The sequence below is a fragment of the Myotis nattereri genome (assembly GCF_964212035.1).
Source record: "Myotis nattereri genome assembly, chromosome: 12".
NCBI classification, from domain to species: Eukaryota; Metazoa; Chordata; class Mammalia; order Chiroptera; family Vespertilionidae; genus Myotis; species Myotis nattereri.
In genome coordinates, this window is record NC_138087.1 from 21,015,880 (window position 1) to 21,160,058 (window position 144,179).

General features: G+C 43.9%; 1 protein-coding gene and 2 pseudogenes across 3 annotated transcripts; all 3 read right to left on the reverse strand.

The window, feature by feature from the left end:
* Positions 1-16,459: 16,459 nt before the first annotated feature.
* Positions 16,460-17,744, reverse strand: LOC308528447 (small ribosomal subunit protein uS2-like; annotated as a pseudogene). Its single transcript has 2 exons — positions 17,274-17,744; positions 16,460-16,838 (listed from the first exon to the last, which is right to left on the reverse strand). The product of its transcript is annotated as a small ribosomal subunit protein uS2-like (transcript).
* An 8,845-nt stretch (positions 17,745-26,589) lies between these two features.
* MTAP (methylthioadenosine phosphorylase) lies at positions 26,590-73,170 on the reverse strand. The gene is made up of 8 exons (XM_081103852.1): positions 73,034-73,170; positions 63,567-63,653; positions 62,174-62,232; positions 60,380-60,547; positions 42,437-42,539; positions 37,332-37,571; positions 33,024-33,146; positions 26,590-27,620 (listed from the first exon to the last, which is right to left on the reverse strand). The coding sequence occupies exons 1-8, from the start codon at positions 73,064-73,066 to the stop codon at positions 27,582-27,584; spliced, it is 852 nt and encodes a 283-aa protein (XP_080959978.1). The 5' UTR covers positions 73,067-73,170; the 3' UTR covers positions 26,590-27,581.
* Positions 73,171-141,342: 68,172 nt separating this feature from the next.
* Positions 141,343-141,981, reverse strand: LOC308528448 (peptidyl-prolyl cis-trans isomerase A-like; annotated as a pseudogene). Its single transcript has 2 exons — positions 141,763-141,981; positions 141,343-141,651 (listed from the first exon to the last, which is right to left on the reverse strand). The product of its transcript is annotated as a peptidyl-prolyl cis-trans isomerase A-like (transcript).
* Between the last annotated feature and the right edge of the window lie 2,198 nt (positions 141,982-144,179).

Here is a 144,179-nt window from a genome sequence, read left to right on the forward strand (position 1 = left end):
CTGTGGCCATCATCACACTGTTGTCTGTGTCTGTGGGTCATGCATGTCTGTTCTTTAGCTAATGCCTTCACAGTCTCCCATCAATTCACAACCCCTCCCCTCTGACAACTGTCACTTTGATCCATGTATCCTCTGGTTCTACTTTGTTCATCAGTTTATTTTGTTCATTAGATTCCATATATGAGTGTGATCATGTGGTATTTGTCTTTCTCTGACTGGCTTATTTCACTTAGCAAAATAATATCCAGGTCCCTCCATGCTGTCACAACAGGTAAGATTTCCTTCGTTTTTTAAAAAAATATATATTTTTTTATTGATTTCAGAAAGGGAGGGAGAGGGAATTGTTGATCAACTGCCTCCTGCATGCCCCCCTCTGGGGATTGAGCCCAAAACCCAGGCATGTGCCCTTGACTGGAATTGAACCTGGGACCCTTAAGTCCTCAAGCCAAGGCCCTATCCACTGAGCAAAACCAGCTAGGGCAAGATTTCCTTCTTTTTAATGGCCACTTAGTATTCCATTCTGTAAATGGTCTACAGCTTTTTTATCCACTCATTTACTGATGGGTGTTTGGGCTGTTTTAAGATCTTGCCTATTGTAAATAACACTGCAATGAACATAGGGATGCATATATTCTTTCAAATTGGTGTTTGGGATTCTTAGGATATTTTGCAGAAGTAGGTTTGCTGGGTCAAAATGTAGTTCTATTTTTATTTATTTATTTATTTATTTTTACTAAACTCCATACTGTATTCCACAGGGACTGTACCAGTCTGCATTCCCACTAACAGTGCACTATAGTTCCATTTTCTCCACATCCTCACCAATACGTGTTGTTTTCTTGATTTAATGATGGTAGCTATTCTGGCAGATGTGAGGTAATATTTCATTGTGCTTTTAATTTGCATCTCTCTGATGATTAGTGAAACTGAGCTTTTTTTTTTTTTTAAATATATTTTATTGATTTTTTACAGAGAGGAAGGGAGAGAGATAGAGAGTTAGAAACATCGATGAGAGAGAAACATCGATCAGCTGCCTCCTGCACATCTCCCACTGGGGATGTGCCCGCAACCCAGGTACATGCCCTTGACCGGAATCGAACCCGGGACCCTTGAGTCCGCAGGCCGACGCTCTATCCACTGAGCCAAACCGGTTCGGCTGAGCTTTTTGTTTTTTATATGTCTATTGGCCATCTGTATGTCCTCTTAAGAGAAGTGTCTATTCAGGTGCTTTGCCCATTTTTAAAAATTGAATTCTTTGGGATTATTTTTTTCTGTGTTGAGTGCTGTATAAATTCTTTATATATTTTGGAGAGTAACCCCTTATCAGAATTATCGTTAGCAAATATGTTCTCCCCTCCAGTTGGTTGTCTTTCATTTTGTTGATGGTTTATTTTGCTGTGAGAAGCTTTTCAGTTTGATGTAGTCTCATTTGTTCATTTCCTTTGCGCTAGGAGACATATTGGCAAAAATACTGCTCAGAGAGTTGTCTGAGATTTTACTGCCTATGCTTTCTTCTCGGATTTTTATGGGTTCACAACTTGCATTTAAGTATTTTATCCATTTGGAGTTTATTCTTTGTGTATGGTGTCAATTGGTGGTCTAATTGCATTTTTTTACATGTACCTGTCCAATTTTAGCAATAGCATTCATTGAAGAGACTGTCTTTACCCCATTGTATGCTCTTGCCTCCTTTGTCAAATATTAATTGATCATATAGGTATGGGTTGATTTCTGGACTCTCTGTTCTGTTTCACTGATCTATATGCTTGTTCTTACACCAGTAGCAAGCTGTTTTTATTATAATGGTCTTGTATTATAGTTTGATATCAGGTATTGTGATACTTCCAAGTTTGTTCATTTTTCACAAGATTGCTGAAGCTATTCATTTTGGTTCTATATAATTTTTGGAATTGTTTTTCTGTAATCTGTGAAATGTGCTGTAGGAATTTTAATAAGGATTCATTGCATCTATAGACTGATTTTGGTAGTATGAGAATTTTAGTGATGTTAATTCTTCCATTTCAGTTCATTTATTTGTAACTGCCTCAACTGCATTCTTCAATGTTCTATAGTTTTCTGAGTACACGTCTTTTACCTCCTTGTTTAAATTTATTCCTGGGTACCTTATTTTTTTTTTTTTGTTGCAATAGTAAATGGGATTGTCCTCTTATTTTTCTTTCTGATAGTTTATTATTGATGTATGGAAATGCCACCAATTTCTGAATATTAATTTTGTATCCTGCTACTTTGCTGCACTCATTTATTAGATCTAAGTAGCTTTTTGGTGGAGTCTTTAGGGTTTACTCGGTACAAAATCATGTCATTTGCAAATGACAGTTTTTACATTTTCCTTTCCCTTTTGAATTCCTTTTATTTCTTTTTTTGTATCTTTGCTGTGGCTAGAGTTTCCAGTAATATGTTAAATAAGAGTGGCGAGAGCAGACATCCTTGACTTAAGGGAAACACTTTTAGTTTTTGCCCATTGAGTATGATGTTGGCTGTGGGTTTGTCATATATGATCTTTATGACATTGAGGTAGGTTCCCTCTATTCCCACTTTGCTGAGAGATATCATAAATGTGTGCTGAGTTTTACCAAATGTCTTTTCTGCATCTATTGATATGAATATATGGTGTTTATCCTTCATTTTCTTTATGCAGTATATCACATTTATTGGTTTGTGACTATTGCACCAACCTTGCATCCCAGAAATAAATCCCACTTGATCATGGTGAATGATCTATTTACTGCATTGCTAATATTTTGTTAAGGATTTTAGCATTTATGTTTATCAGTGAGAGTGGCCTGTACTTTCCTTTCTTTTGTAGTGTCTTCATTTGGTTTTGGAATTAGGATAATACTGGACTCATAAAATGAATTTGCAAGTCATCCCTCTTCTTGAATTTCTTGGGATAGTTAGAGAAGGATAGGTGTTAGTTCTTTTTTGAATGTTTGGTAACATTCACATATAAAGTCACATGGCCCAAAACTTTTATTTGTTGGGAGTTTTTTTTTTTAATTGCTGCTTTAATTTCACTAGTTGTAATCTGTCTATTCAGATTCTCTGATCCTTCCTGGTCCAGTTTTGGAAGAGTGTATGTCCTAAGAATTTATCCATTTCATCCAGATTGTCCCAATTTGTTGGCATATAGTTGCTCATGATACTTTCTTATCATCCTTGGTGTCCCAAAATTCACACAAGAAGTAATTTTGATAGAAAACACAGGTTTATAATTAAAAATTGTAAATTTTTTTATTGATTCATAAAGTATACAGTATAGGATTATGTACAGAATAACACATTGGGTAAATGGCCTCCACGGATTTGCTGGCACATACGCAAAGCCGTGGTCTTCATTGGTCTTCATTGTCCCTGCTCCTGGGCCATAATTGGTACTTGGTAATGCTTATCAAATTGAAGGGATTGAAATCAAAGGGCAACAGATATTAGAATCTGATTCAATAAACCAAGTAAAATTAGGCTTTTATTTTTTGTTGTTGTTGTTAAAGCTCACGCAAAATTCAAATCTTGCGTGAATTTTGGGGCACCCTATATTTCTTTGGTGTCAGTTGACTTTTTTTCATTTATGATTTTATTTACTTGGCTCCTCTCTGTTTTTTTTTCTAGATGCGTCTTATTGAAAGTTTGTCAATCATGTTTATCTTTTCAAAGAACCAGCTCTTGGTTTTACTGATCTTTTGTATATTTTTAGACTATATTTTGTTTATTTCTTCTGTGACCTTTATTATTTCCTTCCTTCTACTCACTTTGGGATCTATTTGTTGATTTTTTCAGTTCTATTAAGTATAAAGTTAGATTGTTTATTTGAGTTTTTTATTGCTTTCTGAAGTAGGCCTGTAATGCTATGAATTTCTCTCTTAGAACAGCTTTTGCTATGTCTCATAGATTTTTGGTTGTTGTGTTCTTATTTTCATTTGTTTCAAGATAACTGATTTCTTTCTTGATCTCCTTGATAACCCATTCATTGTTTAGTAACATGTTATTTAGCCTCCATGAATTTGTGTGTTTTCCACATTTTGCCTGTGAGTAATTTCTAGTCCATGCCATTATGGTCAGAGAAAATGCTTCATATGATTTCAATCTTCTTAAATTTATTGAGACTTTTTTTGTGTCCTAACTTGTCTATTCTAGAAAATGTTCTGTGAGTGCCTGAAAAAAAAAATATATATATATATATCCTATCTAATAAAAGACAAAAAGGGTAATTAACCGTACCTCCGCTACGTTTCCCATTGGTAATCAGCGAGATATACAAATTAACTGCCAACAAAGATGGTGGCCGGCTGATGGCTACCAGCACAGCGGTGGTGGCGGGAGCCTCTCCTGCCTCCTCAGCAGCACTAAGGATGTCTGACTGCAGCTTAGGCCTGCTCCCCGCTGGCAAGTGGACATCCTCTGAGGGCTCCAAGGCTGCCAGAGGGATGTCTGACTGCCAGCTTAGGCTTAATCCCCTGGACTGCGAGAGGGCACAGGTCTGGCTCAGGGAACCCCCCCCCCCCCCCACCGAGTGCACAAATTTTTGTGCACTGGGCCTCTAGTATATATATATACTCTGCTGTTTGGTGATGAAGTGCTCTGAAGATATTAATTAAACCAAACTGATCAAGTATTTCATTTAAGGTCACTGTATCCTTGTTGCTGTAAATGGGGTGTTTTAAAAAAAACTTACTGTCAATCTCTCCTTTTATGTGCATTAAAATGTGTTTTACATATGTAGATGCTCCTATGAAGGGTGCATAAATGTTTAGCAGAGTTATATCCTCTTACTGGTTTGCCCCTTTTATCATTATGTAGCATACTTCTTTTTTTAAAAAGTTGTATTTTATTAATTTGTTTTTTACAGAGAGAAAGGGAGAGGGATAGAGAGTTAGAAACATCAATGAGAGAGAATCATCAATCAGCTGCCTCCTGCACCTTCTCCCCCGCACTGGGGATATGCCCCCAACCAAGGTACATGCCCTTGACCAGAATCGAACCTGGGACCCCCTAGTCCACAGGCTGACGCTCTATCCACTGAGCCAAACCGGTTAGGGCTGTAGCATACTTCTTTGTCTCTTACTCCAGCCTTTGTTTTGAAGTCAATTTTGTCCAAAATAAGTATTGTTACTCCAGCTTCCCCCCTCCCCATTTCTATTCACATGAAATATCTTTTTCCACCCCTTTACCTTTAGTCTCTGTGTGTATTTTGTTTTGAGGTGAGTCTCTAGTAGACAGCATATATATGAATCTTCCTTTATTATCCAATCAGTTACCCTATGTCTTTTGATTGGAGCATATAAGACATTTACATTTAAAGTAGTTATTGATAGGCACATATTTATTGCCATTCTTTTTTTAATGCAATATTTTATTTTATTTTTATTTTTTTAATAAATCTTTATTGTTCAGATTATTACAGTTGTTCCTCTTCCCCCCCCATAGCTCCCCTTCATCTAGTTCTCACCCCCACCCCATGCCTTTACTCTCCCCTCATTGTCCTCGTCCATAGGTGTAAGATTTTTGTCCAATCTCTTCCTGTACCCCCCACATCCCCTTCCCTCACAAGAATTGTCAGTCTACTCCCTTTCTATGCCCCTGATTCTATTATATTCATCAGTTTATTCTGTTCTTCAGATTTTTTATTCACTCGATCTTTAGATTCACTTGCTGATAGATATGTATTTGTTGTCACTTTGTTGTTTATAATTTTTATCTTTAACTTTTCTTCCTCTTCTTAAAGAATACCCTTTAGCATCTTACCTAATAATAGACAAATATGTAAATTGACTGTCCCTCAGATATGCTCACCAGCCAATCGGGGGAGTATTCAAATTAACTCAACAAAGATGGCGGTTAATTTGCATACATAGGTGACCAGCAGCCTGGGTCCCAGGAACATCATCAGCACCCAGGTCACTCCAAGGTAGGCTCCGTGTGGGCCCTGAGCAGTGTAGGAAGGGCCTGAGCCAGGGGGCTCCTGGGCAGGGGCAGAGCCAGCCATCGGAGCTGCGGGGGTCCCCTTCCCAAGCCTAAAGCCTCAGCCAGAGGCGTTAGGCCTGGGCGGGGGCAGAGGCAGCGATCCGGGGAAGATGGGAGTCCCCTGCCCAGGCCTGAAGCCTGGGCCAGAGGCGTCAGGCCTGGGCTGGGATGGAGCTGACGATCAGAGGGGTCTGGGGGTCCCCTGCCCAGGCTTGATGCCTAGGCCAGAGGCGTCAGGCCTGTGCGGGGGGCGGAGCTGGCAATCAGAGGGAGATGGGGGTCCCCTGGGCAAGGGACTGATCAGGCAATAGGAGGGTGATGGGGGTCGACACTTCTGGCTGAGGCGTCAGGCCTGGGTGGGAAGCTGAGCTGGCAATTGATTTGAACTACAGAGGAAACACCTTTTCTGACCACTCATTGGCTAAGCTCCCTGTGTGCCACTGGTAATATTCTTAGTAACTTGGGTAATAAGAATCCAAAAAGGTGATCTAGGGTTTTTCACCACACTCCTGGTGAAAAAAACAAAGGTCTGCTGCTGGAGGGGCTAAGAAATGTCATATCCTGCCCTAGCCAGTTTGGCTCAGTGGATAATGCCTCGGCCTGCTGACCGCAGGGTCTGGGTTCATTTCTGACCAAGGGCATGTACCTAGGTTGCAGGCTCATCCCTGGCCGGGGCCCAGGTCAGGGCTCATGCAGGTGACAACCAATCAAAGTGTTCCACTCACTTTGATGTTTCTCTCTGTCTTTCCCTTTCTCTTCCACATTCTCAAAAATCAATGGAAATATATCCTCAGGTGAGGATAAAAAAAATCATAAAGAAATGTCATATCCTATGAAAGACACATCTTGAAAATGCCTAAAGAAGGTTGTCATTTTTTCATGGTGAAGGGACTGGAGTCCGTGCTGATGAAAAAACCTTGGTGGCTGCAGTGACTGGCAGTGGCTGCAGCAGCAGGGTGATGGGGCTGGTGCCTTCCCCTGATCAGCCTGGTCACCTCCCACAAAGGGAGGCCAGACTGTGGCTTAGGCCCCTTCCCCAAGGGGAGCAGGGAGCGGGCCTTAGCCTTCACTAGGACATCCCCTGAGGGCTCCCAGTATGTGAGAGGAGGCAGGCTGGGCTGAGGGACACCCCCCCCCCCAGTGCACAAATTTTGTGCACCAGGCCCCTAATTTCATATAATACTGCTTTGGTGGTGATGAACTCCTTTAGCTTTTTCTTGTCTGTGAAGCTTCTGACCCTCAATTCTGAATGATAGCTTTGCTGGGTAGAGTAATCTTGGTTGTAGTTTCTTGCTATTCATCACTTTGTATATTTCTTGCCACTCCCTTCTGACCTGCATAGTTTCTGTAGAGAAATCACCCGAGAGTCGTATGTGTACCCCCCCGTAGGTAACTATCTGTTTTGCTCTTGCTGCTTTTAAGATTCTCTCTTTGTCTTTTGCCCTTGACATTTTAATTATGATGTGTCTTGGTGTGGTCCTCTTTGGATTCCTCTTGTTTGGGGTTCTCTGCACTTCCTGGACTTGTAAGTCTATTTCTTTCACCAGGTAGGGGAAGTTTTCTGTCAATATTTCTTCAAATATGTTTTCAATATCTTGCTCTCCCTCTTCTTCTGGCACCCCCATAATTCTGATGTTGGTACGCTTGAAGTTGTCCCAGAGGCTCCTTATACTATCTTCATATTTTTGGATTCTTTTTTCTTTTTGCTTTTCCAGTTGGGTGTTTTTTGCTTCTTCGTATTTCAAATCTTTGACTTGATTTTTGGGATCCTCTTGTCTGCTGTTGGATCTCTGTATATTATTCTTTATTTCAGTCAGTGTATGCTTAATTTCTGATTGGTCCTTTTCATATCCTTGAGGGTCTCACTAAATTTCTTGGAGGTTTCTAGAAGATTCTTGAGTAACCTTATAACCGTGGTTTTGAACTCTATATCCAGTATTTTGCTTTCCTCTATTTCTTTCATTTGTAACTTGTTACTTTGTCTCCACATCTTGGCTGCTTCCCTGTGTTTGTTTCTATGTACTGGGTAGCTGCTAAGTCTCCTTGAGTTGATAGAGTGGCCTTGTGTGGTTGGTGTCCTATAGGGCCCAGTGGCTCAGCCTCCCCAGTTACCTGAGATGGACTCTCTTAGTGCACGCCTTTGCAGGATGTTTGCACAGTCTTTTGTAGTTAACCCTTGATTGCTATTGGTATCACTGGGTGGAATTGATCTCCAGGCCAATTGGCTTTGGTGACCAGCTGTATCTACACTGGAAAATCTGTTGCACAGGAGACAACCTATGGAGCAGGACTTGCTTCAGTGGGGCTTTTGTGCTCACTGAGTCTGCCCCATGAGTGTGTCTTTTATGGATGTGAAGAGTTGTAATCCGTTATCATCTCCAAGGAGGTGCAGGGTCAGCCACTATCTGGGGCTACTCAGCAGGAGCTACAGAGACATCTGCAGATTCCTTCTCTTTGTTTGGAGTTTGGAAGTGCCCAGGCGAGGCCCAGCTATGATGAAAGGCCGCTGCTTCTACCAGCTATTGGGCCTTCTTTTGGAATCTCTGGGGCTCTCTGATCCAGCTGCAGTTTGCTTTAGGCGAAAGGACAGGCAAATCATATGCAAAAGCTGATGTGCACAGTTTGGGTGGGGTTATAAATTGGGAGGGGCGTGGTCTCTTGGAATCACCAGGGTGGAGCAAACAGTAATGGCTTCCCTGAACCGGAGAAGTCCCTGGTTCTCTGCCCGCGCACCCATGCAGGAACAATGATTGCTTCGAGCACCTCTAAGAGTAAGCCGCCCTGATGTTCCTGTCCCAATGCCAGACAGTCCAGTTTCTCCCTGTATGTGTCTGGGTCCCCCAGAGTCTCGCCTGTCACTGTAATTCAGGGCAAGTGGGAGCTTGTATCTCCCTCCCGGTTTAAAGAACAGCACATCCAGGTGCCAGCACTTTTTGCGCCTCCACACCTCTTACCTGTCTCAATGCACTTTCTTCACCTCTCTGGTTGTAGAATTTCCACTCAGCCAGCTCTCCTGCAGTTCTGGGTGGTAGTTGTTCTGCCGTTTAGTTGTAATTTTGGTGTGGTTGTGAGAGGCAGCAAGTATAGGTGATTACCTATGCCACCATCTTGCTTAATCGCCATTGTATTCTTTTAAAAACATGTTTTAAAAATTGATTTGAGAGAGAGAGAGGAAGGGAGAGGGAGAGAGTAACATCGATTGATTGCCTCCTACACTCTACCTTTTGGGGATGGAGCCCACAACCTGGGTATGTGCTCTGACTGGGAATTGAACTGGTGAGCTCTCAGTGCATGGAATGATGCTCAACCAACTGAACCACACTGGCCAGGGCTGCCATTGTATTCTTTTAACTCTTTCCCTCTCCTCTTTCTCCTATTCCTCCTCTTCTTCCTCCTCTTCCTCCTCCTCCTCCTCCTCCTAACAGGCCCTTTAATATTTCTTATAATGCTGGTTTGGTCATAAGAAACTCTTACAGCCTTTTCTTGTCTGGAAAGATCTTTATTTCTCCTTCAATTTCAAATGATAGCCTTGCTGGGTAAAATATTCTTGGTTGCAGATCCTCGTTTTTCATCACTTTGAATATTTCTTGCCAGTCCCTTCTGGCCGGAAATGTTTCTATTGAGAAATCAGCTGATAGCCTTATGGGAGCTCCCTTGCAGCTAACTGACTATCTTGCTTTTGCTGCCCTATGATTCTCTCTTTGTCTGTAACCTTTGGCATTTTAATTATTGTGTGTCTTGGTGTGGGCCTCTTTAGGTTCATCTTGTTCAGGACTTTTTGTACTTCCTGGACTTGTGTGTCCTTTTCCTTCAAAAGGTTAAGAAAATTTTAGCCAAAACCGGTTTGGCTCAGTGGATAGAGCGTCGGCCTGCGGACTGAAAGGTCCCAGGTTCGATTCCAGTCAAGGGCATGTACCTGGGTTGCGGGCACATCCCCAGTAGGAGATGTGCAGGAGGCAGCTGGTCGATGTTTCTGTCTCATTGATGTTTCTAACTCTCTATATCCCTCCCTTCCTCTCTGTAAAAAATCAATAAAACATATATTTTTTTTTAAAAAAGAAAGTTTTAGTCATTATTTCTTCAAAAAGGGTCTCGATCCCTTGCTTTCTCTCTTGTCCTTCTAGTACTCTTATGATGTTAATGTTGTTATGCTTCATGTTGTCCCAAAGTCCCCTTAAACTATCCTCCTGCTTTTTAATTCTTTTTTTTTTCTTTTTCCTGTTCTGATTGTGTGTGCGTTTTTTCCCTAACTTGTCTTCCAAATCGCTGATTCGATCCTCTGCTTCATCCAAACTACTTTTTAATTCTTCCAGTGTATTCTCAATGTCAGATATATTGTTAACTTCTGACTGGTTCTTTTTCATGGTTTCTATGTCCTTTTTCATGCTGTTGTAGTTCTCACTGAGTTCCTTGAGCATCCTTATAAACATTACGTTGAACTCTATCCATTTTATGTAGCTCATTTTTTGGAGCTTCTTCTTGTTCTTTCATTTTGTGCCTGTTTATTGGTCTCCCCATTTTGTCTGTCTCTTTGTTTTCTTACTATGTATTAGATAGATCTTGGTCTTCATGGAGTGGCCTTATGTAGTAGGTGTCCTATGGGACCCAGTGGTTATGATCTCCTTGATCATATGAGCTGTTTTCTCTAGGAATGTCCTTTTTGTGGGTTATGTGGGCCCTCCTGTTGTAATTGAGTCTTGACTGCATGGGATTGACCCACAGGCTGGCTGACTGTGAAGCTCAACCCAGACCTTGGCATGCAAGCTGTTGTGCAAAGTGCTGACCAAAAAATTATTTTTAAAAAAGTTAATTAAAAAATGAAAAAGAGAATAAGAAAAGATAAAAGGGAAAAAAATAAGAAAAGAAAAAAAAGATAAGAAAAGGATAAGAAAAGAGAAATAGAAAAGAAAAAATGTTTAAGAAAAAAGAGAAGATAAAAGAAAAATATTAAAAAAGAAAAGAAGTCGCATTCGCCTCAGCAGAGTTTAGTGTCTGTTGTGATCTCCCTCTGGAGAGGCTCTTTGTGAAGTTTGGGGTCCTGCTCTGATGTTGTCTGAAGCTTGCCACTTGGTGTGTTGTTTTGGGGCCTCTTGGGAGGGACTCTGGTGCAGGCCAATATCAGACGTCTGGGCCTGGCCCTTGGCAACTTGTTTGAATATACAAGTGATCCACAGCTTTTAGTTGCTTCTGTGGGGCATGGCTGCACATGGGAAGAACCAAGCTACTTTTCAGGACAGCTTTTATTAGAACTAGGCCCCAGGGCAGGTCAGCCAATGTGCCAAGGCACCCCAGGATCCACCTCTGCCTCTGCCTGCCTCCATTTGCCAGCTGTTTGTTGAGCTCAGTCACTGAAAGAGCCTCTGGCAGAATCCGAAGGATGGAGCTAGTGGATCTCTCATCAGAGGGAGGTGCGGTTCAGACTTAAGGAAACGTGGTGGGTATAACACCCCATTCCAGAGCCACACGTCTGAATCTTTCCTGGATTTTGGCCTGACCTCTTTAGGATAGAGCAGCTAGTGGTCAGATGGGTGGGCCTCCTGAGCCCAGAGATTGGTCTGCCGGAAAGCCGGATAGATGTTTCTCTCAGATCTCCTGAGGGGTAAGCGCCAATCAGGCTCACGGGAAAGTGGTGTGAGCTGCCCTGCTTCAAAGCCAGTCACTGATACCCCCTGAGTCAGCCCCGACTTCTTTGCCTGGGCCTATGCCCTTGATTCCTCAGCAGGGCGTAACATTGCAGAGTGCTGCAAGAGGCATTCCTGATGGTGTGGTAATTCCTCTCCCCCAGGCTGATGCCACTCAGAGGGTATTGCTCCACCCAAGAAAGATGGCCACTGCGGTATCCGAGAATGATTCAGTACAGGGATCCTGGTGGCTGTCCCCCCATACTTCTCCCCAGAGCCACCAACCCCAGATTCTGTTCAGATGACTCCAGCCCACACCACCCTCCCTCTGCCAGAGCCCAGGGTGTGTGTCTATGAATGAAATTTTGCATGTTGGCCCTTTAAAATATTGCCTGTATCTCCGTCAGACTCTGCCTCTCCTTGGTGGACAGAAACCTTGCTGCTTTGCACAGCCAGAAGCTATGTGGGCCTCTCCCCAGCTCTGATGCTCTGGGCTGGGAAGCCTGGCCTGGGGTTGAGGCCCCACATCTCTTCAGAGTAACCTACCATGGCTGAGGTGTCCCTCTGGCAGCTCAGCCACCACCGGTGGGACCTGTGTCAACCTCTTTCAAGTCTCCGCCCTTCCTACTCGTCTTGATGCGGCTTCTGCAAATCCTTGGTTGTAAGACTCCTCTTCAGCTAGTCCTCAGTTGGTTATTCAGGGTGATTGTTCCCCAATTTATAGTATTTCCAATTTGGTCCTGGGAGGAGGTGAGTGCAAGATCCACCTACTCTGCCATGACCTGAACATTCTCTCTCTCTCTTTAAAAGATTTTTTATTTTAGAGAGAGAGAGAGAAAGTGGGAGGCAGAGAAAGAGAGAAACATTGATATGAGAGCGCAGCATCCATTAGCTGCCTCCTGCATGTCCCCCACCTGGAATCGAGCCTGCAACCCAGGCATGTGTTGTGACCAGGAATCAAGCAGGCAACCTTGCAGTGCATGGGACAATGCCCAACCAACTGAGCCACTGGCCAGAGCTCTTCTTTTTAAATTCTTATAATACTAATAGTTAATCACTGTTGCAGTTATTAGTTTTTCTTCTTTTCTAGCATAAGCATCTAAAGGCTATAAATTTCCTTTAAGTGTAGGAGTTAGCGGCATGTCACAGTTTGATACGTAATCCAATTTTCTAATTACTCTTTATTTTTTTACACATGAATTATTTAGAAGTGTATTTTTAAACTTACAAATGATACTATTTGTTTATGATTTTTAATTTTTATTGACCTTCACTTTTGTATTGTGGTCAGAGAGTAAAACCTCTGATAAAGTTACTTTAAAATTTGTTGAGACATAATTTGTGTACTAAAATGTCATTATTTCTTATAAATGTAATGGGTTTTTGAAAAGAATGTAATTTTTCTAATGATCATATATAGCATATATTTATTTAATAACATTTGATAATTATGTTGTTCAAATCTTCTATATCTAAATTTTTGGTCTATGTGATGCATCAGTTACTGAAAGAGAAAAATAAAAATCTCTCACTTTTATTGCGGCTTTGTAAATTTCTTCATGTAATTCTGTGTTGAAGCTCTAGACCAGTGGTTCTCAACCTTCCTAATGCCGTGACCCTTTAATACAGTTCCTCATGTTGTGGTGACCCCCAACCATAAAATTATTTTCGTTGCTACTTCATAACTGTAATTTTGCTACTGTTATGAATCGTAATGTAAATATCTGATATGCAGGATGTATTTAGGCAACCCCTGTGAAAGGGTCATTCGACCCCCAAAGGGGTCTCGACCCACAGGTTGAGAACTGCTGCTCTAGACCAATTTGAGGAGTATTGGCATCTTAATAATATTAAGTCTTCTAATCCATAAGTATAGGATGTTTTTCCATTTATTTAGATTATTAATTACTTTCAAGAATGTTTTGTAGTTTTCAGAGTATAAGTTATTTTTTTAATTGTGATAAAACACATTACATAAAATTTACCATCTTAACTATTTTTAAGTGTACAGTTTAGTAGCGTTTAGTATATATATATTATTGTTCCACAGATCACTACATTTGTTTTCATTTTACAAAGCTAAAACTCAATACCCATGAAACAACAACTCTCCATTTCCCCCTCTCCCCAGTGTCTGGTAACTACCATTCTATTTTATGTTTCCATAAGTTTAACTAATTTTGATACATAATATAATCATACAGTATTTGTATTTTTGTGACTGGCTAATTTTATTTAGCATGATGTTCTCAAGGTTCTTCTATGTTATAGCATGTGACAGTATTTCCTTCCTTTTTAAAACAGTAATATTTCATTGTTTCTATAGCATATTTTGTTTACCCATTCACCTCTTGATGGATATTTGGGTTGCATCCACATCTTGGCTCTTACAAATAAAACTGCTATAAACATGGGTGTTTGAATATCTCTTCAAGATCCTGTTTTCAGGGTTTGTTTGTTTTGCATATATACTCAAAAGTGGGATTGCTGGGTTAATTTGTTTTGTTTTTTTTATTGCAGCCATCCTAATTGTTGTGAGGTGATATATCAGTGTGGTTTTGATTTGCATTTCTATAATGACTAGTTATATTGAGCATCTTTTCATTTCTTGGTCATTTATGTATCATTTTTGGATAAATGTCTATTCGAGTCTTTGTCCAGATTTTAATCAGGTTATTTGTCTATTTGTTGTTGAGTGGTACGAGTTGTTTATATATGCTGAATACTAAACCCTTATCAATCAGATATATAGTTCAAATATATCATCTCCCATTCCATAGGTCACCTTTATACCTTATTGATTGTATCCCTTGATGCACAGAAGTATAAAAGTTTGGTGTTGTCTCTTTTGACTTTTGTCACTTGTGCTTTGGTACCATATACAATAAATCATTGCCAAGTCCAATGTTGTGAAGCTTTTCCTATGTTTTATTCTAGTTTTAGAGTTTTAAGTCTTATGTTTAAGTCTTTAATCCATTTTGAGTAATTTTTGTATGCAGTATGAGGTAATGATCCAACTTCATTCTATTGTATTTATTAAAAAGACTATCCTTTTCCCATTATGTATTTTTGGTACCCTTGTTGAAAACCAGGTGACTGTATATGTGTGGGTTTGCTTTGGGGCCCCTTTTCCTGTTGTATTGGTTTCTATGTCTGTCTTTATGCCAGTATCACACTGTTTTGTTTATTGTAGCTTTGTAATATATTTGGAAATCAGGAAGTGTGATGTGTCTAGTTTTGTTCTTTTTTTTAGTATATTTTATTGATTTTTTACAGAAAGGAAGGGAGAGAGATAGAGAGTTAGAAACATCAATGAGAGAGAAACATCGATCAGCTGCCTCCTGCACAACTCCTACTGGGATGTGCCCACAACCAAGGTACATGCCCTTGACGGGAATCGAACCCGGGACCTTTCAGTCCGCAGGCCGACGCTCTATCCACTGAGCCAAACCGGTTTCAGCTAAATTTCATATTCTTGACACTATAGCAGATATCCCCAATTTCCCCCCCTTTGTCCACCTTCACTCAGCCCCTGACCCCACTTCCACTTGGTCCTCACCACACTATTGTCTGTGTCCATGGCTGTGTTCTTTAATAGTTTCTTTTTAGAAAAAATATTTTTAATTGATTTCAGAGAGGGAGAGATAGAAATATTGATGAGAGAGAAGTATTGATCTGCTGCCTCCTGCGTGGGGATGGATCCCCAAACCCTGGGCATGTCCCCTGACCGGGATGGATGCTCAACCACTGAGTTACACTGGCTAGGCTGCTTTTATTTTTTTAAAGATACATTTGCTGAAACAGAATTCTTAGTTCACACTTTCTTTGAGCACTTTGAATATATTATTCTTCTGGCTTCTGGCCTCTGCTGAAGTCTGGTTTGAATATTATTGGGGTTCCCTTGTAAATGATGAGTCATTTTTTTCTTACTCCTGTCAAGATTTTTTCCTTGTCTTTGGCTTTCAGTATTCCTCATATGATACTTCTGTTTGTAGACCTTTTTACCTTTATCCTTCTTTGAGTTTGTTGTGCTTCCTGGATGTGTAATTACTGGTTTTCAGTACATTAGGGAAGTTGTCAGCCATGATTTTTTCAAATATGCTGCACTTAACAGTGACCCACATTTCTCTGAAGCCCCATTCATTTTTTTTAAATTCTTTTTTCTCTCTGTTCTTCAGGTTGCATAATCACTATTGATCTTTCTTCTAATTATTATCTTCTGCTAATTCAAATATACTGTTGAGCCCCTTTAGTGAGTTTTTCATTTCAGTTATTATACTTTTCAATCCTAGAATTTCCATTTGATTCTTTCCTTATCATTCCTATCTATTGACATTCTTTATTTGCTGTGACATTTTCACCATACCTTTTCTACTCTTTAATCATTGGTTTCCTTTTGTTCTTTGAACATATTTGTAATAGCTACTTTGAAGACTTTGTTAAATTTGACATCTGGTTGCTCTCACAGGCAGTTCCTGGTTTGTTTTTTTCCCCTAGTGGATGGGTCATACTTTCCTGTTTCCTTGCATGACTAATATTTTTTTTGTTGAAAACTGGACATTTTAGATAATATATTGTAGCAACTCTGGGGACTGGTGCCTCCCCTCTGGTGCTTGTTGTTATTTGCTAGTTTTGTTGTTGTTGTTTTGGTTTCTTTAGCAACCAGCTGGAGTCTTTTTCTTTCCTGTACTGGTAAGCTTCTGATATTTATTGCTCCCCAGGGAGCATATTCTTGGGTCATGTCCATTGTCATTGTGGGTTAACAGTATATTTTGTGCATGTTTCAATTTTTAGAAATTTTATTTTCCTTCAACCTTATTTCTATTTTGCTGAAAAGCTTGTGGAATTTTTAAAACTACTCAGTTTATTCCTACCCATTCAGTGGCCTGTGCAGTGGGGGGCTGCAGACCAGTCTTCAGGGGCAGACTGAGCTCTCCAGGCGTCAGTAGGGAACTGCGGAATAGACACAGAGGGCACTGGCATGCCTTCACGCCAGCCTGCAACCTCAGGTTGAGCAGCAGTGAACTTGGGAGCTAGAACATCCACTCACCCTGAAGTTCCCCCTTGGAGCACAGCCGTGGTCTGCTCTTTGTTTTCATTCTCTTCAGGAGCTCTATCGAAGTAGACATCAGGCATGACCTCCCATGGTGTTCACTGGAGATGGTGCCACACTGGTGCAGACCTTCCTGGGCCAGAATCCACTGCATCCGAGTGAGCCCCCTTGTTATTGCAAGGGATGGCAATTGTTGTGGGCCAACATTCGCGAGAATAAGACCACCGACTCCAATTAGGTCGTAAACAGCAAGCGAAGATTTATTGAGCTGGCCAGCGACTACAGTTACAGCACCCTGCCAAAGCAGAGGCTGAACTGCAGCGCTGACTGCAAGAGTTACATTTTATTACTAAATTTTGTGGAGGCCCAGAGAAAAATGTGTCTTTCAAATTCTGGGCCCCCAATATGGAGGAAACTCTCTTTATTTATACTTTTTCCAGTCCCTTGCCTCCCAAATTTGGAATGAGACTTCCGGGCCTTCTGAGAAAGAAGGCCTGCGTGCTGGGAAGGGACCATGAGACCATATCTCAAGGCCTGGCCTGATGTCAGTACCTTCCTATCTATGTGTTCTAGGATAGCGTGCCCCACCTGGCCAAAGCGCCAGATATGCAGCCCAGTACAGCAATGTCCACACAGGGCGGAGGAGAGTCTGTGTTACACAGAGCAGTGGTCTGCAGGTTAACATACATGCCCCCGTGAGAAGCTGGTGGGCAGCCCTGGAATCAGTAACCACAGAAGTCTCAGCTCCCGGATGGCTGCCTGGATCTGGCTAGTGAAGGTTCCAGGAGTGAGGCATCCAGCAATAGCTGTGGCTCCGGTGGCAGCAGCAAACTTCAGCACAGCTGGTGGCCAGCATTCCTGGACCATATGACTGACATCAGCTGGGTTTTCAGTGGCCACAACGGCACGAGCTGCCAGAAGCTTCTCCCAGGTTCTCTTCAGATTTATGATGTAGATGCCATTACTTTTCCTTTTGTGGTTGAATTGTTCCATTTGGAAGTCAAGGTTGGTGCCACCAAATGGGTTCCTGCTGCAAGGAGTTTGAAGACATCCTCCTCTTTCACGTGCAGGACATTTAGGGCTCTGGACATTGTGAAAGTTCCCCTTTAAGTTACATGGGAGCCGAGAACAGGGCTATTTGGGCCCCTCCCTGGGTAGCTGGGGTGGGGGTGGGGTGGAGGACAGTGGTTTTTATAGGGTTCTCTTTGGCTGTTTCATTTCCTGACCATAGCCAGCTGTTAAGGTTTACTAATTGCTATGTGATCGCTTTATTTTAAACTAGAGGCCTGGTGCACGAAATTCGTGCACTGGGGGTGGGTGGGGGATCCCTTAGCCCGGCCTGTGCCCTCTCGCAGTCCGGGACCCCTCCCTCCTTACCGTCCACCTGCTTGCTGCTTCCTACCGCTCGGCTTGCTGCTCCTTAGTGCTGCCACGAAGGCTCCCGCCACTGCCGCTGCACTCGCCAGCTATGAGCGCCGCTTCTGGCCGAGTGGCAGTCCCCCTGTGGAAACACACTGACCACTAGGGGGCAGCTCCTGCATTGAGCATCTGCCACTTGGTGGTCAGTTCATAGCCACCAGTCATTCCATCATTCGGTCAATTTGCATATGAGGGTTTTTATTATATAGGATCGGATATTGAATGTGAACTGCAAATGAAAAATAAAATTTAAAAAAGAGCCAAATAAAATTTTAGATCTGAAAATTTTTTAATATATATATATTTAATTCTCACCTGAGGATGTTTTTAAAGTTGATTTTTAGAGAGAGAAACATCCATGTGACAAATACCAGCACCTGTTGACCCACTGGGATCTAACCTAAACCTAAGTATGTGCCCTAACCTAGAATCCAACAGGAAATCCTTTGGTGTACAGATTGAGACTCCGACCAATTGAGCAACCTGGCCACGGAGATCTGAAAAAATTTTTTAAGTGTACCTCTAGGTCCTGGTCAGTGTGGATCAGTAGTTAGAGTGTCCTCCCACGCACCAAAGGGTAATGGGTTCGATTCCAGGTGAGGGCACATACACAGGTTGTGGGTTCCATCCCTGCAGAATGCTTGGGGAGCTTTCTCTCTCCCTTCCTCTCTCTCTAGAATCAATGAAAAGAACATATCCTTAGGGGAGGACTTAAAAAGAAAAAAAAAAAATGCTGATTTGGTTGGATTCCAGTCAAGGGCACGTACCTGGATTGCAGGCTCAATCCGGGCCCTGGTCGGGGATTCAGCAAGAGGCAACCAATTGATGTCTCTCACATGAGTTTCTTTCTTTCTCCCTTCCTTCCACTCTCCGAAAAAAAAAAAAAAAAAAATCAATGCAAAAATGTCCTCAGGTGAGGATTAACCAAAACAAACCAACAAACACCCATCCCCAGTGTGATTATTGAAGGAGCATATGAAGTATTTGTTGAATGAGCAGGAAGGGATGACACTTCACTTTCTATCTTTTTTAGCAACTCTGAAAGCCAGAGGGTTTATTTTTCATTTTCATTTTTATTTTTATTGATTGATTATTTTAGAGAGAGGAAGGGAGCGAGAGAAACACCAGTGTGCTGTTCACTTATTATGTTCTCTCTGGTTGCTTCTTGCTGTGCCCTGACCAGGGATCCAAACCGCAACCTGGCTGTATCGGGAGGAGGTTCTAACCCACTGCGCTGCACGCTGCCTGTCAGGGCCCCTCAACAAAACCCCTCTGGCTGCCCTGGCCCCTGCTGTGGGCCGGAGCGGCTCTGCTACAGCAAAGGTTTGGGTTCCATTCTGCCAGGGCTTAGGTTTCAGGTTTGATCCCCCGTCCAGGCTGACTGCTGCTCTAGTCATTCGGTGGGGACCTGGGGTTCCATTGCCAGCTTGGCCGACTCTGATCCGCGCTACCCCCGCTCCTACATCAAGGATGACTTCAACTATGGCAGCTGCGTGGCCTCCGCCAGCGTACACATCCGCATGGGTAGGCCACCCTCTCCGTGGCTCGCCAGGCATGGCTGCTGCGCAGTCGCCCCAGAGGCGGATTTCCAGGTTCCCAGGGAGAGCGCCCTTCGCGCCGGACTCCCAGGGAGAGCGGGGTCGGAGGGAAAGCGCTTCGCCAGGAGCGGAGCCCCCGTCCTGTGCAGGGCTCGCAGGGTTTGTGTCTCTGATCTGGCCCCCACAGCCCCAGCACCGCGGTGGCTGGCGTTGGGTCTGCTGGGTGTCGGGCCTGCGTGTTTGTGTCTCTGATACTCCCAGCAGCCCCAGCACCTGGGCCTTGGGGCTGCTGGGTGCCGGGCCTGCTGGTTTGTCTCTGAGGCTGCCGGGTGCTGGGCTCCCCTGCGTGTTTGTGTCTCCAATCTGGCCCCCAGCAGCCCCAGCACCGCCTAAATAACTTAAGGGAAACTTTATATAGTCTTCTTTTAAAAGCAAACTAGTTTAAAAATGAGTTGCAGTTAAGAGAGAATAAAGAACATGGTACCTAAGAGTGAGATAGACAGACAGAGGAGCGGCTGGGCACTGGTCAGGGGCTTACATGCCAACTGTTCTCCACCTGGGAAATGATGTAAAATCGGTTTCTTTAGTTTTCTGCTCAGTGGTCTTCTCCAGCGAGTGGAGTGGCATCTGCTCGCTTCTCCCTGGGGCCTGGCTTGGGGGTCGCCTTGGGGTCTGGCTGCGCTCCAGCGGGCTCTGCACGGGCCTGCCTGCTCCGCCTGGCCCTGGCCACACGTTGCTTCCTCCGAGTCTTCCTTGGGCGCAGCCCCGGTCCATCACCTCCTCCTGTGTCTGCACCGCTTCCACAGGCCGAGAAAGAGGCCCACACGGAGTTCAGGTCTGCAGGGAGCTGCCTCTGCTTTCAGAACCTTCGGGATCTCCGCTTGCAATTGTTCCCTTCCATGACCTTCCTTCCCTACCTCCAGCATATTCCCGAAGCACCTCACACCTGCCCTCCAGCATCAGGTTGTCTTTGTGTGGCTTCCAGGGCAGTGTCCAGGGCCTGGTGGCTCCACTGCGGCCCTTCTGCATTGGGCGCTGGGCCTGAGGCCCGGGGAGGCCTGGAAGGTGGGCAGCTCACCAGCACGTCCCGCTGCACCAGGCATACGTGCGCCCGCCCCCTCCCGCGCCCTCCAGGCCTGCATGGCTCCACACTGTGCTCAGGGCCTGGGCAGCACTCCAGGAGCGGGGTGTGGAGGTGTCAGGACTCCTCCTCAGGGCGACCCTTCACCTGGGAGTCCCCGCTGCTCCATTCACCCCCTCGGCCTGTGGGGAGCACCCTCGGTGAGTAAGCTGCTCTGGGCACTGGGGAGGAGGAGGCCACGGAGGGCGAGGCCCTTAAGCAGGAGGAGGCCGCGGAAGGGAGGCAAGAAGCCCAGGACTCATGGTGTCCCTGCCACCACCCTGCGTCCCACTGGGGCCTGCACCCAGGAGTGCCATTGCTGCGGCAGGGCGACCAGCTGGGCTTGGAGGTGAGTCCTCTGCACAGACCCAGCATCCTGCCTGGTGTGGGTGGGGGTTTCAGGTCACCTTGAGGGAGGCTCTGGCCTTTCTCTGCTCCTCTCCTGGTGGAGCTGCGGCACTGTGGTCAGAGGAGCCGTCTTCCAGTCCCCAGGCTGCTTCTCGGAGTTGGAAGTTGTGCCATCAGCCTCTGCCTAGGACGGGACCTCTGCACCTCCAGGGTGCATAAACACACAGGCTTCCATCAGGCTTCACTGCTCCACAAGCTCCGCTGCTTGGAGCTTCTGTATGCAAATTAACCGCCATCTTTGTTGGGTTAATTTGCATACTCTCCTGATTGGCTGGTTAGCATAGCAAAGGTTCGGTCAATTTACATGTTTGTCTATTATTAGGTAAGACTAGAGGCCCAGTGCACAAAAATTTGTGCACTTGGGAGGGTCCCTCAGCCTGGCCTGTGCCCTCTCGCAGTCTGGGACCCCTTGGGGAATGACCACCTGCTGGCTTAGGCCCGCTCCCCAAGGGATTAGGCCTAAGCTGGCAGTCAGACATCCCTCTAGCAGCCCGGGAGCCCTCAGGGGATGTCCACTTACCAGCAGGGAGCAGGCCTGGCTGCAGTTGGACATCCTTAGCGCTGCTGAGGAGGCTGGAAAGGCTCCCACCACCACCGCTGTACTGGCAGCCATCAGCCTGGCTTGTGGCTGAGGGGAGCACACTGACCACCAGGGGGCAGCTCCTGCATTGAGCGTCTGCCCCCTGGTGGTCAGTGTGTGACATAGTGACCAGTTATTCCCAGTCGCTCTGCTGTTAGGGTCAATTTACATATTACCCTTTCATTATATAGGATAGAGGCCTGGTGCATGGGTGGGGGCCGGCTGGTTTGTCCTGAAGGGTGTCCTGGATCAGGGTGGGGATCCCGCTGAGGTGCCTGGCCAGCTTGGGTGAGTGGCTGATGGCCGTTTGCAGGCTGGCCACAGCCCCTTCAGGGTGGGGGTCCCGCTGAGGTGCCTGGCCAGCCTGGGTGAGTGGCTGATGGCCGTTTGCAGGCTGGCCACAGCCCCTTCAGGGTGGGGGGTCCCCGTTGGGGTGCCTGGCCAGCCTGGGTGAGGGGCTGATTGCTGTTTGTAGGCTGGCCAAGCCCCCCAATAGGGACCCTCACCCCATGAGGGTGTGGCCATCCTAGGTGAGGGGCTGATGGCTGTTTACAGGCTGGCCACAGCCCCCAGCCACCTAAGCTCCCAGTGTGGCTGGCTGGAAGCAGGTATCTGGGATTTATTTAGCTTCTATAATTGAAACTTTGTTGCCTTTTGCGGAGGCCACAGCCGATGGGAAGTTTGGCTTCCTCCATCGCTGGGGTAACCAAGCCTCCTGCTTGCTCCAGCTCTGTGGCTGCCGCCGCCATCTTGGTTGGGTTAATTTGCATATAGTCACTCTGATTGGTGGGTGTGGCAAAGGTATGGTCAATTAGCATCTTTGTCTTTTATTAGTGTAGATAATGCCCGAGGCATAAATTGCTCACCAATAAATCCATGAAATTCAGATTCCTTTTAAGGGATAGTTCTGAAAATCAGTTGAGATTTGTTCTGGGCCCAGACAGTTTCCTCCCAGCTATGTCCTTCTCAGGTTCTCTCATGAAAATGAGCCAGCCTACAATTTAGTTATTATGTCCAATGATTCTACCAATATCGTACTCAATTGCCCCTCCCTACAACTAACTTCCACTCTTTTTGAGAGCACCCTTAGTGTTTCAAATGAAACCAGTTCCTTTAGGAAAAGGAGCTCTCTGGTGTACGGCCTGCTCTCTCTCCAGGCAACACCTCTGGTTATGCCTATGGAGCTGGAGGTGGGGACAATGGCAAGCTTCTCCAGTTTAGTGGCTGAGGGCTCAGGGGTGATGGTGGGGGGCAGCACCTTTAGCTCTGATTTGCTTGACTCTCCCAGGATGGAGTCACTGTCTAACCAGCCAGCAAAGATGTCTGGGGCCCCCATATTGCTAGCAGCACCACTCAGTGCTAGCAGCATCGCTCAGTGTAGAACCTCCTTGGTGGCTAGGCAGAAGAGAAACCCCACCTCTCACCTACACTTGACCATAACTTAGCTTCAGGAACAGGTGGCAGCAGGTTGAGAAACACTGACATCCTGGGAGCTGAAGGAGGTGGGGCCCTGTGTCCTTGGCTGCACCAGTCTGGTTCCCATCTTGTTGATTTGGGAGAAGTGATTTCAGTTCAAATTCCAGACTCTCAATGTTCTTATAAAATGTTAATACATTTTCTTGAATATGTTTTTCTTTAATTGCCATATATTCTTCAACCATATTGAGATTTTACCTGATTGTTTTAAAATAATTTTCAGGAGTTTTGCTGGTGAGTCGAGTTCCTCATGCTGAAGTCAGTCACATCCCTCATTTTCTTTATTTCCTCTTTCTGGAACATGTATTCCCTTTAATAAGATTTGTTAGAACTTGTGCTATATTTTACATTTCCAGCTATCATATTTTCATCTCTATACATCTTGGTTTTTTTCTTGAGTTCCTAATCCACCTCATCAATTTTCCTCTCCAACTGTAATGTTGTGAATAATTCTAGATTTCTAGTTTTATTGATTATATTTTAAATTCAAATTTTCATCAGTATTTATTTTTTCAATTTAACATTAAAAAATTCTGTATTGACTTTTTTTTTTTTTTTTTTGAGGAGAAACATCAATGTGAGAATGGCTGCCCCCCGCACACCCCCCCACCAGGAATCAAGTTGGCAACCTTTTCAACTGGCAACCTTGCAGTGCTCAGGATGACACCCACCCAGCTGAGCCACACTGGCTAGGGCCCATTTAGTTGTTTCAAAAATCCACCTAGTCCTGGCCAGTATCTCAGTGGTTAGAGCATCAGCCCAAACACCTAAGGGTTGCAGGTTCAATTACTGGTCAAGGGCATGTGGGTTTCAGGTTTAATTCTGGGCCCTTGTCAGGGTGCATTCAGGAGGCAACCAATCAATGTGTCTCTCACATTGATGTTTCTTTCTCTCTGCCCCTTCTCTAATAATCAATGGAAAAAATATCCTCACGTGAGGATTAACAACAAAAAATATGCCTAGTATTTTAAGGTAGTCTCATTGTTTATTTTTTCTTCATGTGGCTTTGTTCCTAATCATTTATCAAATATGTTTCACAGTACACTAGCATATCTGATCCATTTTAAAATTCTGCAGGATTTTGATTACTTGCTATTAATGACTTCAAGTGTATGAAATGCTCTTTCTGTGTATATTGTTTTTAATCTTAATTCAAACAGGGAGGCTGTCACCTCACTTTTCAGGGGTTACATGAAGGTAACTTTGAACTGGAATAATTTTTTGCAACTCACTAAATTAATGATAAAGGTATCCAAAGCTGATGGCTGCTAATATCCAAGAGATGAGACATTATGTCCCTCCTATGGAAGAACATACCACCTCCTCTAAAGTAGTCTTGAAAAAAAAGTCTAGATTCAGTTTACCAAGTTAGAGGAAATATAGAGGACAGAGGATTATGTTACACTCTGGGGATTCAGTTACAAGAATCTGGATTATATTTAACTCTCAAGGACAAACTGGATTTCTTTCACCAAATAAACTGTAAGAAGAGGAGAGAGAATGTGAAAAATAAAAGGTAAGGAGGGGGAGGAGAAAGGGAAAGTCAGTAAGAGGGTGAGGGAACAGAGATGAAAACAAAATGCATGTCAACCACTTGCAATGTATGACCTGTAACTGAATCCTGTTTTAAATAAACGATGTGTAAAAAATGGCATTTATGAAACATCTGAACTGTTGCATATCCACTACATATTTGATGACATTAAGGAATTTTTATTCATTTTTTCGTCTTAATGGTTTTGTTTATTTATCTTAAAAATATTGTTTAGAAGTAACATTGAAATATTCATGGATTAAATTATGTGATATGAGAAATGCTTCAAAATAACATAGGAGGAGGCTAGAAGGTGGGAGTTTAGAAGACAATGGCTGAGATAATTCTTGAAGCTGGGTGATTTGTATATATTTGGAAATGGCTTTCTTATTACTGCTTTAGCCTTGTAATCTTGGTTCTTATTGGGGGGAGGGGGCATTTGTAAACTAAAGTGAGGTCAAAAGGGGCAGTTTATGAATGTGTCATCACATTCCAATGTGTGGACTTTTTAAGCCTGAATCATCTATAAAACTGAGGACATAGTTTGAAAACACTGACAATTTCCTTTTAATCTTCCCCAAATGAAATCATCAAATGCTTTTGTGTTTTTTTTATTCTATAAAAATGTGCTCTCCAACAAATACCTATGAAATCAAGCACATTTTTCAGTTGCCTAGTATAAACAACTCCAGGAAGTACTGAGGCTAATTTGCAAAACATTCTTAGGTCTCAAATGTAACCTTGCAATACCAGCCTTCTCCACTCTTTTGGTTAATGCTATGCATAAACTATTCTGATTGTCCATCCTCAAAATCAGGAAAATAATAAGTAGCTCATAATATGTACCAATAAAGATTTGTAAGTTAATGCAGATGTACTAACCTGTAACTGGCCATTCTTCCAACGGCCTAAATCACTAAGCTAGAACTTTTCTATTACGCCCATAATTCACTTCCAAATGCTCAAAACTGATCACGATGTTAATTTTGTTTTAGAGAGAGAGAGAGAGAGAGAGAGAGAGAGAGAGAGAGAGAGAGAGAGAGGCATACCAAGAATAAATGGTCAAAGTTCTGAAGAATAAGGTCTAAGAAAAACTAACTAGACTTTGTATAAGCAATGAATGATGGGTAACAGAAAACAAGTATGGTCCATTTGTGAAGTCTGGAAATGAGGTTGCTAGAAAAGGCAACTGGATTAAGAAAAGTATCTAAAAGTGGGGGAGAACAGTACTTTCTGAAGGCAGCAAGAAAAAAGCCCATGTTTTCACCTTGACATCTTCAGACATCTAAGAATAAAGGGAAGTACGGGGTGGTATATATTACAGGGGAGTGAAAACAATTATTGGTTGGAGCCAGAGAATCCTGGGTTCAGATCCACTGGGTCCTTTGTGGGTCTCTAATGTGCAAGTGGAGTTGAAACCACTGCATTAGCGATTCCAAGACATAAGCACATGTAACCCAAACAGCTCAATATTAATGCTGGAGGGTAACGGGTTTATTTCACTGTTTACAATTAGTAGCTTATAATCTTGAAGGCAGTCTCATAGACACAAACACACTGACTTTATAGACTTTGAACAGACGAAAGCTACATCGTTCAAGGACCCTGTATAATAGACCACAGTGAAAATTAATGATCCTGAGAAAAAAAGATCTGCCTCTGATAGAAAACAAAGCCCATTCCTTTAAAGTTAACAATAAAATGTTAATTTAAAAAATATCTGGCACACAATAATGTGTGTATGTAGTCTTTTCGATAGCTTAAGACTATCTCAGTGTTAACTGCCCAGCTCTTCTCACGAAGTTATTTGCAAAGTATCTCGATGACTATTCAAGTCATTAATGATCTTTTTTTTATATATAAAATAAAGATGGAACTCAAAAAGAACTCCTTTTATTATTACCATCTTAATTTTTGCTTCATTACCAGAAATAATGTATTTAAATGCTGGATCTTGCTCAGTAATTTTTATTTTTAAAACAACTATGCTCTTTGATTATATTTATGTAGAAAAAATGCGTAGACAGGAAAGTATAAAGAAAATTAAAAATGATCCAATATACCCCTAAAATATAACAAAAGATTATGTCTTCCTAGTCTTTTTTGCATTTATGTAGAATTCTAAAACAAAATCAGTACTGTAAAATGCTCACTTTTTTTCATTTTATATTATACAGCAACCAATCCTTTAGGACATTAAATATTACATAAAAACATGATCTTCAGTTGGCCCCTTCATAATCTAATTAGAGCTAAACCATAATTTATCTCTAATTTTTGGATATTCAGATTGTTTTGAAGATTTGCTATTAAAACTGGCACAATATAAAACATCCTTCTTTACACATAATTCTTTGCAGTTATCATTCACTACCATATTTCTAATTTTTTAAAGATGAATTTTTAAAGATGAAAGGAGCAGAGTAACTGGCAATAAGGGTGTTAAGTATTTTTAAGCCTTTTGGTACATTTACCAAACCGCTCTCCAGAAAGACTGTACACATTTACAATGCCACCAATAAATAGTCCGAGTCCCATTTTGTCTTCATATCCTTGGCAACAGAAGAAACTGCACCTCCCACCTGTTATTGTTATGAATTTAATGGGGGAAGGGTGAATGGTATCTTCTTGTCTTTTCTCTAAAGGTTAGGAATTTTTCACATGTTTACTGGTCATTTGCTTCGCTGTTTTTTGGAGCATCCATGTCTTTCGGAAGGCATCTGTCACACGGGCATGGTCTTAGCACATGTTCTTCCTTAGCGGGCAAGGGCACGAAAGCTTTTCAGATTAAGCAAGACTTCCCCAAACGACTAGAATTAGAAAGTCTTATCTTCTGGGAAGTCATGCTATATTTTAATGTCTTGGTAATAAAACAGAGAACTGGGCCATATTCTGAAAGGAAAAAAGTAGGCACAGATTATAATTAACCAAGCACTTACTGGCTTTTATGTATGATTTTACTGGAATGCTGTTAAAAACCGTATTTTGATTTTAGAGTGTAAACTCGTGAGACACACACTTTTAATAAATTCTCCAGGAAATTTGCATGTTCATCAAAGTAGAAATCACTAACCAGATGTGGGATTTCTGCAGCGCTCCTAACCCAGTGGTTCCCAACCTTCCTAAGGCTGCAACCCTTTAATACAGTTCCTCATGTTGTGGTGACCCCCAATTTCATTGTTACAAATTGAACATAACTAAAGCATAGTGATTGATCACAAAAACAATATGTAATTATATATGTGTTTTCCGATGGTCTTAGGCGACCCCTGTGAAAGGGTCGTTCGACCCCCAAAGGGATTGCGACCCACAGGTTGAGAACCACTGGACCTAACCAATTCCTTACTCTCCCTTCCTGTGAGCTGAGGTTCATGATGCTTATCTCAGAGGACTGCTTGGATTCTCACCATCTCCATCCCTTACATATCCACTAGGACACATTTACACATCAGCCCCAGCCTGGATTTTTGTTTATGCAACCTCCATTTTTCACCTTATCCCACTGAAAAAAAATCCTTCAAATTTTAATGTTACTATCTCCAAAGAGAATAGGATCTTCTTCATGATAGCAAGTCTAATTGTATCGTTGCAAACCACGATTTGATGTACAGTGGGCACTCAGTGTTTCTGAAACCAATTAGTGAATGATATACCGTTCAGTGCCGAGAGAGCTGAGAAGAAGGAAAAATTGTAAGGTGATCCTTAGTGCTATAGAACGAAGGCCTTGATTCTTCACTTTCTCTCTTTAGGTTACATATTCCTTTGAGAATCTGATGAAAGCTACATACATCCTCTTTAGAAAGGTATAGATAGAATACTACACACTGCTGTAACTGGTTTGGCTCAGTGGATAGAGCATCAGCCTGTGGACTGAAAGGTCCCAGGTTCGATTCCGGTCAAGGGCATGTACCTTGGTTGCGGGCACATCCCCAGTGGGAGGTGTGCAGGAGGCAGCTGACCGATGTTTCTAACTCTCTATCTCTCTCCCTTCCTCTCTGTAAAAAAATCAATAAATTAAAAAAAAAGAATACTACACACCAATTTTACACACAATTTCAGAAGCTTCAGAGGGGAGGAAAACACTGATTTCTAACATCTGGCATTCTGACTTAGAAATGAAGTGGAAATATTAAATTTATTGTCTGACAAGTCATCTAAGTTCAAGAGATTACAGCCAAATTGGGACAGTTGAGAAAAACCAAAATAGCAGTATGAGTCACAGTTCCAAGAAGTCAAGGTGGGCTTGCTTAACCATGCTTGAGTTGTGATGCTTTACTGCATTATTAGAGGCTAAGTGTGTGAAATTTGTGCACTGGTGGGGGGAGGGGTGGGGGGAGGGCGGTCCCTCAGCCCAGCCTGTGCCCTCTTGCAGTCGGGGACCCCTCAGGGGATGTCAAACTGCCGGCTTGTGGCTGGATGGCCTTCTGCTGCTGCACAGTCTGCTGCTTGAGCTTCAGCAGCTGCTGCACATACACAGGCTGGGCCACCAGTCTGTCCTGTGAACACCACCGAGTGGGTGAGTCAAGCGCAGTGGAAGGCTCACCTGAGTTCCCTGAGTCACTGAGATGTTCAGACTAACTGCCTTCTACAGAGAACATCACCAGGATTAGGTCTAAGATGGCAGTCAGACATTCCTCTCGCGGTCCAGGACCCCCAAGGGATGTAGCAGTGTGCCAAGCAGCAGGCAGCCAGGGAGGAGCCCGAATGAAGGCTGGATGCTGCACCGCTCACACTCATCCTGGCCCGCTGCGCCTGCTGCCGCTGCCTGGTAGTGCTGCTATGGAGTCAGGAGAGGCTCCCACCATGGCAGCTGCACTTGCCATCCATGAGACCGGCTTCTGGCTGCACTGGAGGCAGCTCCTGTGTTGAGCGGCTGCCCCCGGGTGGTCAGTGTGCATCATAGCGGCTGGTCATTCCGCTGTAACAGTCACTTAGGCTTTTATATATATATATAGATGCACATTACACTCAGGCAAATGTAACCGTTTCTAAACTGACATTCTCCAATTCTTATTATTTTCTAGTCCTCTTGTCTTCAATAAGGGCTTTTGTATTTCAACTAGAGGCCTGGTGCACAAAAATTTGTGCACTCAGGTGGGCGGGGGTCCCTCAGCCCGGCCTGTGCCCTCTCGCAGTCTGGGACCCCTCGGAGGATGTCCACCTGCTGGCTCAGGCCCACTCCCTGGGGGATCAGGCCTAACCTGGCAGTCAGACATCCCTCTGGCAGCCCGGCAGCCCTCGGGGGATGTCCACTTACCAGCAGGGAGCAGACCTAAGCTGCAGTCGGACATCCTTAGCGCTGCTGAGGAGGTGGGAGAGGCTCCCACCACCACTGCTGTGCTGGCAGCCATCAGCCTGGCTTGTGGCTGAGCAGAGCTCCCCCCTGTGGGAGCACACTGACGACCAGGGGACAGCTCCTGCATTGAGCGCCTGGCCCCCGGTGGTCAGTATGTCATAGTGACCAGTCATTCCCAGTCTTTCTGCTGTTAGGGTCAATTTGCGTATTACCCTTTTATTATATAGGATAGAGGCCTGGTGCATGGGTGGGGGCCAGCTGGTTTGCCCTGAAGAGTGTCCCGGATCAGGGTGGGGGTCCCGCTGGAGTACGTGGCCAGCCTGGGTGAGGGGCTGATGGCTCTTTGCAGGCTGGTCACACCCCCTTCAGGGTGGGGGTCCCTACTGGGGTGCCTGGCCATTCTGGGTGAGGGGCTGAGGGCCGTTTTCAGGCTGGCCAAGCCCCCTGGAGATGGAAGCTCCCAGCCTCTCCTTTATTTTATTTTATTTATTCTGGGATTTATTTACCTCTATAATTGAAACTTTGAGCCTTGAGTGGAGCTCAGAGCCAGGCAGGGCGGGAAGCTTGGCTTCCTCCATCGCCAGGTGCAACCCATGCCTCCTGCTTGCTCCAGATCTGTGGCCACGGCCAGCTGAAAGCAGGTATCTGGGGTTTAGTTATATTCTATAACTGAAACTTTGTTGCCTTGAGTGGAGCTCAGAGCTGGCCGCGGCAGGAGGGAAGCTTGGCTTCCTCCATCGCTGGGGCAAGCAAGCCTCCTGCTTGCTCCAGCTCTGTGGCTGCTGGCCGCCATCTTGGTTGGGTTAATTTGCATATAGTCGCTCTGATTGGCTGGTGGGCATGGCTTAAGGCATAGCAAAGGTACGGTCAATTTGCATGTTTGTCTTTTATTAGTGTAGACTAGGGGCCTGGTGCACGAAATTAGTGCATGGGGTGGGGGTGTCTCCCTCAGCCGGGCCTGCATCCTCTTGCAACCCAGGACCGCTGGCTCTTAACCACTCGCCTGCCTGCCTGCCTGCGTGATCGCCCCTAACTGCTCGCCTGCCTACCTCAATGCCCCTAACCCAGCCGTGGGCAAACTACGGCCCGCGGGCCGGATCCGGCCCGTTTGAAATGAATAAAACTAAAAAAAAAAAAAAAGACCATACCCTTTTATGTAATGATGTTTACTTTGAATTTATATTAGTTCACACAAACACTCCATCCATGCTTTTGTTCCGGCCTGTTGCATGGGTGGGGGCCAGCTGGTCCAGTTTAAGAACCCATTGTGGTCCTCGAGTCAAAAAGTTTGCCCACCCCTGCCCTAACCACTCTGCCTGCCTGATCACCTCTAACTGCTCGCCTGCCTGTCTGATTGTCCCTAACTGCCTCTGCCTCTGCCCCTGTGGCTATGTCCAGAAGGACATCCGGAAGGTCGTTGGCTGTCCGGTCTACTTAGCAAATGATGCTTTTATTATTATAGATATGATAAAATACTTCATGGAGGAAAGGGATTATCATTTATTCATTAAAGAACATTTATTTCCTAGGTATACAGGTTGAAACAAACTGATGTTTCTTGTTCCTTATGGACCTAAAAGTCTAGTAGGAAAGATAGATTACAAATCCCATATTCTTGACTTTGCCAGTCCTAAAGGCACCTCAGTTATACTAGTGTGCAGGAGCCTGCTCATACTAGCTTATGAGACCCATCTACATGTATCCTGTCCAGCTTATCAGTGGCTTCATGTTGGTAGCTTAAAGTCAGCTATAGAGCATTTACACCACATAAACTGGCAAACAGTATAAATCATGACTTCCCCACACCCAGGGGTTTCAATCATTCACTACCATATTGCATCCTCATCACACTAAAATTATGGCTCTTGTTCCAAGGCTCCTCAATGGTAATTGGGGTAGGGAGGGCTTATATCAACTTTTCAAATCCTTTCTCAACTACAGGCATAAGACCTAAGAGTATAGGTGTGTCCTAGGACACCTCAGAACATACTGGCTACCCTCCCTGGATATTAGGTGAATGTAAAATCTGATCAGTTTGAGGCAACTCCTTATCTAATATGGTTAATCAAGAGTCACAACATGTCCAAATGAAAATCATACATGTCTGAGTGTAGCAGTCAGTTTAAATTACAGAGTGGGACAAAGTAGGCTTACAGTTGTGAGTATGCAAAACACAGAGTTTATTCTTGTACTATTACTAATTATTTCCTTATTTTCCAACTGAGCAACTGTAAGACTATTTTTGCCCCACTCTGTATATTTGGGGAGTTAATACTAGAGTTGAAAAGTTACCACCTGATTGGCATGGATCAGTGGTTGAGCGCCAACCTATAAAACAGGAGGCCACGGTTTGATTGCCAGTCAGGGCACATGCCCAGGTTGTGGGCTCAATCCCCGGAAGGGGGCATGTAGGAGGCAGCTGATCAATGATTCTCTCTCATCATTGATATTTCTATCTCTTTCTCCCTCTCTCTTCCTCTCTGAAACCAATAAAAATAAAAAAAGAAAAAGTTACCAACCTGCAACCCACCCGATGTTTATCATTAATGACTCTTAGTTAGATGCAACATGAAGAGTAAGCAGATATTCCCCGGCACCATTTTGTTACTGCTCTGTCAGTTTTAGCTTAAAAGGCTGCAACCACTCTGCATGGATCTGCCAAAGAAAAAACAACTTCCTTGGCTACGTAGGCCACGTGAAGAGCCAGTGCTATCCATCTTCTGAAGTAGGACTTAAGAGATACGCTGCAGGGCAGAACTGTGTCAAGAATCTGGTGGACTCTCCCCACCTCAACTTCCAATGGTCTTGCATTACCAGCCAGCTCTAACTACCCAATATCACAAATGGTTACTAAGGAAGGAAATGGAAAGAAAACTTGCAGAAAACATCTAGGCTAGTATAAAACACAGGAGGAGATGCACCAAGGGTGAGATGCACATAATAGGAAAGGCAGCTGAGGTTGTGGAAGTGTCTGCTTGCAGATGGCTCAGGATACTTACCTTCAGGTTATGGAGGGTTTCTGACCATTCCATGGAACCTATCTGAGGTATGGTCGTGAGGAGCAAACTTTTGGCTTTGTTGGCATTTTCTTTCAGGGTCTTTAAAACCCGGTCCACCGAAACCTAGGGAAACAGCAGCACAGGATGTTTCCAGCAATTAAAAAATCACACTTTTTGTGGAACATTTCCCTAAGTTCCTTCCCGATCTGTGAAGTCAGTTGACTCTAGTTTCAACCCCAACCCTAGTTTTGCATTTATCAAAATGGCCTTGGTCCCATGGGGGAGGTCTTAGAGAAAACAAACACCTCTGAAAAGTACCGTTTGCAACATGATTTCTAAGAAACTCTCTCCAGAGGTGTCATGTGTTAGCAGCTCTAGAAAGCTGTGGCTATTCTCCCAGGTCCGCAGAATGGATCCCAGCCATAAAACTGTTGCTACACTGGATCACCAACCAGTCCAAAAAGAAACATTTCTCGAGAGAAGTCTTCCAGCTAATAAAGAAAAATGATGAAATCAGGATATCATGATTTTCTTTTAACAGCTCCCAATGAATTAATGGATGGGCTGCTAACATCACACACACAACCCAAACCAAACAAACAACCCACTCTTCCGATGAAAAAACTAAACGCTACGTAGGATACGTGAATCTGCACAAGTCTAGATCCATCTACCAATTTACATAAAATACAGAGGACAGAGACTCTGGTTAAACTACCCTGAGGAGATGATTTCAACAATTCAGACTGTGGGAAAGTACAGGTCAAATCACTTGGTTTCTTTTTAGAAAACTTGGAAGAAGTCATCTGAGATAACTGGAAACTCGAACTCTGCCTGGGAATGATAAGGCATTATGGCTGGAATGTGACAAGGACAAGGTGGCTAGGTTAGATACCTCCTAACATGTTGATGGACAAATCTAGGGATCAAAGTACAGGTGAACTATGAGTGGCTATAAGTTGATGTGATAATGGTTGACGTTGGATTCACAGAAACCCATAGTATTGTCTGCTTTTGTACGTAACTAAAATTGCTTCATAGGAAAGGCTGGAAAAAGCTGTGGACTATACACTGGCCGGTTAGAGGAAGAGTACTTGTCACACTTCACTCTACTTAGAAGTAATCCAAGACTCAGGGCACAGCGGTTATAGCTTTCATTCAGTTTCCTGGAGTATAAAGTCCAGACCCCTTCCACAAACACCAGGATGTGGTTAGACAAAATGATCAGTACCGCAGCAGAGGGCGTCCCATTACTGTGGGAACACAGAGCAGTGACCAGCTGGGTGCCTGTCCGGCCAACATATGGGCACAGTTCAAGTGGAACCTTGAAATGCAGGGTCATAAAGCATGCAAGAGGTTTACCTTACATTCACTCTTGTCCTTATACTTCCTGTGACTGGTATTTCTATGTAGACTGACTTCTGTTCTCTTTGGTCCTGCTACTGGGCTCCACCCAAAATGCCTCCCTATTAACCTCCTCATGATCAAATCTTACCCTCTGTTGGAGGACCAGCTCAATTCTCAAGTTTCCTTCACAATTTTTTTATAGTCTTTCTACCCCCACTGCCATCACTGCTACTACCTGGTGACCAACCTCCTAGGAGCCAGCATTCAACTAGTTGCTCTACACATTCCATTTGGCTCAATTCTCCCAGTAATCCAGCAAGATCAGAAGTGTAACTGAACAACTCACACCCCTCACCCTGAAGCCCTGGCTCCATCCCACAGAAGAGTAACTTGTTACATTACAGGCCTGGTATCACAAGTAATTGGAGGAACAGGAATTTGAAGGTGGCGTGGCAACTCTAAAACCGTTTGATCATGCCAGGCTGCACATCTGGTGTGACGCACAATACACACGCTGGCTGGCTGAGATGACGCTATCTGTCATATATTCGTGTGGCACTCAACATTATTTGCCTTCATGACTTACCACTTACACAAACCTAGCTTCTCTGCTTTTAATTGAAGTAGTTCCAACTGACTGCTTTCCAAACCTCATGGGGTCGACTGAAGGAAAGCACCGTTAGCTCTGCAGAGAGATATGTTCCTAGATGAGGCAGAAAGCCACAGGCAGGCAACAATGCGTCCTCAGGGAGTGGCAGACACTGACGTCTTCTATTCATTGGGAGCAGCTTCCTAACACCGTGAGGCCAAGCAGTTCCCTTTGATGAGAGGGACTGTGCTGCAGCAGGATTTACAAAACTCTTAAATTAAAAAGCATCCTCGTGGTTAATTACACTGAAGCGTCAGGATAAGGCATCATGCAAGACACAGAACCTGTGTTCATCTATGTCCCAAAGTCCATGTAAATGAACAGATAGAGAGCAAGAATATTCCTGTTTTACATGAGACTGAGTGGTGAAACAAGCAGCCCTGAGATGGTGGGAAGGGTCCCCCTGCAGAAGATGTCACCTGTCCTACATGTGCTCAGAGCAGCCACCCCTACACTTTTTTACTGCAAAATTCCTTGACTGGCCTGGTCAGTGTGGCTCACTGGTTTAGCATCAACCCATGAACCAGGAGGTCATGGTTCAATTCCCGGTCAGGGTACATGCTTGATCCCCAGTGGGGGGTGTGCAGGAGGCAGCTGATCAATGATTCTCTCTCATCATTGATGCTTCTATCTCTTCCTCTCCCTTCCTCTCTGAAATCAATAAACACATATGACTGTAGTTCTGTCCCTTTCTCTATTTTAAAATAAATGATCCAGTTTCTTTAAGTGAAATGCAAGGGATGAAGAGAAAAATATTAGGTTAAAAGAGACTCTGAATAGTTGAAAATGATGAGACAAGAGGGAAAAAGTGAACAATCTAAATACTTGAGTATATTAAGAAATTAATATCAATATGTTTTGTACATTAACGGTCCTGTGGCTGTTTTTTACTATTTTATTTTTTATAAAAGAGGCCCTCAGCCAGGCTAGTATGGTTCAGTGGTTGAGTATCGACCCATGAACCAAGAGGTCACTGGTTTGATTCCTGGACAGGGTTGTGGGTTTGATCCCTGAGGTGGGGGGACATGCAAGAAGCAACCAATCAATGTTTCTCTCTCATCGATGTTTCTATCTCTCTATCCCTCTCCCTTCCTCTCTCTAAAATCAATACAGACACACAAAGAAATATCACTCCACCATGCACTATATATATACACTAGTGGCCCTGCGCACAAATCCGTGTGTGAGTAGCTTGCTGCTGCGTGCCTCAGCTGTCTGCCCCGCCCATTCGTAGCTCTCCACTGCATGTAGCTCGCTGCCCTGCCCTCCTGCTGACTGGTCATTACGTGACAGTGTCCCAACCAATTGGTAGATTACCCTATTATAAGTATAGATATATTTTCAAAAGGCCTTTATAAAAACTATTTACTTATGAAGGTAGGGAAGAAAGAAGTGGGTAGGGGCATATGTATGACACAAAGTGGGCCATGGCCCATACCTGGAAGGCTGGGTGATGGGTCACTGGGGTTTATTACACTAGACTCTCTACTTTTGGAGATGTTCCAAATTTTTCACAATGAAAGTCTTTGTTCTGGAAGCCTGACCTCAACCGTCTGGCTGGACCATGCCGTTTTTATTACCTAAAACCTCTTACTGACTTCCCATCTGAAACACAGTCTCCACAGCTCTGCTTCCTTCTTGCTCCCTCCCCTCCTCTCCACTTAAGCATGCCCACCTTCCCCATCATGTAAGGAAGCTTCCCTGGCTGAGTCAAGTGGATTCATACGCCTGTATCTCACCTGAGCCTTCTCACATTCGTTGGCTTAACCTCTAACCACCCACCTCCCCCTCTCCGTGAAAACCACAGAATGCTGGCTCCTTACCAACTTGTTTTGTTTGCTCCCACACCAAGCATGGTATCCAGTCATGGTAGGGTAAACAAGATAGTTATGACTAGAGCCCACTTACCAGAAAGATATTAAGAAACAGTTAAGTTTTTTTCCATGGAAAAAAAGAGCACAGACACTAGCACCGCATAAGGAAATTACAACCAGGACCTTGATCCTTAAAATAAGGCCCAAATCTCAATACGATTCCCAGCATGCCTACAATGTACAGTTCATTGCTAATCCGTGGATAAAAGTGTTTTTTTTCTTTGCTCTGAAGATCCTGGTCCTTACTTTCCAAAGTCAACTATAGGAAATATCTGGTAATACTTAACGACGATGTATTAAAAGTTGACTTTAAAACCTGGAAGAAAGGTACTTTCTGGAAAGAATGCAATAAAAACACATAGTGAAGATCCTTTCTTTCCGGGGCTCATGGCACCTGGCAAGTCAGGCCATACGTGCTCTGGAGAGAATTTGACCTACCACTTCCTCGTGCTCCTTCCAGCAATCATAATCTGTTGCCATGGCGATACTTGCATAGCAAAGTCCAGCCTCCTTAGCAAGAACCACCTCTGGAACTGTGGTCATGTTGATAACATCTGCCCCCCAGGCGCGAAACATGATGCTCTCTGCCCGTGAACTAAAACGTGGTCCTTCAATCGTGAGCATGGTCCCTTTGGAGTGGTACCGGAGTCCGAGCTTCTTAGCAGTCTCTGTCAGGACCTAGAAGAGAAGGAACCACAAACGCAAAACATGCAAACCTAAGTCCAGCTTACTATTTTATTTTCCCCTGAAATGTAAAAGGTTGAGTCATTAAAGATCTTTATTATAAAAGCCTAGTAGCTGCTGACCCTCAGAGAGAACCGAGGAGTGTCACAGTTTTCCCAGACCCTCAACCACGCACACACCCTGTGTCCCCCGCCCCTGCACGTACAGCTCACAGCTACGAAAGAGAACAGTGAGCTTTTCCCACGCACCAGGAATGTGTTCACAAGTTTTAATCGCATGTACTTCTTCACAGCTTGAAGCGACAAAGCTGGGGTGTGAGCAAGGACTTGAGACGGAGCTTTTAATCTCCAGGCTCAGCGCAGGTGGCGCTCCTCATCACATCTTCTCAGAGAGATGTGTGGACAACCGTTTCTAAGCTCCTGAGAAATTCATTCTCATTGCTCTTTTGTGAAAAGTCTGCAGACTTCTGTAAAAGCTCTTTTTTTTGTTGTTGTTAGAAAGTAATTACTCTCTAATCTCTTTTGTCTGTTGCCTCTGCAAGGACATACAGTAAAAAAAGAATGGGCCCATGCTGATTATTTTCTGTCCAGGGATAGATGTATCTTAGCCTGTGCTTCAACATTCCTTTCTAATTAAAAAAAAAAAAAAAATTAGTCTTTTAAATTTAACTGTTTATTGAGGACCGCTGAAAATTCACTTAACCTTTGTCGTAGTTTTCTCACCTGTAAAATGGGATAATAATACTGTATATGACTCAAGAGACAGTGTGAGGATTAAATGAGCTAAGGATATACAGCACAGAATTGTGTCAGAGACACTGTAAACACATAAATGCTAAACTGGTCTTCTTTCTATTAGAAGCTCAGCAGGTCCTTGAACAATGTTGTTTCATTATAACACTGAAGAGGAAAAAATATCGATTCCCAATGGGACACTGTCTGGGTGGAGTGTGTTTTCTCTAGGGACTCAGGTTTCCTCCTACATCCCGAAGATGTGAGTTTAGGTTGTATCTACATTGTCCCAGCATGAGTGTGAGTGTCTATGAGTGCACCCTGCGATGAAAGGGCATCCAGTCCAGAGTGGGCCCTGCCTGGTGCCCTGAGCTGCTCAGATAAGCTCTGGCCACATGATCCTGATCGAGAATAAATGGGCTGGGAAATAACTATCTTGTTTTGATTCACCTTCCTTAAATGTATGTATAGCTCACATTTATTTCAATGTTTAATATTAGAAGAGTTTGGGGGAATCTTTATATTTAGAAGTTTGGTGATGTTTCTGTCACTGGAAATATGCCACAAGGACTTGACTCTTGTCTATCTCAGCCTAAGGTAAAATTGGTTTAGTTATATATCATTTTGCATAAAGACAGTTTCCAAGAACCTATGGACAAGGTTAAGTGAGGATTTATTGTACTGGCAGCTTCTATAGGTTCACCAAATAATTGGCAAAGCTTCCTGAGATACCATCCTATATAATAAAAAGCTAATATGCAAATTGTCCCCTCGACCAGAGTTCAACCAGGGGGAAGGGCTGGCCTGCCAACTGCCCGCAGCCCCTCCCCCGGGCTGGCCCAGCCTGATCCCACCTGTGCACGAATTCGTGAACTGGGGGGGGGGGGGGGGGGGGAGAAAAAAATATATATATAAAATGCAGTGACTCACGCTCAATAGAAGGCTCCAATCTAGGGAAAATCTTGCCTGCTCATGTGTGAACCACATAAGTAAATTAATCCATTTCCTTAAAAAACAACTTATGCTATGCTATGACAATGGGGAGAAAAAATTTTAACAAGAGCTTTGGTAATTCCAAATTTAGCACCACGAGAAGCCACAGACAATGAATAGTTGATGCTACTTCATGTTTCTTTATTCTATATGTGGTAAAAATAAGACTATGCGTAACCAAAGCTTTCCCCCAAAGAGTAAAGATTATAAATGCAGGGGCCTAAATCATGCCTCCCCTCCTTTTTTCAAAATTAATATATAACCAGCCCTGGTCAGGTGGCTCAGTTGGCTGGAGTGTCATCCCGTACATGAAAAAGGTTGTGGGTTCAATCCCTAGTCCAGGCACGTATGGGAGGGAACTAATCAATGTTTCTCTCTCACGCTGATGTTTCTCTCTGTCTCTTCTTCCCCCTCTCCCTCTCCCATCAATAAAAACATATCTTTGGGTGAGGATTAAAAAAAAGTTATATAACAAGCACTGCCCTGTTTTCATTAAATGTCTTTTAAAATCCCAAATAACCGAGCTGTCTGTCTCAGCCAACCTAGAGTGCTTCTAGAGATCAGTGGAGGAAGATCATAGCTACCAGCGGCTGAGGCAAGAGGTCCTCGCCATCACCCTGGGAGGCGGGGGCCGTGACGGGAGGAGGAGGACGCAGAGGCTCCTGGATGCGCACTGGGGCCTCTCTGCTTGAACCACCACTTTGCACCAACACCTTAAGGTGTCAGAAATAGAAAAGACAAGCTGAGAGATTTCTGGGTCTGAGGTTAAGCTGCTCTCATTTCCATGTCTCGAGTTATCATAATGGAACTCCTGAATCTATCATCCTTGACTCTAAAATATTAGCAATATCAGATCACCAGGCAAAATACATTTCATGAGTCAAGATTCTCAGAGTGTCTATCAAATCACCTCCTAAAATGACTAGAAGTGACACTAATTTTGGAATAGGTAACATTTGCAGAGAACAAAATGGTATTATTCTTCCACCCATGCCCCCATGGCGCAGTTCACCTTCCCAAGGGAAACACTCTTTTCGCACATAAATATTCTCATATTCATCTCCTTACCTATTTATACACATTTTAACACAAATGTACAAGGGAGGCCACGTTCTACTACTGGCAACTTCCACCAGCCACCACATTTACATGTGCTCTGTAATCATCACTAGCACTTCCACCACCCACGTATACCCCTAATATTATTGCACGTTACTATTTTCTGCCTGGGAAAAGATCTTCGATCTCCTACACTCTCTCCCTAGTCTACCGTATTCCTTCCCAAACTGCCCCCATTTTGAAATGGACAAGAATTTTTTTTAAAAAAATATATTATTATTTATTTCAGAAAGGAAGGGAGAAAAAGAGAGAGATAGAAACATCAATGATCAGAGGGAATTATTGATTGGCTGCCTCCTGCACATTGGACCGAGCCTGCAACCCAGGCATGTGCCCTTGACTGGAATCAAACCTGGCACCTTTGGGTCCGCAGGCTGACACTCAATCCACTGAGCCAAACCAGCTAGGGCGAAGTGGACAAGAATTTTACACACATCTAGTTTCTGCTGGAGAGCGAATTTATTGTGTGGGTAGATCCATGTTTCAGAGGGAAGACTGGCAGCATTCTGATATATTCTGCTGATAACCACCCAGAAACATATACATTTAAATGCATACCTACACACTGAACCTGCCACTTATATTTTCACAGAACTCAGAGAGAATGTACAGTGGTACACCTCAAATGGCTCCCCGCAACCCCTTACCGTGCATTCTAGATTTTGTTGTTTGTGGGTTTTTTTAAAATAGGATGAGGTTAAGATGCCGTTGACTCCACGGAAACTGGTTTTACATGGTTATGCAGGGGTGAATATAAAAGCTGCTTTCCATATGCAGGTGTTAAAACTAGTTTACTTTCTCTGCTCTTCAGCATAATAGCTGTGTGTCATTGAAAAAGTTACTTAACACTTCTGAGCTTCAGTTTCCTCATTTGTAAAATGAAGGCAGTAATTACATATACATTGTAGGACTGTGTGAGGGATAAAAGAGTTAATACCTAGAAATGTATATTAGTATAGAAACGTCCAATGACTGGTAACTGCATTTATGAATCAAATTATTATCATTGCTGTTCTATACACTGTCAGGTTGTCATCATTTACATTTGAGCTGAGTTTGGCCATTACTCTCCAGCCTTCTCTCTGGGATTAGAGTAAAATCTCAGAACAAAGGGGGCAGCCCCACAGAAGTCGGCATCAGGCCGTAGCCCTCAGAGAATAAAAATGGCTATCACAATTCAAAAGTCCGTCTCCTGCTCCATGCATGGTATTTTTCATATATTCCAGGTTTGGAATTCAGGTGCAACACAACAGATTAGAAGCATTGTCAGTGATGTACTAGCTAGTGAGATCAATTTTTAAATTAACATACAGAATATAAATACCTACACATGTTAGTCATTCAGTTGGTTCCAGACTATATACTCTTGACTAATATGCTAGTCTACACTAAATTATTTAAAAAGTATCCGGACAGCAAAATGAAAACTTATAAAGAAGGTAGGTTGCTACTTTGAGTGATTCAGCTTACAAATGACTGACAGTAGAGAAAGCATTATTAGCAAAGGGAAACAACTTTCACAAAACCTCGCATGGGACGTAAATTTGAGAGAAAGAGGGACTATGTGCTTATTAGCGAGGCCCAGTGAATTTTGTGCATGGGGGAGGGGGGGTGTCCCCTCAGCCTGGCCTGCACCCTCTCCAATCTGAGAACCCTTGGGGGATGTCGGGATTGCCTCTCGCAATCAGAGACAGCTGGCTCCTAACCACTCACCTGCCTGCCTGCCTGCCTGATCACCCCTAACCACCTCTGCCTTGGCCCTGCACCCGGGACCCAGGATTCCTTCCTCCAGCTGGCTGCAGTCACCCGGGACCCGGGCTTCCCTCCCTCTGGCTGTTTGCAGGGGCTGGCGGCTTCACTTGGGCCCAGCTTTGTCAGGATGTCCGGATGGTCATCCAGAAGACATCCAGTCTAATTAGCATATTACCCTTTTATTAGTATAGATTAATCTAACTCTAAATGCCAACCCAAGCCCTCACAATTTATTTTGGTGTGCTTTCCAGACAGATTACAAACCTCTCTCGTTTTGGGGCAGAACGGCTCAGCCATTGGGATGTGGCACACTCCTCTGGCACAGGAGTGACTCCCATCATAGAAGGTCTGAGGCCTCATGGTGGTCCTACAAAACAAAGTGAAAAGGTTTTGTTTCAAAGAAGGCCAACTTTCCTTGGCCAGGTGGCTCCTTTGGTTGAGTGTCCTCCCCTGCACCAAAAAGTTTTGGATTCCATTCCCAGTCAGGGTGCATATGGGAGGCAAACAATCAATGTTCCTCTATCACAGTGATGTGTTTTTTCTCTCTCTCTCCTTCCCTCTCTCAAATCAATAAAAACAGTGGATTCCAAAAAACGGTGGCGACATAAGTGGAAGCTACACTGACACACTCCCAGGACCAAACTGGAATTACAACGAAAATACAGAAAATCTGGAGAGAACCCTGATCACCAAGGACAGAAAGTGTAGACCGGTCCTTGCTGGTTTGGCTCAGTAGATGGAGCATTGGCCTACGGACTGAAGGGTCCCAGGTTTGATTCTGGTCAAGGGCACATGCCTGGGTTGAGGGCTTGATCCCTACTGTGGGGCATGCAGGAGGCAGCCAATCAACAATTCTATCTCATCATTGATGTTTTTGACTCTCTCTCCCTCTCCCTTCCTCTCTGAAATCAATAAAAATATATTTAGAAAAATAAAGAAAAGAAAGCAGAGACCAAACAGAGACTGATAGGAAGTGTGGAGGCACAAAAGGAGGGCTGGCGAGGCTCCCCTAGACAGCAGCTGTGGGGGGTTCCCACTGAGAACTCTGGGGCCTACAGCACAAGCTGGGCTCCCTTTCACAGAGCACTAGACCTGAGAAAGTTGCTCACATAACATCTGGCTATAAAAAGCAGCAGGACTGCTCTCTGGCAGCAATAGATGACTGGAAATGCTGGCACACTCATAAAGAGCCAATGCACAAAATTTTGGGGGCAGCCACTCACCTTGGCAGAGTGGACTGGAGTTGTGCGAGCAGAAGCCAGGGTTGGGGGCCCTAGGGTTAGACCTCAGAAGGCAGACACCCTGGTTTTCTATGCTGTGCTGAGTCATTCCCTCACGCTGCAGAGGACATCTTTCTCCCGTGGACCTTTGGGATCTAGGTCGTTTTGCTTGGGGAAAGGCAGTTGCCCCACTCTATTGGGAAAGCCCCTTACCCCTTCCTGTGGAGTTTCCAAGACCCATTAAGAGACTAAGAATAACAATCCACCTGCAGGCAGAAGTAATTGCCCCATCCTGTTGGAAAACCTCTTACCCCACAGTGTGGTCTATAGCCAGAGGCTAATCAAGACTGAATACAATCAGAATGCAGGCAGACATGGAACTCTGGAGGCTTTGAGTCTTTGCCTGATCTAATTTGGGGCCCAGGGCTAGGAAAAGCAGACCTGGTGCACATCTTGGTCCTTTCCAAAGGCACCCAGCCCCAACATAGGGAACCACAAGCTATGGATTGCTGATAGCTGCAAACAGGGTACTCAGGGGCAGTTAGAAACAGCGTCTGACACTGTCTTACATTACAGCTTGGGAAGCACAGTAGATCTATCTAATACATAGACACAAACCCAAATAGGCAGCCAAAATGGGGAGACAAAAAATCAAACAAGCCCCAAATGAAAGAACAAGAGAATTCTCCAGAAGAAAAGCTAAATGAAATGGAAATAAGAAATTTATCAAACATACAGTTCAGAATAATGATGGCAAAGATGCTCAACAGCATGAGAAAAGATACAGTAACTATGAAGAATAACATAACACTAATAAAGAACACAGTGGGGAGGAACACACAGCAGATGAGGGGAACTGAGGATTGGATCAGTGAACTAGAAGACAGCGTAGAAAAATCACTCAATCAACGAACCAAAAAGGAAAAAAAAACAGGACAGCTGGGAATAGAGGGATCATACCTCAACATAATAAATAAAGGCTATATATGACAAACCTACAGCCAATATCATACTCAATGGGAAAAAATTAAAACCATTTCCACTAAGAACAGGAACAAGACAGGGGTATCCCCTTTCACCACTCTTATTCAACATAACACCGGAAATGCTAGAAAAAGCGGTCAGACAAGAAGAAAACATAAATGGCATCCAAATTAGACAGGAGAAATTAAAACTCTCATTATTTGTAGATGGCATGATATTGACACCCTAAAGACTCCACCAAAATAATACTAAATTTAATAAAATGATTTTGGCAATGTAGCAGGATACAAAGTTAACACTCAGAAATCAATGGCGTTTTTATATATCAATAATGAATTCTCAGAAAGAGAAAGAAAACAAACAACCCTATTTACTATAGCAACCAAAAAGACTTGTACTTTGAAAACTACAGGACATTGAAAAAAGAGATAGAGGAAGATATAAAAAAATGGAAGACTATACCATGTTCATGGATTGATAGAATTAACATCATTAAAATGTCCATACCACCCAAAGCAATCTATAGATTCAATGCAATCCCTATTAAATTACCAATGGCATATTTCACAGATCTAAAATAAATACTCCAAAAACTTATATGGAACCAAAAAATCCCGAAATAGCCATAGCAATCTTAAGAAAAAACCAAGTTGGAGAGATCACAATACCAGATATCAAGTTATATTACTAAGCCACTGTAATCAAAACAGCCTGCTACTGGAACAAGAACAGATATATAGATCAATGGAACAGAACAGAGACCCCAGAAATCGACCCAAGTCATTACATTCAATTAATATTTGATAAAGGAATGAAGAACATACAATGGAGTCAAGACAGTCTCTTCAGTAAATGGCGCTGGGAAAATTGGACTGATACATGCAAAAATATGAAACCAGACCACCAACTTATAACATACACTAGAATAAACTTAAAATGGATAACTTAAATGTAAGACGTGAAACAATAAAAACCCTAGGAGAAGCCATAGCAGCAAAGTCTCTGACATTTCTCATAGCAATGTGTTTATGGATACATCTCTTAGGGCAAAAGAAACTAAGAAGAAAAATAAACAAATGGGATTACATCAAAATAAAAATTTTCTGCACAGCAAAAAGAAACTATCAACAAAATAAACAGGTAGCCCACTATATGGGAGAACATATTAGCCAATGATACATCTGATAAAGGTTAATATCCAAAATATAAAAGGAACTCATTCAACTTAACTAAAGGAAGACAAACAATCCAATTAAAAAATGGGCAAAGGACCTAAATAGACACTTCTCAAAAGTGGACATACAGATGGCCAAGAGACATATAAAAAAATCCTCAAAGTCATTGATCATCAGAGAGATGCAAATTAAAATGACAAATTAAAACACCTGTCAGAATGGTTACCATCAACAAATGACAAGTACTGGCAAAGTTGTAAAGAAAAGGGAACCCTAGTACACTGCTGGTGGGAATGCAGATTGGTGCAGCCATTAGCTACAATCTGTAAACAGCCCAAGTGCCTATCAGTAGATGAGTGGATAAAAAAGCTGTAGTACATTTACAGCATGAAGGGTATTATGCTAAGCAAAATAAGCCAGTCAGAGAAAGATAAGTATCACATGATCTCACTCATATGTGGAATCTAATGAACAAAATAAACTGATTAACAAAATGAATCCAGAGACACAGAAGCATGGAACAGACTGTTGAATCTCAGAGGAAAGGCGGGGATGTGTGGGAAGAGATCAACCGAAGAACTTATATACAGATATACATAACCCACGGACATAAACAATAGGATGAAGGGCTGGGGCAGGGAGCCTGGGTGGGCTATAAGGGGTCAATGGGAGAAATAAGGGAACATATGTAATACTTTCAACAATAAAGATTTTTTAAGAACAATAAGAGAAAATCAATAAAAACACATTAAAAATAATTTTTTAAAAAAGGCCATCTCTCCATTCTCTGGGGCTGGTGAAATCAACTCTATATAGATCAACATTTTGGTCCTCACTCCAGAATCAATAGCTCTGGATAAGCTGAAGGCAAATGGTAAAAACGCAGCTTCAGGATGGTATTTGGCTTCCCTGGCCCTGGGTTGGTGGCAGCGTACTTTCCAACAGATGCCTGTGATCTGGTGGCTGTGACAGGATAAGCACACTGTTTTGCAGATACAGCTCAACTCTGGGCTCAGGAGGGCAGATCAAACACTTAAGAAGTCAACGTGAATATTCCCAATCACTGTAAATGTAGAGGACCGAATACTGAGCCCCATTAATATCCATCACCTCGATTCAACAATTTCCAAAATTTGGTCATATATGCTTTATCTGTTAGCATTTCCCTGGTGGCAAATCCCAGGCTTTTGTCATGCACCCCTACTTCAGATGGACCAAAATATGTGGACTATTTCCACTGCCATGTCATTACCACATAAATAAAAATAACATTAATTCCGCAGTATCAGCTAATACATAGACCATATGCAAATTTCCCTGTTGTCCTTAAAAATGTCCTTTTTGAAAAAACAGTTGCTTTGTTAGTTTCGGGTCCATTAAAAGCCTTCATCTTGCAGTTGATTGTCATTTACTGAGCCCTGACACTAGTAGCCCAAAGCCACCTTGCTCAAAGATGAGGCCTCAGTGCGGGGGAGGAATGAAGACCTGTCAGTGTTTTATTAAATATATTTTTTGATTGATTTCAGAGGGGAGGGGAAAGGGAGAGACAGAACCATCCATGATGAGAGAGAAGCACTGTCAGTGGTTTAAGGGAAAAGCTAACTTAACCCCGAAGAAATTCCAGATGGGTTGAACAAAAGGTCAAGTGATTGCTCCAGCCCGTGTGATCAGGGGTTTTTCTCTTTTTGTAAAACCGACCAATAAAATGTTGCCACATACTCCAGCTCTGGCTTGGCTCCAGCCTCCAATGAGTCAAGCGTTAGTAACATCTCTACTAACAGCAGTGATTAAAACCTTCAGTTGCTATACGCCACTAGACACCACGTGATAACACCCTCATCTCATCTACCTCTGTCCTCTCCTCTATCTCCACCCCTTCTTCACCTAATCACTCCTCTCTTTGTTCTGAACTTTTACCTTAAGATATGACATGTGTTATTCATGCTTCATGTTATGCTGTAAATATGTGATACTTATTGACTCCTGTTTTAATTCTCTCAAGTGGAACATTTTACATTTTTCTCTTTAAACAAAGCTCCCCAACTGCTAGCTATACAGCTGATAGCAAATTGGAAAATGGAGAGTCAAGAAGACATGGCAATCATAAAATATAGTGTTTAGCCACCCACTTATAAGGACTTTATGAGGATTAAGTCAACCACGAAGGCCAGATATCCCACAGCAGCTCAGAAATGAGGTCTGGGCTAGAGACAGAATCGGAAGCCAGTACCAAGGACAAGCTGTGGCTGAGGAGGGGGATATCAGAACACCCCACCTTGAAAGGGGCAAGTGAAGCAGGCAACCCCAGGAAGAAACAGAGACTTTAAAATCAGTATTTATCATGGTTTTGGGACTCATCCAGGAAGGAAAGTAGAGATGAGAAAGACCTCCTTACATAGCCTGCCCACTTATTTGTGGGACTTTGTATGACTGACTTAAGTGACAACACATTCAGCGAAAGGCTTAATTAAATCACTATAAACGGCAATACTCCTGTACAGTATAAAATGACGAGACACGATCAATGATGAGTAACACTGAGCAATGGGGCTCCTAGTCACAGGTGCGGTGAGGGATGACACCACCCAAGGGAAAAATGCTAGAGTGCAAAGGAGAGAAATTTTAAGAGTTCTGATGCTTTCTTAGGGTTTGTTTTTTTTAAAATATATTTTTATTGATTTCAGAGAGGAAGGGAGAGGAAGAGATAGAAACACTAATGATGAGAGAGAATCACTGATTGGCTGCCTCCTGCACACCCCCTACTGGGGACTGAGCCAACAACCTGGGCATGTACCCTTGACTGGAATCAAACCCGGGACCCTTCAGTCCGCAGGCTGACACTCTGTCCACTGAGCCAAAACGGCTACAGCTTTCTGAGGGTTTTTAATTAGCGAAATGAGAGTTTTAAAAATTGAGCAAAATGCCAGAAGTAAACTTATCAGGTAGGTCCCACACAGTGGGGACAGCCACCTGATGGAGCCAGTACTAACAGGGGATCTGCCTGTTGACTGCCAATTTGCAGCCCAAACAGCTCTTCCAGTCGAATGGTTCGCTCTCATTTTTTAAAAAAAATATATTTTATTGATTTTTTACAGAGAGGAAGGGAGAGGGATAGAGAGTTAGAAACATCGATGAGAGAGAAACACCGATCAGATGCCTCCTGCACACTCCCCACTGGGGATGTGCCCACAACCAAGGTACATGCCCTTGACCGGAATCGAACCTGGGACCTTTGAGTCCGCAGGCCGTCGCTCTATCCGCTGAGCCAAACTGGTTAGGGCCGCTCTCATCTTGAGTGTTCTCACTGATATGGAGAATACATGAGAAACGTCATTTTACGCCTGATTTGATCTTGTTACTAAATGTGTCTGGTTTCTGTTCTTTCTTCATAAGGCACTTAATAGCAACAGCTGCACTGAACCCTCCAGCAGTTACATCCCAAGAGACTCTGATGTAATAACATCTCCGTTTTAGATGGCAGGCATTTGCATTTAGGGGTCAGTAATCATTGGTGCAAAGAGCTATTGCCACTATTGCCTTGAGAATGACCAAGCACCTGGCACACAGTATTCACTCAAATCACATCAGAGATGGAGGCAGGTATAGCAGAAGCAAGCATTTGGAGTAGCATTTGGAAGACAGTTTCCAGGAGGAAGAACCTATGTCTGCAACAGTGCCCGGGGGGACCTTTTCCTGACAAGGGGGCCCTTGAGGGAATCTGTTCTTCCTTCCATCAAGAGACAGAACTGAAATCTATTCCTGAGCCCATGGTTCAGTGTGCCTCGGCCTCAGGCAATGTCAAACTGGCTGGATCTGGCGGGAGGCTGTGTTCCAGCTGTGGCTGACAAGAATGAGAAGGACCACACTCCTTGAAAGCAACCCAGACCAAGGACAAGAGTTTAGAGTGGTGGCTGCCCTACTGACTTGTGAAAGGGGCAAAGAGGCATGTGGTGGCAGGTGGAGTGCATCCCCGTGCCCCCGAAGATATCTACATCTTAATGCTCAGAACCTGTGAATATGTTATTTTACAGAGCAAAGGGGAACTAAGGATACAGATGGAATTGAGGTTGCTAGCCAGCTGACAATAAAATGGAAAAACTATCCTGGATTAACTGAATGGGCTCAATGTCATCATAAGAGTCCATACACATGGAAGAAGGAGGCAGAAGAGTCAATGTCAGAGTCATGAGATCCAAGAAGGACTCAACCCACCATGGCATTGAAGATGGAAGGGGCCACAAGCCAAGGAATGCAGGTGGAAAAGAGGAAGGAAACATTCTCCCCCAGAGCCTCCAGAAAGGAATGCAGCTCTGCTGACATCTAGTCAGTGACACCTACCTTAGACGCCTACAGAATAAGATAATCAGTTTGTATTCTTTAAGTCACTAAGTTTGAGGTAATTTGTTACAGCAGCAACAGGAAACTAATTCACATGCTTATCTGGCTTAAGATATCGCTAATTCGGTTGTGGGTAATAATAAAAAACTGATGATGACGGTCTGCCCCCAATTCTTGCTTTAATCGGAACCCTCCCAGCTCAGCAAGGTGACTGCTGATTTCACCTCTCTGTTCGCTTGGGACATGCACTGGAAACCAGACTTGAGGGACTTGACTGGTCTGAGTGGTTTTACTGTCCATTCGCCAGCTCTGTGCCTCTAGAAAGTCACTGATCTTGTTACACCTCAGTTTATATCAGTTTCCTCCTATTTAAAATGAGGAATTAATACCACCCACCTTCTACGGTCCGTGTGGAGGCTGAATGAGCACACACGAAGCAACTGCTCAGCACTTGTCTCTACTGTTTAGGGCCAACCTGCCAACCGCAGAGCATGGCACATTCCGGGCCCAGGCAGGGGTGCCCCCCAAGCTGCTCAGAGTTGTCACACAGGAATGCGTGCTCAGCAACGTTAGTGTACAAACAAAAAACTGCCCGTGGAAGAGACAGAACGCCGCTGTGTCCTGGCGAGTGAAACGAGTCCCAGACTCAGGAGGGAACGGGGCACTCTCACACAGAGCAGGGAGAAAGCCCAGAGAAAGACAGACTGGGGGGCTGTTTCTGGATCGAGGCTCTTGGATTGACTGTGTTGTCACGACAAGCCTCAGCGTGCAGGAGCGAGCAGGAGTCAAGGATTTCATCAGCAGAGCCGGGCCAACGCCGGCTGCTCAGCAGGTGACTGGTTTTGGGGAACTGATTTTAGCGAAGTCACTTAAAGGCTACTCAAACAGGGATGCCCACGGACAGAGACAAGTTCAGTTTTTAGAAACTGAGTAAAATAAGAAAACTGTTCAACCCCCTCGACTTTAAAGCCTGAGCGCTGATGGGAAGAGGGGCTCTCAGCAGCAAGCTTGTCACCTCGACCCCCAGTGACAAACTGCTGGCCCTTTATCCAAGTTATGTTCACACAGATAACAGGACACAAACGTTGGCTGAAATACTAACAGGAAGCAGAAAACAATCAAACTTCCCACTCAGGGGCCAGCTGAAATAAATCCTATACCCAACAACAAAACAGTGTGTAGCTGGTAAGGAACATCATGGCGGATGTCTGGCCATATATATATATATATATATATATATATATATATATATATACACACACACACACACACACACACACACACACACACACACACACACGTAGCATGGTGCACGAAATTTGTGCACTGGGGTGGGGGTGGGGGTGGGGGTAAGGGGCACCTCAGTCTGGCCTTCACCCTCTCCAATCTGAGACCCCTCAGGGAATGTCCGACTGCCTGTTTGTGCCCACACTTTTAACAGATAACAGCTCCATTGTTGTTTCTTTCTTATGCTTAAAACCATTGGAATCAGTAGGTATTCAAAGTGTGTATACATTTTGGGGGGACACCCTGTATATCTCTAGTCAGCGGTGAAAGAAACCAACAGCAGACTTGGAACCCCCAGACAGGGAACCTCGCTCACTCCCCACATGTCTCCCCACTTCACTTTCCACCTTCGTGGGCAGTGGGAGAATCAACGTTTTCTCTCATTAATTTGGAAAAGCACGTCCTGTCACCCACTGCTCGGCAGGAGTGAGCTAGGCCCCAAGCAAGCGAGGCTCAGTCAGGGCAGCCTTCGCTCATGCGTGCTGGCACCCAAAGTGCACATTCCTCCTCTACCGTTGCCCCGACTATCACAATATTTCACTGAGAGGATGGAATTCCTCTCCGTCTCTGGGTTCTTGATCTTGAACTATGACCGAAGGCACCTCAGCGAGGGCTGCCCGTGCCCACCAGGTGTGTCTGTCTGCACCTGCTCCTGCCTCAGCACCTGCATTAACCCCCCAGAGGTGATCTCGACGCTGCACTGGCCTCCGTGGGAACAGGGTGTCACCACTCCGCCCTCTCACTGTCATCTCACAGGCGCCCACCCTCAGCACCCAGAACACCCAGACACTCTCCAAAGGAAGTGAGCGCATCAGAGGGGACGTGTGCACATCCTATGGGGGTGTTAGGCATGCTGGGGTTGATGGAAGTGTGGGGGGAACTTGTGCACGCCTAGGTCTGTGACTGCTGCAGGCGCGAGGGTGACAGTGTGCTGGGGGATGTTCGCACGCAAGTGGGGGAGGAGAGGATGTGCACACGGGAGGCCTCTGGCTTTGCAGATCCAAAAACCCCTGTGGTGCGGCCAGGAGGACATCAGTCTGGCTGTCCCTGCGATCCTGCACCTTTTGGGACAGGAGGCGGGACTTGCGCAGCCACTCCTGGGCGCTGATGGCCTGCAGGCACTACTTCAGCTCAGCTCAGCCTGCAGGCTCCACTTGGCACGCTCTCAGCTGCCACCGCAGCCACGTGGGGAGTACAGGCCGCCCTCCGCCGGCCTGCCTCCCCTGTCCAGAGGCTCTCTGCACGCTGCTCACCTGCCCGGAGTGACTGGGGGCTGGGCGGAAGCCAGGTGTCCTGCCCTGCCCAACCAGGGCCGCTCCGCCCGTGCGTGCTGACGCCCTGCCCCGCCGGGTCAGGGATCCGGGTCCGTCCCTCCGGCAGCCTCGCGCACTGCTGCCCCCCCCCCCCCCCAGCAGGGTTAGAACAAAAGGATTATTTATACCCTAGGCAATTTGCATAACTTCAAGATGGACAGGATGAAGCAGGAGCCTCCGACGTTTCTAGGTGTGTATGGGTGTGGGTGTGCACACACACATGTATGGACAGCGCCGTCCAGAGCATGTACATAAGTGAAGGTCAAATCCTAGAAGATTCAGCTCAGGAGTCAGGGTACAAAGGCACTTAGAGAAGGGAAGGGAGCTGAAAACTACAGTGGGGACAGAAGGCAATAATTGGCATGAATGGCAATAAATTAAGAATTTGAATGAGTCTGTCCTATTAACCAGAAGGAATTGAAAGATTATGAATTTGGACCAACATCTTTAAGATCCTCCCACTCCCTGCTAATGACTGCCCCTAACTGTCATGGTGCCACAGGAAAGAAGAAAAACAAATTGATATTTATATCCCAACGAGGCAATAGTGCTTAATAAACAGATAACATAGGTTTCCCTTCATATTGCCTATTTTCCAACAGGTCTTGATAAACAGAGTACAAGAATAAAATCCTGGCTCTGACACAGGTGGTGAGTAACCACCCAAAGATCATCAGCATCAACGACAAAAGGAACTAGGACAAAATTACAACAAAATTACAGGAAGAGCTCAGTGAGGTATTCTATATAAAGAATTAGGGCTTAATGGGGTGGGATGAGGACACATTTGTAATACCTTAACTAATAAAGAATAAAAAAAAAAGAATTAGGGCACCCCCACCCCTCAAATACACAGTTAATGCCGAAGTGTGGTGTTAGCAGGTGGTTATCACTGCCGTTATACTCGATAATCAGATTCAAGGGGAAACCCCCACAGAAGACTGCGGACGGATGCATGGTTTTCAGAACCCTCTGACTGCATCTTTTTTTATTTTAGTTTTAGGGCCTAGTATGGAAACTAACTTCGAAGGGAGTCAGTTAGGGTGAAGAAGGGATTTTCGGTCAAGAAATGACCCAAACGCCCTAACCGGTTTGGCTCAGTGGATAGAACGTCGGCCTGCGGACTGAATGGTCCCAGTTCGATTCTGGCCAAGGGCATGTACCTTGGTTACGGGCACATCCCCAGTAGGGGGTGTGCAGGAGGCAGCTGACGGATGTTTCTCTCTCATCGATGTTTCTAACTCTCTATCCCTCTCCCTTCCACTCTGTAAAAAATCAATAAAATATATTTAAAAAAAAATAAAGAAAGAAATGACCCAAACGAGGACAGTGGAGACAGAGGAGAGAGAGGGTGGGACTCCAGGCAGGCAGAGCAGTACTCAGAGACGGACCGGACGGAGGGTGACAGCTCCCAGCAGTGACTATGGGGTGCAGGTCAGGGCCAGGCTCACCAACTTAGCAATTCCCCAAGTAAAGAATGGGGGGCTTGGGAGAAGGAGTGTGGGGTTAGAAGGCAATGAAGGGGACTAATTTAATCTTTACTACAAAGTCTGAGGTATCTCTGGGACCTTGTCCTGCAGCCAGTATGGCTCCTGGGGGACAGGGTGGAGCTAGAAGTCCGTGTGTGAGTGATGGTTGAGGTCATCGGCTTTGGAGAAAAACCGGAATTCAAACCCCACAGGTCCCAATTACTAGCAAATGGCCAGTATTTCTGAGCTGAAGTTTCTTCAGCTATAAACTGGGGAAATTACCCTTGTGTGCAGCAAACAGGATGGATCCGTGGCACCTCCTAGGAATTCCAAAACTGGGAGCTCACCAGCATTTCTATTCACAGTGAGGCTGCCCCGGGAAGTGGCAGCAGAGCACAAGGCCAGAGGAGCTGGCCTCCTCCAGGGAGGGGCTGCCCCCCCTGCTGGGGGTGAAGGAAGCTTGTTTTCTTCCTGATGAAGAGGTACTTTCTCAAGCAAGAGTGAAAGAGACGGGCAGGAAGCTGCGAGAACAAGAAGGGTTTACGCAGCAGCTGAGGGGAATGCTCAGCAAAGGCCTCCTGCCTGACTTTACCACGAGCTCCCATTTCCACTGCGAATGCCCACCCTGCCCAAGAGGCCGAGAGCGATGATGTCATTGGTATCAGGGTGCACCCGAACTTCCCAGCCGGGCTTTAGAGGGTGGAACAAAGAACTCCAGATGGGATATGGAAGGGGAAGCCCAAGGCCATGTCTTTGGGAGGGGGAATAACCTGACATAGTAATCCCTCGGCACTTTGTGTACAGCGGGACTTTCCTGATGAGTAAGCGTTCCCCAGGAGCAAGCTCACCTCAGCTGCTTTCTGGGGTGAGCCAGTGTGTGAAACCTCTATATTAATCATGTGAGAAAAAGATGCAGGAGCAAGACAGTATATGGTCAACCACGTAAGTAACAAATGAATACCCCCACAGCCTTTTCTTTCTAATGCCATCCTATCTACTAATAGACAAACATGGTAATTGACTGTACCTTCGCTACACCTCCCATTGACTAATCAGCGATATGCAAATTAACCACCAACAAAGATGGCAGCTAATTTGCATACTGCAGGCAGGGCAGGACAGCGCCAGCCACCAGCGTGAGCCGCTGTCCAGGCTCCTGTGGGTGACCCCAGAAGCCGCCTGCCTGCCGCCCGTGATTGGATCCGGTCCTGGGCTGCAGGCCAGCCCCCAAAGCCCCAGAAGCCGCCTGATATGGCAGTAACTCTATCAGTAAGCACTCTGAAAGTCAGTGGCATAAATGCACCAATTAAAAGACAGATTATGAGGGTGAATCAAAAACAAAACCCACTTTAAATATAAAGACACATATAGATTAAAAGTAAATGAATTAAGCTGCAGCCTGTTTTGCTCAGTGGATAGAGCATTAGTCCCATGGACTGAAGGGTCCCAGGTTCGATTCCAGTCAAGGGCATGTACTTCAGTTGCTGGCTTGATCCCCAGTCCCTATCAAAGCATGTGCAGGGGGCAACCAATCAATGTGTCTCCCCCTTTCCCTTCACTGTCTCTAAAATTCAATGGAAAAATATCCTTGGGTGAAGATTAACAAAAACAAAGTAAATGGATTAAGTAACATTAAAGAGATTATAAGAAAAATATATTCCAAATTTTGTTAGCTGTATAATGGTTATGTTTAAATTATTAACACCTAAGAAATTGGGTGAAGGGTACATATAATATGCTGTAGTATTTTATAGGTTTTTTTTTAACATGTATGAGATTATTTCAAATTAAAATATTAAAAAATTAAAAATTAATAAAATATTAATTGAAATGTATCTGTATTACAGGAAAAATCTCCTAATTGCTTCTAGCATAACTTATTAAATTGTGCTAAAATTTACAAGGGTTCAATTAAAAAATATCTTAATTCTAAATGATATAATAGAAAATATATAATAGTGCAGTTATAAGCACTTATCTGAAAATACAAATTTAAAGAAGTGAATTTAAAGAAGGGATTAGCCAAAGAAAATATATGCACACCCATGGACACAGACAACAGTATGGTGATGGCCAGAGAGAAGTGGGGGGCAAGAGCTGGGTAGAGGGAGCAAAAGGGGGGGAAACAGGGTCATCCTACATAATAAAAGGGTAATATGCAAATTGACCCTAACGGCAGAACGACTGGGAATGACTGGTCACTATGACACACACTGACCATGAGGGGGCAGATGCTCAATACAGGAGCTGCTCCCTGGTGGTCAGTGCGCCCACAGGAGGAACTCTGCTCAGCCACAAGCCAGGCTGATGGCTGCCAGCACAGCGGTGGTGGCGGGAGCCTCTCCTGCCTCAGCAGCACTAAGGATGTCCGACTGCAGCTTAGGCCTGTTCCCCCTGGCAAGTGGACATCCCCCGAGGGCTCCCAGGCTGCCAGAGGGATGTCTGATTGCCAACGTAGGACAAATCCCCCAGGGAGCAGGCCTAAGCCAGCAGGGAGACATCCCCCGAGGGGTCCCAGACTGCGAGAGGGCACAGGCCGGGCTAAGGGACCACCTGAGTGCACAAATTTTTGTGCCCCGGGCTCCTAGTCTAATCTAATAAAGACAAATAGGGTAATTAACCGTACTTCCAACACACTTCCCATTGGCTAATCAGGGTAATATGCAAATTAACTGCCAACCAAGATGGCAGCTGGCAGCCAGGCAGCTGAAGCGAACAGGAGGCTTGCTTGCTCCAGTGATGGAGGAAGCCAAGGTTCCACGCCTGCCTTGCCAGGCTCTGAGCTGCACTCTAAGAAACAATGTTGCAATTATAGAAGCCAAACAAACCCCAAATACCTGCTTTCAGCAGCCAAGGCCTCAAGCTGGAGCTGGCCTCAGAGCTAAAGCTGGCTCTCAGCTCCAGTGACAGCCATAGAAGGTAAATAAATCCCAGAGTACAAGAAAAAAAGGAGAGGTTGGGAGCTTCAGTCACCCGCCAGCCTGAAAACGGCCCTTAGCCCCTCACCCAGACTGGCCAGGCACCCCAGTGGGGACCCCCACCCTGAAGGGGGTGCGACCAGCTGCAAACAGCCATCAGCCCCTCACCGAGGCTGGCCAGGCACCCAAGCGGGATCCCCACCCTGATCCGGGGCACCCTTCAGGGCAAACCAGCTGGCCCCCACCCATGCACCAGGCCTCTATCCTATATAGTAAAAGGGTAGTATGCAAACTGACCCTAAGAGCAGAAAGACTGGGAATGACTGTTCACTATGATACACACTGACCACCAGGGGGCAGACGCTCAATGCAGGAGCTGCCCCCTGGTGGTCAGGGCGCTCTCACATGGGAGGAGCTCTGCTCAGCCACAGCCAGGCTTATGGCTGCCAGTATAGTGGTGGTGGTGGGAGCCTCTCCTGCCTCCTCAGCAGTGCTAAGGATGTCCAACTGCAGCTTAGGCCTGCTCTCCACTGGCAAATGGACATCCCCGGAGGGCGGCCGGGCTGCCAGAGGGATGTCTGATTGCCAGCTTGGGCCCAATCCCCCAGGGAGCAGGCCTAAGCCAGCAAGTGGTCATCCCCTGAGGGGTCCCAGACGACTGTGAGAGGGCACAGGCCGGGCTGAGGGATGCCCCCCCACCGAGTGCACAAATTTTTGTGCACTGGGCCTCTAGTAATAATAATAAAAGGCTAATATGCAAATTGACTGAACGGCAGAATGGCCGGTTGCTATGATGCGCACTGGCCAGCAGGGGGCAGACCCTAATGCAGGAGCTGCCCCCTGGTGGTCAGTGCACTTCCATAAGGGGAGTGCCACTCAGTTAGAAGCTGGCTCATGGCTGGCCAGAACAGAAGTGGTGGCAGGAGCCTCTCCCACTCCGTGGCAGCACTAAGAATGTCCAACTAATGGTTTAGGCCCGATCCCTTGGGGGTGTAAGCCTTTAGTCGGACATCCCCCAAGGGCTCCCTGGCTGCCAGAAGGATGTCTGACTGCAAGCTTAGGCCTGATCCCCCAGAGAGTGGGTCTAAGTCAACAGGTGGACATCCCCCAAGGGGTCCTGGACTGCATATGGGCGCAGGCCGGGCTGAGAACCGCCCCCCCACCACTGAGTCCACAAGTTTTTGTGCACCGGGCCTCTAGTCTATAATACTTGAGCAATGTGGATCATTCTGAATAAGGAGTTTTAAACTCTGCTATATTAAACAGCCACATTATAGCCCTGGCCAGGTTGCTGTTGGTTGGAGCCTCATCCTGCACACCAAAAGGTTGTAGGTAAGATTCCTGGTTGGGGTGTGTATGGGAGGCAACCAATGGATGTTTCTCTCTCTTCCTTCCTCTCCCTAAATTAATAAACATATCCTTGGGTGAAGATTAAAAAAAAAAAAAAAAATCAAACCACCACCATAGTACAACCATTTTCTTAAACTATTATCTCCAAACCCTTGAACTCTGACAGCCACAGAGACTTTGATGATATCCCCTAAACACAAACTCCAGCTCCTTCTCCCTTGGTGTGACCACATTCATTCAATCACTCAAAAAATACTGACCAAACAACCACAGGCCAGGCAATGTGGGTGTTAGGGATAAAGCAGCAAACAGGAGGGTCTTTACCACAGATGGTTTATATTCTATCACAGGGGCAGACAGACAATACATATATAGTGTCAGGTGCTCAACAATGACAGGACAAATGACAGGGGCTGGGAGGAGCATGTAATGATTTTAATCTACCCGTTACATATTAGGCTGAACCACATGAAACTGCCGATCTCCGACCATTTCTAATTTACAGAATGCTCCATTTCCTACGGGTCTATCTGAGAGCTTCCTTTCATAGGGGGACAATCAAGAATCCTTCTGATGGACGACAAATTATAACAAATCCCCGAAAGGCAGCAGACACCCAGAACTGGCTGACTCAACCTCCCTTCCATAACAGAAGACGAAGGAGAGGCTCTGGGTATAGTAAGTTCAGAGGTAACAAGGGGAGGAGCAGGATGACTGCAGGGTGGTCTAAGTGACTGAATGGGGGACTCTGGTAGGAACCCCAAATAGCTCACACTCTTTGGCACTTCTCCCCACCACTCTGAATGAAGGTGCAGAGCGCAGTCACCTGTCTCCATCCAGAGCACCCCGGGAGGCAGTTATTTCCACCAGGAATGGGGCGCGGGAGGGGCGGGAAGGAATCCCCACCGGACTCCCACGTTCCCTTGTGATTTCTTCCACCACTTCTAAAGGCAGAAGCAGCCCAGGATCCTGGCAGCCTATTGCTGTTTAATTTTGGGGGTAAAGAAACATTATATCTTACGTGTGTAAATAACAAAAAAATCCCTAGCTCCTGAACCAACTGTGGCCCTGCACCAACCAGACATTATGTGCCTCCTGATAGGATGCAGAGGATTCTGCCAAGAATTTGAACCTGGTTCTGATAAGGTCTCCAGAGCTAACCACTGATTTCCGGCAAAGACAGGAGATGGGAAGACGCCAAATGACACTTAGGGATGCAAACAGCAAAATCCAGCACGTGGGGAGACTCCCCAGGACGAGAAAGGAGGCAAGGGGATGGGGACCTCTAGACCAGCGGTTCTCAACCTGTGGGTTGCGACCCCTTTGGGGGTCGAACGACCCTTTCAGGGGTCGAATGACCCTTTCACAGGGGTCGTTTAAGACCATCAGAAAACACATATATAATTACATATTGTTTTTGCGATTAATCACTATGCTTTAATTATGTTCAAGTTGTAACAATGCAATTGGGGGTCACCACAACATGAGGAACTGTATTAAAGGGTCACGGCATTAGGAAGGTTAAGAACCACTGCTCTAGACAAAGAAGCAGATTCATTAATACACTCGTGTGTAACCAGTGGCCTCCTCTGGCCCCTTATTTGAACAAATCAACTAAAAAAAAGAAAGTTTGTGACATAAGAGGAAAAAGGAGAACACTGCCTGGACACTTAATACTAAGGAAATATTAAGCAACTTTTTCTTTTTTAAAGAGTCCTTATCTCTTAAAGTTACAAATTGCAGTGAACTGATAAATGCTGAAATGATTATTTATTCTTTTTGGTATATGTGTAAGAACTCCCACAATAAAAAGCTTAAAACAAGGCTGTGGGCCCGGCTGGCATGGCTCAGTGGTTGAGTGTCAACCTATGAACCAGGAGGTCACGGTTCGATTCCTAGTAAGGGCACGTGCCCAGGTTGTGGGCTTGATCCCCAGTGTCAGACATACAGGAGGCAGCCAATCAATGATTCTCTCTCATTATTGATCTTTCTCTCTCTCTCTTTCTTCCTCTCAGAAATCAATAAAATATATTTAAAAAACAACAACAAAAGCCTGTGGGTCTTCCTCCCCCTCCCCCCAAGTTCCCACACACTGTCCATTTGAGCCGGGAATGGTCTTCCAGGGGCCGACCGCGGTGTAGAGGGTGGCATACCTGTCGATGAACTGGTCAATAATGACGATGTCGCCGGGCTGTATCTCCTCCCTCAAGGAGCCGCAAGCTGTGGTCACTATGACATGAGTACAGCCCTCCTCCTTCAGGGCCCAGATGTTCGCCTGATGGTTGACGTTGGAAGGCATGATAGTATGCTGCCTCCCATGCCTGCGGGAAGAAGAGCGAATGTGGTCGGTGAGTGAGGGGCACGTTTGAATGGTGTCAGAAGAGAAAACCAATTTACAACCCTTTCCACCAAAGCGCTTCCGTTGGCAGAGGGGGAATAAAGAGGCTGGGCCGTAACCAGCCAACTCTAAGTATAAACCATTCGGTTTTAAAGGGCAGTTCAGAGTCTGTGTCCTTATTCTCCTATCGAGAGCAGGTACTCACTTACTTAGAATTCCCTGTCCAGGAAGCCAAGTTGTGTCTACCCAGTAGGACGCCAAGCCCCCCAATCAGAGGCATCTGGTCTGTGATCCCCGACACAGAAAACAAGAGGTGCCCATGAAGAAAGCCTCTGAATAGAAATAAAAGCTCAAGCATCCAGGTGAAGCTCTCCATTCCTTCTGCCCGGCCACCCAACTAAGTTAACACAGCATTTAAAACATTAGAAGGTTTCATCTGAGAACTGATCACTTCACGCATGACCCATGTTACGGGCTGAACTCTGGCCCCCTCCATTCCTATGCTGAGTTCCTAACCCCTAGGACCAGCAGAATGCGACCATATTTGGAGGTAGGGTCTTCAACAGGGTAATTAAGTTAAAATAAGGTCATTAGGGTGGGCCCTAATTTAACACAAATGGCACCCTTACAAGAAGAGAACATCTGGAGAGATACGTAGAGAGCATGTGTGAAGATACAGGGACAAGATGGTCATCTGCAAGTGAAGAGGGTCATCTACAAGCCAGAGAGGCCTCCAAGAGACCTTTCCCTCCGGGCCCCCAGAGGAAACCAATCCTGCTGACACCTTGCAGGTGGACCCGAGACTTGATGCCAACCAATGGGATTCAGCAGAGCTGCTGGGAGTCCCTCCCATGGGTAGGCTCCATCCTGACCGCCTTGCAGGGGAGGGCTGCTATCACATGACCCGCCCCTGCTGAGGGTCATGTGGCAGAGAAAGCGCACAGCCTCAAGGAGCTGAATTCTGCCAACAGCCACATGAACTGGAATGAGGATCTGGAACTCCAGGTGAGAACAAGGCCTGACTCTACCTTGTGTGACCTTGAATAGCGGACTGAGCTAAGCTGTGCCCACATGGCTGACATCCCGAAACTATGAGATCACATGTGCTGTTTTAAGCTGCTAAATGTGTGGTTAATTGTTATGCAGCAACAGAAAACCAATACGTATTTTCTAATGTGATGCAATGATTTTTCTCCCTCTATACCGGGAACCCTGCAAAACTTCCTGAGATAACAAGAGTGTAGAAACCACTTCAGGGACCCAAAACCGACTCCCCAAAAACAGAACTATAGTAATATTCACTGAATAAAACAGTTTTCTTTTATCTTGTTAACTAGAAAAAGAGTTTCAACTTTAGTCAAATGCATCCTATCACTCATTGGATTGTTCTAACTACTCTCCCAACCTAAAAAGGGGATCCCATTTAGGTTGATGAGATATGAAATCAGTTTAACTTGCCCCAAACACTGTAAGTGGTGAATAAAGGTGACTGAAATACGTTGGCTCCACCAGCATAAAACTCATATCTGCATCATTACTCTTTCCGGGTTTTAGGTTAAATTTAAATTCTCCTTCAGTAGTAACATTTGAAAAGCTTAAGACACCTTACCTTGCAAGGAGGACACAATCAACATTCTTTATCTTCCCCAAAATTAAGGCATCAGAAGGCTGCACACAATGAATAATGATTACAACTCAGTGATTTGAAAACATAGATGAACAATTAAAAAGCTGCCACTTCGACAGTTCCACCATGAAAGGTTCCATGGAAACTTGGGCATTGGACCACACACTTTAAAGAAGAGTCTAGATTTGATGAATAATCAGTAAATATTTACAGAGGCCTTTACAAGCACAGAGGTTCACAGGAATTTGAAGGTTGCCTCAGGCTAGATCCCGTTTAGTGAGACCTATTGGTAGCAGGCACCCCGGCGGGCTCTGACGGCTCGCTGATCAAATACAGCTGTGTTGGTATCTGTCAGGTGTGAGAGCGCCGTGGGCGGGAGGGGGAAGAGAATTAAGGACTGAGCACTGGAACCGTTTGCTCTGTTGATCAACCACAAGATGGTCAGGGGTGGCCTGAGGTAATGGAGAGAAAGGTTTTGAGAACCTAGGGGCTCCAAAAAAATAAGGCTAAGAAGTGAGCCAAGCTTATAGCACAGCGGTTCTCAACCTGTGGGTCACGACCCCTTTGGGGGTCAAACGACCCTTTCACAGGGGTCGCCTAAGACCATCAGAAAACACATATATAATTACATATTGCTTTTGTGATTAATCACTATGCTTTAATTATGTTCAATTTGTAACAATTAAATTGGGGTCACCACAACATGAGGAACTGTATTAAAGGGTTGTGGCATTAGGAAGGTTGAGAATATAATATAATATAATATAATATAGCAGGACTCGGAAGACCTGAGGTCAACCCAAGGACTCTCTGAAAAAGAGGGTTTGGTTGGGACCCTCAGAGCCGGATGGAAAACTGCAATGTTTGGAAGCGGCACGAGGAGCAGCCCCCTTTAAATAGAAAAGGAGGGTCTTACTGTATTCCCAGTTCTGCAATCCTGTTACGGATCCCCACGAAATCCCCTGTTGGGCCAGGGCTTACTTTGAATGCTGCTTCCTCCCATGGCCTTTCTCCTAAATTAGTGTGACGTGACCTACATTACAGCTTCTAATGTAACCAGATTAGAAGCTGATTTACATGTTTTAAACGCAGAGAACTGAAGGGTACAGTTGCTATGTCTAAGATGAGTATGTGGCTTCCAGGAATGTAAATTGAGAAGTAATTTGCACATGTTCAACAGCAGTGCTTTTAATATAAGAAGTCGGGCGCCCTTCGAGACACTGTCTCCGCTGGTAGAACCCACTGACGGGACTCCTGGCCCCTCTCAGCCTGAGGCAGGCAGCCCCGGGGCTGACAAGACAACAGCCATTTCAAAAAATTATTTTAAACTTAAAAATCAAGCCAGCTGGTATGTCTCCATGAACTGGGTACTCACCTTGCCAAATGGAGTATCCACATATTTCTCGGTTCTTCCTTCTAAGATTTCTGGATCATCCAGGCCTGTCCCACCAATGATTCCAATCTAAAGGGAGACCACAAAAGGGTGCCCTATTTCACCAGTTTCCATTAGAAACAAGATCAGAAGCAAATTCGTTTACTCACCTGCTCTTCTCCATTCCTGCTAGTTATTTTTTTAAAAATCTACAACTACTGACGAACAGTCATTCAACACACATTTGAAATAACCCAAACGTAGGTCACCCTTTTGGACTTTATCACATTTACTGCTGATAATTTGAGTAACAAATTAGTACAGAAAGGTACTCTATTTAGCTTCAGCAGGAAATCAGTCCTCAAAATAGGCAACTGCGGTTGCAGAAAGCACTCTCTAACCGATTTTTTATTCTCCACTAAATGGACTGGAATAAAGAATGTTCAAAAGGCTGCTGGGATGGAAACTATTCCTAATGATTTCTCCTCATCCCTCCATTAGATAAAGAAACACAAGACATGCTCTTTCCTGAGCCACTAACATCGGAGCTGCAGGGGACCACAGACAGACCAGTCTAGAATAGCATGAAAGATGAGCCTCATGTATATCTGTGAAACCCAAATGTCATTCCTAGGTATGTGCAAACAAATGAGTAATTCAAAGGTAGTTCCAATCTTTTAAAAATTCCAGTGTCGTATTGCCGTTTCCAGAACCTAACAGTCCTTGAAACCAATCTGATTGGACGATGAAGAAACACAAACAAGAACAATTTCAAAGATAAATACAATATTAGCTGGCCAGTCAACGAAAAATTAGAGAAATGAAGTCGTTAGGAAGGTTGCTTTCCGGGCCACTACTTCCTAAAGGAGAAGCAGTACTTAAATTGCCAGCAACAGGCGAGAGAGATGACACTTCACTAAGAAACCCAATGGAGAATGACCTGAGCGCCTGTTTTCAATGCTTTAAATCTGTTGTCAGTTGAGTAAAGTCTCCACTAAGTGGGAGACAGTAACTCCTTGAGGGGGGGAAAAAATGGCGAGTTAAAGATTAACTGAACATCTGAATAATTTTCACATCGCGTTAACAAGCGGATTTAAATTAATGTGTGGGAAAAGGGTTACCTCTGCGGCCCTCAGTTCACTGAAGAAAAAAGAAAAGTCACCCTAACAGGTTTGGCTCAGTGGACAGAGCGTCGGCCTGTGGACTGAAGGGTCCCGGGTTCGATTCAGGTCAAGGGCATGTCCCTGGGTTGCAGGCACATCCCCAGTGGGGGGAGTGCAGGAGGGAGCTGGTCGATGTTTCTCTCTCATTGATCTTTCTAACTCTCTCTATCTCTCTCCCTTCCTCTCTGTAAAAAATCAATAAAATATATTTTTTAAAAAAGTCAACAAAACAGAAAATAAGGGCAATTTGGTGAGATTTTGCTGAAGAGCTGCCCGTTACAGGCATTGGAACTCTGCCTCCCCACAACTTCCTCAAGTGGCTAAACCTGTTTTTTTAAAAGATGTTTTTATTGACTTTTAGAGAGAGAGGAAGGGAGAGGGATAGACTGAAACATGGGTGAAAGAGAAACACCACTGACTGGCTGCCTCCTGCACGCCCCCTTCTGGGGATCCGCCCGCCACCGGACGTGGGGTGTGCCCCAAGCCGTGACCGGGAATCAAACCGGGACCTCCGGGTTCATAGGTCAAAGCTCAACCACTGAGCCACCAGCCGGGCTAGCCCAGTGTTTGAAGTTGGTGCCACCTTGTGGTCCATTACTGAAACCACAGCACGTTACGTGTAGTCAAGTCTAACCACATTTGCCGGTTACAAATCACAGGTTCAAATCACAGTTTCACATTCACGTTTCAAAGCAACAGAAATGTTCTCTTAAATTATACATTTAAATCATGCCAGTTCAATAGAATTTTTTTTTCCTTTTAAATCACACTGTTTTATGCAATCCTAACCCTTCATCTGCCTGGCTTCTCCATTTTACCCTTCATTTCAAATACCTCGAAAGGTACTTGTGGTCACACACACAACACGGGGGACTAACATGTCATCACTCCAGACCAAAGAATTGAACTGCTGACTCAAATTACTCTCAGTCTGCTCTTCAGGGATTTTATCACCGATGAAAACTTCCATTTTGCAAAAACAACCCCCTCCCCCCCGCAAACACACACACAACAAACCCCAAAACAACAAAAAGCTTATGACCACTTTGACTTGGCTGTTTCTGGGTGATCTCTGGGCCATAGCATCTCACATTAGACTCTCAGAGTCATATGCACAAAACGAACATGTTTTGAAACCTTGCTCTCTCTCAGTTTAGGCAAGCTAGCCCAGCATTGCGGAAGCTCGTAAGAAATGCTAATGCGGATCCTGCTGAAGTTCAGTGCCCTTGAGCTCACCCTCAGCACTCCCAAGCTCCAGTCCCCACCACCCTGACGCCATGACAACCCTGCATTAGGTAGCTGGTAATTCGGTCCTCAGGTCCTCAGCAAGGAACAGGTAGTTAAGTACTGGGCATCGAAGCAAGAGCTGCTACTGCTAGCCAGAAAGCCCAGCACGTGGTCTCTGGCCCTGGACTATCTGCAGGAGTGTCCATCCATTCACCCAACTGGCTCTGATTGTTCATGGAAACACTTACCTTGCAAGGGACACAGAACAAGTACAGCAACTGAATACTGCCACTCCAGGGAACTGGGATTTCTAACCATTTCCTGCAGCGGCAGATTGAGGCCAGCAGTGCCAAGATGTGGCAATGTCGCCACCTGCTGGCTCCACGGCAAAGTACTGTGTCTGAGCACTTAATATCACAGGCACTATGGTAGGCGCTTCAGTCTTACGGGACAGACGCCATAGTATTACACCCATTTTAATAAATTGAAAAGAGAAAGCATAAAAAGGAAGAGACTTATCCAAGAGCTAATCACAAGGAGCCACGCTGGAATAGCAACCCAGGCCTTTCACGTGCTCCTCCCAATACCCCCCTGGGAATCTTTATAACATCATACCCTAATACAGGGATGGCGAACCTTTTGAGCTCGGCGTGTCAGCGTTTTGAAAAACCCTGACTTAACTCTGGTGCCGTGTCGCATATAGAAATTTTTTGATATTTGCAACCATAGTAAAACAAAGACTTATATTTTTGATATTTATTTTATATATTTAAATGCCATTTAACAAAGAAAAGTCAACCAAAAAATGAGTTCGCGTGTCACCTCTGACACGCGTGTCATAGGTTCGCCATCACTGCCCTAGTAGAAAAGTTTTCTCTCCATCTTATGAGAAAACTGATGCTCTGAGAGGTCAAGTTCTGGCCGAAGGTCACAGAGCACGCTTAGAAACAGTGACTCTGGGCGTCTAAGTGAACCCCCTGGGAGGGCTGGGGGTGGGGCAGCTCTCCATCAATGACCTCATCCACACTCAGGAAGCACCGGCAAGATCTTACTGGGCCTCCTGGGCCAGAAGCATCAGCCCCCATGCAGGCAGTCCCAGGCTGCCTAGGAAATGTGTTCCGGGGCTGAGATGGGATTTTGGGGCCAATTCTCCCCAGCCAGGACTTCATTACACAAGATAAAGTTCTGAATAGGGACCCCCTGATCAATCAAGATCATTGCCAGATTTTCATAGCTTAGCGTCATCCCACACTCTCCCACTGACACACCACCAAGCCAATCTTCAAAGGAGAGGATTTGACTTTCTGAGACGAAAGCATTTTGTTGACATGCTGGCTTACTTGGGCAGAATGGCTACTTCCAGCCATGTTGACAGGGCTCATATGAACCCCTCCCCTCTATTTCCCCTGGTGCCTGGACCCAGATTTCACATACCCACCTTGGTTTCACACTGAGGCACCATCACACTGAAGCCAGGACATACTACCTAAGGAACCCAGTCCTCCAGGATGGCATCTCAAAACACCATAACCCCAAGCAGCTGAGACTAGCTCCTGCCAGGCGGAGGGCTGCCTCTCAAGCTCTCGAAGCAAGAGAGCCGGGCAGCACTCCCTGATCTGAGTGCTTCAGTCCTTCAGCTCTGGTCGCCACTGACAAGTTTGGCAAGTGTAGCAGACAGCGCCCGCCTTATTGAGCCAAACTGGCTTGGAGACCTCCCAGGGCCTTGCAAAATCCCAGAAGTCCAGTTGTGTGAGGAGAAAGTGGCTAAACGTCTGCTTGGGAGGCCTGTTCAAAACCCGCGATATTGTCCACGAATGGAGCTGGTGGCTCCATCTCTGACAAGATGACCCATCTGTAAGCCACCCCTGCGGGTGATGGTTATGGGCTCAACTGTGTCCCTCAAACCAATACCGCGAAGTCCTAACCCCTGATACCTCAGGATGTGACTATTTTTAGAAACAAGCTCTTTGAAGAGATAAGGTTGAATGAGGTCTCTGGTGGGCAGGGGGGGTGTCCATTATGACTGGTGACCTCGTAAAAGACCAGGACACAGACACGCGGAAGGAAGACCACACAGTCACAGCAAGGACATGGCCTCTGCCGGCCCAGGTGAGAGGCCTCAGATGAATCGGCCTGCCGACACCTTGATCTTGAACGTCCAGCCTCCAGCACTGCCTAAGCCATCCAGTCTGTGGTACTTTGCTATGGCAGCCCCAGCAAGCAAATAAGTAACACTGTGTTCAGAACATCCTTTGTTTTTACTTAACCAGCCTCCCCCTGCAAAGTCAAGATATTATTCTAATGGGTAGACATCCCTCCTGAAACGGTCCATTATTTTTTGAGGATTTTCCGGGAAGCTTACTGTACTCTCTAAAGCTCACCTTCCCTTGAGGACAGCAGGGTCCCTCCCAGTGTGTCCCCTGGGTCAGCGGCTAGATCAGCCGTGGGCAAACTACAGCCCGCGTTTGAAATGAATAAAACTAAAAAAAAAAAAAAAAAAAAAAAGACCGTACCCTTTTATGTAATGATGTTTACTTTGAAATTATATTAGTTCACACAAACACTCCATCCATGCTTTTGTTCCGGCCCTCCGGTCCAGTTTAAGAACCCATTATGGCCCTCGAGTCAAAAAGTTTGCCCACCCCTGGGCTAGATACTAGACTCACCAGGGAGCTTTCAATACCAAAGCCCAGGCCACAGACTCCAGACATGCTGATGAACTGGCCAAGGCACAGGCTGTTTTCTTAAAGCTCCGCAGGTGGACCTCACACGCAGCCAGAACCGAACACCTGCTCTAGGACCCGGGTCGTGAAAGTCTAAAATCAGGGCTCCCTGAGGGTCACAGGCTGAAGAATGGCCCCTGAGAAAGATCCTATCTGCCCCATCCTAATTCCCAGAAGCTGCCATTATTATTTGATGTGATTAAAGATTTGGGGACGGACAGATTATCCCGGATTATCTGGGCGGGCCCTGAATACAATCACAAGGGTCCTTGTAAGATGATCACTCGAGGAAGGGGGTGATGTGATGAAGGAAGTGAGGCAGGTCAAGGGGCAAGGAACGCCAGTGACCTCTGGAGGCTGGAAAAGGCAATGAAACAAACAGATTCCTCCTTCCATGCTCCAAGAGGACTTGCCTTGCCCTACAGACACCTTGATTTGAACTGTCAGAGAGCACATTTGCATGGTTTTAAGCCCTCGAGTTTGTGGTCATCCTTAAGGCAGCCACAGGAAACCAGTACAGTAAGAATCACCGGCAGATGCTCAGCCTTTTCAAAGCTCCCTGGGGCAGTGGTTGTCACACCTTAGTGGGCACCTGACTAGACTTGGGCCCTTCTAAACCCAGATGGCTGGGCCCCGCCCCCTAGAGCTCCGGATTCAGCAGGACTGGGGTGGGGCCCAAGAACCTGCATTTCTAACATATTCCCAGGTGGGTGCAGAGGCACCGAGTCCTTTGAGAACCACGGTTTTGGAAGCTTCCGTAGCACAGACTAGAACACCATGATTATAACCACAGTTATCGATCTAGGGTCCACTGCACACGGTTTCTCACCTGTACCTATAGGCACACCTTTTTAAAAAAATATTTTTGTTTCAGAGAAGAAGAGATAGGGAGAGAGAGAGAGAGAGAGATAAAAGCATCAATATGAGAATCATTGATTGGCTGCCTCCTGCACGCCCTCTACTGGGATTGAGTCCACAACCCAGGCATGGGCCCTCGACCGGAATCGAACCCTTCAGTCTACAGGCTGAGGCTATATCCACCGACCAAACCAACTAGGGCCACACCTCCTTTTTACTGTGCTTCCCTTTACTGCACTTCACAGATATTGTAGGTTTGTTGTGGTTTGTTTGTTTGTTTGTTTTTTGTTTTTAACAAATGGAAGGTAAGACCCTCCGCCAGCAAACAGATTACAACTTGCTTTATTGTGGCGGTCTGGAACCAAACCCGCACTATTCATAGAATTATAAGAATCAAATGAAAATAATGCATTAATATCTGTCACTGTCCTTGTACACCTTCCCACCTTTAGCGAAAACAAACAAAATCCAAATGAACTTCCTCAAAGCAACAACAACAAAAAAAGCCCCTAACCTGGCTTTTCGGTGTGGGCCGGACAGAGCCTGGTGCTGCTCCATCTCCTCTCCAGGCAGACTCTGCCTCAGGGACTTAGCCCAGGTCCCTCGGCCAGGTGTGCACTGCTCTCCTGGGGTGCATGTCCTGCAATGCTCAGGACAGTCCTACAAAGACGGGAGTTGTCCTGACCAAAATGCCCCCGTGTCCCTGGACAAAAAGTACAGGCTCATGGGTCATTCCCAGTTGGGGCATGTAGGCTGTCCCCCAGTTTCTGAGAGTCACTTCAAGACCTTGGATCTGAAGACCTTGGTCAGGTACAGACAGCCAAGAGGCGAGCGTAAGGAGCCCATTCTCCAGTCTACATTCCGTCCCCCTAACGCCGTTTTGTGAACAGCTCATTAACCCACCTACAGTGGGACCATATCCCCTCCCTGTCATAGCAACCATAATAAACAAGACTTATTTTTAATCCCCCAGAACAAAAGCTGGGAAACTGCCTGGGGGACCCCCACACTCCCATTGAAGGAGGCCCCCAGAATGCCCTGTCTGGGTGCCAAAGACCTGTTCAGGCCCCTGCATGGTGAAGCATACCACCTGCCCACGGCTGATGCTGGGGTTCTCCCAGACACGGCTGTTATCAGTTCAGGGGCTGTTATCAATCCCAGGGGCGAGCGCCCAGTGGGCAGAGGGAGGCAGCTGGCTTCTTGCACTCACTCTACAATCGCTCTTCCTTAAAGCTGCACGATCTCTTTAGTCCCACAATAAAACAGGGCACAGAGCCCACAGGTGGGACTCAGGAATGTCTCACAACACCTAGTTGGTGGAATGCCAGCTACCATCTAGGTCCGACTGTATGATGCTGGGCACCTTAGCTGACCTTTCTGGGCCTCGGCGTCCTACCCACAAAAAGGGGTTCGTGTGGCTCTCGCATCTTCAGGAACCTTCCAGCTCTGCATTCCATGATCTGGGGGCAGGATATGGTTTTTATCAGCCTATTTTGCTCTGGACACCGGCACCTCATGTTGTCTACACAGGATGTTGCCTCAGGAGCCTGGGGACGTTGGTGTTGGCAGCATGGATTCTCCACGGCAACGGCTTGCCTTACCCTTCTAACCTCAGAGACAGCAAGTAGCAGGCAGGCCTAGCACGACGCCGTACTTCTTCAGTTTATACTCAGCAGCTCGCCGGGGCCAAAAAATATGCATCATTCCATATTACATCAGGCTCTCGCCACAGTGCCCTGCAGTGCCCACTGCGCACTCAAATGCACTGCACCAATTTTACAGGGAGGCTGTGTGGCGAGGAGAACGCTGAACCAGGTTCTCGTGAGATTGTTTTAAATACCACCCCTCCCTGTTTTTACTATTTCTCTAAGTGTATTCCTGTCCGGGACAGGTTTCCTGCTTGCCCACTGACAGCGGTGGCCATGACACCTACCATTATTTAATTGTTGGAGAAAAGATATTCAAAACGAATCTCAGCTCCCCCACTTAAAAGCACTCCCACTGAACAAGTTTCAACACCCCAGCAAACCCTGCAGCAAACCCCCACTTTATAGATGGGGCACCAGGAACTCGCTTAGCACATGAGCTTCATTAAAACTCTTTCTGCCTCCCCCCCCCCCCCCTACTGGTAAGGGAACAGTGTTCTGCAGATATATTTGAATGCAATATTCTCTTCAAAATGACCAACGGAGTTTCAAATCTAAGTGTGCCTACAACACTCCCCACCCCACTCCCGGTCCTGACTGTCGCATGGAAAGCTGCAAGGGCCTAATAAACGAATAATCACTGTGACCGATAACACGGAGCCCGCAGAGATCTGCCTTCTCCGGGGAGAAGTGAACACAAAGCGAGGAACCAAGAGATACCTGGGTAAAGGAGGCGGGCCTCCTCCCGACCCCTGAGGCCAAGCATGTCTGAAGTTATCTGACTTCCTAGCCAATCATAAACAGAGAGGAGATCTAAAGTTTTATCGATTTCCCCTTAAGCACTGTAACTCTACACTCTCCCAGGACGCCAGCCAGGCCAGAAGTGTGTAAGCCCCAGGGAAGCTCAGGGCACCCCTCAGAACTCGTACCCTCCTCTGGCTCAGGATCCCACCGCACAAAGGTGTCTTGTGCGGAGACTTTACAAGTGCCAGCGGTTCTCAACCTGTGGGTCGCGACCCCTGTGGCGGTCGAACGACCCTTTCACAGGGGTCGCCTAAGACCATCCTGCATATCAGATATTTACATGACGATGCATAACAGTAGCAACATTCCAGTTATGAAGTAGCAACGAAAATAATTTTATGGTTGGGTCACAACATGAGGAACTGTATTTAAAGGGCCAGAAGGTTGAGAACCGCTGATTGAAACCGATCTCTGACTTTCAAGATCGCAAACAAAGCAGTTTAAAGCCAGAGGCCTCCACCGAGGGAGCCGCCTCTACTCCAGGTCCGCGCTGCACAAGTCAGAATGCCTGAAGCAACGTGCTGCAGGGGGCACTTCAGGGGAAGGCCTACGTTTGGAAGAAAAAAAAAAAAAAGCCGGAAGCTTGTAAAAGAGCAAGCACGTTAGTTCTCCCACGTGGGCCGCGGGCAGAAAGCGGAATCAGAGCGGAAGCACGAGGAGACGGGCTCCGAGCTGCAGGCACGCTGCTAGCCCCAGCCGAGCGCATCTCCGGGAAAAGCAGTCCCACTCGGGAAAGGCTGGCGCGCGGCGGAGCTCTGCCCACAGCCCCTCTCCCAAGGGCTTGCCCACACCCTGCACGGTGAGGGCGCAGCTGAGACCAAAGGTGGAGGGAGCAAGCTTGCAAGCTTTCCCTCCCGTCCGCCCCCCCTCCCCCTCCCCCTGGGCGAACCGGTCCTGGTGCAGTGCCCCAGCCCTTTCCCGCCTCGGCGGGGGCGCACGGGCAGGGCACCCAGGCTGGGCGCACGCCCCCGATGCGCGGTCCCCCCCGGGCGGGAGCGAGAGCGCAGCGGGCAGGGGCGGACCGCAGCCGCCAGGCCGGCTAATCTCACCTTCACGGCTGGGGGGGTGGCTCCTGAGGCCATGTCTGCGCGGGGAGGAGGCTGCGGGATGGGCACACGGCGGGGAGACGCGGAGCCGGATCGAGCGCGCGGCGCGGGACCGAGCAGTGCGGGTCCGGAGTGGCTCTGACTCCTCCTCTTCCTCCCCGGGACAGCTGGATTGGCTGCTGGCGCGGGATCTCCCCCGCCGCCCCCCTCCTCAAATCGGGGTTCCCGCGTCCCGCCCAAGTGCAGACTTTTCCGGTTCCCCGTGGGTTTGTGTTTTTCCCCTTCCCCGAGGTAACTAACGGGTTTATAACAACGATAGCAGTGGAGACCGTTTACCGAGCGCTGGTAGGGTGCCAGACTCTGTGCACTTTAACCAGCCGCGTTAACTTTAACAGGAGCCCCACAAGGAAGAGCAGCATCCCCGCTCTGCCAAGGATGGCTGGCTCCTCTGTAAAATCAGGCTGGCCTGCGCTCAGCTCTCGCGGGGGAAGGAGGGGGCGCACCAGCCGCAGAGGGAGCGGACTACGGCTTCCTCATCTCTAGTTGGAGGGCAGGCTCTTAATACGCTGAGACCGCGCCTAGCTCCCAGCCTGACATGGCAGGGCCAGCACCATCTTTAACCCCTGCCACTGGGCAGCATCCAGGCCACCGAGATTCAGGCTGCAGGCTCCTGTCTCCATCATTTCACACTGGCCGGTCCCCTCCAACACACACACACACACACACACACACACACACACACACACACACACACACTATCCTCCTGGATCACAGGTACAATGGTACATTTGGCCACTACTTTGTCAGTGGATTAGAGCCTGGCATTGGAAGCTGAGGGGAAAAGCTAAAAGTTCTATTCACAAGCAGCCACTCTGGATAGAGCAGAACATTGTCAAAAAAAATATCTTAAGAGGACAATAAGAAAATTAATAGTAATAATAATAAAATGTAAAAATTGCTGTCCCTTTAAATTCCCAGGTAGGCATAACATCCTCGGAGATGTGTGAATTGGTGAAAATTCAGGCTTAAACACCTCAGTGTCATCATGGACTAGTAAATTGACGGTGCAGAGACAAGGGAGTTGGACAAGTAGGACTTGAGGAGGGGAGTCGGGATCAGAGGAACGGCTGCCGAATGCATTCCTGAGTCTGTCTGAGTGTCATTGGCTTCAAGGGGGAGAAGGGTTTTGAAGGTTCAGGATGCCCAGTTATGTGATGAACAATCACTTTACTTCAGGTGTGGTAATTGACAGCTCCCATGGCAAGACTCCACAGTGTTTATAAGACGTTCACAGAGCGATTTACATGAACACTTGGTTTTCTATCGTGGTACTCCATTGCTCTTTGTGTTGGCACACCTGGGGCTGTCCCTTTAACTTGGTTGAGTGCCGTGACTCATTCGTGGTGACCACACTATTTTTGACAACAATTACCAGGTAAACAGGTTTCCTAAGAAACAATCTTAGGGAGGATTTTCAATGATTTGTATTCTGCTTTGGACAAACTTAAAGAATGCCATAGAGGATCTTTGTGATTAGCTGGTTATAAATTCAGAGAGAGCTCAATGGTTCTTGCAACTATTCATGGTGCAAAAGTAATAATTGTCCTCATGGGAAGGATAGATGGAGTTAGGAAGTATCTGGGTATAATAGCAGCTGCCATTATGGAAGTCCTTGCATTCCCTTACTGAACCTGACAGTAGTAAACTATGGGGAAAATTATTCTCTATATTTCTGAAAAACACATAATTTTGTAAGTATATAAATAATTCTCTTTCAAAAAATATTTGAGTTCTTGGGAATATTTTGCTTGTAAGTGTTGTAAATCTGTCCTGTCAGGAATTTGAAATGATTAAAAATGAAAGAAATTTTTGAAAAACGCTTGAAATATTTAATTGAATATGATTACAAAAGAGAACTGAGGGAAATAATTCTGTTCAATATAGAAATATTAATCCAATCATCAATGAAAAACTTATGATATTTCTCATCATACTCAATTTAAAATAGAATAGAAAAATTTGTAAGTTGACATTAAATATTGAAGGAAAACTTGTTTTTAATTTTGTGACCTTAATAAATTGAACACTAATTTTAAACTAAATAGCTTTTAAACACTTCTTAATACACACAGAAACCTCAACTCCGGAATATTAAACATAAAAGCAAAATATTCACATTGATTATTCCACCGAGAGAGGAAACTCTGGCCAGACTGGAGAGCATGAGGAACAGTCTGCAGGTGAGTAAAAGAGATAGTAGATACCTCCTTCAAGAAGTTTGGATGAAGAAGGAGGAAAGTTGGAACATGATAAGAAAAAATAGGAAGTCAATGTTTTTAATAGATTTGTAAGCACAGAGTGAAGTTCACACAGAAGGAAAACTGGGAGATACTAATAGAGTGAGAAGGCTCATGAGGCAGGACCCCAGAGGGTCCCGGAGGAATGGTATCAGAAGCACTGATAGCGACGCGGTCATATTTCAGGGGACAGAGACATGGGTCTGGAAGGAAGGAGGTAAGAAGGGGGCTCTAGATAAATTTGAGGTACGTATTGTGGCTCTAGCTGGTTTGGCTCAGTGGATAGAGCATCAGCCTGCGGACTGAAGGGTCCCGGGTTTGATTCTGGTCAAGGGCACCTGCCCAGGTTGCAGGCTCGATCCCCAGTGGGGGGTGTGCAGGAGGCAGTCGGTCAATGATTCGCTCTCATCATTGATGTTTCTATCTCTCTCTCCCTCTCCCTTTCTCTCTCTGAAATCAATACAAATGTATATAAAGAGTAGGTGTTGTGAACCTATAGGACATCACTCCTGATGGCCTAATTTTCTCCAGAAAGTGGGGGTTGCATACTGGGTTTGAGGATAGATGGTAAATTTTGGGATGGCTGTGGAACCAGTCAGCTTATGGATGTGGATTTGAAATAGTACCCATCTGCAAGGGCATACAATAGTGGGAAAGGAAGAAATTCTATCCTTCTAGGTTCTTTCGGCTGGTCTAATAATTAAATCCACATGAGACATATTAACAAGGTAAAATTACCAAATTTAATTACTTACTTGCATATATATGGGAACTCCATGTATATGAGCGGTTCAGAGACAGAAAGGTAAAATAAGGAATATATAACATCCTGAGCTAAGGAATGTGCTATAGAGAAGAGGGGGACAATTGGTAGTTTGATAAGAAGAGCAGATGTTCAGTGATTAGATGTTTGCCCTGCCATAGAGGTAGGTCATAAAAAGTTAGCTCTGGTAATAACTCATTATGGGCCAGGCCCCTGATTTAACATTTCTAGGTAGTTACAGTGGGGACAGACGTTTCTCTTGAGCCCACAGGGTCTCTATTGCCATCAGCTCAAAAGAATCCATGTGCCCTCAACTCTGGAATATTAAACGTAAAAACAAAAGACATTGATTATTCCACCCAGAGGGGAAACTCTTCTTGGGGAGGTTTGCTCTGAGCCCCTTACTATTTTCCCTGATTAGTCAGTAGAGATTGACTAATTAGTTAGGGGTTCAAGGAACAAAGATGTTGGGGAGGTGAGTTTATATTATCAACCACGGGAGTCCAGCCTTCTAGCGAACAAACACGCCGGGAAGGAGCTGGGTGATGGGTGAAAGTGAAGGACTGGGGAGGTAGAAGTCTCCGGGAAATCTAAGAGCAGTGATGGCGAGGTGAAGGGGTGTGAAAGATGGGAGGAGGGCCGGTCCTGGAGGGCGATAATAAAGCTCAAGGTTTTAGAAGAATTGCAACCCCAAGTTATGGCAAGATCCAGGAGGTGAGTAACTGGATTAGATAATCAGATAGGGTGGAAGCTGTTTTATTTCTTTTTTTTCTTCTTCTGTGTGTTTTCTGCATTCAGGGCTTGCGAGGAAGAGGACAGTGGTCACTCAGGATCCAGTTGCTGGAGGGCCTGGCAATCAAAGCCACAAGGATGGTCAGAGATGACACAGAGAGGTAGAGCCTCACAGGAGTCACAGTTTTATAGAGGTCATGGAAACAACCATTTGGAACTGGCAGCGAGGAACCAGGAGGATGCCACCCTCCACCATGGGCCCATCTGAAGCCTGTAGCCTCCCCATGAGAAACCTGTGCAGGGAAATGGTGACCAGGTTTCAGTAAAGTCAAGGAGATGGAACAGGTGATCTGGAAGGAGGTTGAGGTTGGAGAGGAGCTTATTAGTGATGAAACAACCATTTCACAGAGTGCAGTGGAAAATCCTATATAATAAAAGCCAAATATGCTAAGTGTCTGTTCGACCAGTTGCTATGATTCACACTGACCACCAGGCAGCAGATGCTCTGACTGGTGAGTTAGCTTGCTGCTGGGGTCCGTCAGATCAGGAATGGGTGAGATGGGCCAGACATGCCCTGGAGCCATCCCATGTCCCTCCCTGGCCCCGATCGTGCACCAGTGGGGTCCCTCAGCCTGGCCTGAGCCCTCTCACAATCCGGGACCCCTCAGGGGATGTTGGAGAGCCAGTTTCGGCCAACCCCCGCAGGCCAGGCCGAGACCCCACAAATCTGTGCACCGGTCCTCTAGTGTATTTACAAAATGCTGAGGGAAAATGGAAGAGGGGAGTTCTTAATCAAATTGGGAAAATCCACAAAGAACTTCCAAAGGAGGTAATCAGGGTTCTGAAAGACAGATCCCAGTCAGCTCTGTAAATGAGGGAGGGAGGAGGAGAGGGGAGGTAAGTGTCAAGTTTTAAGCTGAGGCATAATATTTCATGGAGATAAGGCACCTCTATGGTATCGCCCTATGTTCCAAGTGGCTGGATTGAAGAGGAGGTCTGAAGTATTGGTGATCGATGAGGCAGCTTCTGATCAAACTGTGAGAATATCTCTAAACTGTGAAAATCTGTCTAAACTGTGAAAATATCTCTTGCTGGCCAATAGGAGCAGAGGCCAGAGCTATATAGGCCTCCCCAGAGATCTTGCACCGGATGCAACATTTTATTCTGGACCATCTGACAATAATTGCTAGAATTAAAGCGTTAAATACAAATCTTGCTCCAAAAGAAAGATACTCCCATTAAACTCATTTAGCCCTTTATTTAAAAGCGCCGCAAGTTGTCCCCTTCAGACTGGTAGGACGGGATTACATCCTGTTCACTGTGGCTGCCCTCTCTCTCCTTCTCTACTTCCCTCTCCTTGCCTGTTCTCCCCTTCCATTCCCGCACCCTGTCTTCAAGCTCAGGATATTATTAAGCCCTGGCGTCAAAGATTTGGTACAACCAAATCGATGGATTCTGGGGACACTAGAATAGATTTTCATGTGATTTTGCCTTGAAATTCTTCGTTTTTCTTTCCTTGTCACAGCGGTCCGTTTTGTGTCCCAGTCATCTTGCATAGAGCATGGTTATAGGTGCATAGTATGGCTTATAGTCACTCATTGAATGAAAAAAACACGTTCATTGTTTTTAGGTTCAAGCAAAAGAAAGACCAGGAACGCTAAGAAACTTGAACAGCAGGGGGCAGCAAATGTTTGCCTTTTTTGTTTTTTAACCAAGTCAACTTTGTCCAATGCTTGAGTCATATTGGCTTCATATAAAAAGAAAAAAAAGAGAGAAAGAAAGAGAAGAGGTGGGTGTTATAAAGTAAAGGTCGACCCTAAAAGGCAAGTGCACTGTAATTTACTGCAGTGGCTTCTAGGACAATGCGTGTGGTTTTTCTTCGTTCTTTCCTCAAGGATCCCAAACTGTATGTAGTACATACCAGTGGCCAGCAGATGGCAGCACTTTTCAAGGGTCAGGAATAGAGAACAAAGTTTGGGGGGGAAATAAAGCTTATCCGGGCATGAAATCTTTATTTAAAAAAACCGATGGGTAGTTTTTAAGTAGGGGATCAAGCCTTGTAGGTCTCAAATATCTTGATGAAAGTAAGGTGGAAATTTAACCATAGGTTCAAAGGCACCTTGTTCCTTTTGAAGCAAGGTGATAACTAAAATGTTTTAAAATATCAAGCTTGAGACTTACAAAAAGGAGCTGCTGTAATTGATGGAAATCATTTGGATTTTGCTGTGTACTTTAAGAATGTATCTTTATCAGATTTCTCTACGATCAATTCACAGACGTCAGCCAAGAGAAAGACGTTTGCACGCAGACACAATGCTTTCAGATTACTGATTAATAGCACTGAATGACTTCTTGCGTTGTCCTTGGCTACCTTAATTAAGTGTCAACAGAGTAACTCAGCATCTCCTACGTATATCAGGTCTTCACCTTTTCCAAACACTTAACTGCTTTAGTTGGATATTTATAATCAGATTAAAAGCAGGAACAATGTCTCTTGTTTGAGTACTTTAACTGCAAAGGAAAATGCAGACCCACTGGTTTCTGAGTGACACTTGCCCTGAAACTTCAAACAGGCCTGTGAAACTTCCCTCTGGGTGAAGGGGCAGAGGCCCGCCCGCCTAACGCTGATGTCTTTTTCAGACATTCTGTATCCTTAGCCAGGAGATAAATAATAACTGCTTGAATGGGAATAAAAAGCGTTCGGTGGCATTTCTGCGCATAATGAAAAGTCCCCTGCCTTTGGCTGTTTGATTTCCCATGTGAAACCCAACATGGACTTTGCTACAATAACAAAGAGCGCTAGAAAAAGCAGAAGGGCCTGTTTGCTTAAATTGCTGCTTGCACCCAAAGAAACTCCCTAACGGGGTTATCACTGGGTCAGGCTGCACTCTGCTTTCACCAGGCCTGAGTCGGGGGCGGAAGAATTCAGATAGCTAGGTGGGTTTAGGCTCTTAGAATACCACTTTTTAAGTAAAGTTTTGCCTTTCTGGCAAAAGTCTCCGAGCCCTTCTATTTGGCTAGCAACTGAAAGAGACATAAGAAAGGAATTCGAAATACCGAAGAGTCGTCAACTATAGGAAATGACCCTGAGATTTAATTTTATCTCCAAAGACTAATGTCTTCAATCCTTATGGGTCAGGGACCCCAAAATAAGGTCCTTTTGCTCAGTGTCACTCGCACCAATAGAACGAGACTGTATTTGGTAAAGCAGAGCAGAAACTTTATTCTTAGATCAAAGAATGCAGAAGGATGAGCTTATGCTCTACAGCAGTGGTTCTCAACCTTCCTAATGCCGCGACCCTTTAATACAGTTCCTCATGTTGTGGTGACCCCCAATTTCATTGTTACAAATTGAACATAATGAAAGCATAGTGGTTAATCACAAAAACAATATGTAATTATATATGTGTTTTCCGATGGTCTTAGGTGACCCCTGAGAACCGCTGTTCTACAGGTACCTTCGCCCCGGTCTGAGGAAATCAGAAGTCCTCAAGGATTGGTGGGAGGTCTGTGGGTTCAGGAGTATGGATTTCCAAGAAAAAAGTGGAGACTTTGCATTGTGGGGGACATGCACACTTCCTAAACATGCTTGGAACATGCCTGGCCATACATCGCATTTCTCATTTTAATGTTAAGTCTTCACTGGGCATGATCTTTAGCAAGCTCATGAGTGGAAGTTCCTCAAAGGTCACTCGGGAAAGGGTTTGGGGTGCCATCTGGATCTTTTTAGTGCAAGCCCCTTTCTTAGCTGAAGTCCTAGGGTTTCTTATCTGGTCCTTGCTGGCAAGCTTAGCTCGCTCTGTAATGTCCATCCTTTCCTGTCCAGCCTGTTTTGTCAGAGGATATGTTGGGAGCATGAGAGAAGACAAGAAAGTTGGTGGCGGCCTAACCGGTTTGGCTCAGTGGATCGAGCGTCGGCCTGCAGACTGAAGGGTCCCAGGTTCGATTCCAGTTAAGGGCATGTACATTGGTTGTGGGCACATCCCCAGTAGGGAGTGTGCAGGAGGCAGCTGATTGATGTACCTCTCTCATCGATGTTTCTAACTCTCTATCCCTCTCCCTTCCTCTCTGTAAAAAATGAATAAAATATATATTTTTTTAAAAAGAAAGTTGGTGGCGTACCACTGGGAGAACACAGCTCCGTATGGGAGGAAATGTGGTGTAGAAGCATGGGCTCTGACTCTTCGGTTTGGTGTTGAATCGTGTTACATGTGGCTAAGTTTCCGCATCTGTGAAATGAAGACGAGAGTGTAGGGTTGGTGTGAAAGTTCAAGTTCATACTCGTGCAGCACTAGGAACACAGTATTACATGTGCTAATGCTGAGGATGCACCAGGCACTGCCTTAGGGCCTGAGAATACAGAGATTGGTGAGATACTGTCCCCGCTTTGGGGGAGCTGAGAATATCTTAGGGGGTCAGGTAAATAAAAAAGAACAAAATATTACAGGTGTAATTGGGAAGTTGCATAGAGCTCGGGAAATGGACGACAGGGGACAGCGTGGTGAGTATGGCCTGGGCGGGGGTGAGGGATGCCTTGAGGCAAGGCCCTGGAGTTGAATCATGAAATATGACTATGCGTTGGTGCTACCGCACTCAAGGGGTTGGCCTCTTGGGGTTCACTATTCCAGAAGGAGACACTGTTGTGGCCGGGAGTTTTATTTACTTACAATGAGCAAAGGGGACAGGAGATTCATAGCCAAAGCGCTGCCTCTGCAAGGGAGGCTGGGCCGTTGCTTATATCACTATTTGGCAATTCCATGTTGATTTCTTCTTTGCAGTTGGATACCTTCGTCCTTTGAGCTCCTGTCTGCTCAACCTGGTTACAGCTGAGTCTGGCAAGAAGTTAAAAAGGGGGGAGGGGCCAGAAGGGGCTTGTCAACAGGTGACTGAAGGCCGGGCTGGGGAGCCAGTTCCTGAAGGCTCGGAGGTGAGAGCCAGCGCTACCGTTACCGACTCTGAACAGAGCAGAGTCGAGCAGTTTGTGGTGCAGTTTGTGGCGAAGTCCTACAGGTGGGTGAACGGCAGAGTCGAGCATTGCAAAGTGGGGCCGTGGACTGAGTTTGGAAATTTGATGGGTGTTGTTCAGCTCACTCAGCATTTCTAAAAAACAAGGCATCCACATTTAAAATTTAGGAGGTTTTACATGGAAAAACCTGGATTCCCGGCTTTCTAGAAAATTTGGATGGTCTTGCAATAATACTGCTTTCATTCCCCGCACAGCACCGAGGCCCGACGTGTGCCGCCAGGTTGTCCCAGAGAACCCCCTCCCTCCCCCCCCCCCGGCCTCCCCTCCCCCCTCCCCATCCATCTGCATGTGTGTCTCTGATCTTTATATAACGCACCGCGGAGTTCTGGCTTTATTCTCTGGGGCATACGGAGCGTTGACGTGTTTCAAGGAGGACAGTCTACTGTGATCTAGTTTGCGTTTTTGTGTGGAGAATGGCTTGAGGGAAAAGATGCAAACTAGTTTTCAGCTTTTAGCAGACGTCTTATCGTAAGAAGTGTCTGGACACACCCTGGGGCAATTAAACATCATTGGCTTTTACTGTAAGATCTTATTAGGAAATCGAATCCATTCTTTGAAAAGTGTGACCTCTGATTTGGTTATGGAAGAGCGATCGATCTTCTCAGCACCTCTGTGTTACTTGTAAAGGTTCGCAAGTGGCCTAGGATTTTAAGAGGAGAGCTCGGTCTAGTTTGGCAGCGCCTTTAAGGACTGATAATGAAGTAAAATCAGATCTTAACACACCGGGAAAGGGCTAAAGGGGATGCATATATTTCCACAGAAGAAGGGGCTGTTACAAAACAAAAGTTGCTGAGAGGCAACCAAGTATTTCTGGCGGAGTGGGCTTTGCTATCAAAAACCTGCTCTTACTGGTGGAGACAGCCCCCCCATCTTCAGACTGCCCAGGGAAAGGGCACCTGGCTTAAATTGGGGTGGTAGGTACAAATGAATGGAGGGTTTTTCTGGCGTGTGGTTCAGGCCCCTGACAGATGGGCAGATGCAAAGCAGAGACAGCTGTGCTGGGTTCAGAACCACACCTGGCACAGGCTGGTTCGGGTGTCATGGGCTGGGGAGAAGAAAGAGACTGCTGCTGAGCTATGCCCACCTCTGAGGAACCCAGTTTCAACTTCTGTGTCACACCTAAAGTTTGTTGAACAAATGTGGAGAGCCGCTATGTGCATAGCTGTTGGCAGTGCTCTGCTTTTAGGGGGCCTGTTGCTATTGTAAATATTGGTAGAAAGGGTACATTTAAAGAAGACACAGCTTTTGGCCTCAAGGAGCTTATAGTCCAGTGGAGGAAATCAACCTGCACACACATAACTAATTCAGAGAAGCGTGACACGGGGTGGGGGTGGGGGGAGGGGGAAGGCTCCTGGCCCAGAAGAAGCCATGAATCCTGATTTGTGGGTTCAAACAATCAGTCTTTGGGAAGAAGCAAATGAGAGTATATTTTCCCCCAAACTTTTCTGTGGGAATGCCCTAGGAATAATTTTGGGGACAAAAGCGTAATAGAACCTTGCAGCTAGACGCAGCCAATGAGAGGTGAATATATTCTAACCGTGCACTTTATATAGAGATTAAATCCCAGCAAAAGCCCCATAGCTTTGGGAAGTAAACTCCCTTTCCCATAAGGCAGCAGACACTTCCATGTATTTCACTTCATGATCACTTTAATGAAAATCAAAGCCACTGCCTGGGAAAAATGCAGGTAAGCTGTGAAAATTGAGGTCTGTGAGATCTTTCCTGCACCTTGGTTCAGGTTAAGTGTTACAAACTTCACACGGAATCAAACTTCATTTACAAAACATCCTTGCCCTAGCTGGTTTGGCTCAGCGGATAGAGCGTTGGCCTGTGGACTAAGGGGTCCCAGGTTCGATTCCGGTCAGGGGCATGTACTTTGGTTGCGGGCACATACCCGGTGGGAGGTGTGCAGGAGGCAGCTGAATCGATGTTTCTCTCTCATCGATGTTTCTGATTCCCTATCCCTCTCCCTTCCTCTCTGTAAAAAATCAATAAAATATATTTAAAAAACAAACAAACATCCTCTACCTCAATGAATCTTTAAACCCTTTCTAAGTTGATTCACTTTCTTAAAAATATATTTAAAATACTATGGGGCTTTTTTGTTTTGTTTTTTATTTTAATTGTAGTTTAATCTCAATATTATTTTGTATTAGTTTCAGGTGTACACATAGTGGTTAGACGATCATTTAATTTACACAGTGTCCCCTTGATATTTTCAGTTCCCGCCTAGAACCATACAGTTATCTCTATCTTATTGACTTTTGTGTTGTTATTATTGTTTGTTAATCCTCATCCGAGGGTATTTTTCCATTGATTTTTTATTTTTTTAAATTTATTTTAGAGAGAGTGGAAGGGAGGGTGAGAGGCAGAGAAACATGGATGTGAGGGAGACACATCGACTGGTTGCCTCCCGCACGTGCCCTGACCAGGGCTGGGGATTGAGCCCGCAACCGAGGTACGTGCCCTTGATGGGAATCAAACCAGGGACCCTTCAGTCCGCAGGCCGATGCTCTATCCACTGAGCCAAACCAGCTAGGGCTGACTGTTTTGTTTGTTTTAAGAGAAGTCTCAAGTGGCATCAAATAATATGCCATGTATATGATATATAAATTTTCTCCCTCAACATAGCAGTGCCTCTTTAAATGTATTAAGTTTATTATACTATATATTATATATAAATATTATATATATAAATAGTATATATATATACATATATATGTATATATATATATATATATATATCCCTCAACATAGCTTAGATCATGTAATTTTGTGTTTTGCACTTTGTAGGAAAACAAATCGCATTAGTAGCGGTTCTCAACCTGTGGGTTGTGACCCCTTTGGCGGTCGAACGACCCTTTCACAGGGGTCGCCTAAGACCATCCTGCATCTCAGATATTTACATGACGATTCATAACAGTAGCAACATTCCAGTTATGAAGTAGCAACGAAAATAATTTTATGGTTGGGTCACAACATGAGGAACTGTATTTAAAGGGCCAGAAGGTTGAGAACCACTGCATTAGAAGAATCCTAACATGTTTTGCAAATGTGCCTCGGAGTAGATTTGAACCATTGTCCTTTCCTCATCTGGCCACTAAAAAAGCAGGACTGAGAGTTGAAATGACTTATGCCACGTTGACAAGATTAGCAAGGCTTAGCCCTGACTCTGGCTGCCAGAGGCCACATGGTCTAACTGCTGGTCACTGTAGATTAGGCATTTCTGGCGCCTCGCCTCTGAGTGAATTAGCTCGGTAGTCAGTAAAGCAGGGAGGATAAATTAGTGACTTCCTCCTACCTACTGAACAATTTGCTCAACATCTTGTACACTATCCAGGTCACCCAGATAAAAATCTAAGGGAAAAACCCAGCAAAGTCCAAATAGCCATTAGTAGTCCCAGAGAATGAAAGCAATTTCTAACCCAAAGGCAGTTCAACAAGCTTGTCTGAGCTGAAAATTAATCTTTATGCATTTGCTGTTTCCTTCTATCTCAGGTCGCTTTCATTATTGCTGAAATATTTAAATCTTAATCTATTATATATAAAAAAAAGACCCCTGGCTGGTTTGGCTCAGTGGATAGAGTGTCAGCCTTCAGACTGAAGGGTCCTGGGTTCGATTACAGTCAAGGGCACATGCCCGGCTTGCAGGCTCAATTACCAGTAGGAGGTGTGCAGGAGGCAGCCGATCAATGATTCTCATCATTGATGTTTCTCTCTCTCTCTCTCCCTTCCTCTCTGAAATCAATCAATCAATCTATCTATCTATCTATATATATATTTTAAATAATACTGATTCTTAGGAATGAGCTAGAGAAGAGGACTAGTTTGGGGAAATGAATCAGTATTCTAGGCCTGCTGAAAATGTCAGCTCAATCCTGTGCAAGAAAATCAGTGGCTTGTCCCTCCAAAAGAAATCTATCTATACTGGGTATGTGCACGGGATGACACTCAGAGACCTTTGTTGTTGAGTAAAAGCAAAAAGAATGCTATGTCATCTGGCACAAATGCCCAAGGTATAATTCCCTGCGAGCTTTTCTTTATGACAGGGAAATAAATACCCAATTGTTACAACATTTTTTCCTAGCCTGTGCTTCTGCATTTATACCACAGGAAACAGGGATTTCCTATAATTTAATTGTACAGGAGTCCCTTCTTATCCAGTTTTGCTTTCTGTGGTTTCAGTTACCCGCAGTCAACCGTGATCCAAAAACATTAAATGGAAAATTCCAGTAAATGAGGCATGTTTTAAATCGCTCACCTCTCTCCGTAGTGGGATGAAAGCTCCTGCAGCCCCTCGCAAGAGGTGATTCATCCCTTCGCCCAGCGTGTGTGCACGCTGTTGATGCTCTACGCCCATTAGCTGCTTAGTCACCATCTTGGTTATCTGATCCACCGCTGTGGTACTGAAGTGCTTGTGTTCAAGTGGCCCTATTTACTTAATAATGGCCCTAACGCGCAAGAGTAGTGATGATGGCAGTTTAGGTAAAGAGAAGCCATAAACGTGCTTCCTTTAAGTGAAAGTTGATTACAGTACAATGAAACACTTTGAGAGGGAGACCACATATACATAACTGTTAGTACAGTGTATTGTTATAATTGTTCTGTTTTGTTATTAGTGTTGTTAAATAATTACTGTGCCTAATTTATAAATTAAACTCTATCAGAGGGAAGTGTGTGTAGGAAACAACATAGTATATATGGGGTTCAGTATATGCAGGATGTCAGGCATCCACTGGGGATCTTGGATCTAATCTCCTTCCACTAAGCGGGGAGTACAGTGGGGCCTTGACTTACGAGTGTCCCGACTAACGAGTTTTTTGAGATACCAGCTCTCTCTCGGCCGATTTTTTGCATTGAGTTGATAGAGAAATTTGAGTTAACGAGCTCCTTAATGAGCTCCTTAACGAGCTCGGTCTCGGAACGAATTAAACTTGTAAGTCAAGGCCCCACTGTACTGCAGTTCTTTCTCCATGTGGAAGCTCTCACCTGCTATGCAGTGTAGTGCTCACAGAGAGCCGTGTAAATGAGAACGCACGGTCATAATCTTTATCCCAGCATGCAGCACAGAGCTGACTGCTCTGCAGAGCCCACTGGATTAACTCTCCCTGGATAAGTTCTAGAATAAGTTATAGCAGAGGCTGGCTTATTAGGAATGATAGTAAGGATGAAGTGCTATTCCTGGTTTTTCTGAATTCTTAGAACTACTTAATTCTGAAAGAGTTAGAGAAATCCTCATGGAATTTGGCAAAGAACTAAAGAGACTTACTTTCTACACCTTTTCTCTGAATGGACAAGTTTACAGAAAATCTCTCCTTTGTTAATCATTCCAGCAGTGGCAAAAACATAGTCTAGGTCTAGGACAACTTGAAAAGAGAATAATTTATCTTTCTCTCATCTTGAGACGAGGTTGCCAGAGGTTGAATTCTGTCTGTCCCCCCTTTGTAGCTGAGTGGCCTTGAAAAAAGTTATTAAACTTCCTTGGGTTTCAATCTCCTCATCTATAAAATGGTGATGTTGATAGCACCCACTTAATTGGGTTGTTAGATAAAATATATAAGGTACTTAGAATAGGTCTCAGCCCTAGTAAGCACTTAGTACATATTAGCTACTACTGTTATTAATTTTGGAATGATTATATTAAAAATTTGTAGTCCCTTTTTATCTTAGTCCAAATTCCACATATTTTGGGGGTATAATCTCAGTGCACATACAATTGAAAACTTACTTATTTTTTCATAGATCTCCATAAATATTTTGTCATGTGACTGCATAGACTTCATAAGTGTTACTTTTAATAGCTCCATGGAGTTGTTGCACTGCCATGTATTACGGTAGTCCAAGAATGTAGACTACACATACACATACACATAATACTATGACATCTCTTGGTTGTAAATTATACAGATTGTTCCTGTTATTATTTTAAAATTATAAACAAAACCACAATGAACACCTTGGAACATTTTGAATTCACCCTATTGATATTTTTATGTAAGAACTAAAATTTTTAAATATAAAGATATGAACTTTAATACAATGGCATTTCAGTTATAGCTTTCCAAAATGGTTGCCCTAAATTACACTATGGCAACTATTGTGTGGGTAGTTGGAACCACATCCTCACTCTTATTTGGATTATTAATAATCCAGTTTGGCTCAGTTGATAAGTGCAAACTAATATTTTGGTTGTTATTTTGTTTATTTTCTTTACAATTTATATCTATTTTTGTGTGGAGTCGTTCATATTCTTTGATCTCTTAGCTATTTGAATTAGTTTTCTTATGTACTTAAATATGGATATTAACCCTTTTTCACATTTGTTGAAAATATTTTTTCTCTCAAGTGTTTTGAAATTTACATATTTGTGATTTTCAAATGTTTTGTATTTGAACACTTCCCTTTGAGTTATTTTTATTGCACCTGGGTTGCATCCAGATAGGACTACCTTGTTCTTCAATTTTTTTAAAAATATATTTTATTGATTTTTTACAGAGAGGAAGGGAGAGAGATAGAGAGCCAGAAACATCGATGAGAGAGAAACATCGATCAGCTGCCTCCTGCACATCTCCTACTGGAGATGTGCCTGCAACCCAGGTACATGCCCTTGACCGGAATCGAACCTGGGACCCTTCAGTCCACAAGCTGACGCTCTATCCACTGAGCCAAACCAGTTAGGGCTCTATCCACTGAGCCAAACCGGTTTCGGCTGTTCTTCAATTTTTTTATTTTATTTTTCCTTAAATAAATTCTTAACTTTGGAGTTTACTTTGATATACAACATGAGAAAATGAAAAAAATAATATTCTAGAGAACCATAATATTAGGTTAAACACCTGGCATTTACTTTTTTTGAGATATATTATGTATAATAATAAAAGCATAACATGCTAATTAGACCACATAGCTGAACGTCCTTCCGGATATCCTTCCGTACAAAGCCATGGTGGCTGCAAGGGCTGAGGGCAGGCAGCTGCAGCAGCCAGCAGCAGCAGCAGCAGCAGTGGGGTTATGGGGGTGGCACCTTCCTCTGATTGGTCTGGTCACCTCCTGCAGAGGGAGGCAAGACTGCAGCTTAGGCGGGAAGCGGGCCTAAGCTGTCAGTAGGACATCTCCTGAGGGCTCCCAGGCTGTGAGAGGGGGGCAGGCCAGGCTGAAGGACCCCCCACCCCCAGTGCACACATTTTTGTGCACCGGGCCTCTAGTTATAAATAAAAGAGAACTACAACAGGCTCTTACAAGAGACTGCAGAGATTCTTGGAGCAGGGAGTCTCTTTGATATTCCTTTCGTTAGATTGCCCTGATTCCAAACAACAAACTCCAAAGAAAGGGAAAAAATTGCCTGGCTGGTGTTGCTCAGTGGTTGAGCATCAACCTATGAACCAGGAAATCATGTTTTGATTCCTAGTCAGGGCACATGCCTGGGTTGCAGGCTCAATCCCCAGTGTAGGGCATGCAGGAGGCAGCTGATCAATGACTTTCTCTCATCATTGATGGTACTATCTCTCCCTCTCCCTTCCTGAGCGAAAAGTATACATCTAAAGGTGATGTTAAGCTCTCATTGTCTACTCAGATTAGCCAATCAAATATATCTTTGCTTTTCAGGAAATTCATCTTAAGTACACCACACTGTTCACCCTTTCGAATTAAAGGATGCTTAATGTACTTAGTGCAAGCTAGAAATATTGATTTCTTAATGTAATACTTAAACACTTATATTATAGCACCAATTCCTGGCAGAACCTATTTTAATTTAATTCTTTTAATGAGTAAAAAATAAAAGTGCTGTTTGTGGTTAGAAATCTAAGGGTACTTAGCAATAGGTCCAGCCTGGTAAGGTTACAATCCAGAATTTCTTAAAAAATATTGTGTTTCACTTTGTTATTTCACTCTGGACACAACAAAATTTTGCCTTTGGCTTTTTAACCATTTCATTTAGTACATCAGATAGATATTAAGCACCTCCTTTATACCAGGCACTGTGCTGGGTAGTAGGGGTACACAGATAAATAATAAAATGACTCTGCTGGGGTAACTTTAAGCCAAGTTGTAGACAGACACATGGATGATTGAAATATAATTCCATAATTCCTGAGATCCAGACCATTTAACTAAATGTGCCAAAGACTGTAAGGGCCCTGGCCAGCGTGGTTCCATGGTTAGAGTGTCGACCTGCGCATCGAAAGGTCTCGGGTTCAATTCCCAGTCAAGGACATGTTCCTGAGTTGTGGGTTCACTCCCTGCCCCCAGTAGGGGCTCATTAGGGAGGCAACCAACCGATGGGTCTCCCTCGCATCAATGTTTCTCTCTCTCTCCCTCTCTCTTCTTCTCTCTCTCCCTCCCTCCCTTCCACACTCTCTGAAAAAGCAATGGAAAAAATATCCTCAGGTGAGGATTAATAACAGAAAAAAAAAAGATTTTAAGGGAGGCCCATATTTTACTCCTAGCGGGACTGTTCTCCTCCCCCTACTGACAGTCCTTGGTCCAACTTAAGGAGCTTCAGACACACTCCCCCCCGCCCGCGCCCCCCCCCCCACCAGTTCCTCACCTGCTTCATCAACACATACTACCTAAGTACTCTATCCCAAGTAGGAGCTATACTTAGAATTAATTCTCCCCCTTCCCTAGGAGGCCAGGAGACTAATCATGGCCCACACTTTCATTGGCCTCAGTCGCCACCAGAAGTCCAAGCCTCTCAGATCAACGCAGAAACTCTCATCCATATATTTCTGTACACCCCTTCTCTTGGCCCACTCCCCCATCCCTGGCAAAGCTGCAGCCCTGCCAGTGTGGTTACTGGAACTCAGAACTTGAACAGCATCATCTCCTTTACCTTCAACTTTTCTCTGAAAATACCTTCACCTTCTTGCTCTAAGACCTGGCGCTCCCCACTACAAACTGCTTACCTGGTGCCTTTCAAAGGTGGTTGTTTTTGCTTCCACAGCCCACATTTCCAGGCCCTGGAAGTGGGAATAGGAAAATGGACACTCTTCTTCTTTCTCATCAAGGCTTCTCTTTCAGAAATCCCAGTTCCTTTGAGATTATACTAGACTGCTTTCATTTACTATCCACCCAGTCATTCTGTTTTCTGTGTAGAAGATTTTAGCAATTACTCTTGACATCATCTATATCATGGGTGGATATATCCTGGGTTGTCAAGGTTAGCTGCACATTTGAAGCACTTGGGGTTGTTTATATTTTTTATTTTTAAATATATTTTTATTGATTTCAGAGAGGAAGGGAGAGAGGGAGAGAGATAGAAACATCAATGATGAGAGAGAATCATTGATCGGCTGCCTCCTGCATGCCCCCTACTGGGGATTGAGCCCACAACCTAGGCATGTGCCCTTGACTGGAATCGAACCTGGGACCCTTCAGTCCACAGGCCAACGCTCTATTCACTGAGCCAAACCAGCTAGAGCATTTGGGGTCATTTTTAAAGATTACCTGTTCACAGGCCCTCCCCAAGTCCCATAGATACTGATTTAATTGATCAAGATAGGAGTCAGATATTAGGTTAGGTGTGTGTGTGTGTGTGTGTGTGTGTGTGTGTGTGTGTTTAAACTCCCAGGTTGATCTGAACGTTCAGGCAGAATTCAGAACCACTTACTTAGGAAATCCATTCTAGGACCTCCTCACTCCAACAACTCTTCCTCTTGTCTACCCCTCCTCCCCCTGCAATCAGGTTCACCCACTCCCCCATCATAGCCTAGATCTTGTTATTATCAGTAACCTTTGACATACTGTTTTCCATCATCCCACTTTCTGATATTCACAGCATCTCCTCCTGCCTCCTCACTCAAGAGCACCACCACTCCAGTAATTCAGGGACCTACCCCATGACATTTTCTCTGTCTGATTCTCGCCCCTTGTCGTTACTTCTTCCCTTACCCAGCTTCGATTCCAGAGATTGTCACCATAACTCCCTTGCATGCACATTTCACTCTTTTGTCCTTCTCTATCTCCATGGTACTTCCCTGGCAAAACCCAAACTCTGGTTATATTCAACTCTGCCTACTCCACATGTGCTCAAGCCGCTCAGTGGGATAGAAGAAAAACACAGTTGCTTTACATGTATGGCCACAAATCTCAAGTAGGTTCTCAGCACTGCAGGATAATTCTAGAATTCTCGCACCAGCTCCCTGTCCACTTTTTTAGATGACCCTTTTATATCCTGGTCTCTCTTCTCAAACCTCCAACACTGCCCGTCCTCCCACTCAGCTCATAACCGCAATGGTTAAAGTTTGACTAAGAAAATAGAAGCAAGCAGAAAAGAACTGCTTCTTTTCCCCTTTACCAAATCGGCCACCCTTGCTTCAGACCCTCACTCTGTCTTCTCTTTAGTCATAAGGATGAGCAGCATCTGTTCTTAAGGACAATCCTCCACTCCAGACCTCACTTCCTGCACGTACACTTCCCCTCTTACTAGATCATTCTCATCAGCATACGAACAGATAGAAAGCATATCCTTCAAATGTCTATATTTACATCATTTTCATGACTGTACAATGTTCTATATTATGCATTTGCCCCTCATGTTGGACATTCAAGGTATTTAAAATTTTCTAATATTGTCAATAACACAGTAATGATGGTCTGCTGCCAGCTACTCCGTATTTCCCAGAAGCAGGCTTCCACCGAACTAGATCACCCTCATCACCACCTCAATAAAACCAAAAACAACCTTTCCCAGACTTCCTGCCACAATCTAGTTCCGGCTGCATTCCTGGGCTGCTCTTTTCAGCAAGACTTATTGAGAGTTTTTTGTACTTACTGTCACACTTTCTCACCTCCGTCTCTTTAACTCACTTCAATTGGAATTTTGTTCCCACTGCTCCCTTGAAATTGCGCTGTGAGAATTACCAGTGATCTCCTTAGGGCTAAAAGCAGTCATCAATTTTCAATCTTCATTTTATGCAAACTCCCCGCTCCCCCCGCCCCACCCAGCCCAGAAGATTTGGCACCATCGTCAGTCATCCGCTCCCAAGCACTTTGTTCTGGGCCCTCTTGCGTGCCCCATTCTCCTGGTTGTCCTCTCCTCTCAGTGTTGCTTTCTGGTTTCCTCTGCACCCCCCTCTCCCTTCTCTCCCGAACTCTGAATGTTGGAGCACTCCAGCTTCAAGCTCCTGGTCCTGCTCTCCTTGCGGTCTGTACGCACCCCCGAGGTGACCTCATCCGGGCACATGGCTTTAAATAGCATCTTCATGCTGATGATAATCCAGCTCCATCCTCTCCCCTAAGCTCCAGGTTTCAATATCTATCTACGGGATACTTCCACTTGTATGTCTAAAAAGCATAACTAAAATCATTCATTAATAATTTATTATTTGTTAAAATCATTTATAAACAAGGAGAATTATTAATTTTTCATCCTCAAATCTGCTCTTTACACAACTTCTCTTTTTTAGCAATGGCATCACCACTGTCTGAGTTGCACAGTCAAATGTCTAGGCATCATGCTTGACTCTCTCAAATGCATACTTTCGTCAACAAGTCGTATTAGCTGTACCTTCAAAACATACCTTGAATCTGACACTTCTCACCACATTCACCTCAGTGGTCCAAGTTATTATTATATCTGGCTGTGACATTAAATTCCTAACTTGTCTTCTTATTTTCATTCTAGTGTTCCAATCAGTTTCTCCCCACAGCAGCAGATTATGTTTTAAAAATATAAATTTGTTCATAAGCCTACTTAAAACCTTCCTGTGGCTTGCTCTTACACTTGGAACAAGGTAGATCCTCACCAAGTCTTACAAGCCATCTGACCCCAGAGTCACCTTCCTGATTCACCAGCTCCCCTTGGCTCAGTCTGCTTCAGTAAACCCCTGGTGTTACTTCCTAAAATTCACCAAGCTTGCTCTTTCAGGTCTTGGTACTTGTTAATTCTGTTGAGACTGCTGCTCCTCTCATGTTCACAGGGCTCATTATCTTATTATGTAGAAGGGATGCCTTCTATAGGAAGAAATACCCAGCCCTGGCCAGTGTTACTAAGTGGTTAGACTGTTGGCCTGTGGACCAAAAGTTTGTGGGTTTGATTTCCAGTCAAGGGCACATGCCTGGATTTCAGGTTCACTCCCTGCCCCTCATCAGGCTGCGTATGGGAGGCAACCAGTCCAGTTGATGTGACCCCCTTACATTGATGTTTCTCTCCTCTCCCCTCTCCCCTCTTCCTGTCTCCCGTTTCTCCCTCCCCCCTTCCCCTCCCCTCCCCCCCCCTCTCTTCCTTCCATTCTCTTTGAAGAAGCAATGGAAAAAAGAAATACCCAGACTTCACTGTCTGAAATCAAGCCAAGGATGCCTAATCATATTTAATTACCTTAGTTTCCTCCATATTACTCATCACTACCTGAACTTAAATGAAATATTTGTTTACTTTTTAATTATTTGTTTCTCTTACTAGAATGTAAGCCTCCTGAGGGTAGAACTTTTATCTGTGTTGGGCATAATCTTCCATTTACAATTTTTTCTTAATATTGACTTTTTTATTTTTCAGATAAATTCAGTGTAGGTGCATCTTAGATAAATAAATAATTTTACATAACAAGTTATCTTAAAGACCATAGACATGGATTGACAAGAGAGGGGAAGAGCAATTTCAATAGTGTCAAAAACGAACTATTGAGGACTTAGAATGCCATTCCAGAACATTTTTTCTGTTTAAGAAACTTTGCGACAGGGTTACTCTCCATGTTTTCATCCACATACGCTTGTGAAGCTTTGTTCTCAGTGATGAATTTTGTTAAACCTCATAATAGCAGTAGCCTGACGGATGAAAGTTGTAGCTCGTGCATATCTCTGAAGGTCACAAAATATAAACCTGATGTAAAATCTCTGTCATCAGTGATGCAGCAGCAAAAGTCCCACCGATAATATCAAACGGAGTCATAAAGTTTTCTGTCAGACTATCAGTGTACATGTATACATTAAAAAATAAATGTATTTTTCATCATCATATACTGTGTTTTTGTCGCTCGAATTAATTTTATTATTTCTTCAAGGTTCTTCACATACATACACCTTAAGCGATATCAAGTAGGCGTAACATGTTCTCAAAAAATGAGGGTTGACACGCAGAAGAATTTTGAGTCAGAGATTTTGCTGGTTTTGGCACACACTCACAAAAAGGTTGCCCACCCCTGGCCTAGGATCTAGAAGATTCTCAATAAATATTTGTTCAGTGAATGAATGAAAGTGTAAATCATCACTACAACTGACTCATTGTTGATACTGCTTTATTATTCATTAAGAACCAACATATAACTATGTGTTCACGCACCACCTGGAAGCATCTTTCTTACCTTACAATATCATTGCAGTTACCACACTTCAGTGAACACTATTCTCAACCCTGTGAAAATATGATATCTGCTGCCCTGACTGGTGCAACCAGGGATGATTCCCTGGCCAAAAACCACCCATCTATTGTCTGATTACTGACCAGACAGTTGGCCTGGTTTAAAAATCTGGCCAAAAGGGTTATGACTGCTTAGTTAGGTGGAAGCCTGCTTTTGGGTAGGATGAGGTAGCTGGCAGATCATCATTACTGTCTTGTTGACAATATTAGAAAATTTTAAATACCTTGACTGTGCAACATTAGGGGATTGGGTAAATGCATAATGTAGAATAACATACAATTATTAAAATGATGAAAATATAGACCTTTGAAAGATGTGCTTTCTATATAATGTACATTATCAACTGAAAGAAGCAGAGAGTGAACTTTTTTATGCAGTTTGACTTCAATTTTGTTATCTGTCTCTATATATGTATTTCTTCACACACACAAAAATATATAAAAAATTTAATAGGGCTTCTTTTCTCTTAGATGGTGCTCATTAGGATTATAGGAATATCTCCCTTATAGATGATTTATTTTTTCCTATAGTTTTATAAATTTTGTCAAATTAAATTAAGTGGAATAAAATTGTATTATTTAGAAACCTTTCCATAAAAAACGCAAAAGATTTTATGCATTTAAAAAATATATTTGTACTTTTGCATTAGATCTGAATTATATAAAAAACCTATATACATAAAAAATTACATATCCTATATAATGAAAGAGAAACATGCAAATTAGCCGTCCCTCCACTACACTCAAGCCATGCCCACCAGCCAATGAGGAGTGAGTATGCAAATTAACCCGACAAAGATGGCAGGTAATTTGCATACACAGAGCAGAGTGGGAGAGCAGGCAGCTTGAGGGGACATGGCTCCCTCAGTCACCAGACGTGATGCCCTCAGTCACTGGCCAGGGAAAACTCAGAGCGTGGGGAGCACCAGGAATTCTGGGAATAGTAGTTTTGGTGGCATCCCAGGACCAGAAGCAGAAGCTCAGAGTGCGGGGAGCACCAGGAATGCTGGGGATCGTAGTTCTGATGGCAGCCCCAGGACTAGGAGGGGAAACCCGGAGCGCAGGGAGCACCAGGAATGCTGGGAATTGTAGTTCTGGTGGCAGATGGATACCCTATACACTAGAGCAGCAGTTTTCAACCTAAGGGTTGCCAACCTGTGGGTCGTGACCCTTTTGGGGGTCGAACGACCCTTTCACAGGGATTGCCTAAGACCATCGGAAAATACATATATAATTACATATTGTTTTTGTGATTAATCACTATGCTTTAATTATGTTCAATTTGTAACAATGAAAATACATCCTGCATATCAGATATTTACATGACGATTCATAACAGTAGCAAAATTACAGTTATGAGGTAGCAACGAAAATCATTTTATGGTTGGGGGTCACCACAACATGAGGAACTGTATTAAAGGGTCGCGGCATTAGGAAGGGTGAGAACCACTGCCCTAGAGCAAAGTGAGCCTGGAGCAAGTTATTATTGTGGTTGGGGATGGAGGGAAAGCAAAGGTGAGAGACATAAGTAAAATCAGAGTGTCTAGGAAAAACTAAAGGGAAGATATTCTAAAATTTCCAGGAAATCTCCACCCATGGAGCAAAGAAAAAAAAATGCCTCTATTATTCTGTGAGCAACAAACCAAACTGGGTTGGGGGGTCTCAGACAATTCGCTCATATGATTGCAAAGATAGACAGAAACTCCTGGATTAGAGAGGGCTCCCCTGAGAGCTCCCAGATTGGAGAGGGTTCAGGTCAGGCTGAGGGACACCCCCTCCACCCCTCTACACTGCCCCCCCCCCCCAGTGCACGAATCTTCGTGCACCAGGCCCCTAGTCTATATATATAAACGCCTAAGCGATCATTACAACTCAATGACTGGAATGACTGGTCGACCCGTCGCTATGACATGCACTGACCACAGGGGAGTGCTACTCAGCCAGAAGCCTGGCTCACGGCTGGCGAGCGCAGCTGTGGTGGTGGGAGCCTCTCCCAACTTTACAGTGCTACTGAGTGGTGGTGGCAGGTGCAGTGGGCCAGGATGAGTGTGAGCGGCGCGGCGCCAAGCCCCAGCTTGGGCTCTTCCCTGGCCGCCTACTGCTTGGTGCACTGCTACCTCCCTCGGGATGTCTGACTGCCAGTTTAGGCTGGATCCCCGCAGTCGGACATCCCCTGAGGGGTCCCGGATTGCGAGAGGGTGCAGGTCAGGCTGAGGGATCCCCCACCCCCGTGCACAAGTCTATGCACCAGGCCTCTAGTAGTTATATATTAGATACATATTTATACCAAGTAATGGATTAGAATGTGTTGTATATATTATGTCTACAGACACATGTGTAGACATGCACATACAGAAAACTTCATAGATTAGTGAATCCCTTGGCAGCCCTTGAACTGATACTTCAGTTCAAATTCTGGTGTGATTTTATGCTAATCCCTTTAAATGACAGCCAAATATTTGCTTTTTATTCTAAAGAAAGTATAATAAAGATTAAAACTAAGAGAAATTATATCATTTTATGAGACTTTAAAAGTTAAAGTCCAATTATTTAAAGATCAAACTGTGAAATAATTAGAGCTTTATTTTAACATTATTATTCATTGTATAATTTCAAATATATTTCTGGTTGGATTATAATAACCTTCTTTTTAACCTCTAAATGTTGCATACGTACAAAGTAGAAAATTGAGCTATTACAGAGCCTAGGATGAAAATTATTTGAAATAACAGCTTAAAGATTATATGGGAGAGAGTAATAAATATGTCTTTTGAGTTGAGAAATAAAAATTAATGGGCTTAGGAGTTCCTTTAATTTGTTTGAATTTTGAGTCTAGTCCATTAATTATTTTATTTACTTATTTGACAAATTTATAGGACTTCCGGGTGTCAAGCACTGAGAATACAGTGATGAAAAAGAGAGACGAACCTATCTTCTTGAAATAGTGTGTTAGTCTATTGATTACATAATTTATCAGTAAGTTATATTTATGATACATATTAGGACAGTGATTTTCAACTGGTATGCTGCAACAATTTTTAAAACATGTAATACCTGATTATTTAGTCAGGGGCACTGACCTCTTTTCCCTTAGATTGTCAAATAAAAAAAAAAAGACAACAGCCAACACTACAATAGCAGTCCGGTGTGAATGAATCAAAATTATACCTGTAATTTTGTCAGATTGGCAACAAAATTAGTATGTTCTCTGGTGTGATGCAAAATTGTAGTAATTAATTTATGTGGCAGGAGATGAAAAAGGTTGAAAATTTCTGTATTAAAAGGTTGAAGTGGGGTCACACATTAAGTTTGAGGTGAAATATAGGATTGCAAGGGATTCTTTCTTCCAATGGAATGTTTAAAGTTTCTAAACCCTACTGACCTATAAAGCGCCCAGGCAGGAGGTGGGATCTGTTTTTCTCTGTAGCCTAGTTGAAATCTGATTGTACAGTTAGCCACTGACAGGCTTGGAATTCCATACGTCCCCCCCCCCTCGCCCCCCCCCCCCAAGATAAGCTGCAGGAAGGAGAGCAGAGCAAGGACTTGCCCATCTGTGAGAAAGCTCTCCAGATGCTGTGCTCCTGGAGCCCCGTGCCATGGCCTCAAGTTGTGTGGGTTTACTCCATTCATTCTTTTATTTATTTATTTGACAAATTTATAGGGCTTCTGCTGTGCAAGTGGCATGACCACTGACAAATGGTCAAAATGGACAGATGGTCAGATGTCCATTGACCATTTCAAAAACCAAACAAATGTCTGTGGTGGATTCTGGATGTAGGGACCAGACAGAGGGGAGAAACTAAGGACAAATCAGTTCCCATCTTTTGAAGTCCTACTACGTGCCAGAACTGTTGTGCGTCATGTCTAATCCTTGCAGACCTTTGCAGCACAGATATCACTGTCATTTAAAGATGAAGAACTTAGGCCAAGAAGCTCAGGAGGTCTTACTTGGGTTCACTTAGTAAATACATGGTAGGGGTGTGGTTAAAATTCAGGTCTTTTTAGCTCCACTGCTAGCATATTTTTAAGTACCTCAGTGCTAGTAGCATAATATCTATAGGGGAAATGGGAGTGTAACTGTAAAAGAAGGTTTCAATGAATGTATTGCAATTATACTTAAAATACAAGAATTAAGGATGCTCGCTAGTAAAACTACCTAAGGTTATGTAAATGTATACCTGCTTAATTTATTTTTTTTCTTTTTTTTTCTTCTTTTTTTTTCTGCTTAATTTAAATTATCGCTGGGAACTTATTGCTATTCTACTGCAGTTTGCTTTTTTTTTTTTTTTTTTTAACCTTCTACTCTGATCATGCCAGGAATAGGTTCACAGAAAGCATAACATATCCTATAGGTATTGACATTGTGACAGATTGAACTTTTAATTTCAAGTCTTCATTTTCTCATAAAAGCTTATAACATTCCTTCCCTTGACTTGCTCCCTCTCATGTGAGTGAAGGGTATTTTTCCTACTCTTCGACTTTGGGCCTGGACATGCAACTTGCTTTGGTAATGGGGTGTTGGTAACACAGGCAGAGACCAGAAACATGCCAGGTCTGCTTGCTGGTGCTCCACCAGGAGAAGAACAGGCCCTGATAGCTGTGCCCGGAGCCTAGCCCCAGAACAAACACACTTGGAACAGAAGCTACAACCAGGAGCCAAGGCCAAGCCAACCCTGAAAGAGAGCTAGATTAGCTAACCCATTTCCCACACAGATCCACAAAGGTAAGGAGAGATATTTATTGCTATAAGCCCCTGCGTTTCAGGGATCATTTGTTACGCAGCAATGTTGTGCCTCTGGGTGACTGAGATAGCCATGAGGTGCACACAAAATTATGGAAGATGCATAAGGAGGGAAATATTCTTCCTGCTCTTTAGTCTTTCTGAGTCACCCAAGACAGAAAGGCAGAAATGAAGGACCATGAGTAAAGGACTTGAATGCATGGTCTAAGCACACATGAGAGAACTGTTCCTGAGTGTTTATTGGTGTGACCAGGGACAGAGTTTGAGGGCAAAGGGTGGGAGAGAGCCCCACCAGTGTACAAACTCTTCTCTAGTGAGACCCCCTAAGCTTAGCTCTAGGGGCCAACCAAATGGTGGCTGTCAGTGGGTGGAAATGATAGAAGGAACGAAGGATTAAGGCAATTGTCTTGGTTCTCTGCTCTGCAGCCTTACAAATGAAATTAATAAATTGCTGAACATAGTTTTTATGTTGCTAGCTGACTTCATAATAGTAACCACATTTCATTTCCCTGGAGAATGGTATTTTAAGCCAAATAGGGTTTAGGCCTCATTAGATATATTGGTGTATACTTTGCTCATGAAGTAAGCTGTAGATTAAAGTCACTGGAACAAAGTACTAAAAATGAAAGGTGCTTGAGGCACTTTTAGCCTCCGTATAGATCATAGCCTGGTGAGGGATTTAGCACAGAAATATATTACTCAGACTTATGCAGGTGAGGATTTACTGTAATATTTAATAAAAACACGTATGGGGCTTATCATGAAATATGCTCATGTGATGTGTCTGACACCCCCTCAGGAATTTGGCACGAACACTAAAGCTTTGCCACACGGTGCCAGAGACACTAATATGAGGTGGTTTACTGCAAGAGACACAACTGTTTGATTTCTACAGGAGGCCACAGAAAATAGCACTTAGCTCAGTTAAAAACATCCATGTGGTAGTCCCACATTTAAGCCATTGTCTGATAGATTTAAACCATTTTCTGATAGATTTCTTTGCTTGCTAACTCCCTTTTATTGGATTTTTTAAAGTTCTTGGACTTCTTACATGAAAAATTGTGCTAGAACAGGGAGGATGCTTTTGTCAGTTGAGTTATGTGAAATATCCATCTCATGTTTCTGAGAAAAAGAACATTTTCTCAGAAAAATTCCTTTATTAGGCCAATTTTTTAGTTTTTAAAGCCACATGCTGTATGACGATAAGTGCAGTCAACCTGTGCTTCACATCCATTCTGGAGGAGGGTTAAAGAAATAATAATAATGTCATTAAAGGAAACAAACAGAAACTTCACCTTATTGTCTTCTTCATACTCTAAATTATGAGACTGTCTTATAACAAAGTATTTCTGTATAGACATAGTTAATTCCCCTTAGTTGGGACTCAAAATTTCGCATCTAAAATTCAGGGGAATAATAGTATTTTCTCATCTAAAATTCCCCCACCCTCCGTATTAGTTTCCCATGGCTTTTGTAATAAATTGTCACAAACTAAGTGGCTTGAAAAAACACACATTAATTTTTCATTTTGTAGGGCAGAGGTCTGATGTGGGTCTCACAAGACTATAATAAAAGGTGTTCGCAGGGTTGTATTCTAGAGGCTGCCCACACTCCTTGGCTTGTGATCCCCTTCCATCTTCAAAGCCACCAAGAGCCAGCTGAGTCTCTTTCACATTGTATCACTTAGACACTGACTCTTCTGCCTCTCTCTTTCATATTTAAGAACTCCTGTGATTGCTTTGGGCTCACTCAGATAATACAACATCATCTCTCTATTTTATTTATTTATTTAAAATACTTTTTTATTTACTTCAGAGAGGAAGAGAGAGGGAGAAAGAGATAGAAACATCAATGATGAGAATCATTGATTGGCTACCTCCTGCAGGCCCCCTACTGGGGGGATCGTGCCCACAACCTAGGCATGTGCCCTTGACTGGAATCGAACCCGGGACCCTTCAGTCTGCAGGCCGACGCTCTATCCACTGAGCTAAACCAGCTAGGGCATCATCTCTCCTTTTTAAAGGCAGCTGATTATCAATCTTAATTTCATCTGTTACCTTAGTTGTTTTTTTTGCATTATTACATATCATATTCATAGGTTTGGGGGATTAGCATGTGGACAACTTTTGGAGACCATTAGTCTGCCTACCACACTTCTCTTTGATTGTTGTGAGGGTGCAATGAGATAATACATATGTAAATTTGGCCCATAACAAATACTCAATGAATTCTAATTAATAGTATTTTGTTATGTTGTAAAGGCATGGGTTTAGGTGTGTTACCACCAATGGAATGCTCACCAATCACAAATACTACCACCCTTCACATTCAGGTAGATATTCACAGGGATTGGATTTTGAAAACTCCACAAGTTTTAGTAGGCTCTGTTGCTAGGCATTTGGGACCTCAGTGTCTGCCTGGTTCATAAAGGGTGGATCAGGTAATTGGGAAATGCTTTGATTTTCAGGATATGACCTTCATTGCTAGGATGGTCATCATAGATATACATAAGGACCACTGAAAAATGGATTGTTAGGTACTCAGTCTAGGTTGGTGTTTGACAGCCATGGAGGACAGAGTAGTTTTCCAAGTCACTAGTGTGGCTCCAATTGGCTTATATGGTTTGGATCAAGGCCCCCTCTGCTAGTGTATAAAGAGGGTAGTGTCCACTCATATTGAAAGATATCTTGATGACTGGATCTCAGCCATGGGCAGCCATAGGACTACCTTGGTAAATGGAATCTATAATAATAAAAGCATAATATGCTACTTAGACCGGATTGTATACAAGGTTGTGTGGGTTAAATGACATAACATGTTAAAGCACCCAGAATTGGAGCAGGACAGTTAGAAGCTAGGAAGATCCCTGGGTGAGTAGAATGGGGAAACTGAGAAAAGAAAATTAAACAAGGCCAAGAGTTTGGGCTGCTTGCAGCCAGCTTGTGAATTGAGCGACCTTATCTTCCTCAACCAAGGACACTCGAGAACAAATGGTTCAAACCCTCCTCCCTCACCAGAGAATACATAGTTTATACCACCCCGGCCTGGGAAATAGAGAACAAAGACCCAGTTAATGCCATTTGTGCCAGCTGAACCCAAGGACAGATGGAGCTGGGGCACACATAACAAAAACCGCATTGAAGCCAGACAGACCCAAGATAAAAGTAAAACAGTAACATACACCAAAGAATAATCCCAAACTCCCCTATACACTCAGTTTGATGTATCAGCATATTAAAAACGCCCCTGGAAAGCTGATGAATATTCTACTAAAACCCTCCCCTAAAATTTCTCACCTGCAGGGCCAAAAACAACAAGGATAAAACACCCTCAGGACAAAGACTCAGGGTGGGCTCCCTCCTTCCCAGACATGAACTTTTTATTTGTTCCTGCATTCTAAGGGTCACCATGAGACTTGCAGCCAGGGGAGTAGTGGGCAGCCCGACTGGGGCTCACCCCCAGCTCCTATCTCCAAGGTCCCCTTTTCTCGGACTTCCCAGTGAACTAAGGCAGCCCCACCTTGGCTCACTTCCATCACCATGACCTTCACTTCCCAGTGAGCTAACAGCAGTCCGGCCCCGCCTCCCTTCTTTCCTGTAACATTTCTAGAGGCCAAAGTAGAGCATCGCTTAGTCTCTCTCCTGTTGTTTCTTCTGCCCGAATTTCTTCTTTGATTTCACTGTCCCCAGCATGAATAAGCATATTCTCCAACCCATCTGAACGCGTGTTGCAAAATCTTTCCTACACAAAGTCAAGAACCGGCTCAGTGCAGGCAGGCCTGAGGCAGGCCTGCTCCGGCTGCCCCTGTCCGGTAACAGTATGGCCTAGCACATAGTGGAAACCCAGTAAGTGATAAATGTGTACCAGCTTCACAGCTGAGGATGCACTTTTCTTTTTCTTTTCCCCAACGACTTCAACCAGGAACCTAGACCTTTGTCCTTATGAAGAAGAGAGCAACTCTGCAGAGCTATTGACAGGCTCTTAGAAGTGAGCCTCCAACGCCAGCTGTTCCTGTGCCTCTTGAGAGCAAACTCAAAATGCAACATTCAATTTATTGTGTTTGAAATTCACCGAGCTTCTTGGATCTTTGGAGTACAGTTTTTAATCAAATCTGGATTTTTTTTTTTTTTTGGCTGGCATGTCTGTATAGACATAGATAGACACTTTTTAAAAAACTCATTGTTCTCTGGTGGAATTCTAATTACACACAAGATAGATTGATATTTCCTAGATCATTGAAGCTTTGTTCATTTTTGAGGCTTCCTTTTGTCTGACTTTTCTGGGAGGAAAATCCTTTACTCCTCAGGCTAATAAGACTGCTCTATATTCAAACACCAGAGAGGCCCTCAGGGAAAAAAATTATATAAACCTGATGTGAGCCCCTAATTTCAGGGGTCACATCATCTCACTTTCTGCCTGCTTTTGGTCACTCTCCAGTGCCTTCAAATTGTTGCTTTTTAAATATTTTGTGCAGAGTTTATCCTTGTTTTCTGAGGAAAGCTTCGTTCCATGCAAGATGTCCTGTCATTATCAAGCTGGAAGCCTCTCAGATCATGACGCTGAAATTCCATTAAAACCTTTCAAAGAAGGATTGAAAGCTCTCTACTGAAAGAAGCGCTGGCAGCGTGATGAAGGCGTTTAGACGGAGTGTGACCTGGTTTGGTCCAGGCTTATGGTAGATCTCTCTGGTGGGACGGGGAGGGTGATGGATCTGAAAGGACAGGAAGAAGCCGATTCAGGGAATCCAGTTAGAATGTTGCAGCAATTCAGGTGAGAGACATCAGGGCTAGAAAGGTGCTTCTAGGGCAGTGATGGCAAACCTTCTGAGCTCGGCGTGTCAGCATTTTGAAAAACCCTAACTTAACTCTGGTGCCGTGTCACATATAGAAATTTTTTGATATTTGCAACCATAGTAAAACAAAGACATATTTTTGATATTTACTTTATATATTTAAATGCCACTTAACAAAGAAAAATCAACCAAAAAAAATGAGTTCGCGTGTCACCTCTGACAGGCGTGTCATAGGTTCGCCATCACTGCTCTAGGGGGTGAAAGATGGGTTTGAGCGATATGTAGGCAATATAATTGGCTGAAATCAGAGACTGAATTGATGTCAAGGGGGAGGTCTGGCATGCTTCCCAGGTTTTTATTTTGGTGCTGAGTAGCAAGAACAAGCCGTCACTGGGACAGGGAACATAGGAGGATGAACAGATTTAGGGGCAGAGGTATGGAGGAATTCGTTGTTTTTGTCACATGTACACATCCAGCGTAGCCTTCCAATCACTTAGTTTGTATGCTCTAAATATATTTAGGAAAAACAAACAAACTGGATATCTCAGTATTTCACAACAACATCTTGACTAATAGAACTTCAAATTTATTATGTTCCTCTCCAGCAATGTTGGGTTTCTAAAATATATTCCCAGCATATTGATTCTGAGCAGGACAGAATTCCAATATTTATTTTCAGTATTCGTATTTTCCCCAATCTCCAAAACATTCATTATACCTCCAAGAGGAACTGTTGGTATGTGGTTGTCTTCCAGTATCTTTTTCTCAATAGTTTCTGTAGATATAGGACATGTAACATACATTTAAAAAACACATATAATTATTAAAGATTCCCCATGCTATGAATAGAATAATATTCTGTATTCTTTTCTTAATCCTTTACAATGAAATCTAATTATGGAACTCCATTAAGATTTTGATTGTTTCAATGATTGATATAAAGAATATATTAATTCTTCGAATGTTTTAGAGAATACAAAATGCCATATGGAAAATATTCTTTTTAAAAAATATATATTTTATTAATTTTTTACAGACAGGAAGAGAGAGGGATAGAGAGTTAGAAACATCTATGAGAGAGAAACATCGATCACTGCCTCCTGCACACCCCCTACTGGGGATGTGCCCGCAACCAAGGTACATGCCCTTGACAGGAATCAAACCAGGGACCCTTCAGTCTGTAGGTCGACGCTCTATCCACTGAGCCAAACTGGCTAGGACTGGAAAATATTCTTTATTGCTGTATAATTCAAACTATTTTGCACTAGAAATTTTCCAAACCATGTTTTCTCAAATTATGCTAAGCAGATCAATATTTACACACAGATATTTTATAGTGTTGAAAGTGTGAACATTGGATTTTTTCCCTACATGTGGGTTTGGTTAAATGAAGTCTGAATGAAGATGGTTGTTCCACAGGATTGTACTGTGGATTTAAGTTAGAGCTAAAGATGACTTGAAAAATTAAATTGCCTCTTACCACCAAATGACTAGGAGATACTTGTGAAACCATTGAAAAGGAAAGACTCTAAGTCACTAAAACTATTTTCTAGTTTTAACTCTTTGATGAAAATAGAGCTCTATCCTTACGTTCTTGGAATCATATTTTTGAATATAGTAACAGCCTCACTTTTAAGCTGTTATCTTGATTATTTATAATCCATTTCCCATCTTCCTTCTTCCTCCTCCTTCCCCTTCACTTCCCAACAATTTATTTAACTTTCTAAAAATATCCTGACTCCATCCATTTCTCTCTCTTCCCTCTGCTACTAGTCCAATCACCATTTTCTTGCACAGCCTCTTAACTCATCTCCTGCCTCCTAACTTGCCCCAATCTGTTGGCCACCTTGTTGCCAATGACATTCCTTCTAAAGCAAAAAATCCTTCAATTGCTACTTATTCTCCTTGTGAAACAGGGGGATGGGAATATTCTTCTCTGTCTCATCCTTAGGTTTCAGCTTCATCTTGTGACATTTGTACCTCTCCCACAGAATCCCAGCTTTTCTGAATTTCCTTCGGTTCCATGTTTTCATTATGCACACAAGTCAATGAATGCTTTGGAGAATGTTTCAAACATACGGTTGCCTCTCCTTTTCCTAATCCCAAGTTACCCATGACTCAGGTATCTTTTTAGGTGACACTTCTTTCCGAATAACTTTTTTTGACTCTTCCTTGCCACTAGGGTACCTTGAATTTCATCTGTCATAACACAGATCAATTTTGCCAAAGCTTCTTATTCAGTTAGTTGCCTTTATTCTACACTGCAAGCTCCACGGGAAGTAGGACCATGTCTTACTGATTCGAGTTGCCTGGCATTTAGTAGAGTCTCAATAAATATTTATACAAAAGTGTGTCTATTCTAAAACCTTTTATTATTATTTTCTTTTTAAAAATATGTTTTTATTGATTTCGAGAGAGGAAGGGAGAGGGAGAGAGAGATAGAAACATCAATAATGGGAGAGAATCATCAATGGGCTGCCTCCTACATGCCCCACACTGGGGATTGAGCCCCCAACCTGGGTATGTGCCCTGACCAGGAATGGAACCAAGACTTTCTGGTTCATAGGTTGACATTTAACCATGGAGCTACACTGGCTGGGCTATTCTAAAACCTTTAAAAGAACTAGACAAATGATTATTCTACTAGTGTAAAGCCTTTAAAAAGCAGGAATTAGAGCCTTAGGTTTGACTTGATTCCTATTTATACCCATTTCAGACTCTCCTTGAAGACATCGAGGACTATGAGCTAAAATGTCAAGTCATGCCCTGGCCTGTTTTTCTCAGTGGTTAGAGTGTTGGCCCACGGGTTCAATTCCTTGTCAAGGCAATCTGTACCTCGGTTGCAGGTTTAATCCCTAGTCCCAGTGGGGGTGCATGCGGGAGACAACCAATGGAAGTGTCTCTCTCACATCAATGCTTCTCTCTCTCCCCCTCCACTCTCTCTAAAAATCAATGGGGAAAAAATATCCTTGGGTGAGGATTAAAACAAAAGCTAGTCTGACATTTGCATCAAGAGTGTGTCTTATAATGTTATATGTTGACTAGAGGCTCGGTGCACGGGATTCATGCACTGGTGGGGGGCATGGCCTGCGAGGATCAGCCCACTGTGGGAGCAGTCGCTCATCCCAGTCAGCCGAGCAGTGCTCCCACTGTGGGAGCACACTGACCATCAGGGGACAGCTCCTGTGTTGAGCGTCTGCCCCCTGATGGTCAGTGCGTGTCATAGCGACTGGTCAACCAGTCGTTCTGGTTGTTCCGCTGTTCAGTTGCTGGGCTTTTATTATATAGGATTATATTTCAATAAAGTAGGGGTCAAGAGTGTATTCATAATAATCAGAAAATAATCCCTCTTGGAATTCAGCAATAAGGGGCACTTGAGTGAGAGGGTTTATTCATTTTGAAAGCCACATATGGCATCCCAACACTTCCCATTGAGACTCAGGCAAGAAGGCTAGCACGTCTGACATTATTCACATAGAGTGTCATGTCTACTTCTTGCAATAGAAACTAATAGAAGAGCAGTTCAGGACAGAAGTAGAAGTAGCAAGAGCTGTAGAAATGTGGTTAGTGAAGTTTGCAAGGCTAAGATGAAAAACCTGAATTTGAGCTTCGAGTTTAAAACAGTTGCAAAGTAGCCCAAAATGTTCCACCTTTAGTGGCCCATCCTGTTAGCAGGCAGTGACTAGTCTGGCATACAGAGTGTGGGGTGTAGAAAAAATAAACAAGGGTTAGAAATACAAATTTAGGACAAGGGAGAGGCAAGTCCTTACTAATACTGACACAGATGTCTACTCTGGTCACAGCTGCTTGAGAGAATCACCCATACCCTGCTGAAGAAGACTTGGCAGGTGACCACAGAGTATATAGCAGTTCTGTTCTTGTTATTTATAATTAGTTATACATTTGTATGTGAGAGAATCTTAACCAACTTAAAGACTCTATCCAAATATCTCCAGCTGCCTGGGAGAGAATGTGAAACTCACTCCTTCACTTATTGTATTCCGTGCATCAAGATATTTCTGCAATGGAAGATTGATGGGCTGGGTCAGCTCCCCCCCCTCCCCCCCATGTTCGCATTTAAATTGATAGTATTTCAGACATGTCACATAAATGGATAGGTTTAGCATCATCACTCTGAACAAACTTCTAATAAAATATGAAAGTGGGAACAGGTCTTGAAAACTGAATGTGGAAATAAAACTTTAAAGCGATAGTCATGGTTTCTGCTCTCTCCTTCTTTATCTCTACCACCATTCCCTTATTCCTGCACCATTTCTCTGATTGGTGGTGGTAAAATGGAATCGCAGGTAAAGTTTTAGAAAATTTAAGGATATTTATGTTTTATTCACAGCCCTTCCACCATTCAAGGAAGTTAATTCTCTAAATAAGTTAAGGAATGCATTGCAATTTTTCTAACTGATGGGCAGAATCCGATCCTTAGGGAGGAATAAAAGGCCTAAAGGATTTTGGGAAATTGCTTCATAAGCTATGAAAAATAAATTTTCAGTCAGAAGGGCTCTACTTCTAAACGTTTGTTTCCTCCCCTAGACAAGCATAATATAGCCCTGTATAAGAAAATGCTACCAGACATTTAGAACTTCAGTTGAAAATCCCTTCTGGTGATGAAAAAGGTAGCCATCTACTTGGGAAAATGGAGCACTTAGGAAATAAGTTCCTTTTTTTAAACAGACTCTTGTCCTAGTGAGCCTTGTCATGGCCCTAGTAATGGTGAAGGCTGGCAGACAGCTTGATGGAGGCAATTATCCCTCTGAACCTCCCTGGAGGTGACAGCCCAGCCTCATCTCCCTGGCGGGCAAACACGTTTCTTTCAGAGTTGAGACTAGTGCGGAAGTGAGTCCTGAGGCGAGAAATGAAGGCTCTCTGTCAGCATGTTATACCTCCGAGAGCTCCTTCTGCTCCTGTTTTCAGCAGATTTCCTTGGACCTCAACATCTATTTATCTTGGCTGAAGGCATGTGAGTTAATGGGAGAGAAACTGCTCACCTTGATGTTCAAGTGAGCTTTTCTTTTTCTTATTTTATTTGCTGATTGTTTCTTTTAAAAATTTTTCATTGCTATATATTTGACAAAAATTGAATATAGTTAAGGTGTGCAATATGTTTTGATTTGTGCATACATTGTGCAATCAAACTAATATATCCATCAGCTTGCATAGTTACCTCTATATATGTTTGGGGGGGGGGGCGGTAAGGACACTTGAGATCTATTTTCTTACCAAATTTCAAGTATACAACGCATTGTTATTAACTATAGACACCATTGAAATGCAAAAACTGAACTGGATGGAATGCGTGGTGTTCCCTTGGGCAGGATGGCTTCCTGAGTTCTTGTCCAGGTGGGTTTGAAGAATGAAACCACGGACAAAAGGTGGTATAGGAAAAGATGGAAATTTATTAATAAACAAGCACAGACTCCCACGTGGGGAGAGGGAGAGAGTCCCATTAAGTCCCTTTTTTCTATGGTTTATAAAGGCTGCAGTTCTTTGTATCTTGCTATCCCCTCTGATTTGTCACTGTAGAAGCTTCAGAGCTCAAACCTCACATGAGGTTCTCCTCTTCTTCTCCCTTACTGTTTTTCTATTCCCTTTGGCCTTCCTCTTCCCTCTCTGAATGAGGGGCTTCCTTCCCTTTGTTCTGTAGATGCATACCTTCTGCAGCTCTCAGCTCCCTTATTCTATGGAAATGTACCTTCTGGCAGCTCCCCTATTCTGTCAGTGTACCTTCTGCAGCTACCAGCTTTGCAGCCCTGTGGTTTTCCCACGAACCCCTTAATTCCTAAAATTGGAGCAGTAGTGATTAGCTATGGAATTAGAAGTGGATAAGCTGGAGTTTCTGTTGGAGTGTAAGGGGGGCAGGAAAACTGTGGGTGTTTCAAATTATACTCCTACTCCGGAAATGTCAACTCCACAGGAGACAGACATTGCTCCCACCCCCCATCAGACCACTCCTTTCTCATGCACCAGTAGAATTCCATTGAGCCACCATTACTAATAGGATCATGCCATATCCCAGGGGTGCTGGAGCACAAAGAAAGTTGAGGTACATTGAATTAAGAGGATATACAAATTGTTTCCCTGGCCAGTGTGGCTCAGTTGGTTGAGCATCATCCCATGCACTGAAAGGTCACAGATTCAATTCCCAGTCAGCCACATGCCCAGGCTGTGGGTTCGGTCCCCCTGATTGATGTTTCTCTCTCACGTGATGTTTCTCTCCCTCTCTCTCCAAAAATCAATAAATCTTTTTTTAAAAAAGCGGATATACAAATTACTATGAACACGAGGGGATCCTGGAGGACTTCATTGAGAAGGTGGCATTTTTGCTGCATTTTGAAGGATAAGAAATTTGTCAGTACAAAGAAGGATATTCTGGGCAAACAATACAATTTACAAAGCATAGAAACAGGAAAGTGGAATTTGTTCTATTTAGGAAGCATCAAAGATTTGTATAGCTAACTGCAGCATAGGTGTGTGTGTGTGTGTGTGTGTGTGTGTGTGTGTAAAACGGCTGGACATAGTAGATAATAGAGTTTCATTCCATCTTTCCATGAGTGGGGTATATTCCACTGAAAAGTTTTCATGCTGTTTTTTAGAGAATAAGCATCCATTGTCTCCACAATATCTTCTCCAGAGTCAAATTCAAATTTAGGAATAGCCTGAATTAGAATTATATATCTCTAGCTTCTATCTTGTCCCTATCTGTTCTTTTTAGACAACTGAGTTTACAGGTTTGATATGAACCAGTGGCTGAAAATTATTCCCCCTGTCAACTGGTTTATCTTGTTATTGACATGAATAATCAAATTCAATTGGGTTAAACAAGCTGGAACACTGTCAAAGCCATTAGCAATGTAAGAGCCTCCAGCCATACAGAACTCTTTCTGTAGATCTGAGCGTTTTCCTCATGAAAAGAAAAACTCAAACTAAAGGAAAAAATGTGTTTCATTTACAAGCTCAGTCCTCTGGGATCTTCTCATCAGCTCTGTGGTTTGATACTTTTTTCCTCTCATTTTTCCTGGATATTAGGAGCAGAGATCGCTTCTTGATAGTCTCAATGTACAGTTTTGGGTTTTTTTTTTGGTAGGATTAAGAACCTGGAAATATCAAAGTTTGCATATTGTCCAGATTTTCAAAAGGAAAAAATAAAGAGGGGTTTTAATCAAAACCAAGGTGGAGGAAACTGATACCCTTTCTGCCTTTTGAGAGATCCTTTTGCCCACTTCCTGGAGCCACTGTGGTGTTTTCCCTGACACAATCTCACCAGACATCTCCTAAATTCAGGTGCCTGCCAGTTCCCTGTAGATACATAGGTAGAGAGGTTGGCTACTGTAATTGACAAAATGATAAACTCACAGGACTGTCGTAAATAGAAAACTTTGATAGACCTACATAAAAACTTAAATGAGCTGCAAATAGACCCGTATTAAACAATCTCAGCTCCACTTTCAGCTGATCATTTTCCTTTAAAGAATGTTAGAGGCCCGGTGCATGACATTCATGCACTGGGGGCTGGGGGTGGTCCCTCAACCCAGCCTGCACCCTCTCACAGTCTGGGGAGTGGGCCTAAGCCGGCAGTCGGACATCCCCCAAGGGGTCCTTAGTGCTGCCATGGAGGCGGGGGAGGCTCCTGCCACCACTGCTGCTCTTGCCAACTGTGAGCCTGGCTTCTGGCTGAGCAGCGCTCCTCCTGTGGGAGTGCCCTAACCGCCAGGGGCAGCTCCTGTGTTGAGTGTCTGCCCCCTGGTGGTTAGTGTGCATCATAGTGACCAGTTGTTCCACCATTCAGTCAATTTGCATATTAGGGTTTTATTATATAGGCTACCATTGCAGGCAAAAGTGATTATCTGATGTCTTCTATTTAATAACTTCATTAAAATGTCAAGAGAATAGAAATTACCTATGCAGGCCTGATGCATTTTGGCATATCATACTGTCCCTGCTGGAATGATCCATCAAGCCAGATGTACAAGATGAAATGGAAACCCACACCATTTTCCCTTCTCTTTTGGACCTAATCATCTCAGTCATGTGATGATCCTGGGTCGAAGTAAATGAAATGAAAGCAGAAAGAAAAAACAAGAGAGGGAGTTTTAATGCCTCCTATAGAGTCATTTTCACAAAGTGCTAGTGGGCAATAGTATACATAACATTTATGCAGGCACCCTTGCTCCCTAGTGCCTCGGACAGATTTTATCTCTTTTGAAATTTAGGCAGGAGGAGATGAGCTCCAATTTTAACCGAATCCTCTTCTATTAGACATTTAGTTAAGTCCTTCAAGCTTAATCTCAACCTTCATTTAGAAAATAAATGGTTGTTTCTAATGGCAAGCTCCAAGAGTTCAGTTTGCAAGGAGCACTACCAAGTTTCCTTAAATGCTCCTCATGTATTGCTTGTGACAAAATTACTCCAAGTGCAGGGCAAATAGATTGCTGGTAGTCCTCCTTCTCCCAAGCTCTGTCTTGGGAGCAGACCTAGACAGGAAGCAGACCTGTGAAGAGCACTCTATTTATCATCTGGGCACCAGAACTTTAACTGCAATGGCCATTTGGGATTGCCCTGACCTGGTGTCCCATCTTCAATACCTGGAGAGGTCTTTGATCTCTAGACTTTGTGAAAAAAGTGAAATATTAGTTGAAATCATTGAAGCTACACTTGGGAATAGAAACTATATAGAGTTTATAGTACATTCACTTCAGCATAATTATTCCTTATAAATTATTATTTACATTATAATATATAACTAGAGGCCTGGTGCACAAAAATTTGTGCACTCGGGGGGGTCCCTCATTCCGGCTTGTGCCCTCTCACGGTCTGGGACCCCTTGGGGGATGTCCACCTGCTGGCTTAGGCCCACTCCCCGGGGAATTGGGCCTAAGCTGGTAGTCAGACATCCCTCTGGCAGCCCAGGAGCCCTCAGGGGATGTCCACTTGCCAGCAGGGAGCAGACCTAAGCTGCAGTTGGACATCCTTAGCGCTGCTAAGGAGGCGGGAGAGGCTCCTGCCATCACCGCTGTGTTGGCAGCCATCAGCCTGGCTGTTGTCTGAGCAGAGCTCCCCCTGCAGGAGTGGACTGACCTCCAGGGGACAGCTCCTGCATTGAGCGTCTGCCCCCTGGTGGTCAGTGTGTGTCATAGTGACAAGTCATTCCCAGTTGTTCTGCTGTTAGGGTCAATTTGCATATTATGCTTTTATTATATAGGATAGAGGCCTGGTGCACGGGTTGGAGCAGGCTGGTTTTCCCTGAAGGGTGTCCCAGATCAGGGTGAAGGTCCCGCTGGGGTGCCTGGCCAGCCTGGGTGAGGGGCTAAGGGCTGTTTTCAGGCTGGTCACACTCCCTTCAGGGTGGGGGTCTCCACTGGGGTGCCTGGCCAGCCTGAGTGAGAGGCTGATGGCTGTTTGCAGGCTGGTCAAGCCCCCCAGTGGGAACCTTCACCCCATGGGGGTTTGGCCAGCCTGAGTGAGGGGCTGATGGCTGTTTGCAGGCTGGCCACAGCCCCTTCAGGGTTGGGGGCCCTACTGGGGTGCCTGGCCAGCCTGGGTGAGGGGCTGATGGCCGTTTTCAGGCTGGCCATGGCCGCGGGCTGGAAGCAGGTATCTGGGATTTATTTATCTTCTATAATTGAAACTTGGTAGCTTTGAGCGGATCTCAGGGCCAGCAGGGCAGGCGGGAAGCTTGGCTTCCTCCATTGCCGGGGGAAACCCAAGCCTCCTGCTCGCTCCAGCTCTGTGGCTGCCATCTTAGTTGGGTTAATTTGCATATTTGCTCCTGATTGGTGGGTGGGCGTGGCTATGGGCATGGCTTGTGGGTGTAGCGGAGATATGGTCAATTTATATGTTTCTCTCTTATCAGATTAGATTACTTATCATAAGTGAAATTTGTAGGTTTCTGCCAAAATTTCAAATCCTTTCTTTCCAAGAACAAGCCAATGTATGTTGGCTAACTGTCTGATTTGGTCTCATTTGGATTTCTTTCCCTTTGTTAGCTAGATTATGTTTATTCTCATCTCTATGACCTTTTTTTTTTTTAATCCTCACCTGAGGATATTTTTCCATTGATTTTCAGAATGTGGATGGAAGAGAGAAGGCAAGACAGAGAGAAATGCCAATGTGAGAGAAACACATCGAATGGTTGCCTCCTGCATGCGCTCTGACCAGGGTCTGGGCTGGGGAGGAGCCTGCAACCGAGGTTCGTGCCCTTGATGGGAACCAAACCTGGGACCCTTTGGTGTGCAGACTGATGCTCTATCCACTGAGCCAAAACAGCTAGAGCTCATCTCTATGATCTTTGCTGACCTTACTAAGATGGTAATTTCTTTGTATGTCAGTGATTATCAGTAATACCAAAACATTTTTGGTCATTGAATTATTTCATTGGTGGTCTTTATCAAGTGTACTAATAGAAGGTGACACTTCCCCACACTGCTGGCCTCTGGGTAACCCTCTGGGACAACTTCTCTTTCCATTTGCTGGACCTCTGCTTCCTGCCGCTCCTGGGCACTGTGTGATTGCTCTCTCTCAGGCAGCCTGCTCCCTCCACGCTCTTCTTAAGAGTGGGACTGAAGGGAATTGTTAAATCATGCTGCCCTCAGAAAGAACGTTCGGGTTGAGTTGAAAATGGACCCTCCACTTGGTGGAAAGATGAATGTGGTGCCATTTCCTATGTAAACATGACTGAATTTGCTCCCTGGCTGCTCTTGGCATTCAGGGGTATTAACCTTTCAAAATCATTCTCAGCCTTATATGTGACATTCCACAGTTACACGAATCATTTTTAAGGAATATCCTGAAATGCTTCCCAAATGCTCTTAAGAGACACAAAAGCATTTAATAAACATCTTCTGAAACTTTAGGAAGAAATGGGTCACAAAATCAAACAAATTTCAAGAATCAATCAGCAATCAAGCATTTGTCGAACACCTATATCACACCTCTGTTGGTTTGTCTCTATTTTATTAGCAATGATGGATTACGTACAAAACACATTATTTTGGCTGTTTGTTATGTTATTTGTTATATATGGCAACTTTCATGTAATTATGAAACATATTTTAAAAATGCCTGACATGTAAATATAATAGAGAAAGCATTGTGAACACTGGTAGCACAGTATGCAATCTGAAGGTAAATTATGTGCACACGTGTGTAGATGTATGCATAGTGACTGAAATCGCTTTCTATTTCTCAGCTTGACTAAACTTTACACAGGCTTTTTCCTGACTCCAGCCCTGACCTCCCTTTTCTTCGAGCATTTAGATAAGAAAACTTGTCATTGTGAATTATTTCCCTGCCCCTTTATAAATCTTTGAAAAACCCTCATGCCTGTTGTACACCCAGAACTGCCTTCCCAACAGCCTAAGAGATAACACTTTGAAATGTCAACATCAAGGAATCCTAGGCCCCTGTCTCCTGGTCTCTGAGGTAGGGCGGGAGCCCATGGGCAATAAATAGCACAGATAGCCTGACCACAGAGAAGAACACCGTGTCCTGTTAGCGCAACCCTTCGTATTTCCTGAAGTGCTCTTGTAGCAGACACAGACTTGCACTTTGCAGATGTTCCTCCAAGAGAGACCTGCTGCCTGACTGTGAGGAGTCCCACCAGCTGAAGGCCTCTGGCTATTCCCGCACATCACACGGACGGACGGACGGACGGATGGACGGCGTGCCTCCCCCGAGGTGCTCTGGAAACGACTAAGCCAGTGTGGTAGCTGGTATGTGCCTCTCAGGACAGCTCTGACCAATAATAGATTGAAGCAGGGTAGGCACAAGCTGCCACCAACCTCATGACGACACTGGTGAGCGAATCTTGATCAGGACCTGTCCCAGGGCCTGGCAGAGTCCTTGCTAGTCTGCGACGCGTCTGAAAGCTATCCCTGCCCAGTCCTGCCTTCTTTCTTTCCATGTCATCCCCAAGAATCTTTCACATCCCTCACTACATCTCAGGGTCAGCTTCCCAGGAACATCAACCCCAACACGTCACCCAAACAAACATATACATCAGTAATTTTCAACTGGTGAGCAGCAAGAATTTTTAAAACATGCAATAACTGACTATTTAGCCAGGGGCATTGACCTTTTCCCTCTAGATTGTCAAATAAAAAAATGACAATAGCCAACATAATAACCATCCGGTGTGAGTGAATCAAAAGAATACCTATTTTTTTGTCGGATCTGCAAAAAATGTATTTTTTGATGTGCTGCAGAATTTTAGTAATTAGCTTGTGTGTGTCATGAGATGAAAAAGGTTGAAAATTTATATATATATATCAATAGATATTAAAACTATGAAAACTAACCATTAAAACGGGAAGGAGTAAGTGCTGCCGGCAAGTGGAAACTCCCCATGAAATTTCTAATATAAATGAAGAGACAGTCTTCAAATGATTTTTTGTGGCAGGATAGTAAGAAGCTTTGAAAATCCCTGGGCAAGTGCAATGGGGAAACGGAGACAAGAAAATGAAAGAAGGCCAAACAGTTTGGGCAGCTTGCAGTCAGCTTGTGAATCAGAAACCTTATCTTCCTCAACCAAGGACACTTGTGAACAGAGAATACCTAGCTTACATCACCCTGGCCTGGGAAAAGAGAGAACAAAGACCCAATTAATGCCATTTGTGCCAGCCAAACCCAAAGTTGGGGAACAAATAACAATAATCCCACTAAAACCAGGCAGAGCTACGATAAAAGTGAAACAGACCAAAGAATAATCCAAAACTCCCCTATCCTCCCATTTTGATGCATCAGCATATTAAAAACACACCTGGAGCCAAAACCGGTTTGGCTCAGTGGATAGAGCGTCGGCCTGTGGACTGAAAGGTCCCAGGTTGGATTCTGGTCAAGGGCATGTACCTGGGTTGTGGGCACATCCCCGGTGGGGGATGTGCAGGAGGCGGCTGATCGATGTTTCTCTCTCATCGATGTTTCTAACTCTCTCTCTCCCTTCCTCTCTGTAAAATATCAATAAAATATATTTTTTTAAAAAAATAAAAATAAAATAAAAATAAAAACGCACCTGGAAAGCTGATGAATATTCTGCTGAAACCCTCCCCTAAGATTCTCGCCTGCATGAGAAAAAATAAGGATAAAAAGCCCTCAGGACAATGACAATTCAGCTCGCTCTGGGGTGCACCCATGCCCCTTCCCGGGCATGAACTTTGTATTTTTAAGTTTCCCCACGAAACTTGCAGTCAGGGGAGCAGTAGGCATCGGCAGCTCAACCTGGGCTCACCCCCTGATCCTGTCTCCAAGGCCCCCATTTTCTCAGACTTCCCAGTGAGCTAACAGCAGCCCCGCCCAGGTCCCTTCGTTCCTATAACATTTCTAGAGACCAAAGCAGAGCACCGCCTCCAGGGGTGGGCAAACTTTTTGACTTGAGGGCCACAATGGGTTCTTAAACTGGACCGGAGGGCCGGAACAAAAGCATGGATGGAGTGCTTGTGTGAACTAATATAAATTCAAAGTAAACATCATTACATAAAAGGGTACGGTCTTTTTTTCAATAGTTTTATTCATTTCAAACGGGCGGATCCGGCCCGCAGGCCGTAGTTTGCTCATGGCTGGCTAGTCTCTCTCCTGTTGTTTCTTCTGCCCTAATTTCTTCCTTTGTTTCACTGTCCCAGGCATGAATAAACACACTCTCAAACCCATCTGGACTCTTGCCATGAAATCTTTCCTACATGAAGTCAAGAACCCACACACGACAGGCCGGCCTGAGGCAGACCTGTCTGGTAACAGTTTTCACTGTATGAAAGGGCCCACCACAGGCTCTCATTAAATATCAAGAATGTATTCAAATGACTTTGCCCTAAAAATGAATTTTGAAAGGTTTAGAAAATATGATTACTGAGAACTAAAGTATGGTTTATATCATATTAATATTAACAAGAGCTGTCTCTTTTTTGACTACCTACTATGTGCCAGGTATTATCACTTTATATACATACTAGAGGCCTGGTGCACAAAAATTTGTGCACTCGGGGGAGGAGGGTCCCTCAGCCTGGCCTGTGCCCTCTCGCAGTCTGGGACCCCTCGGGAGATAATGAACTGCTGGCTTAGGCCTGCTCCCGGGTGGCAGAGGGCAGGCCCAATCCCTAGGTGCAGCCCCTGGTCGGGCTCAGAGCAGGGCCGATTGGGGAGTTGGGGCGCTGCCCCCTGTCACACTCAAGGCAGGGTCGATGGGGAGGTTGCGGCGCGACCCCCTGTCACGCACAGAGCAGGGCCCATCAGGGGGTTGGGGAGCTCCCTCCTGTCATGAACAGAGTAGGTCCGATAGGGGAGTTGGGGCACCGTCCCCTGTCACACACAGAGCAGGGCGGATCAGTGGGTTGGGGCGCCGCCCTCTATCACCCACAGAGCAGGGCCGATCAGGGGGTTGGGGCGCCGCCACTGTCACACTCAGAGCAGGGCTGATGGGGAGGTTATGGCTCTACCCCGTCACACACAGAGCAGGGCCTGGGGGAGGGGGGGTGTGCCGCACCCTGTCACACACAGAGCAGGGCCAATCAGGGTATTTGGGCGCTGCCCCCTGTCATGCTGATCCCGGTGCTGGGAGGCATATTACCCTTTTACTATATAGGGTAGAGGCCTGGTGCATGGGTGGGGCTGCCTGGTTTGCCCTGAAGGGTGTCCTGGATCAGGGTGAGGGTCCCCACTGGGGTGCCTGGCCAGTCTGGGTGAAGGGCTGAGGGGTGTTTTCAGGCTGGGGGTGACTGAACTCCCAAACGCTCCTTTTTTCCTTTTATTTTTTTTTTTTTTATTCTTATTCTGGGCCAGCTTTACCTTGAGGCTTGGCTCCAGCTCTTAGGCCTTCGCTCCTGAAACTAGGTTTCTGGCCTTTGCATACAATGTTGCGAATCTGCTGGCTGAAGCCCGGCGGTATTTGTTACAATGTTTCTTAAACTGCCGGCTCAGAGGCCTGCAGCCGCAGGCGGGAATGTTGGTTTCCTCCGTCACTGAGGCAAGCAAGCCTCATGTTAGTTTCAAGCTGCCTGGCTGCCGGCCGCCATCTTGGCTGACAGTTAATTTGCATATCTCGCTGATTAGCCAATGAAAAGGGTAGCGGTCGTACGCCAATTACCATGTTTCTCTTTTATTAGTGTAGATTCTTTCTTTTGCTTTCTCAGTATGTCTTTTCTTTTTTTTTTTTTTTTTTTTACCAATTTTATTAAGATGTACTTTTCTTACTCAATCTTCACAGTATTCTATGTTATTGCCTTGTGTATGGATGAGGAAGCCAAGGTTTGAAAACTAAGTGAGTTGCCAAAGATCCCGCGAGGCAGGCCTCCGATCCAGATTAGAACAGGATGTTCCAGTCCTTCTCCGCTACTGTACAGCTGCGATTCCCACATGCCAAGGCCATACAGGTGCCAGAATGACTACTTCACATGCACTATTGTGTTTCATCCTCACAACAGCCCCTGCAGACAGGTACAGTTGTTATCTACATTTTACAGATAAGGTAATTGAGGCCAAATGAGTTTGTGTGATCCAGAAATAATAAACCTCATCGGTAGAAGAGTTGAGATTTAGACCAAGACGATCAGATTTCAGAGCTTAGCACAGCTATAAGCTGTGATGCTTCCATGAGGGTGACCTGTGCTGATCCTACTCACATAGGTCCACAGAAAGAGAATTGTCAGTTATATCCACGTTGCAGTCATCACAGGAAATGGAAGGACTACCCGGGGGCAGCTTTGCTAAAGGACATACTGTACTGGAACTTTCGTCTCTACTTAGTGTTGACATGGCAGGATCCTATCAATCAACGTTATTTGCCTATTAAATCTGTCTTCTGCTTTTATAGAAATTGAAGTTGAATGTGTGGTAAGCCCCAGAAAGTTGTGTGCACTTTGATGTGCTTAGAGAACGTCCAGGTGTTCAAATGAGAAGTGACAGACTGGTCTTAACTTTGCACTGAAATGTTTCACGGGAACAGTTTCTGAATCTGAGCCTTTTTCTTTGAGGTGCGACAGAGAGAAGAGTAGACGGAATGTCTGCCTACATGTCATTCCTTCAAACCCCACTTTCATGTCCCTGGGCCATTCCTCAAGCTGTTACCTCCAACCAGAATTTCCCCAATTTCCTTCACTCTCTACCCAAATCCTTTTTATCTTTAAGATCTGGCTTAAACCTCAATTTCTTCATGAAAAGTCCTCAAACCTTTCCCTCTGGCAAAAACACCAACCATATTTATTCTTTGAGAGAATAAGTGACTTCTGTGCTTTCACTTTATTATACCTTTATTCTAGCATCTTCCAATATGTATATGGTATATGCACATGCTATGGCATATGATATTGCACATGCCTATACACATCCTAGATGGTTAGTTTTTTTAAAGGTAAGGACCATTTATTTTAATTATCCTTGAACTTACTGTGCCTGGCATAGTGTTTGGCACATCTGAATGGTCAGGTTGTTAGAATGATACTTAAGAATCTACGAATATTTAAAGGCTTAGACAGATATTATTTAATCAGATTCTGTAGGACTGAAACTTCCAGTAGATGTGTCAGGAACATTCACTAATCCACAGACTTGTTAATAACCTTGTCTGAGACAGTGTGAAGCCAGGGACCATATTCATCTCATTTTGCAGTGGTATATCTGGCATGTAGCATGATGTCTGCTTATCACATAGTTGCTGAACCAACATTGCAAGACCATTATTCTTACAAGCCTGCCATAAAGACACAATGTACACACCTACCTGTATATTATTCACATGAAAAAGCTCTTATTTTAAGAATTGGATTCCTGTGCCAAAAAGGGGGAAGTAACCCTTTGTTAAAATAGAGACGTGGTGACCTGCTCCATCAATGTCCTCATAAGTTTCTTCTTTCAGGCACTGTGTGCTGTAACTGAGCAACAGTCCAGATTCCTCTGACGTTCCCCCTGTTTATTGGCTCATGTTACCGCTAATGGTGAAATAGGGTTCTGATAAATCATGTCTGTATATGAGCACTGAAGAGTAGCCCATGAGCTGATGGGCCAGGTGGACTGCAACTAGCAGCTAGTTACTAGCTCAAAGGCCTCTCCTTTTCTGGCAGAGCTTCAACCACTGCACTCCAATCTGACATGGTTTGGCCGGCCCTCCCACACCTGCGCGACCTTGAATGCTTCTGAACACACATACAGCCCTTCATCCCCACACCCACCCTCTCACTCACCTGCATGCCTCTTCCCAGCCTGAGCTTCATAATGGACCTCATGCTTCCTTTACGATGACACTTCCATTCTCCCCTGAGGGTCCTGTATATTCTCCGGTAAACTCAACATCCCTAGATGGTGACTCACCCTGTGATGGATTGTTTAAAGTCAGAACGATGGCAGGGCCTGAGAGAAAATGAGAAAGGTGGAAATTTGTCAGAACTCAAACTCAAGGAAATAGTGAGGAGTTTTTGTCACTATGTTCACTTAGGACAGATTTAGCACCAACAAAACACAAGGTTTTTCCTTTTATAAAATTTCTTTACAAAGAACTCTTCTTTATGAATGCTTATAGTTGCATTATTCATAATAGCCTAAAGGTATAAATGACCCAAATGTCATCAACTAACTAATGGATAAACAAAATATAGTATCCTATAAAATAAAAGCCTAAAATGCAAATTGTTCGACCGGGAGTTTGACTGCTTGCTATGACGTGTGCTGACCACCAGGGGGCGGTGAGAAACATTGTGGGAGTTGGCGACACAGTGCTGGCAGCAGACGGTAGATGGCAGTGGAGGCACTGTTGGCCCTGATGGGCTCCCATGAGAGCAGGACCATGGCAGGATGGTGGAGCAGGTGAGCAGGTGGCATCGGGCCAAGGCGGGTGCAAGTAGGGGCCCGATCGCCCTGTTGATTGCCCTGCAGACGGCAATCAGCGGTGGAGGTGGGGGGGTGGGGCACCGCCCAGCTCCCAAGCTCTGAGGGAGCCGGGGGGCGGGGGGAGGAGGTCGACCCAGCCCCGACCAGTCACCCTGCAGGCAGGATGGTGGAGCAGGTGAGGGGGCGGCTCCAGGACACAGTGGGGTGCCAGGCGGGGCTGCGGAGCTGCAAGGCTAGGGGCACGAGCTGGGGCTGTGAGCCTAGGGTTGCGAGCTGGGGCCCGATCCCCACAGGCCACCCCGAATTCATGCACCGGGTCTCTAGTATCCATATAATGAAGCTATAAAAAGGAGTGCATCACTGTTACATGCTACAATGATGAATCTTGAACAGGTTAAGTAATAGAAGCCACACATTCATTTCATGATTTCATTTATATAAAATACCTAGAATTGACAAATCTACAAGGACAGTAAATAGATTAGTACTAGAAGGATGGGGTGTTAAGGTGTTGATAGCTAAAGGATATGGGCTTTCTGAGGTTAGGAAAGTGCTCTAAAATTTGCTGTGGTGATGATTGCACATATTTGTGATTATACCAAAATCCATTGAACTGGATACTTATAAATGGGTAAGTTGTATGGTATATTAGTTTGCTCGGACTAAGAACAAAGTGCCACAGACTTGGTGGATTAAACCAGAGGAATTTATTTTTTCACAGTTTTGAAGTCTGGAACATTGAGATCAAGGTGTGGGTAGAGTTAGTTTTTCTGAAGCTTGTGAGGGAAGGAGCTGTTCTAAGCCTCACCTTTTGACTTGTAGATAACTGTCTTCTTACTCTGTTTCCACATGTTCTTATCTCTGTACATGTCTGTGTCCACATTTTCTCTTTTTATAAGGACTCCAGTCATATTAGATTAGGGTCCCCTGTAATGACCTCATTGAAATGTAATTACTTGATAATGACCCTATCTCTAAACAGGATCACATTCTGGATCATAGGTTAGAAGGTTAGGACTTCAACATATATTATGTATTTTGAGGGGACAACAATTCAGCCTGTAACATATGGTATGTGAGTTATATCTCAATAAAAGTGTTTTAAAAAAGATTTCCACTTAGACATTGAGCCTGATTCTTAGATAGTGTTGACCGAGGCATGAGGAAGTTAAATGAGAAACACACCTGTTTTCCACAGAGCAGTCCTTTGCTGCTTCTGTGATTGGTCCAGGCTCACTCTTTTCCTAAGTCCATAAGTGCAAGAATGCAGTAGGAATAAACCAAGGTTCATAAAATAGGGTCCATAATTTGAATCTAATAACTGACATGTTTTCTTTAGCCTGTACAGTATTTTCACAACTTTTGAATTTGAATCTTTGAATTCAAGGCATGCAGGCATTCTATAATTTGTTATAGTCCTCACCATTCCCTAGTGTATTACACATGGCATGCTGCACTTAATTGTTAACTGCTTCAACATTTGAGCTTGAGACATTAGGAACAACCACATTGACAGGCCACAACATCTCTTGGAACATCTAACACAACATTATTATTATTTTTTTTTTTTAAAATATATTTTATTGATTTTTTACAGAGAGGAAGGGAGAGAGATAGAGAGAGTTAGAAACATCGATGGGAGAGAAACATCGATCAGCCGCCTCCTGCACATCTCCTACTGGGGATGTGCCCGCAACCCAGGTACATGCCCTCGACCGGAATCGAACCTGGGACCTTTCAGTCCGCAGGCCGACGCTCTATCCACTGAGCCAAACCGGTTTCGGCAACATTATTATTTTTAAAAAATAGCTGTTTCATGCTTTACTGATTAAAAGTCCCACTGCAAGGTGATGCCTCATTGTTGTTTTAATTTGCATCTCTCTGATGATTAGTGACTTTGAGCAGCTTTTCATATGTCTCTTGGCCATCTGAACGTCCTCTTTGGAGAAGTGTCTATTTAGGCCCTTTGCCCCATTTTTTTTTTATTGGATTGTTTGTCTTCCTTTTGTGAAGTTGTATGGGTTCTTTATGTATTTTGGAAATTAACCCCTTATCAGATTGTATCATTAGCAATTATGTTCTCCCTTACAGTAGGATCCCTTTTCATTTTGTTGATGGTTTCTTTTGCTGTCATCAACAAATTAACAAACTACAAGTGCTTTTGAGGATGTGGAGAAAAAGAAAATCATAGTACACTATGGGCAGGAATGCAGACTGGTGCAGCCACTATGGAAAACAGTGTGGAGTTCCCTCAAAAAATTAAAACGGACCTGCCATTTGACCCAGGGATCCCACTTTTAGGAATATATCCTAAGAGTCTCAAAACACTCATCAGAAACAATATATACACCCCTATGTTCATAGCAGTGCTATTGTAAATTTACAATAGCTAAGGACTGGAAACAGCCCAAGTGCCCATTAGTAGATGAGTGGATGAAGAAGCTGTGGTACATTCACAAATGAAATACTATGCAGCTGTGAAAAAGAAGGATCTCTTACCCTTTGAGACGACATATAGGGACCTGGACAGTGTTATGCTAAGCAAAATAAGCCAGCCAGAGAAAGATATGTATCACATGATTTCAGTTATATATGGAATCTAATGAACAAAATAAATTGATGAAAAAAATAGGTCCAGAGACATGGAGACATGGATGCACAGAACAGACTGATGAATCTCAGGGAAGAGTGGGGGTGGAAAGAGATTAACCAAAGAACTTATATGCATGTACTCACAGCCCAGGGACTCAGACAATAGTGCAGTAAAGGCCTGGGGGGAGGGGTCCAAGTCAGGTGGAGGGAGTCAATGGGGGCGGGGGAAGGAGGGACATCTATAAAACTTTCAACCATAAAGATAAATTAAGAACATGAAAGTTCCAGTGTAGAGGAACACTTATGTGAGAATTTGGATTTAAGCTTGCTGTGTAGGCTGTCTTTCTCAACTGTGTACAGCAGTTATAAATACAGGCAAGAGCTAAATCTATAATGAATTCTATATTCAAAGGAGGACTGGGTATGAGGAGATTTTAGATAAAAGCAAATAATTTTTATTTAAAATTTACATCAAATAAGGATAAATTAAAATAAGAAATATATATTTGAGGCATTTTCCTTCTTAGTTTAATAAGTCATATGTGGGCAATTAGTCTAGAACTCTGATATGATATAGTCATATACATTTGGATACACCACAGGTTCTATTGTTTTCCTTCAGTAGACTACTTTTATAGGATGAAGACCCATGTATCAGGGTCGGCTTACACCAGTATTTTCCCCCAAGCACTTTGGGAGATAGTACTGTGAAAGTTTATTTTTAATTTTTTAAGTTCTTAGCACCATTATAGTCACATTGATGAAATGACCAACAAGGCGCCGTTTACCCTTTTTATGGGGCATTATTGATCTCAGATGAAACAGCTCACTTCCTGCAGGAAGCACTTAGCTGTACAGCATATTCAAACTATTGTTCTGAACCCTGGGCTCCTGATCATTTCTTCATTTCAGAGGAAGTCCTTGGAATAGTCTAGAATGATAATGACTCACAAAATGTTCTCCACCCTGAGCAGAACAGACCCTTCCTCTGGAACTATGTGTTGCTGGTATCACCTGTAACTTCTCTGCTTTGCTTAAAGAGTGTTTTTTAAGGCTAAGGGTGCATCAGCATCATCTGGAAGGTTTATGAAAAGACTCCTGGACTCCATCTCTAGGGCTTCTGATTCAATAAGTTTGTAGTGAGGTCCACGGTTTTGCATTTTTAGTAAGTTTCCAGATGCTGCTGCTGGTTCTGGGATCACACCTTGAGAATGACAAGCCTACACAATGAATGCGAGCCCTGCCTCTCCATTTCACCTTACACCGGGCCTCATCCTAATTTTTTAACTTTTTAAAAAATCTGGGGAAGGAGTCTAACTAGTTTATAAGTGTGCAACCCTTCAGTCAATGAGGCGGTGGCATCTGTTTGTGCAAAGACACAGGGAAGGCATGCTGAGCAAACTAAAACAATGTCATTCTACACTTACTCTTTGAGAAAGTGTAGAATAAAGTTTTTTAAAAATACTTTCTCTTGCCCTGGCTGGTGAGCTCAATGGTTAGAGCATTGACCCTCACACCAAAGGGTCTCAGTCAAGGGCACGTACCTAGGTTGTAAGCTCGACCAGATACTGTTGTCTGTATCTATAAGTTTATTTGTTTGTTGCTTTTTACTTTATATCCCACATATATGTGAAGTCATATGGTTCTTGTCCTTTTCTCTTTGACTTACTTTCACTTAGCATGACACTCTCACGATCCATTTATGTTGTCACAAATGGCAATACTTAATCTTTTTTATGACTGAGTGGTATTCCATTGTACCATATCTTTATTCAATCATTGCTCACAGGTTGTTTCCTTATCATGGCTATTGTAAACAATGCTGTAATGAACATAGGGGTACACATCTTTATGAATAAGTGTTTTGAAAAATTTCGGGTAGATACCCAGAAGGGGGATTGCTCATATGGTAGCTCTGTTCTTAATTTTCTGAGCAATCTCCATACTGTTTTCCATAGCAGCTGCGCAAATTTACTTTCCCACACACAGGAAAGGGTTTCCTTTCCTCCACAACCTTTCCAACTAATGTTATTTCTTGTCGTATTGATAATAGCCATTTTAACAGGTCGAGGGGGTATCTCATTGCGGTTTTGATTTGCATTTCTCTTATAGCGAGTGAAATTGGGCCTTACATAGGTGTTTTATACTTGTTAATTAATTTGAATCTTACAATAATCCTATGAGATATTATTACCCAGTAATATTATTCACTATTATCCTTTACAGGAATTGAAGCTTTGAGTGTTTTAATCACTTTCCCCTGATCACACTTTCCCAGTCTGATTTGCTATACGGCCTGGGTGCCTGGGTGGGTTTTTTTTTCTACTTTCAAAACTTCTTCCATATAATTTCAAAGGTACTGCACCATATATTCATAGCAAGAAACTGACTAGGCTATGAGAATAGTAAGGCAGAACGGTGATCCCTGAGGTTTCCAGAGATTTGTATTACCTTGAAAATCAAATGAAATATTGGGATTGTTTTCGGAAAGTGTGATCTAATGGTTAAAAAAAAAAAGGGGGATAACAATTTATGTATTTTGTTTCTTTTGCTCAAATTTTTAAACCAATCTTTTGTTACCTTGCCGAAATTTGGGGCCCAGAAAAGTGCTAAGAAGTATGGGGGGGGGGGCGGGAATAAAATACACTCTGAAAAAAAGATGCATGACTAAAAATTTTATAACAGAATAAACTTTGGCATGAAGTCTTCAATGCTAGAGTATTTTGTTATACTCTTTCTTTTATGCGCGTGCATCTGAGTATGCATTTTCTGTTTCATAGCTCCTCTTTTTATATTAGGTAAAAGCACACATTATTTCCTTACGGCTCAGTGGCTTTCCCCCTTTGAGACTCAACCATAGGCTGACAGAGGGTGATGTCAACTCCCAGTTAACAAGGAATAGTGTTTACTGTGATGAAGCTCAAATGTGTGCACACCATATCCTGTCCCTTAAATGACACACCCGATAGTTAATTCATGCAGATTAATGAATGACATAGGAAAATAGCTACACATTGGCTTCCTTTTTTTAAAAAAAGTACTTATTTATTTATTTATTTATTTATTATTGATTTTTTTACAGAGAGGAAGGGAGAGGGATAGAGAGTTAGAAACATCAATGAGAGAGAAACATCGACCAGCTGCCTCCTGCACATGCCCCACTGGGGATATGCCCGCAACCAAGGTACATGCCCTTGACAGGAATCAAACCCGGGACCCTTCAGTCTGCAGGCCGACACTCTATCCACTGAGCCAAACCGGTTAGGGCAGTACTGGTTTATTTTTAAAAGAGAGCCGTGGATTTGTTGTTCCACTTACTTATGCATTCATTGGTTGATTCTTGTATGCGCCCTGACTGGAAATCGAACCTACAGCCTTGGTGTAACAGGATAACACTCTGACCAACTGAGCTACCCAGACAGGGCACACAGCTTCCTTTTGCGTGTGGACATAAACATGCAAATCCATCTTGCGTCTGGCTCGCTTGCTTTGCCTGGTGATTCTATTTACACATTAGAGTCTGGCCTTCTGGTTGCCCATTTAAAAACACTTGATGCTTCTCATTCTCTCCCACTCCATATCCTATGCATCAGCAAATTCTGTCAACTTGAGCTACAAAATCCATTCGGAGTCTATTTCTCACCGCTCCCACTGCTCTCACCCTGGCCCAAGCACGTCTTCTCTCATTTGGATCATTGCAATGACCCCCTGACTGGATTCTCTGCTTTCACCTTTGCTCCTCTGTAGTCAGTTCCAGCAAAGCAGCCAGAGTGATTCTAACAGAGTAGTCTCATACAGCATATACTATTTTAAAAGGAGTTATTGGTGTCTCAAAATCCTCCACCTGCACAGGTGAAGGCCATAATGGCTTGCAATGCCCTGCGCTATGGCTCCTCGCTCCCTTTCTGCGCTTATCTCTCTGCTCCTGCCCGCTGGCCTCTCCTGACCTCCATGTGACCTCACCCTCACCCACTCACGTCCTTGTTCAAATGTTGACTTCTCTCCCGTAAAGTCCTCCTTGACTACCTTATTTAAAACTGATCCCCGCCTGCTTCCCTGACACCGTCTTTCTACTCTATTTCTCTCTATTATTATTTCCATTTTACATACTTTATATATTTTACACATTTCTTTTAAAATATCTCTCTTCTTCGAATGGAATGTGTAGGCTTCGTTCGTTTGTTTATGTTCATTGTTGTAGCTACACTGCCTACAGTAATGCTGGGCATGTGGAGGTTCTCAACATATACTTGTGAGATTGAATGCTTTCCAGAAAAAAGTTACTTCTGATTGCGGTTCAGACACTTCAAGTGAATATTTATTTTGGAGTAAAGCCAGAGGTTAAAATTACCTACGTCCGCTCTCTCTTTGACTAGCCAGGAAATTTGACAGGTTGTGATACGGTGTGGTAGGGTCCCGTATGGCACGCTGTGTTTCACAGCAGGAGAACACACACTTGGGAACACTTCCCAGACGAACTGCATTAGTCCAACTGCACCCTTTGCCCCATCTCTGCAATTCACTTGTGAGTGAGATAGTTGGATTTATGGCTTTTATTAGGATCACGAAAGCCAGTAAGTTTAAAATTTTAAAAGATTGAACCATATCCCTGCTTTTGGAAACTGTTTTTTTGTTTTGTTTAGTTTTTCCACAAGCAAATCAACTGGTTACTGATAGATAGAGTACTGATTTCTAGATGATGTTAAACACTGGGCATCTAATCCAGATCTAGAGGATCCAAGAAGCAACGATCCCCGACAAGACAAGAGCATGTAGTAAAGTAGAACTTCAATTTCCTTAAGTAGAGGTCTTAGGGAATGTCAGCTTCATGGGACAACAGGACTATACAATCTCCACCTCCACCCACTGAGGTCCTGAGCTACCAGCTGCAGCCAGTTAGTGCTGAGTGCTGCCTTCTTAACCTTATAAGTTGCTCAATCACTAGATAGGCTGTCTTCTAAAAGAGACATGAGCTTTTGTGCTTCATAACCCTAACAAGCATGCCAAGCAGCTTAAGATATTATGCTGAATCAGAAGCAATACCTGCTGCTAATTCACACATGTCAGAGGCTTCTTAGCACCACTCAAAGTTTGCTTTGACTACCAAAGTCTATGATGGTAGGTCTGAGTTTCCAGCACCTCAAGGGTGAAGAATATGGCAGGAAATTGTGTTATTTTTCTTGACAAATTCCCCCCTACATTTTCCTGACTCTCCTGACACCCATTATGTCATGCCCCATCATGTAAGACCAAGCAATATCCCACAACTTGGTGGAAGACAATTTTAAGAAAACTAGGGGATTAGATGTCTGTGTAGAGCTTGTCCTCAAATAAGTAGCTTCTGGGTACACAGTTGGTATCATCACAGATGAGAACACCTGTGACTTCTGCAGTGGTCACTCTTTAGGGCTACAAGTCTAGCAGCAAAGTCAGGCATTGAATCAAATTGTTGTGTTTTTGATGAAACACATAAAAGCCAAGAGCTAGAACTATGGGAAAGAGAAGCAGAAGTTAGGAAGCTTCATTCCTATATATCTACATGGAAGAGTGGCAGAACCAATGAGCAGTCCTTGAAATAAATGAGTTTTCAAAGGGCTAGGTTTCCATGGATTTTTATACTTTGTCTTCTTTAACTTTGCCTAATTTTAAATACAGTTCTATAAAACAGAGTACTTGAAATGGAGGAAGTAATCTTCCCAGATTTGGTGATTGACCCTTTTTAAAATATATCTTCATTGATTTCAGAGAGGAAGAGAGAGGGACAGAAAGATAGAAACATTAATGATGAGAGAGAATCATTGAATCAGCTGCCTCCTCTGCACCCCCAACCTGGGACTGAGTTCATAACCTGGCAACCTGGGCATGTGCCCTGACTGGGAATCAAACTATAACCTCCTGGTTCAGCAACTGAGCTACGTGGGCCGGGCAGATTGACCTCTTTTAAGTGTTTTATCTCATTGTTCCTTTCTATCCTCCAACTCCCATTATCTACCTCCTCTTCCCTGCTCTGTGCCAGCTCTCTTGCTAGGAGAATACTCTGGCTGACATAGTAGTTCATACTAGGAGTCGCCTCAGGAAACAGTCCTTCTAGAGGGAATTCTGAAACTAGGGTTGCTCCTATATTTTACGATCATATGAATGACCTCCTTGCTAGGTAGATACTGAACCCTAGTAATGAGTGGCATGTAATGATGTCATGATTTCTCACATTCTCACTGGTGATGGTGTGAGATGGTGAGCAGCTAAAGAGCCAGGTTCTGAGTGACCACGTAGAGGTTACACCCAATTGCTATGCAACAAAGTGCTTACAAAGATTATAGATGTGTTAACTGCAATAAATTGTGTTAGCTTATACAAGGAAAACAGCCATTTTAGGGCCTTGAATTTCCAACTCGAAGCAGAAGTGAAGAGCCAGAAAACTTTTCCAGTGACAAGAATATGGTCATGGATGAACAACATGGAACTCACATCACCAAGGCTGACCTGGCTATGCCCATTGTGGTAGCACAGAGGCCAGCAGTGAGCCCCGGGTATGTCATTATTTGTAGGGAAAATAGCCATTTGGAGAAGGCAGATATATGTCCTCATGGAATAGTTATGTGTTCCAGATTCAATTTTTTTTTCCAGGCTTGCAATGCTTTCGTCAACCACCATTCCTGGGCAACCTCTTCACTGCCATGGTATGCTCAATAGAGCCTCTGTCCAAGGAATTCATTTTACAGCTAAAGGAGTGGCAAGGTGAAACTCATAAAACTTACTGGTATTAGTGTTAACTGCATCACCCAAAGCAAACCAAGATGGAGGGGGATGGAGATGGTAAGAGAAATCCATCTGAGGTGCAAGGAATATGGGGATGTATTGCCTGCTAAAAATTTTCTAAAAAGAGAGACAGATCTCAGTGGGGAGGGTGGTGAAGGGGACGGAGAGATTAACCAAAGAACATATATGCATGTATGCATAATCCATGGACACAGGCAAGAGTGTGGGGAAGGCCTGGGGTTGGGTGGAGGCTGGGTGGAGAAGGGCAAAGGGAATACTGTTAACAATAAATGAATTAAAAGAAAAAAGATATTCAATTCCTATGGAGAAAATGATAAAACTATATAAATAAGATCTAAATAAATAGAAATATATACAAAAAATAATAAAACTGACCAAAAGTCAGTCTGCTTTTTTATATAATCCCTATGTGCTGGAGAATCTGAACAGTGGTGATCAAATTCTCCCCAAGGGTGGCTGTTCCCTTTATCCCTCTTTGGTTCTTTACTGAGTACTAAAAATAGCATTTACATTTTCAGATTATTCTTTTTTTTTAAAAAAATATTTTATTGATTTTTTACAGAGAGGAAGGGAGAGGGATAGAGAGCTAGAAACATCGATGAGAGAGAAACACCGATCAGCTGCCTCCTGCACGCCGCCCACTGGGGATGTGCCCACAACCAAGACACATGCCCTTGACCGGAATTGAACCTGAAACCCTTGAGTCCGCAGGCTGACGCCCTATCCACTGAGCCAAGCCGGTTAGGGCTCAGATTATTATTTATAAAAATTATCAGGCCACTATCTGGGGCAGGGGTTTTCAAGAAGATATTTCTGTAGAGTCTCTCTTCCTTCATGGAGTAATCTTACATTCTTTTACGTTCCGAAGTAGAAAACTTCATGTCTGTACCTGTGCATTGTACTCTTAAAAGAACTAATTAGAGTGCAAGCATCACATTATAAAAAGGATCTCAGCATCTCTTGAATTAGATTCAGATCATTAAATAAGAGAGAGAGCAATTTGAGGTTAAAATATTAGAAACCATTGTTGAATAAGAATCAATCAGAAAATAAGACAAGCAAACATGACATTATAACAATAAAAATAGATGAATCAACAGGAGGCTCAGTCAGAAGCTTAATTAAATATTAATAGTGATAATATTAACCTAGTTAATGCCGGAACTGCTTCCGGCATCGCAGCTGTGTGAGCTTTCTCTCTGGAACCCACTCAGTCTGTGGTTGTTCCAATGTGGTCTTCAAATTCTTCTCATTGGCCTTTGGATTGGAAAAGACTGAGACCAATGTTTAATATTTGTTGCAGGTGTTGCAAAGTACACATGAATGCTGATGGTTTGCTAGAGATTTTCACTTGCAAGAAGAGCAACACCTGAGACACATCATATAGGGCAGTGATTCCCAAAGTGGGCGCTACCGCCCCCTGGTGGGCACTGCAGCGATCCAGGGGGGCGGTGATGGCCACAGGTGCATTTGTTTTAACTTTTTTTGTATTACCTTTCTATTCTGAGTTCAATAAATAGTTTCATAATTTCAAACTTCAATGTTTCTAATTTACACCTTTCTTTACTATATTTTACGAAAAAGGTAGAAACATTAATACATATATCTTTCTGTTTAATTGCTATTAAAATTTTAAAAAAATTAATTTCCCGGGGGCGCTGAGTAATATTTTTTTCTGGAAAGGGGGCGGTAGGCCAAATAAGTTTGGGAACCACTGATATAGGGCGTCCCCCCAAATGTATGCTCACTAACAGCTGATAGCTCAATTAGTGTTTCTTTCTATTTTGACTTAACCCATTGGAACTAACAATTATTCAAAGTGTGTATACATGTTTTTGAGACACCCTCTATTGATTGCTGATGTGGGCTTTTATTAAGATTGTGAAAAAAATGTTCAAGTTTTCTTAAAATAGAGCCATTCTTTAACAAATCTTTTTTACATCAGGAATGTTAGGACGGTATTTCCTTTGATACAACTTCTCCTTCTGTGAGTCCCACTGCTGGAGGGCTGGCTTCTCACTCCCCCAAGCAGTGGGTGTTGTTGCTTCACAGGAAAGGTGTCAGAACACAGTCCCCAACAGAACACAGGGAGTCTGCTCAGCTTCAACTGTTGAATTAGATTTTAGATTGTGTCTGCAACTTGCAAATAAGCTCAAATATTAGGCTTTGCTGAGAATAAAAGATATCATAACTTTCTTAAGCATGACCAGGCTTCAGTCTGGTGAACTCGTCTGTTTCTTTCATAGCACAGAGAGGAAGCCCCTTCCATCTATGATTCTAGGCATGAAGCTTACTGCATAGGAGGTAGATATGATGAGGAGCACAGCTTCTCAAACTCTCTCTGAGGAGGAGTACGTTGCTAAATTTCCAATACATCGTGCACCTATGAGTTAGTAAACTGTAATGAAAATAAAGTATCAAGAAATAAAATAGGAAAACAAAAACATACTTTAAAAGCCCTACCGTTTTATTAGATATAATGTAAAAAAAATTACTTTACCTAGTTGCTATGTGTATCATAAACACTTACCCATGGGTCCATGGGTTGGCATCTCTTTTAGTAGCACTGGTGTACAGGAATTGGAAAGCCAGAAATCAGTACTTTCCCACCCTAGAGATTTTAGAGAAGAGGGAGAATCAGATCAAGAAGACAATACAGGGCTCTTTTGTTCTTCCTACACCTCCAACCCCCACACTGTCTTTGTAGAATTCTGCCCCACTGGCATCCACTTCTACCACAGCAAGGGCAAGGGCATGTCTTATTGGCAGAGGTAACAAGGGAGGCAGATGACGAACTCAGGGGTGGCCTGCCTGTCCCTTGGCAGATGCTGAACAAAGCTGAATTGTGAGCAGTTGGTCTACTATAGGTCCCTTGAGGCAAGACATCAAGTACCTGCAAGATAGAGGTTGTGGGTTAGGTAGCTGAGGCCAAGATATAGATGGAGAGCATGCCAGAGTCTCAGAGGGGTCTGTAGTAGCAGTGTGACCCGTGGTAAGACCAAATCACTCAGAGATAGTAGGACGTGACTGCACTTAGAGAGGAGCTACAAGCTTTACCTGTTGCAAACTTTAGCAGCAGCTGCCTGCAAGGATAGGGATGGAACAAATCACACTTGGTCTTTCCTGAAAGCCACCAGAAAGCAGCCCAGAGCAGCCACTCTTCAGCGAAGAAAGGAGAGGACTGTGCAAAGTATGAATCCACACAGCTTCTTAAAGTGAGGCTGGTGGGGACAGAACCTGCAGGACTGAACCTTTTACCTAAATCAGATAAAGCATTTATTCCAATAGCCTTTTGTTGAATATATAAGACTAAATATATGAGGCTGAACTAAAGCTTCCCCTCTTCTGGGTACTAAGGAACATCCAATAGGTTACAGAGAAAAAAAAGTTGTATTTTCTCTGTATATCTGGGCTGTAATATTTAAAATTGCAACCATTCCTCCCAAGAATGTGCATATCTGTGGGCAAGAGGACTGAGCCTTTGGTAAATTAACCACCCTGTGCTTGCCCTGACATCTTTCTTTAAATAAATGTAGGAAACAATAACTTTATTTATAGTTGTATAGTTTCTGGGGTAGGCAAGGTCAGCAGAAAGATTTCCAAGTTCCTAATCTCACGATTACTCATGTTCTTTAAGAATGTCTGAAAATGACTAAATACTGATCATCTGCCTTCCAGTCAAGTCATTTGTCCTTTCCTCATGTCATTCATTCAGAGCTTTCCTATAGTGAAAGTATATTAGCAAAAGGGAAAAGGGGGAATTCCCAAGGTCTTTGTTGGTTTTCAAATGACACAGTTAAAACCTCACTTTGAAATAGATAACAAAAGTACTACTAAAGGGACCGATTCCAGATTTGATAAACGCACTTCCTCAAGCATGATACATCTCTTTCAACCTCCAGGAAAAGAAGGGGGGGGGGCTCATTTGTTTTCATTTATGAAATTATCTCAAGATTATTTTTCTAACATAATCATTTTACAAAATAGTGTGGAAAAGTTGTATGAGAGACATTCTAAAAAATTATTTGATACTTAAAATTTATAGAAGTTACAGTCCCTGAGCAAATTAATAATGAAAAGATTTACAACCCAAAGGGGAAGGGAATTTTTTATTATCTGGACAGACTTAAATGTAGTTAAGTAACTACTCAACATCAAGACACACAACCTGTAGTAAGGCCTTCTAGCACAGTTTACATCAAACTTCAATATGCAAAAGAAGCACTTGATTCAATAATCCAAGGTGGGGCCTTGGATTCTGCTCCCACTTGATGCAAATGGTGCTGGTCCAGCAACTACACTTTAAGTAGCAGGAGGTAGAGAGGACTCTCTCGGAGCTTTCTGTGATGCAGAGCTACGTTTGCATGTTTCTGAAGTCAAAAATTGACCAGCGGAGTCAAAGGACCTTGACCTAAAAAGTTAGAGTAGGGACTAGAGTAGGGAAGAAACTTCATTTCCTGATCTGTCTATCTTGGCATATTGCTTGGAGACCTTCCTGAAGGAGGAAAGGTTGAACTTCCACTTCCTCAGTGTATTTCCTCTGTCCCTGCATTTCCCATTGGCCTCGGATGAACTCTACTCATTTTCTCCAAGGCAGAGTTAACTCCTTCTCCGTTACTGATCTAGGTGGTCACAGAAAAGCAGCCAATTTTAACAGGTCTGATGCCACATTTTTAATGCCTCTTCATGCAGGAAGCTGGCTGTCATAGGGTTCTATGGCCTCAGTGACAGATCTTGGAGAAACCAATGACCACTTCTGATTTGTTCAAATGTGTATTCTATGACTCATGATACCCAGTAGTCTGTTTTGAATTGTGTTAATATTGCCTGCCATAGTGTTTGATGCTGGCTTTTCACACTCCTTTTCTTTTAAGCATTTTACATACATGTTGCTATGAACAGTAAGTAGAATGATTAGTTCACTCACTCACTCACTCACTGATTTATTCATTCCTATTTTGTTGAGAAAACAGTATATGCCAGGTAGTTAAAGTAGAAATTGATAAAAAATGGTTCATGCTCTTGAGGGGTGATTCATCCTCAGATTAAATTTTAGCCAAATGTAACAGAAAAACCTTAAAATTTTTGGTATAGAAAACACATTCATTTTTCTCACTTAAACCTGCGGTGTGCAGTTAACATTGCTTCCACACCTTGAGAAATCAGAGACGTCTTTGCAAGTCTCTGACTTTTTCTATAAGGTTACCCGATGGTTGTTGCAGCTCCAGCTCCAGTCATTGTGCTCATATCTTAAACAGTAGGAAAGAAGAGAGTAGTGCTCATTCCAAGAAATAAAATTGTCAGATATGTGCATTTGACTTCTGCTTATCATTGACCATACCTATGTCACATAACCTATCCTTAACTTCTAGGAAGATTATGAGAAGCTTATAGTTTTTGTGTGTTTTGTTTTAAAATGAGCACATTTAGGTCTCCAACAAAATCATGAATGTTAGGAAGAAGTGGAGAATGAATATTAGGTAGGCATTTAGTTGCATCTACTGAAGGAACATAAAGTCGTTAGGACATATTGTTGATTCTGCCTAATTTTGCTTCTAAGGGCTATGGAAAACTCAGTCAATGCACAGATGCCAAAACACAGGCTCTTTTTAAATGCCTCCAGTGAGCAAATCAATAGTCGCTGCTGGTTAATTCTGACCTTCCTAGATCATCTGCTTGGATATTTACTGGAAAAATATCAAAAACATTACATGTGTTTAGTGGAGGAGGTTTGTTTCATTGTGTATGTGAAGGTTCAGGCAGTGTTTCTCTTCTGAATTGCTGGTGTTAGTGGTGATTTTTAGCTCTGCAAGATTATTTTTATAAACTTCCTCTATCTGTAAGCAGGCCAGTGCATTGCACAAAAGAACAATTCAGTATGTTGTTTTCATTTTACTGTGAATATTATTTACTTTCCCTGTCTTGATCCAGACAGAAAGCAGCATGGAGAAACACTGATCTCAAGGGCATACACTTGCTGGTGTTTTACTCTGAAAATGATAAACCAGTTAGATATATTAAAAAATAGTCCATATTTTATATTTCTCCTTCACCACATTACAGTATCAACTTCTCACATTCCCCTTGTATAGGTCCATCCCAAATGACTTCAAGGTAAAAAATAGTTATTGGGAGTTTTTATTAGCTTGCACATGTTCTTGCTGTAGCATTTGATGATCCAGCAAATGTCTGATTAAAAACAGAAGAAAGCAGACAAGAAGGGAGAGAAACTGACTTGATGGGCCTTGACTAATAGTTCAGCAAGTGCCAAATCACAAACATTTCATATTTAACTATAAAATGGTCATAAAGTCTTCCTCATCCATCCATTTGTCCATCTATTCAACAGACATTTATTGGAGGGTAAACAATATTTATGTAACATTCTTGAAAAACCTAAATCATAATAGGGGAGATGATATAAAAACACATTCTTGTTGTAAAAGAAAGACAGAGATTACTACAGTTTGAGTTGGGTTGAGTATCAGTGAAGGTTGATGGAGGCTTAAAAGTGATAGAAGCAATAAAATTCAAACCTGAAAGATCTGAACATATTGAGATTGGGAGCTGAGGTGAGGAGGATGTTTGCATTTTAGTCAGAATAGCGCGAGCAAACATCCTAAGCAAAGAAACAGTGGAATATGTATAAGAAACTGTGGACTATTAATTTGTCAGAAGCAAATAATTTAATAAGTGGAGTAATCAGAGATCATTTATATTCTACTAGAGGCCCGGTGCACGAATTCGTGCACGGGTGGGGTCCAGCAGGGCCGGCCGTGGGGTCTAATGCTGGAAGCTATATTCCCCCAGCTGGATCTAATTATACTTTAAGGATGGCCAAAAGAAAACCAACACATAACTGTTTTGCATTTCACGTGCCATGAGATGAAGTTGTTTATGTGTTGTTTGCAAACGTATATCAAATGGATGATGGCCCTTTAATGATTTTTGCATTCTTCCCAGGGCTCTGCCCTCAGCTTCCCAATATGATCTTCATGTCTGTTTGTTTTAAAGTTTTTGAATGTGCCTACCCTTTGCTGTTGCTCCTGGCAGCCTGTGGGTCCTCTTCGCTGCCCCTTTTAAAGAGAGATTGAAAGCTCACCTAATCTGCAAGGTACTGCAATTTCACAAAATCCCCACTCAGCTCTCTACATTCCTCAGCAAAGGGCTGCCATCCCCGATGCTTAGGTCGCCTTTTTTGTTGACTTGGAAAGTCTCCTGGGGCTGAAGGCTGTGAAGGGAGAATTCCACACCTTGGCTGCAGGATTAGCAGAGCCCTCTGGAGACTCTGGTTGGGGACAGAAGGGACTGATAATTATTTTCTTGTGCTTTCACTAAATGTACAGGCACCAGGGAGCCAGACAGTGATTTAGGTGTGTTGGGAGCCGCTCAAGGGCGGGACTGGCCGGGCGAGGGGCTGCAGGCATTTTGTGGGCCAGCCCTGCCCCCCGATTGGGGGTGGTGGCACTCAGGGGCAGGGCTGGCCAGGGCAAGGGTGAAGCACCGCAGGTGGTTTGCTGGCCGGCCCTGCCCCTGATTGGGGGGGGGGGGCACTCGGGGGCAGGACTGGCTAGGGCAAGGGACCGCTGTAGTTCCGGTCGTTCCACCATTCGGTTGCCGGGCTTTTATTATATAGGGTTACTTTCTACTTTCTCGGGAGAATCTTTCCCAGGTCTCCAAGGTGTCTGGATGCCCTTTCTCTGCCATGCCACGTATCCCGTGCTCATTCTGTCAGACCCAACCAACTAGAACCTATGGCTCCAGAGTCTGGTAGGGGCTGTGTTTTTCAAACTGCAAGTTGTAGTTTGAAAGCATTTACCTATTTTTTCACAGTTACTATTTCTTTGGGACTACCCACCTATTTATTCTTTCTTGTGTTCTTCATTTCTTCTTGTATGATGAACCTTCCATCTGGAGTCTTCTTTCTGCCTGACGAATCCCATTACGTTTTTTATAGTGGCAACAGAATTCTTTCAGGCTTTGTTTGTCTGCAGACATTTTCATTTTGCCTTCGTTATACAAGACTGTTTTCCCTAGATAAGAATTCTAAGTTGGCAGTTACTTTCTTTCATCGCTTTACAGATGCCATTTCATTCTCTTCTGCTTCCCAACACTTCTGTTGAAAATTTTGAAGTTAGTTGGTCTTTTGTTAACCCTTTTGAAGGTAATATTGTCTTTTTCCTCTGAGTGCTTTTAAGAATTTCTCTTTGTTTCTGGCTTTCAGTAATTGTATTATAATGTGTTTTCTTTGTAGTTATTCTGCTTGGGTTACAAAGAGTTTCTTAAATTTCTGGCATCTTTCATTAATTTTGCAAAATTTTTGGCCAGTTAGTTCTTCTCTTTAGGATGTTCAGTTACACGTATGTTTTTCTCTAAGTCCCAGGTGCTTCTTATGTTCTTTTCTGTATTTTATTTTTCTTTTTGTCTTGGTGGGTACCAATTTGGATATTTTCTATTGATCTCTCTAGGTCATTAGTCTTGTATTCTGCTGCCTGTGGTATTAAACCCATTTATTGAATTTGAATTTTTAAATATGGTTACTGTCTTTTTAAGTTCTATGATTTTAATTGAATCCTTTTTTCAGATTATAGTTCTCTGATAAAGTTCTCTTAAATTTAAATCTTTTTTTCTGGAAAATATTAATTATGATTATTTTGAAGTCTTTGTTTGATAACTTTAGTGCCTGGATAATTTATTGATCTATCCTCATTGTCTATTTTTGCTCTTGGTCTTCAGTCATTTAGCTCTTTGTAAAGGTATGCCTGTTAAGTTTGAATTGAATGTTGGACATTGTCTATGAAAAATTGTAAGAGATTTTACTTTCCTCTAATGAGATTTAAATTTTCTTTTGGAAGAAAGATATAGTATACTTGTAAGCAAGTTACCTAGATCCAATGAGAGACTGAATTAATTTGAAGTTATATTTCAGAATTTGTGAGTACTGGTATATTTATAGTTTGTGTTTATACTTAGGGCCTAATCTTTTAAGGATAGTCAATGAAATCTTGGAATATTTGCCTTAACAGGATATAAATTCTGTTTTTGGTCTCCCTATCACCAGTGTACAGTTTTAGCGGTCAAATACATGCATAATGTCGGACTCAGTTTCCTTTAGAATACTGGGCCTTTCAGTAATGGCTTTCTTTGCCAACCAGAACTCTTCATTGTTGATCTCTCATCCCAGTGAGACTGCCATAGACATTAGAACACTACTTTTTTTTTTTTTGACATACAACTGTTAGTTTTTATTTCATAATCATAAACTTAACTCTGCAATCCAGCTAGACTGGGAAGGAGTAAGGAAATTATGGAACCCAATAAACTGGCAAGAGCATAAAGATTATAGAACATTCCAAGCAAATCAGGGTGAAGGAACAGTCCTATGGTTAAGATAAAACACAAGTCAAATTTATTAGAGTTGCCCACAGTCAGCAATGGTGATCTTCTTGCTGGTCTTGCCATTCCTGGATCCAAAGGGCTCCATGGCTGTCATAATATCCATGCCTTCCTTCACCTGCCCAAGACCACATGCTTGCCATCCAACCACTCAGGCTTGGGAGTGCAGACGAGAAACTGGGAGCCGTTTGTGTTAGGTCCAGCATTTGCCACGGAAGATGCCAGGACCTGTATGCTTCAGGATGAAGTCCTCATCCTCAAATCTCTCCCCGTAGATGGACTTGCCCACTGTGCCATTATGGCGTGTGAAGTCACCACCTGGCACCTAAATCCCCAAATAATTCTGCGAAAGCAGGAACCTTTATCACCAAATCCCTTCTCCCCAGTGCTCAGAGCAGGGAAGTTTTCTGCTGTCTTTGGAACTTTGTCTGCAAACAGCTTGAAGGAGACGCGGCCCAAGGGCGATGTCAAAGAACACGGTGGGTTCCCCATGGCTGGTCCCGGGTAGCTTCAGGGCAGCGGCGTCTGCAAAGCAGCCTGGAGCACTACTTTCACTGGCTTTCGTGTCAAGAGCTGTGCGAATTAGTAAGTACATAAGAGGAAAATGTAGCGGCAAATATAGGATCACTGCAATGCATTCTTCTTTTCTCTGCATCTTATACTCCTGACTGCTTTGGCTGTTCTTTAATATCTTCACACCCATAGATAAGTTTTGATTGCCTAATTGTAAGTGGAAGAGCTATACACACTTCATATAACACTTCATAAGGCTAGAGAAGCAGGAAACCTGCTATGTCTGTGATATAACACCCCGTGGTATCTGGCATCTTGTGCTTACTATATACTTCCGAGATGTAGGGAAATATTTTCACCGCCATTCAACAACATTTCTAATGTATTTGGAGTTACCTCTTATACTACCAGAAAAACATGAAAAAGAACTCTTTTCTTTAATTTTTTCCTACCATTTTTATTTAAAGCACTAGAGGCCCGGTGCACAAAAATTTGTGCACTCGGGGGTGGGGGGGTCCCTCAGCCTGGCCTGTGCCCTCTCACAGTCTAGGACCCCTTGGGGGATGACCACCTGCTGGTTTAGGCCCTCTCCCTGGGGAATTGGGCCTAAGCTGGCAGTCAGACATCACTCTGGCAGCCCAGGAGCCCTCGGGGGATGTCCACTTGCCAGCGGGGAGCAGACCTAAGCTGCAGTTGGACATCCTTAGCGCTGCTGAGGAGGAGGAAGAGGCTCCTACTGGCACCGCTGTACTGGCAGCCGTCAGCCTGGCTTGTGGCTGAGCAGAGCTCCCCTGTAGGAGTGCCCTGACCACCAAGGGGCAGCTCCTGCATTGAGCGAGCGTCTGTCCCCTGGTGGTCAGTGTGTGTCATAGTGACCAGTCATTTTCAGTCTTTCTGTTGTTAGGGTCAATTTGCATATTACCCTTTTATTATATAGGATAGAGGCCTGGTGCACGGTGGGGGCCAGCTGGTTTTCCCTGAAGGATGTCCTGGATTAGGGTGGGGGTCCCACTGGGGTGCCTGACCAACCTGGGTGAGGGACTGATGGGTGTTTGCAGGCTGGTCACACTCCCTTCAGGGTGGGGGTCCCCACTGGGATGCCTGGCCAGCCTGGGTGAGGGGCTGAGGGCTGTTTTCAGGCTGGCCAAGCCCCCCGGTGACGGAAGCTCCCAGCCTCTCTCTCTGTTTTTTTTTTTTATTCTGGGATTTATTTACCTTCTATAATTGAAACTTTGTTGCCTTCAGTGGAGCTCAGAGCCGGCTCCTGCTCACTCCAGCTCCGTGGCCACGGCCAGCTGAAAGCAGGTATCTGGGGTTTATCTGTCTTCTATAATTGAAACTTCGTTGCCTTCAGTGGAGCTCAGAGCTAGCTGGGAAGCTTGGCTTCCTCCATCACTAGAGAAACCAAGCCTCCTGCTTGCTTCAGCCCTGTGGCTGCCGGCCGCCATCTTGGTTGGGTTAATTTGCATGCAGTCGCTCTGATTGGTTGGTGGGCGTGGCTTAAGGCGTAGCAAAGGTATGGTCAATTTGCATGTTTGTCTTTTATTAGATTAGATGTAATAAATATTGTGAGATGCTACTTAAAACTAAAATAGGAACAAATAAGCAAAACACAATTATGATAAATAACAAAGCACTTTTTCTATTTGGAATATGCTTTTTTTCTTTTTCTTTCAAAATGAATTACTATTGTTTTTAGTGTCCTTCCTTGATTATAAAGGGTAAGAATTCTTATTGGTTTTCAAAGCTAAAATTTTAGCAGAGTTCCTGTATGAAAATTTCTGAGACTTTTGCCAATTTAGCTAGCACATTAGGTTTGTAATTTATTTTCAGGGTATGTTTTCTTATGAGTTGTTTAAACTTTTGCACAACTTTTGGATCACTTTTTCATGTTAATAGCATTCTATTTTGATCCCAAGGTTAGTGCTATAGCTCCAAAAAGGAACACAGATTACATTGGGCCTCATTTAAAAGTCAGTGCTTTTTCAAAAAGCGTTTTATTGTTTTTATAAACCATCCTGAAATGAAGATAATAATTCTTTAATTCAGCCTTGTCATTTGCTATAAACACCAGCTGCCATAATAGTAGGTATTCCCACATGGGGGATTTTTACCAACTGTTAAGAAAAAAATATTTTAAAAGGAGCACAAACAATCTGGAAGTATGAAGCAAAAGCATACAATGCTTGTGCAAACACAAAAATTTGAGTTCATCTATAGCTCACAATTTATATTTATTTCTGTCTGATTACTTTGGACTTTTAGTTTCTCTTTTATTATATCAAAATATATTTACATAGAAATGTACACTTGAAACCTGTATAATCTTATTATACAGCT

Bases quoted from the DNA above. Each gene is read 5' to 3' on its own strand.
- MTAP (XM_081103852.1), bottom strand. From the start codon at position 73,066: ATGGCCTCAGGAGCCACCCCCCCAGCCGTGAAG. The intron at 62,233-63,566 runs GTGAGTACCCAG...CATTGTGTGCAG, and splicing joins TGGATACTCCATTTGGCAAG to CCTTCTGATGCCTTAATTTT. The intron at 27,621-33,023 runs GTAAGTATCCTG...TTTTCCTTTCAG, and splicing joins AAACCCTCCATAACCTGAAG to AATATGGCCCAGTTCTCTGT.